We start from the raw sequence: 109,412 nt of genomic DNA on the forward strand, positions 1-109,412 counted from the left end.
TGAAACATTTAGTTAAAAAATTATTTTCCAGGCTACAGTATCAACAATGGAGCAAAGCCTACCAAAATATGAGTATATAATTTACAATCATTACATTCAATAATTTTTTTATTTAATGTAAAATCTCAAAGCTAATCTATTTAAATATAATAATTAGATAATACATGTAACAATCAGCCTCTACCTGCACAATTTTAACACATAAAGAGTGTTATACTTACATAATTATACATAGCAAAGCAAAATATTTTCCTCATGTTAAATTGTTATTAGGAACAGCTCATGTAAAGATGAGCCGCAATGTCTTGTCAGACCTCAAACACTTGATTATGCAGATTTTTAAAAAGACAGCACATGCTTTTTATACACATTGGAATTAACAAGAGATGCGTTGGGGTTTATTGGGAACATGCGCACAGTTTTACAAACTATGTCAGAATGAAATCCAGAAAAAAGCATGTTGATTTTACCATATGTTATTTAGATTTTTTTTCTCCTGTGTGGGCAGAACCACAGAAAAGACTAACTATGACATACAATTGCTAAATGCATTCCATTAAGGACACAACAAGCAGTTTTTAACTTCAAAAAATATCTTAACATCAGTAGCACATTCATGAAGCAAGAAGGACATGCTTCAACACTTTCGCAAATGTTTACTCAGACAGTAAATATATCATGTATGTACTGTGTCATCATTAATACATTTTTTTTTATATAAATGTTTAATAATGCACAGCCAACCTATACATGGAATGCATGTTTATCAGCATCTTTGATGAAAATATCTCATCAAATGCTTATCTGTTGTTTTTTAAATTAAGTGTCACACAAGTCCTTACAATCATGTTATTAAGTGTGATTGGCAAAATAATGTACACATGAACTATCAAAAAATGTCCATGATGTAATCTGGTTAATACTTTCAAATTGTCTCAGCACATTCACTAGGTAGGCATTGTCATATTTACAGGCAACGGCATTTCAGAAACAGTATGCACAAATCAAAGGTTAATATATGGAACATGATTAACCAACAAAACCTAAATCGAAACACAAAAAAGAAACAAAGGGGAAAAATGGCTTTAAAACAAAGTCAAGGAAAGTCAGTTAAAGAATACAGAAGAATGCAAGTGTTTGAAAGAGTTGATATGTGATGAGAATGACTCTAGGGGTCAACCTTGAGAGCCCCGATCACCTCCGATCTTGGAGAAAAGGCCAATGAGAATTATCGAGTGGAATTTGCATGCCACTACCCCGGACATACAGGTATAAAAGGGAGCTGGAATGCAGGATTCATTCAGATTTTTTCTTTGGAGCCAAGCGGTTGTACTATAAGCGAGCTTAATACTACTGCTGTTCCATTCACCTCTACAGAAGCATATGTTGTTGAATATACAGCGCAATCCAGCGCCTTTCTCTAATTCTGCACGGCAACTGCAGATTCGCCCCATGGCGCTTCGACAATGCTACTAAAGAGTATATTTTCTGTTAAAAGAATATATTTCTTAAAAGAGAAATACATTGACGTTGAACATCTTTTTAAAGGCACACTGACATTGACACAAAGACACATTGACGTTGAACGTCTTCTTAAAGACGAAAGATGTCTTTTTGTCCTTGTGTGATTCCTGGGTGCGATCGTTATCTCTCTGACTCTGGGCAGCGATCACACTGAGGCAGCGTTTGTGGATGGCTCATGTTCTCATTGCGAGAATATGACCATTGCAACGTTGTGGTTGCAGCTTTCCTTCTTCAAATGGGGGAAAGCCACTCCAGCCGCCCCCAACGCTGTGCCTTCTACCCACGGGTATGAGGCCGGCCCGGCTGGCGCTGGAGGCGATTTGGGGAGTTCAATGGGTGCAGTTTCACTGGGTAATTCCACTAATATCCTGGGCAGCCTCATGGCCACAGCGGGAAAGCTGTCAAGGCAGGCAATGCTCAGCGGAGAGTGGAGACTCCACCCCCAGGTGGTCCAGCTGATTTGGAGTTGATTCGGCAAAGCACAGGTAGACCTGTACACTTCTCAGGAATCCTCCACTGCCTGCTCTGGAATTCCTGACAGATGTCAGGGAATACCAGATCAGGACAGATGTGCTGGCATACTGCTTGTGCAAGGTCAGGGAGGACGAGGAACAAGTCACCCTCGTGGCCCCATACTGGGCCACACAGACTTGGTTCTCGGACCTCACACTCCTAGCTACAGCACCTCCCTGGCAGATTCCTCTGAGGAAGGACCTTCTTTCTCACAGATGGGGCACAATCTGGCACCTGCGCCCAGACCTCTCGAACATCCACATATGGCCCTTGGATGGGACGTGGAAGACCTAAGTGGCGTACAACCAGCAGTGGTAGACACAATCACTCAGGCCAGCGCTCCCTCTACGAGGCCAACACATTCTCACACCCCAACTCGTCACATATGGACGCTTGGCCAGGACCCCTTGGCGTCACTTATTGACGCACTGGGTATACCTTTGGTGTCATTTTTCAACGTGCAGGGTAGTCCGATAGACTTCTATATTGTTAAACTCACCGATGAATGCGGTTAAACTCACCGATGAATGCGGTTGCCTATGAACGCGCTAAACCTTTGCTGAGAGGGCACTTTGATATCAGATTGTGAGGGTTTTTAAACATAAAAAAACAGTTGGAGGGCCAGATAAAGATGATCTGGGGGCCACCATTATACTAGCCCTGGCATAGCTAATTTATTGTAGCCTATTCCTTTTTAGTTTTATTTATTGCAGTCTCGACTCTCGACCCATTCGCAGCCCAAGACGTCAAATTTCAAAGCTACAGGCTCCGGTTCTATCGGACTACCCTGCACGTTGAAAAATGACACCAAAAGGTATACCCAGTGCGTCAATAAGTGACGCCAAGGGGTCCTGGCCAAGCGTCCATATGTGATGAGTTGGGGTGTGAGAATGTGTTGACGAGGCAACTTTATGCCCTGAAGTAACACCTGTTCACGAACTGGTGCTCTTCCCGAGGTGAAGACCCCCAGAGATGCGCAGTTGGGTAAGTGCTTTCCTTCCTGCAGGAGAGGTTGGAGGGGCGGCTGTCCCCCTCCACCTTGAAGGTATACTTAGCCGCTATAGCCGCAAACCCTGACGCAGTGGACGGTAAGTCCCTAGGGAAACACAACCTGATTATCAGGTTCCTCAGATGCGCCCGGAGGCTGAATCCTTTCATCTTTTGGGGCATTGGGGGAGGTTACATGCAGTCTGATGCACCAGCTATTACGCACCCAGCAGCTTTCTTGCACCTGCATCGGCAGTTCACATAACGCGGTTCAGCTGTTGTGGCGTTTTTCCATAGGGAACCCTATTGTCATTACATCGACACAACGTTGAGTGAGTGACAGAAGGGGAACATCTCGGTTACTGACGTAACCTCCATTCCATGATGGAGGGAATGAGACGTTGTGTCCCTCTTGCCACAATGTTATACTAGCCGCTGAAATGGCTGGGACAATGTCTTGGCTCCTCATCACAAAACCTGAATGAATACTGCATTCCAGCTCCTTTTTATACCCATATGTCCAGGGGAGTGGCATGCAAATTCCACTCGCTAATTCTCATTGACCTTTTCTCAAAGATCTGCGGTGATCGGGGCTCTCAAGATCGACCCCGTGTGTCAATACATCGACACAATGTACGACATTAACCATGACATTAATAAAAATACAATTGTTTATTGTTAGTTCATAGTGGACTAACTAATATCAACATATAAAACTTTTGATTTAAAAAATGAATTACTACATGCTTAAATTAACATTAACCAAAATTAATAAATACTTACATTGCTAGTTCATTTGAACAAATACTGTTAATTAATGGAACCTCAATGTAAAGTGATAACGATTAATGAAACGATATTTGTACATATTTTATGTTCATAAAAGGAAAAGATCAATCACTTATTTATAAAATAGATAATTATTTAAAAAAAGAGTTATTTTTTTAATTAAAAATTATATTATCAGCTCTGTAAAGTAGTTGAACTGTAAAAAAAAAAAAAAAAAAATGAAAGAGTTGAAAATTAACTTTAGATTAAAAATGGACTTTCCAAATTTCTTAGTATTTAGAATGAGTTTATGTACCCTTCAAGTGTAAGTGGGAATATTGTAATTAAAGAGTTCCGAGCACATGATTGACCAAGCGAAGTCGTATTAACGAGTGGGAAAGTCAGAATTCTAGACGATTCACAAGTTTACGATTTGGGATGTTGGAAGAGGGATGTCTACATGAAAAATTATGAAAAGCAATAATTTTGCCACATTATTTCAACTTCTAGTTTTATTTCAGAAATATCAAATGTGTTTTATATTACAATAAAATCAATCTTTGTGGTATAAGAAAATGTATTAATAATGTTAGATACCATGCATTAATAAATTTTATACCATGGGTCTGTTGAATGCTTGATTGTGATTGTACATACTTTCTAAGGTGTGTGTGGCATTGCAGAGGGCGGGGCCGGGCCGGGCCGTGATTCTGCACACCCGGCCCCTACTCAGACTGATCAAGCTCAAGAGGGATAAAGGTGACCGGAGACGGCGGTTTGAGACAGAGTTACGGGAGCTGTCCGACACCTGTGTGTGTTTGTCTTTTTGTTTAAAATATTATTTACATTGTTAAGCCAGTTCTCGCCTCCTTCTTTCCATTGAACTGCGTTGCAGTGTGCAATTATTTTTCAGTAAACGCACAGCTATGAAGTAGTTCCTGTTCTTGACTGCATACTGGTTCCATATCACTTCGCCAAATTATTTCCATTGTTTAAAAAAGCCAGTACAACAGAAAAAGAGCTTTTGCCATCGTTCATTTGTTTAATTTGGGCTTCTTCCATATTTTGTTTCTCACATGAATGTGTGACATGTCGTAGTATCAAATGCCGAGGTATGAGCTTCCCAGGTCCAATTGAAGTAAACATTAGTATTCCTCTTCATTTGACATCATAATGCTTATTTTGAATCCTAAATGTTCAACGTGGCTTAAGACTTTTGAACCCCACTATTCAATTTTATTAGCGTTCTTTTACTTTAAAACAATGATACATAAATTCTTCTTTCTTTAAAAAAGAAAAAAAAAATGTCATTATGGACACATTTTCTTTTAGGAAAATCCTTGATCCTTACCCATACAGTTTTCTCAAGACAAGGATACAATGTGTCACAAATGTGCACATAAAGGATTTTAAATTATTTCAAAAATAAAATTACTTTTAAAAAGTATATTATCTATGCAAAATCACTAATATATATGCAGTTTATGCAATGTGCACATGAATATTGGAAAAATATGTTTTTATCTGTGGGGCCACAGCTGGCGTTCCTCACCTGGAAAAAAAAAAAAAAACATATTAATCTTGCAATACATGGTGAAGTGAGGGTGAGCATACCAAGGCCCAGAGACATGTTTTCCAGTGTACAACTTAGAGTTCAAGGCTGTGGCCAGCACTCCTCAGGCTTCACCAATCAATGCCTGAGGCTAGATGAGCTATAGATCTTGTCTTGTGTTTATTACCATTGGATTACTGCACAATTGCACCTAAATGAGTAATATGAAGGGAATGGAGCAAAACAATATATCCTCTACTGAAAGTCCAACCACCGAGACATCATTTGTGCAAATCTATGTAATAAACAGCAACACTAGGGGAATTTAAATGTGTGTGTGTGAGTGTGTGAGTGTGTGTATTCTGGCTTTTGCGCAGGGATGTAAACATGCTGCTACTGAGGCTGTCTATCATTGTGGACAATCAACCAGTTTAAATGTATGAGCCCTAAAGTAGATCTCTGTAACATTAAACCTAAACAAAGCTCTTCAAGGGCATAGACACATTGTGAAATGCAAGCACAAACACTGATGAGTGAAAAAGGAAAAAATAAGATAGAAATGTTAATGGGCCACTTGCATCACTCAGAGGTTGTTTAAGGAATGAGTCTGGCATTTCCATCCAGGTAAGGAAATGGCCTTTTTCTTTTTTAAAGAACTAGTTTACCCCAAAATGACAATTCTGTTATAATTTACTCACCCACATATCTTTTGAAGCCTGATTTTCAGTGAAAATTACTTACATTTTGGTCGTATCCTCACATAGAAATATCGTATGGCTTCAATGGTGCTTTTTTGTCCATATATATATATATATATATATATATATATATATATATATATATATATATATATATATATATTTATTTATTTATTCATTACATATAAAGATATATTGAAGACATGAAATGGTAGTAGCGAAGATGCTATTGACTTTCATTTAGACAATGATGCAATATATGCTGAAGAAATTAAACAGATCTGATGAAACATTATTTCTCTTTGCAGAACAACATCACAATGATAACACAGTCATATTTACACTTTGGCTATGTTTGAAATGGAATACTAATACACTTACTGTATTAAAGGGAAAGTTCACCCAAACGTTCCATGAACCATGAAAATGATCTCATGCCATTACAGATGTGTTTGACTTTCTTTCTTCTGCAGATCACACACAAAGATTTTTAGAAGAATATCTCAGCTCTGTTGGTCCATACAATGCAAGTGAATGGTTTCCAGAACTGTGAAGGCCCAAAAAGCAATCCATATGACTTCAGTGATTAAATCCATATCTCCAGAAGTGTAGGTGAGAAACAGAACAATATCTAAGTCCTTTTTTCCTATAAATTCTCCTCCCTGCCCAGAATGTGGAGTGTAAAGTGATTAATGGAAAGGAGGAAGAGAACCGGCTTGACAAAATAAATAACAGTTTAATATAAAACTGAAACAAAAAGACAAACTCACAAAGGTGTAGGACAGCCGTCTATAAATCTCTCTCCCTCTCTCACTGCAGTCTCTAGTTGGCCTTTATCCCTCTCTAAGGCTTGATTAGCCTCATTAGGGGACAGGTGTGCGGAATCACAACCGGGCCCCACCCTCCGCCCTGTCACATGATGATATGCACAAAGAATGCAAATCGCCAAAAACAAAAGTAGAAGAATGTGAAAGTGAAAGTGGACATTTATAGTAAAAAAAAAATCTTTTTGAACATATGGATTCAACCACTGGAGTCATATGGATAACTTTTATGCTGCATGTATATGCTTTTTTGGAGCTTTAATGTTCTCACCACAGTCTTAGTTAGTGTTCAGAAGAAAATAGAAAGTCATACACACCTGGGATGGCATGAGGGTGAGTAAATTATGAGAGAATTTGCATTTTTGGGAGAACTATCCCTATTATTATGTGAAAAGTTAAACATTACTGTTTTGTGCTACATTGTCATCACATGACCCCACTACATGTATTCTTAATTCAGTGTCTAGTTACCATCTGGGAAAATTATTTGATTATCTTGAATCAGTAATTCAATTTTGTGTTTAAATATCGGCAAATAATTGTATAAAATGTCACATTGAAAAGTGTCACATTACTTTTGTTGGTGTAACCTAATAAAGTCAGGTTGATCTATTTAATAAGTATATATAAATAATATTTTTTTGACCTGAATAAAACCAAGTTCATTTCTACAGTGTACTTTGATGGTGGAAAATTGTAGGTTAAATATTTGTGCCCAATATAGCCTACATACTGCTGAAATAGAACGAGGATTATAGTATCCCTGTCTTTTACAATTGGTGAAAGTACACTATTTGGGCAACATGTCCCAAATTTTTCTTAGTTATGTTCAGAAATGTTGCGTCTGTCTTTAAATCTTGCTTTTTTGCACAATTTATTTGCTTATATCTCACCAATTAAATGTGTGTTTTAGATTCAATGGACGAGAATTGAAAGCTTACAAATTTCACTTTACGATTTAACCAAATATCTGGTGTCCAGGAGATGCAACCTCCTCATTTACATGCACAGGAAATCAAACCTTTGGCATTAATGTAGCATGCTAACCTTGCAGTAACCATATGATGAAAGAGAACACTGTATCTGATTGGCATCATAGGGCAACCTCTATGTGCAATGCCTGGTCTGAACAAAGTGCTCAGCGGATGCAGGACCATATTGATCTTTGGGATGATGAGGGCTGATGGTGGCTCTCCACAATGACAAATTTGAACAAAAGGCAGCTGCTTTGGCCAAAACACACCAGACATCTTCCATAAAACCCATTTCTCCAAGGGGTAATATAATGTGGAATAGCATTTTCCATGATCTTTTCAGATAAAAGAGCTTGACGAACTAGGAAAACCCTCTGTAAGTTCCAGAACTCAAAACTCCCTCCTACGTCGCCCATTAATTGAAACTAAGCTGCAAAAAAGTTACTAAAAAAAGAGGAAAAAATAAATATATATATATACTGTATATATTCGACTAGTGATATGATGAATATGGTAAGTCTATTTTTTCTCATGCCTCTCAAATGTATAATGAGACTTCATTACACTGGTTGTGCTTGATAGTTAAGTATGAATCTTACATCAAAGTCCTTCTCAGCAGAATTCCTCCTTCGGGTCAATTTGTGTATATATCACTTCTTTGCTCTTGGCAGAGTTAGAGCATCCGTTGTGCTGGTGGTTGTGAAGGCTCTTCCTGGCAGGGTGGGTGGAAGGCTCTGAGGGGTCACACACAGCGACAACGGTGGTCTCCATTCGCGAAAGCATGTACATGCTGCTCTGACGTGCTACTTTAAGCCGCATGGCTCGGAGCTCGATCTCGTCATAGTCAGACACTTGCACAAACGGGCACCAGCGGAAAACCAGTTTAAAGCCGGCCCGGAACCTGAGCCCCGAAGAGAAAAAGATCAGACTGAAAAACTAGACAAATTTATGGACAAGCAAGACAATATTATAAAATATTGTATATTCATGCATATACTTGAAAGATTAGGGATGAGCTTTTTGTCTTCCCATGTTCCACTCAACATATTACAGAGTGATTCTCATTAAAACATGGTCAGGTCACATTTCACCCCAAAATCAAAAGAAACAAACCAAGATATTACATTTTGCATAATGAAAATTAAGCCCACTGTAGGACCATTGTGACATTATTTTCTTGATAATTAAGCACATTCTCCTCCCAAATTCTTATTACTGTAATGCTAACATATCATACTGTACCAAACTATCTGTATTAGTATTGGTAAATGTTGTTATGAATAATCGTATATCAGTATCGGCAAACAAATTTTGCATTGGTGCTTCCCTAGTTCGGATGTTTTATGTTTTGTAATTCTTATTATATTCAAAAGGTGATTCTCATTAGATTCTTATTACTGTTAGACTATACTTTTTTTTTTTTTTACAGTATTACATACTTTTTTTTACAGTATTACAGTCTTGTTCATAGTGCATTAACTCATTTTAAGGTATACATTTTTTAATAATAATTTTTTTTTATTAGTATATGTTGAAATTAACATTAACCAAGATTAATTAATGCTCTAAAGTGTTGTCCATTGTTAATTCATGTTAACTCATGTAGTTAACTAAAAAACAATTAAAACAAAAAATTATATTGACTCGTCCCTCCTTTTCTTTAAAAAGATCAGAAGTCAAAGATGCAGTGAGGCACTTACAAGTGAAGTGAATGGGGCCAATTTTGTGAGGTTTTAAAAGTTGATATGTGAAGTACATTTTATATTCAATATTATAATTTTATAAAAGCACTTACATTTATATGTAGGCCTATTATTTGAGCTGTAAAGTTGGTTTAATTGCCATTTTTACAGTCGTTTTAAGGTTTGTTAACATTACATTGTCATGGCATCTATTGTGGCTTTACTTTTGAAATAGTGAGTAATTTAAGGTTTACGGATTTGGACCCATTCACTTCAATTGTAGGAGCCACACTGGAACCCAGGTTTTTGCATTTTTTTTGTAAAGAAAAGGAGGATCAACCGATCAAGTAAAAAATAAAATGTTTTGATAAAAGACTATACAACTAATACTACCAAGGTGTATCAATATTTTACCAATAAATTTATCAATAAATTATCAATAATTTACATAATCAATTATGCATTAATATTAATATTATTTTTCATTATGTTTAATGAGAATTATGAGGAAAATGTTTGACATTTTCATTATATTAATGTCACAATGCAAAAAACCTTAATGGTTCAAAAAATATGCTTCATTTTCTTTAAGAAAAATATGATTTCTTATAATAGATAGATTTTGAAATAACATCCAAAAATGTTCTTGAAGATCATTCATTATAATGATTTACATGATCTGCAAACTAGCCTGCTATACTGCCTTTGTGTTACACTGTATAATAAGATGTTTTTCAGGGAAAATATGTTTGCAAATCCCCAAAAATAATTCAAAAAAATCTAAATGTCAATCCACGTCACAGGAGAAGAAAACAAAATTCGTACATCTAGCTAGGTACCAGCTAAACAGTGGCTGCTGCCAGCATAACAAGTCCTACTAGTATTTCTACTAATTGGATACTTTTTGGTTCAATGAACAGCAGTCTGTTTTTGTCACTTCATTCAGCATTTTGATAATGATTCTGCCATGTTTAGTTTTATGGTTACTGCATAACATATGGCTGCAAAGTGTCATGCTCTGGTGGTACTGCATCATAGCAAAATAAACCAAATTAGACCTGAAGAAATTTGATGAGGATCATCTATCTCCCAGTCTTGCATTTCAGCCTTCATTTGAATGTGTTTTTCGTCTGAGGTGCATTTCCATAAAGTCAATGCTATAGCTGTCCCAGTCTGATCAAGTTAATGGAGGATATAGCAACGGTTGCCATGCTGCAATTGGTTGGTTTAAAAAAAAAAAAATAGGCAGAGCTCGATAAAGGTCATAAGCTACATTTTAGGGGAGCTATATAATAGCTCTCACAGTATGTTACAAGCTATTAATTAAACAGAACCTGAGACATAAATTTGATGCCAAGGATTTTCTATACTTAAGAACAGGGCATTCAATTAAACTTCCATGAGGTACGGTTTCTACATTTCCTTCCTAGCAAAGGTTCAGACAATTAAACCTTGCGCCGTTTCAGAAGTCAACATGTTGTATAGCTATTAAATGAAATAAGTAATGAATAGCAAAGCAAAGCACTGTTTCCAGTCCTTTACTTGAACTGATAATAATTGTAAGGGTTCTTTCATTTCGATCATTGATTTATGATATTTCACAGAAGAGGACCATCTCAAGGGTGTTCATAACTGCATGTTAAGTCCTAAAAAACAGCGAAAAACACTCACATTGCTATGATAAAATGCATTTGTGTCATACATCTTTTGTTGTTTTATTAGCCTCTTGGTCGAGAGGGGAGATTGAGAGCTCTCCCTAACATAAAATACACTTCGGTATACATGTCGTACAAGAAAGTGCATTAGTTGCAAGAGTAAATGTGCCAAAGTGTGCTTGCATCTTACCTGCTATTCAGGCAGCAGTAGATAATGGGGTTGTACATGGTGGAGCTCATGGCAAGCCACATGACTGACAGGTAGATCTGCTGAATGAACTTCCATCTAACCAGTTGCTTGTTCAGACCAGTAACAAGGAAATATACGTGGTATGGCAACCAGCAGATGGCAAAGGTCACCACCACGATGATCATCATTTTTACCACCTGAAAATAGTAAATGAGGACAAGAGTGAACTTTTACATGATACATCATATTAGGTATGCATAGCTACCCAAGAAAAAAAAAAAAAAACTCAATATAATTTAAAAAAAATTACAGGACACCAACATCTTTTAACAATGATTTTTCATGACTTTTCCAATGATTCATGATTATTTGGTAAGGATTTTTAAAAATCAATTTCTAGTCAATAACATATAGCATTTAGCATATAGCACCTTTAAGATTGTATTCATATACATACAATTCACTGTAAAAGACCTTCCATGTAACTTAAATTAATAACTTAAAAGAATAGTTCACCAAACAATGACCCATTTACCCACCCTCATACCATCACAGATGTGTATGACATTCTTTCTTGCACAAAACACAAACAAAGATTTTTAGAAGCATATTCCAGCTCTGTAGGTTCATACAATGCTAGTGAATGATGACCAGACCTTTCAAGCTCCAAAAATCCCACAAAAGAAGCATAAAAGTAATCCATACAACTCCAGTGGTTCAATCTATGTAAATATTTAAGTCTTTTCTACAAATCTCCACGTTCACTCTCACTTACACATTCTTTCACATTCGGAAAGTGAAGATTTATAATAAAAAAATAACTGAAATATTGTAGAAATATCTGTTTCTCACCCAAAGTGATTGCATCACTTCAGAAGACATAGATTAAACCACTGGAGTCGTCAGGATTACTTTTATGCTGCCTTTATGGGATTTTTGGAGCTTCACCTTTTGGTCACTATTCACTTGCATTGTATGGTCTTACAGAGCTGAGATATTTTTTTGTTTTTAAATCTTTGTGTACTGCAGAAGAAAATTAGGAGTTTTCATTTTTCAAGTGAACTATCCGTTTAAGTTTAATTGCTTACTATTTAAGTTTTAAATAAAATCAATGGGGATTTACAACTAATTTCAACATATTATTTTACATCTAGACTTAAAAATAACTGATGTAAAATAATGAGTTGAAATTATTTGTAAAGCCTCATTGATTTTACTTATTTTTTACTTAAAAAAATCTAATTACATTTTTTTTTAAAATCTACTATTTCTTGGTCACTTATAAAATGCAAGCCAATTTGTGGCATTGACCATGTAAACACAATTACTTTGGTTCCACTGAAACACATAAGATGCTCCATAAAACAATCTCTGTATTTTAAATAAGAGGGGTGTATATGGTAGAATAGCTCCTTGGAATATAAAGAGAGCAGCTTCAAGCCATTGCAGCATTGCGACGTACCCTATTTCAGGCTTTCACAAGTGAAGAGAACAACGGAGGGCCAATCATATCACAAATGGTTATGAGGCTATATTTAGTCATTATGTTAATTGATTGAGACAATGCCTGTCATTCAAGTTCCATAGCATACAGCACACCCAAAAGGACCAAACAATGTCAGATACCAAAACGTTGGTCATGCCACCAACAAGCTCAGACACGCAGGGCAAAGCGATGCATCTGCAGCAAGAAACAAAACCTCAGGCAATACATTAGAAACAAAACAAGCACACCACATGAGGTCTTTGCTGACTTTCTCGTGTTCTCAGCAAATACGGCACATTTGTGCTCTGCAGTGTGACATGTAAGTGGAAAAAGAGAAAAAGGAAAATTGTGTCATCATTTACTCACCATCTTGTTGTTCTAAACCTGACTTTCTTCAGTGGAGCACCTAACGAGATGTTAGCTGGAATGTTAGCCTCAGTCACCATTTACTTTCATTTAATCTTTTTTCCATACAATGAAAGTAAATGGTAAATGGTGTGAATGTAGACTATATAAAATCAGAGCTGTTGTTTCTGATGCATGACTTTAACTCTAACTGCTCTGCTGTCAATTGTCAAACTCATTTTGTCTAAAGTCATTGTGGTTTTCATACTGTCAGTTTTATTCTGTCCTTAAATATCTGCTCTCTCTTCAAGCAAGTGTCCTTCTGAGCAGAGAGTGCGGTGTGCCTGCAGGAGCTTCTGCCATAACAAATACATTTCCCATTCTTGAAGAGGTGAATTGTTTCCGTAGACACATCCCTATGCCTGATTGGGTGAGCCCCCCGCATCACTCCACCATTACATTTAATCCTATTGTTCGTGCTGTCCCACAGATAGAGAGAGTGGAGGTTTGGTTGGGTCCTCTTCAGTCTGGAGTAAGATCTCTACAATGATAACTACCAGTGTTGGGTAACGTTACTTTTAAAAGTAACTAATTCGAATATTGTGTTACTCCTTAAAAAAAAGTTACTTAATTAAAAAGTAAAATTTTATGGAAAGTAAAGCATTTTTTTTTTGCAATACTTTTTTCTCACAGCCACTTTCTCTGCTGCTATGCGATGCATTACAAATAAGCCATGCATTGCAAACAAGAGACATTACAGGTCTTACTAGCTACAGTACAACACTCATGTCAAAACAACATAGTAAAGAAACAGATATTTAGAAAGTAGGTCTTCATGTCATATTTATGATAAAGCATGAATATGTATGATTTGTTTTTCCATCAACATGGCAGCCAATATGAATAATGAGGGATAACCAATGTCTTACCTAAAGCAATCAGAATCGGTATCAGACTCTGGCTCAAACATGTATGAATGATATTTTTTTAACCATCCTAAGTTTTCAAAACAACCCCATACGTGCATATTGGAGGGGGTGTTTACACTTATCCACATGCAAAGATGTCACCCAATCACAGCAGTGGGAGTTTACACTGAAGTCTTCAAGAACACACGCCCCAAAAAAAACAGAGTTTTTTGATCAGAGACATAAAAACTGGATAGAAAATGACCAATTATTCCAAAATTTTTACTACTTTTAATGAAAATAAATCACACTAACATTATAAGTGGACCTCGAGGAACATCATAAAATAAAATAAAATAAAATACAAATCCAATTCATAACACCATTAAATATTGATCTGTTTCTCACCCACACTTATTATATTGCTTCTGAAGATATGGATTTAACCACTGGAGTCATATGGATTACTTTTATACTGCCTGTAAGTGTTTTGGACCATCAAAGGTCTGGCCACCATTTACTTGCATTGTATGGACCTACAAAGCTGAAATATTCTTCTAAAAATCTTAATTTATGTTCTGCAGAAGAAAGAAAGTCATACCCTGGGATGGTAAGAGGGTGAGTAAATGATGAGAGGATTTTTATTTTTGTATGAACTTTTCCTTTAAAGAGAAAGTAAAGATTTAACTTACACTTCTGTAAAGGGAATATAGTAAACAACTATGCTCCCTGGCTTTTGTGGTGCATTCTGGGAATTTTTTGTGCACTGGAATGGGACAGTCCTAGAAATGGGCAACTCCCTGGTCAGAGCCCTGTCTACTGAATTATGGAGCTACTGTAATTGAGACGCTCCCTGTGGTTCTGATGAAAATGCATTCTGATATTACAATATGAAAGTGGAAATTAGAACTTGGCCGACATACAATTTCAGTATGAACTACATGAAAAATAGCAAATAAACTAAAACCTTACTTCTGCAATATGCCAGAGTTAATTTAATTCATTCATTTAGTGCCGTTGTCATAAAACATGTATGTGGTCATTGCAGTGATCATGCAAAAATGTTGACTAATTTCAAAGACTGAAACAGCAACATCTAGGTACACTTATAATAGAGTCAGTGGGTGTTTCTCAATGTGGATTCTTATGTGTTCTTGTGTTCTCGTGGACTCGTTCATTGTCATCATCCACTGCCGAAGTTCAATTCCAGTACTCAAGAACGCAAGTACAGAGAATGCATAAAAATACTTGGATGCGTTCTTGATCAGGTCAAATATCGAGGATGTACTGGATGGTGACTTGAGCACAAGCACCAATTTGAAGATCCAGAACACATAGCAGCACTATGGTGGCAGACGAAGTACATTTATTGTTGAGCTTTCCCTCAAGAACTTTCTGCTGTAAGCTTGCAAAAGGCGGACACCTTGTGAGAGTTTCCATACTCCATCAACATTTGTTGTTTTGTTGGACATCATTTTAATAAAGTAACATAATTGAAGAAATTAGTGTTAACAGACTTGTTTCTTTAAACACGTCACTAGTCCTGCAAAACCTCACTAATGTGATGCTAATAATGCTTTCATTGGTGTGTGATAATGCTAGTAGTTTTTTGTAGCCATTTGTAGCCAGTGAGAGAGTTACGCAACAAGAATATCAAAAGATCAAAGCTCGCAATAGATGCGTTTTATATCCTCCTGTATTGCGAATTTGCTCTTCCTACACTTGGCAAGACTTGTCTTCATAAGAACGCAAGTCCATTCGCTTCATTTCTATCACTGAGAAACACGTCTCTGGTGACCAAAGTCTACAGTGCCGCTGGACAGGCCGCCTCCGCCCTGCATGCCAAGGCCCTACTGCAAGTGCACCTGGCCAAGGCATTGAAAGAGCTTCACATAGGTAGTACTGACCCCGAAGTGATGCAGGAGCTGCGCTCAGCTACCGAATTCTCCTATGGCTGAATCTGGTCCTCAATGCTCCTATCGCCCAGATCGGCCTATTCGGTGACACTGTTGAGGACTTTGCCCAGCAGCTCTCAGCTGTAAAGAAGCAGACAGAGGCCATCCAGCATATCCTGCTTCCTTAGTGCCCCTCACCCGGAAGTTGGAGGCTTGGCTAGCGCTCTCCAACCCGTTGTGATGGCTGGCCAGGACCATCCGTCTCGGCTATGCGATTCAATTCACCAGCACCTGCCTGGGTTCAGCAGTGTCTGCTTCACCTCGGTGAAGGGCAAGAATGCTGCTGCCTTGCGTGTGGAGATCGCAAACCTTCCGCAGAAGGGTGCGATAGATCCAATCCCTCCAGCCGAGATAAAGAAGGGGTTATACAGCCCTTACTTCATCATGCCAAATAAAGGCGGTGGGTTGCGGCCAATCTTGGACCTGCGAGTTCTGAACCAGGCCTTGCACATACTCCCGTTCAAGATGCTGATGCAGAATGCATTTTGGAGCGCATCAGGCATCAAGATTGGTTCATAGCAGTAGACCAGAAGGACGCGTACTTCCATGTCTCGGTTTTACCTGGGCACAGGCCCTTTCTGTGGTTCGCCTTCGAGGGCTGGGTGTACCAGTACAAGGTCCTACTCTTCGGCATGTCGCCTCGTATCTTTACAAAAGTCACGGAGGCAGCCTTTGCCCCGTTAAGGAAAGTGGGCATTAACATCCTCAATTATCTCAACAATTGGCTGGTTGTGTGCGCACAGGGTCCTAGTGCTCGAGCACGTTTTTTCAGGTCAATTGGTTAAAGAGCAAGCACTCCCCATTTCAGAGCATCTCTTTTCTCAGGATGAAGTTAGACTCAGTCTCAATGATATCGTGCCTCACTAGCAAGTGCGCACAGTCGTGCTGAACTGCCTGAAGTTGTTCAGGCGGAGAACGGTGGTCCAACTGAAACAGTTTCAGAGGCTCCTGGGGCATATGGTTTCCTCAGCAGTAGTCATGCCACTTGGGTTGATGCATATGAGACCGCTCCAGCCCTGGCTTCAGACTTGAGTCCCGAGATGGGCATGGTGCCGTGGCCCACATCGTGTGGCCATCACGCCGATCTGCCGCCACTTCTTCAGCCCTATGACAGACCTTGCATTTTTGCGGGAGGGGGTCCCCTTACAGAAAGTGTCCAGGCACGTTATGGTTAAAACCTAAAAGCTAGGCTGGGGCGCCATGTGCAGCGGGCACACAGCCGTTGGATACTGGAAAAAAATAAAAGAAATAAAAAACAAAACAAACTTGTTGGTCCGGACGGACAAGTAGATGGTAGCGTATATAAACCACCAAGAAGGCTTACACTCACGTCACATGTCGCAACTCGCCCGCCGTCTCCTCCACTGGAGTCAGCAGCAACTGAGGTCTGATTTGGAGTCTATTCGGCGAAGCACAGGTAGATCTGTTTGCTTCTCGGGAATCCCCCCACTGCCCACTCTGGTATTCTCTGATGAGGCTTCCCTTGGCACAGACTCGCCGGTGCACAGCTGGCCCCAGGGGCTACGCAAGTATACATTCCCCCCAGTGAGCCTGCTAGCACAGATTTTGTGCAAGGTCAGGGAGGATGAGGAACAGGTCACCCTCATGGCACCGTACAGGCCCACGCAGACTTGGTTCTTAGATCTCACGCTCCTCACAACAGCCCCTCTCTGGCAAGTTCCCCTGTGGCAGGACCTCCTCTCTCAGGGACAGGGCACCATCTGGCACTTGCACCCAGACCTCTGGAATCTCCATGTCTAGCCCTGGACAGGACATGGAAGATCTAATTAACCTACCACCAACGGTGGTAGAAACGTGGTAGAAATGGGTTGGGGAACTGCAGGCGTTCTCTGTCAGTGACTCCTGCCAGGAGTTCGGTCTGGAGTACTCTCACGTGGTCTTGAGACCCCGACCGGGCTATGTACGCAAGGTTCCCACGACCCCTTTTATGGATCAGGTGGTGAGCCTGCAAGTGCTGCCCCGGGAGGAGGCCGACCCAGCCTTGTCGTTGCTGTGTCCGGTGCGTGCTTTGTGCATCTACTTGGATCGCAAGCAGAGATTTCGACGCTCTGAGCAGCTCTTTGTCTTCTTTGGCAGACAGCGGAAAGGGAACGCTGTCTCCAAACAGAGGCTTGCTCACTTGATCTTGGATGCCATCGCATTGGCATACCAGGCCGAGGGCGTGCCCGCCCCTTTTGGGACTATGAGCACACTCCACTAGGAATGTGGCATACTATTGGGCACTAGGCAATGGCGCCTCTCTAGCAGACATCCAATACCTACGTAAGATTTTATAATCTCTGGGTTGAGCCAGTTTCGTCCCGTGTGTTGTCAGGTAGGAACAGGTAAGTATGCGGGGCAGCTGGCCGGGCGCACCACTTGCATACAGCCCCTTTTCCCTCTGGGAGGGGAAGACGGGCACTTTTTCCTCCATGCAAGTTCATGAGATGGTGGACCCTTTATGTTCTTCCTCCCTTGCCCTGTGGCTGGCAAATTTGGCAGAGGAATTTGTAGCGTTGTTAAATTCGTAATTTTTGGCTTAACAAATCAATTTTAATAATCAGCATCTCAAATATGATGCCAGTCATATTTTAATAATTGACTAATGTATAATTGAAACAAAGATCAGAGGACTACACAAAGCACATACACACTCTCTCTCAATCTTGTGGCATTAAAATTTTCAAATGCATAATTTCCATGAAAAATGTTATTGGATTTGTATTTTATTTTATATATATATATCCTTGTAGTTCTAATTCATCAAAGAACCCATATGATTTTTTGATGGAAATATCATCAGTATTCCACTCCCAAATACTGTACCTGGATGTGTCTGTGACTTGTAAAGACAATGTAATAATATCCCCATCACATTTCAAAGCCTTAGTTCTCACAGATGGATGTAGTACCCGATCTAACACATGAGGTGAAAGTGAGAAGGTATCCTGAGGTAAAAGCAGACCTTATATGATTGCCACTCACGCTGACCTCTAAGCCAATGTTTTCCTCCTGATAAGTCTCCAGACGGAAGCTTGTGCATACTGAGAGCTGGCAGAAGCATCACAGTGTTTGACTCCACAACAGCTTCTATTCTTTGTTTACTCTTATCTCACTCTGCCCCTTCGATTCAGAGATGGAGAAAAAAAAAGTAGGCTCTCACTGAAATAGAAGTTATTTTTATGATTGTTGCTCGAACAAGGAGTGGACAACTGTGGCAACTTGAGATTGCAGATCTTTCTCAAGGTTCTAGATTAAAGAATGGATAATGGCCAGGCATAAAGTGTTGATCAATACACTGATATAGTTCATATCAAGAGAAGGCAGAGAGAGAACAATGAAATGGCACTCTAACCATCTTAAATGTTTTTGCTTCAAGAATGCACCACAAAAGCAAGTGCTGGAAACTTGTCTGAAGATTTAGCTTGTCAGGTTTGCTGGGGCTCTAATATACCAAGAGAGGTACCTGCATATTGGATTCATTAGCATTTTATTGACTGATGACATCACAAAAATGAGCACAGTCCCAAGACCTTTTTCACATCTAATTCACACTTTTAAGAGCCAACATATATACAGTGATATATTTGTGATTTATATGATTCTGGCAAATAAAATACAGTAAAATAAAATAAAAAATGGTCAGAGTACACAGCTACGTTTGAATATCCATCAATGGAGAAACAGACCTTTAGTTTAGTTATGGCAAATGCCCCATGCTAACAAGACAAACCCTGACCCTCTGGTTTGCACCACTAGACAAATGGAAATTATTATGCAAATATTTGAATAATTCATAAAGTTGTGGCAACCAGGACAGCATTTTATAGACAGAGGCATGGGTAAGCTTCTCGTGACGGGTGATACCTTTATTCTCTGTCAGCACGCTTTAGGGTAATAGAAAAGCAAATTAATATCAAAGACTGGTTTTAGAAGGACAGACAGGGGTAGATGCAAATTAGCTCAATCCCACAAGGTGATGATCTCTTTCTGTCCTAAACCATATTATTTTAATACATAAGACTCAGAAACCTGCTTAATTCTTTTAAAATGTGGCTTAACATTCCAATAAAGGAATACAGCCCCATAGAATACTGATGGCTTGCATGGTCAGCTTAGGGGCCCTAGAGGGATGAAATCATGTGACTATTTAGTCAATACACTTTCATTAGGGTAGGCTGCATTATTAATATGTGTACATGTGACTAATTGTTACTGATCCCAGGGATTTGGCATCAGGGTCAAAGCTAGGGGTGTAAATCGGATGTTTCATCACTATACGATCTTATATGGATTCTCTTGGCCTGCGATCTGAAATTTGCCTATACTTCAAATCTGTCGCAATACAATTTCCATTTGAGTCAATTCAGGTCCCTGCTATCGATATTCGGATATTATGTGTCTATTTTACACAATCAATTATAAAAATGTTGCCCTCAAATGCAATCAAAATATAATCTGAAAATTTTATTGAGCTCTCTGAAAAGTGCAAATTTAGTATCCACATTGGTACATCCACAACAAAATAAGATACTACAGATGTTGAAAAAATATATATAGATAATAATCTAAAAAAATAAAGTCACACACAAGTGATCATCAATTATTTGATTACAGCTTATTTTTTTTGTTTAATTCGATTCAAAGTACTTATATACCCATGACTTGTTTCCAACTATCAGTGCTATCTACAGTTTTCTTGGCTACAACATCCACAGTTGTACTGAACTTAAATTTAGTAAGGTTGTTGATGTGTAAAGTCTTATAACTGATGCTAATGCTGGGCAGCAGGTGATTTCTCATTTCCCTCAGATGTTTCACATGATGGTTTGACTGATCCATTGTGCTTTTAATTAGCAAATTCGCATGTGCAATGATATCGATGGATGCACGAATTAATGGAGCATGCTAGCCACTCTGAGTTTGCCAAAGCTCGCATTTTAAAGAGCGCCTGGTTGACACGTGCACATTGATTCTGTCACTGCTCTGGAGATTGCGTTTCCCGGGTAGCCCGGTTGACGCGTTCGCACTGATCCTGTCACTAGTCTGGAGCTCACGTTTTGCGAGAAGCCAGGTTGACCTGCTCGCACCGATCCCGTCACTTGTCTGGAGCTCATGTTTCATGGGAAACCCAGTTGGCGTGCTCACGCTGATCCTGTCACTACTCTGGAGCTCACGTTTCAATGGAAGCAATGGACTAGCAGCTGTACATCATCACATCATTAGCTGGGTAATCCCTAGCCAAACGCATGTAAGCCATTGCTTTATAAGTCTGCTCACAATATATCACATTGCTGTTTCAGTGTGCTAACACAGGCAACCTCCACCACCCCACCACCACAAGTTGAGCCCTGTCCCACACGGGGGTAGGCTCCTCGCCCCTGCCTCCTAGCCAAAGCCAAATTTTTCCAAAGTATAATGAAGGCCAAAGTCCAGTAATGGTCAAAACAAAATTAGTTGACAATAAGAAAACCTCAGCTATGTTTTATTTCCAAAGCTGACACAAGGGTAAATTTAGAAAGGGCTAAAATTATTCCCTGGGACTTGCATGATGACAATAAAAAACATCTGTAAATGGTAGTTAACATTTTCTCGCTTTTATTTTATTGATTTATTTAGCCTTCATGCACACAAAGGAGATGCTAAAATCCATAATTAGGAGTGCTAATCTGCTTGTGCAATCAAACAAATTGTGTGCAAATGTTGTGGGAGTATTGTGGGTGATTTACTAAGAATAGTAAATTCTTGCACAAATAGCCACTCATGGAAACAGGTTGGATACACCAACATTTAAAGGAGGATTTTGCATGTGGACATGTGGTAATCGATGGATTTGCCAGGCAGAAACAGCAAGTTGCAATTAACAACCAGCCTCTCCCAGCTGACAATGAGCATGATCACATGCACAGTAAGATGCCCATAACTATCAAAACCAGCTTATTCAAAAAACTGTGACTACATGAGACTTATTATTCTCAGCTTTTTATGTAGAAAAGTAAATGGCTATGAGCACAACACTTGCACACATTGGATAAGCCGGTAAGACTGCTAAGGTTTACATGCAAAGTGAGACCAGAGGAAGAGGGCAAAAAAAAAATATGAGTGCCGATCGTTTTTTGCTCAGACTGTAAAATAATATTATATTATGTACATATAACATACAGCCTGAGGTCAGGTTCTTTTCAAGGGGCCTCATTCAAGAAACATGAGCAGAATTCATTTTTGTGTAAATCGTTTGTAAAGCCAGTCTGACATAAACTTTTGGATTCTTTACAGTTTTCATATTTTCAAAACATTAGTCAGTACAAACAAAATGTACATCTGCTCATGACCATGTCTAAATTGTGCATAAGATATCCAAATGTGTTGTGTTCTTCAAGACAAACTGCCATGGCTACATTTTGATACAAGTCAAATTAAATAATTAATTTAAAAAAAATTATTACATGAGTGAAATTAATCTAAAAATAATAATTAATAATAAATAAAAAAATTATAATAAAAAAAAAGCTTTTATTTATAAATATTTCTTTGTTGATTGCCTTTATTTGTATTTTTTCCAGCAGAAGTTCTTGACATGGGTTTGATATGAGTTGGATTCTCTCTAAAAAAATAAAAAAAATAATGCCCTCGAACATGACTGGCTGGAATTTTTTTATTATTTAGTATAAACTCTATTGTTTAGATTTCATACTTTAGTGTAGGCATCGGTATATCGCATTCAAAGAAAAAGCTCACACACTGTCATATAGCTTTTAAATCTGTAATATCTTTAAACCTATAAGTCAAAGACCTTCTTCAGGCATTCTATCAATTTCTTTGAAGATTGTTCCTGTTGCATGAGAAGTAGGCTATATCAATGTACAGTCTTGGATTTACTTGAGAAGTTTCTCCATTGATTTCTCCAAATTTATTTATATATATTTTTATAATCTTATTGTATATTTGGGCTTCTGCATCGTATCATGAAATTTGTGTACAGGTGTTCCTAATAAAGTTCTCAGTGAGTGTATATATAAATGTTGTATAAAGCAGGCCGATACTTATACAATTATATACAACAGTTAGTTCTGGTCCTCGAATCTGATTGGACGATAGACGTTCCATGAGCATTGATGGTCTGACACATCAGCACTTCGATGCTTCACTATGTGTGTATCGCTCTGCTTGTGTTCAAGCCATTCTAAACTAAAGTGTAAGAGCAGTGCATATGTGTTAAGAGCTACTGTTTGTCTTTTTTTTTTTTACATTACATATGTTAGCCAGCAGGTAGTGGCAAAAGATCATTTCTGTGTGTAATATGAGCCAGTTAGGTGACATGAAATGAATCTGTGTCAGCTAGTGTTTACATAAAACAGCTCTTCTAGATCACTTATATTTCACTTATATTAATATTATTAAATTACTAAAGCTAGGAATATAGCTTTAAACTAACAACTTCAGCATTATGGCTCATCACAACTGAGAGACACAACAGACTGATTAATTACACAATGGGTGCTATTTAAAATTGTGCGATCAGCGAGCTGAATTCACTTACTGTTCCACTCACCACTGTAGACCATATGCTGTTGGTTCTATGGCGCATATCAGCGGCTTTCTCCTTCTCTGCGTGGCAGTGCAGCTTTGCCCCTGGGTGCTTCGACAGCGCTTCTAAAAGAGAGTTGTGGCAGGGCGGAGGGCGGGTCCGGGTCGTGATTATACACACCCGGTCCCTTATCAGGCTAATCAAGCCTCCGAGAGGGATAAAGGTCGACTGCGGAGGATTGTGCGGGAGAGAGAGACAGTTTACGGACATGTCCGTCGTGTGTGTTTGTCTTTTGTTTGAGTTTGAAATTAAAAAATTATTTATATTGAAAAGCCGGATCTCGCCTCCTCCTTTCCATTGAACAGCTTTACAAGAGTATTTTCTGTAAAAGAGATTATTTTCTCTAAAAGAGCAAATATACAGCTGGCGTTGAATGTCCTTTTCACGTCTTTAGATGCGTCCACCCCTGTGTAGTTCCTGGATGCGGTCGATTTCTCTCCACTCCTGACGGTCACAGATGCAGCCTTGTGTGTCTGGGCAGTGATCACACCAAGCGTTTGTGGATGGTTAATGTTCTCACTGCAAGAACATTACGCAACGTTGAGTTCGCGACAGTCCTTCTTAAGGAGAAAAGACACTCCAGCCACCCCCTGCATCGCTCACTCTTCTCATGGGATTGAGGATGACCCAGCTGGCGATGGAGGTGTTTTGGGGATGGTAGTGGGCTTGGTTTATCCAGATAGATTTCTGAGTCTTATGTATTAGAATAATATGGTTTAGGACAGAAAGAGATCATCACCTTGTGGGATTGAGCTAATTTGCATCTACCCCTGTCTGTCCTTCTAAAACCAGTCTTTCATATTATCCTGCCCCACGGCACGCTCGTTGACTCCCATCCAAGCTCGAGGTGAGAGCAGCTCGCCTCAGGGCCAGTCTGCTTACTTCCTCGAGCCCCGAGCTGGATGATGAGTTTGCCACTGCATTGGAGAGCGTTCCGGCATCTGACGTGGAAGACTCGACTGGACTGCCGCCTTCGGGTCAGCGCGCCCAGTCTGAGGCTGACGTCCAGATGGCCGACATGCTTGTCGTCAGTGTGGGGTTGGATTGGAACCCTCTGTCCTCCCCACAGCCTTCACGGCTGGTGCATGACCTCCCCCAAAGCCACAAAGGTCACAGCGTGGACACTCGGGCAGGCGATGGCCACCCTCATGGTCCAGGAGCGTCATCTGTGGCTGAACCTGGTTGAGATGCGGGATGTGGACAAAGCACGCTTCCTCAACGCTGCCGTCTCCCAATTCTGTCTATTCGGCGACACCGTGGAGGACTTCGACCAGCAGTTCTCAGTGGTGAAGAAACAGACGGAGGCCATTTCCAACATCATGCCCCGCCGTGAGCTGTGCTCTGTCTTCTCGATGAGGGAATCCTCCTGCGGCTTCCAAACGACAGGCAGCTCCGCACCAACCTGGGCCCAGCTCTCAGTCCCAGCGCTGAGATCCCGCAGGAAGCATACACCCCCGTCTCTCGAACATCCTCAAGGACCCGGAAGGCTCCCAAGAGACAGATGACCAGGGAATGAGACGTTTGCTCTGGAACTGGTAAGCAGACCACTCTGTCCCCTGGTGGAGAACCAGGAGGATAATCCTTATTTAAAGTTATTTCCGTTGCCATACCCACATTCTCCTTAATATAACAATTTCCTCTTTCCCTCAGTCACCTGGCCCTCAAATGCCGTTCTCACTGCAACCCGGTGCCATACACCAGTATTCCCAGTAGCCCGGATGTGGACTTCTCGCCTCCGGATCCACAAATGCTGGTCCCCGGCCGGCCGGTTCTGACGAGTCCAGAGGACGCCTACATGGGACTTCCTCAGTCACTAACCTGCCCCTTTGCCAGGTGTGCGGAGCAAGGTAAGTGCTTTGAGTCTTCTCTCAGCACCAAAGTCTCGGGACGTGCTTTTGCCTCCGATGCCACACTACCTGCTCCGCTCCGCTGCAAAGCCTCTCCAGGTACATAAAAAAAACAATTATCCCCTTAGTGCCCCATGCACAGAGCTTAGACGTGTGGCTCTCACTTCTCAAACCATTGCGCTGGTTGGCCAGGACCATCCGACTCGGCTACGCGTTTCAGTTCGCCAGGCCCCCGCCCCTTTTTGGCACCGTTCATTTTACCTCGGAGCACAGCAAAGACACCAACACCCTACATGCAGAGATCGCAACCCTTTTACTCAAAGCCGCGATAGAGCCTGTCCCTCCAGCCGAGATGAATAAGGGTTTCTACAGCCCTTACTGCAACGTACCCAAGAAAGGAACCTTACGACAAATCTTGGACTTGCGAGTTTTCAACCTGGCCTTGCACAAACTCCTGTTCAAAATGCTCAAGCAAAGACACATTCTAACTTGCGTCCGGCATCAAGATTGGTTTGCAGCAGTAGACCTGAAGGAAGCGTACTTCCACGTCTCCATCTTGCCTCGACACCGACCCTTCCAACGATTCACATTCGACGGCCAGGCATATCAGTATAAGGTCCTACCCTTCAGCATGTCCCTGTCCCATCGCATCTTCACGAAGGTCGCAGAGGCAGCCCATGCCCCACTAAGGGAAGTGGGCATCCGCATATTCAATTACCTCGATGACTGGCTCATCCTAGCCCACTCTCAAGAATTACTGTGCGCCCAGAGGGACCAGGTACTCAGGCACCTCAGCAGTCTAGGGCTTTAGGTCAACTGGGAAAAGAGCAAACTCACCCCGGTTCAGAGCATCTCTTTTCTCGGCATGGAGTTAGACTCAGTCTCAATGACAGCGCCTCACCAACGAGTGCGCTCAGTCAGTGCTAAAATGCCTCACCTTATTCAAGCCAGTAACAGCGGTTCCAACAATTCCAGAGGCTCCTGGGTCATATGGCATCCTGCGAGGCGGTCACACCACAGGGGTTGATGCATATGAGACTGCTTCAGCACTGGCTCCAGACTCAAGTCCCGAGATGGGCATGGCACCATGGCACGCACCGTGTGCTCATCACCACTGCCAGCCGGCAGACTTTCAACCCCTGGACAGACCTCTGTTTTCTGCGGACAGGAGTCCCCATACAACAGGTGTCCCAACGCGTTCTGGTCACCACAGATGCCTCCAAACAGGGTTGGGGTGCCATGTGCACTGGTCACGGAGCCACAGCTCCTTGGAGGGGCCCCGGCTGGGTTGGCACATCAACTGCCTAGAGTGGATGGCTGTAAAACTTGCCCCACTAATACGGGGCAAGCACATCTTGATTCGATCAGACAGCACTGCTACAATAGCGTACATAAATCGCCAAGGCGGCCTGTGCTCTCGTCATATGTCACAACTCACCCGCCATCTCCTCCTTTGGAGCCAACAACTTAAGTCGTTGCGTACCACTCACATCCCGGGCAACCTCAACACAGCAGTGGATGCGCTGTCATGACAAGGTATGCTCAATGGAGAGTGGAAACTCCACCCCCAGGCGGTCCAGCTGATTTGGGAGCAGTTCGGCAAAGCACAGATAGACCTGTTCGCTTCCCAAGAGACCTCCCATTGCCTGCTCTGGTACTCCCTAGCAGAGGCTCCCCTCAGGACAGACACCCTGGCACACAGCTGGTCCCAGGGTTTGCGTAAGTACGCATTTCCCCCAGTGAGCCAACTTGCATGGGTGCTGTGCAAGGTCAGAGGGGACGAGGAACAAGTCACTCTGGTGGCCCCGTACTGTCCCACATGGACTTGGTTCTAGGGTCTCACGCTCCTCGCAACAGCCCCTCCCTGGCGAATTCCCCTGAGGAAGGATGTTCTTTTTCAGGGATGGGGCACCCTCTGGCATCCGTGCCCAGACATCTGCACCTCCACGTCTGGCCCCTGGATGGGATTAGGAAGATCTAAGTGACCTACTGCTATCATAGCTATCGTAGACACGATCAACCAAGCCAGAGCTCCCTCTACCTGGCAAATTTAAACCCTAAAGTGGCGCTTGTTTGCGAATTGGTGTTCTTCCCGATCTGAAGACATGCAGAGATGTGCAGTCAGGTCAGTGCTCTCATTTCTGCAGGAGAGGCTGGAGGGGAGGCTGTCCCCCTCCACCTTGAAGGTTTATGTAGCCGCCATATCGCCTCATCACAACGCAGTGGACAGTAAGTCCCTAGGGAAGCACGGTAGTTGAACCCTCCCATGCCATGCCTGTTCCCCTCATGGGATCTCAACAGATAACTAGACATTTTCCCTCATTTATAAAATTTGACATGTTCATTGAACTGTTGTATATAAGCAATATCACACGAGCAAGAGTGCAATATGGCCCTACATAACCACTGCTGTGATTACCTACTGCACTCGGCCTGCAGCCGAATCACAGCAGTGCTGATGTAGGGCCATATCGTACTCTTGCTCGTGTGATATTGCTTAAATATGATATCATCATACTTGAAAGACCTAGTATTTAATGCCAACGAATCTTAATGAAACTAAATACCCATGATACTTTTAAAAATTATTGTGGTGGACAACTGTGTGTGTCCAGGATTTCACCTGAATTTACAAATCATAAAGAAGATAATGTGGTGTTATTACATGTTTAATTCATTAAAGTTATGGATTTATTCTGAAAATACATTTAATAGTACTGGAATAATAAATTTAAAAAAAAAACACGGCCAAAGACAAGAAAGTGTATTATTAGCTCATTTGACCCTGAGTGAGTAACAACATGTTTTCATTTGCCAAAATGTCAAGCTTCATAAAGACAACCAAATAAAGAAATGGGTATTGGTATTCTGTAATGCATACAGTAGAAAATACAATCACAATCATCATGTTTGCTGAGTAAATGAACTGCATACTTTAACAAGCTGACAAATAAGACAATGGGGTGTCAATTCATCCCAGTTTGTTGGTAAAGCAAATAAACTCTTGATGCCAACAGACACACTCACTCACTCTCATCCAAATCAATATTGATTCAGCAAAACAGAATAAACTGTTGCTTGTCTGAAGAATCATGGTATTTGCAAATAGAGAGTTGTGGACTGAAACCATGTCACCACTTAGAATGCCATTATCAGTAACATCTCATCGTAAAAGTTTTAAATCAACACTGTTAGGTCAATCAGGAGTTGTGAGAATAAGATCTATGTAATATATATTGATAAGATATAAATCAACACTGTAAAGGTGTATAATTCCTTTTTTTTTTTTTTGGAGTGAACTATACTTTTACATTATTCTCCTTCCACTGATTATCAACTGACTAGGACAGACAAACCTAATTCAGTTAAAAATAAAATAAATACATAAACTTAACATATAACCTACAACTTCAAAGCGTCTTGGTGGACTCAATCCACTTTCAGTATCTTCATACATAGACTTGCAAAACCGATCCGGGTGAATTGAGATGACAGAATGGCTTTCACATTGGCCATAATGGTACATAGATGTATTCATTTCAGCAAACAGAGCTGCAATCATTTTGAATGCTTATTTAAAGAAAATTAAGCTATGGCAAAAAAGGCTCCTGTGGAGAAAATGGATCACTGTCACTGTCTCTCACTGATGAGTGCAGGGAGTTGATTGTGCAGAATATTCTGGCTTTTAGTGGAGTGTCTCACTTTCACTATTCACCAGTAATGTGCTGTTTGCTTCAACTGTGGCCTATAGATTGTGAAATATCTTGTATAGTCATGGCTTAGATATAAAACCACAAAAGATGGCTGCACAGAGTGATAGTGTTGCTAAATATCAGCTATAAATGACAGTTATTGGCTTACTAGAGTAGTGATGTTAATGTCTTAATTTCCATGAGCATGCTTTTCTCTGACACTTTTGTCTATGTAAAAACCTCATTTATGGCATGAAGACGTGGTATGATGCAACAGATGGACAGCTGTAGTTAGAGTAAGGCCACGTCCACACTAATACATTTTTGTTTGCAAACGCATCTTTTTCTCTATGTTTTGGTCTTCCGTCCACCCAGATATGTCGTTTTTGTTTTCAAAAAAGCTCTCTCAAGTGGATACATTTTTAAAAATAAAAATATTATTTCAGTCCGTACATGGAACGACAATTTTTTTGCATGGGCAATAAGGGAATTTAAGCACTTTCACATGTTTCAGTGTGAATGAGTAACTTTTGGAAAATGCTTGAAAATGGCAGCGTGGACAGCGAGTGTTTCGAATACAAAAACACCATTTTCAAATGTATTAAGATTAATGTGGAAATGAATACAAAATGTATTTTAATCAATTTCACACTACAGATATTTAAATGGTTTAAATTTATTTCATTCTTTGTTTAGATTATCTTGCCCTGCCACATTACTCTATGACACATTAATACACAAAATGGCATTTGAAATGTAGCAACAATAAATTATGAAGAAAGTATGGTGAAAAAGTTTCCAACATGATTTTAAAGTAACATTCAACAAAAAGTTTAAACAGCTGAATAAAAATCAACCTATTGTAATAGTTAAAAATCAACCTATGGTAATAGTGCTCGTTGAGGAAGAACCCTTAAATGATTTGTCATTGCATTGTATTGCGTTTGGATTGCATCTTCTCTGCTATACTATTTATTTATTTTTTATTCTGTTATTTATTCAGTTTTCTGTATAGTTAGATGGAGTTTAACTGGACTACACAATGCTCGAATGTGTAAAATGATGCTCCCCGTTACTTGATGCACAACAACACATTTACAGATGTTGCATCAAGATTGTGGTGTAAATAAATTGAAAAGCACTCATCAGAAACTCTATGTGTCTTGCTTATCGATGCCTATGGGCCACTACATTAACAGCATTTAGAATTAGCACTAAGTACTGTAGAATTAACGTGGGAACTAATTGATGAATTAGTTATAACAATGTGCAAGATCTTGGTCAGTTTGAAAATAGTAGATATTTTTCTTGGCTATATCAAATGGAACAGTCACAAAGCAAACATGTATGGAAATGGATTGTGATAGCATTGAGGCTCTGTCACTTAACACTGCTTTGGATGAGTTAAGCAAATCTTCACATGTATGCTTTTGTGATTGCAGTTAACACAATGTGGCAACAGTCATTGTCCTCCAGCAGAGCTTGTTTGATGCTATGTGCTCTAAAATTTTGATAACTGGGGGCCTGGGTAGCTCAGCAAGTAAAGACACTGACTACCACACCTGGAGTCACAAGTTCGAAACCAGGGCGTGCTAAGTGACTCCAGTCAGGCTTCCTAAGCAACCAATTGGCACGGTTGCTAAGGAGGGTAGAGTCACATGGGTTAACCTCCTTGTGGTTGCTACATTGTGGTTTTTGCTCTCAGTGGGGTGCGTGGTTAGTTGTGCGTGGATGCAGCAGAGAATAGCGTGAAGCCTCCACACACACTAGGTCTTTGCGGTAACGTGCTCAACATACCATGTGATAAGATGCGTGGATTGACGGTCTCAGATGCGAAGGCAAATGAGATTCATCCTCTGCCACCCGAATTGCGGCGATTCACTATGCCACCATGAGGGCTTAAGAGTGCATTGGGAATTTTGCATTCCAAATTGGGGAGAAAAGGGGTGAAAATCCCAAAAAATAAAAGTTTGATAATAATTATCAGCAAGGTTTTTAACAGAACGCTTTCACACTTTTGCAAATTATCTTGTTGCCCAATGTCAGATACAGAAACAGACACAGACACAAATGTAGCACAAACACCCACACTGACAGTTGCATACATTGTTGTTCCCTATCAAAAAGCTACACTTTGATGCTGCGCTGATTTAGCGCTTTGGGAATGCCTTTAGGAGTGACCAGCTGTGAATATGTGTGCAACACGTCAATGAAATTGACTAGAATTTATAGCCTCCACCAGAGACATCATCAGGATGCAGGTGCTTCGTCAGGTCTTTTGTCTTCAGACCATTCTGTGTGTGTTGTGCTTCTCAACCCTGTAAAAACTTTCTACTTTCCTCTGTTGCAAGTTAGAATTTGTTAGGCAGTGCACAGAAAACCTTTCTCTTTCAAAAATTACTGATAAACAAAGCAAGCGGTGAGTGTTCCTGTGTTTAAGCTCTATGGATGAAACGGACACACACCAGTTATGTTTTGTGTGTTTGGGGGAAGAGCATGCTGCTCTCGCGTTGGGGCAGGGTGGGTGCGAGCATTGCGATCTGTTTTCAGTCAAAATGCTTCGCACTCGTCACGCTTACTTCAGAGTCAGCGCCCACTCTTCCATCGTGGGGCTCTCCTATGGATCTGGCTGAGGAGCGAGAGATGGGTCCGTCCCTATCACTCGCTCTCTCCCCAGATCCAGCCGGTCCTTCTCTTGATCCTGAAGCGCGCTCCCCCTCGAAGAGACTGGAGACCGGTTTGTAGCCCTCAGCAGCCCCCAAAGCAAGACCTCAGGACCGTCATCTCTAAGAAGGGAAAGCCCTGATGGTTTTGCACCCAGCCTTGTGGGGGGTAGCCCCCCCTCGGGACGGGACATGTGAAACATCCACCTGTACCTTCCCGATACCCCACGAAACCTCTCCATTCCCGCCGCTTCTGGTGTTTCGGGAGTTAGCGGTTTCCAGCGTAATGTTGGGTGTTATGTTGCTTCCTGCCGTAGTAAAGGACACGGAACAATCGACATCCCCTCAACAGGAAGTGTCAAAGTTGATACCCATCTCAGAGAACCTAGCAGCGTGGAAGCTACTGCCGGGTGTCTTTATGTGGTTCCTAAGAACAGTAGAAAAAGGCTACAGAATTAAATTTGTTTGCCGTCCTCCGCATTTCAACGGCGTGGTTCCCACTACCATGAAACCGGAACAAGCGTGTCTACTGTGGAACGAACAGCAAAATCTCTTGGTCAAAGGGGCCATAGAACATGTTCCCCTTCCAGAGAAAGTCAGGTTACTACAGCAGATATTTTCTGGTTCTGAAGAATGATGGGGGGTTGCGTCCGATTTTAGACCTTCGAGGCTTGAATCGCTCAGTCAGGGCACTCATGTTCAAGATGCTAACTGTCAAGACAGTCGTGTCTCAAATGATGGATGCATCACTGGTTCCTTTGCGACTCCGGGGCATATTCTGAATTATATAGATGACTGGCTGATACTAGCACAGTCACAAGAACTGGCATTACAGCACAGGGATATCGTCTTAGCTCATTTGGTTTCTCTGGGCCTGAGACTCAACGTCAAAAAGAGCGTTCTCTCTCCCACTCAGGAAACTACCTATCTGGGGGTCATATGGAATTCGATCATGATGCGGGCACAATTGTCTCCCGCTAGAATCGAGACCATTCAGAACACCCTGAGCAACGTCAGGCTAGGCCGAGGTTGCACTGTTCGTCAGTATCAATGAATACTAGTTCTCATGGCATCTGCGTCCTCTGTGATTCCTTTGGGCCTTTTGCACATGAGACCGTTTCAGTTGTGGCTCAAATCCAGATTTCATCCAAGGGCCAGTCCCCTAAGGCAGATAAGGGTTACATGCCGCGAGCTTCGTACCCTTTCTATGTGCTTCAGACCCCGGTTCCTCCCTTTGGGTCCCACTCTAGGTGCGTCTTGCCGTCGCAAGTTGCTAGTGATAGCCGCCTCCCTAACAGGTTGGAGAGTGGTCTTAAGTGGTCATCCAGCCTAAGGGGAATGGGAGGGTCATCAACTGTCTCGAGTTGATGGCTGTATTTCTGGCTTTGAAATATTTCCTCCAGCATTTGAGAGGCTGCCATGTCCTGGTGCAGGTGGACAACACAGCAGTAGTCTCTTACATAAGCATCAAGGAGGTCTACGTTCACACCAGCTGAACAGACTGGCATGGCAGATTCTCCTTTGGACCCAGGGCAAGCTCCTGTCAATCAGAGCAGTTTATATCCCTGGATGCCTGAATGTGGGAGCAGATTTACTGTCCAGACAGAATATACTGACGAGGGGAGTGGAAACTCCTCCCAGAGGTAGTCAAAAAAATGTGGTTGAGATTTTACATAGAAGTGGACCTCTTCGCCTCTCAACAGACAGCGCAATGTCCCCTCTACTTCTCTCTGAATCACCCAGCCCCCCTTGGTCTGGATGTGATGGCACATACATGGCCCAGAATGCGCCTGAATGCGTTTCCTCCAGTTTCTCTGCTGCCGGGAGTCTTGGCCAGAATACTGCCAACAAGGGTCTTGCCTCTTACTGATAGCGCCACGCTGGCCGAACAGGATATGGTTCTCGGAGATAACCTTAGGTGAAAGCCCAGTGTCCCTCAGTTGGTACCTTCAATGGCCAAACATGAAGGTTCCCCAACTCGGGCCGGGGGTGACCATTCTATGTGCTAGGGCTCCCTTTACTAGAAGAAGTTATGCCAACAAATGGGGTGTCTTTGAAAGATGGTACAGGGCACATAATGCAGATCCAGTTAATTGCCAGATTGCTTCAGTTCTGGACTTTCTGCAGGAAAAATTATCAGCAGGCACATGCCCCATCACTCTCAGGGTTTATGTGGCAGCTCTATCTGCTTGCCATGCCTTGATTGACGGGTTGCCATTGGGGAAACATCCTCTGCTCGCTCGCTTCATTCGTGGAGCCATGCGACTGAGATCTCCTGCTAGGACCAGGATCCCTTCATGGGACTTAGCGATATTCCTTGAGGGTCTGGTTGAGACCCCCTTTGAACCTCTAGAGTCAGCGTCTGATAAACTTCTGACTCTCAAGATGGTTTTTCTTATGGCAATTACTTCTCTAAAAAGAATTGGGGATCTGCAGGCTCTGTCCGTCTTGCCATCCTGCTTAGATTTTGCCCCAGGAATGGCTAAATTAATATTGCACCCTCATCCTGACTACCTGCCTAAGGTTCCTTTCTCAGCCGTACATCCGGTCACTCTTTAAGCCTTCTGTTCCCCGCCGTTTACAACGCCGGATCAGGAAAGTCTTCACTTCAGTCTGTGCTTTTCAGGCTTATGTCCACCACACTAGCCAGTGGAGTAAGTCAGGGCAACTATTCGTTTGTCATGGGGGCAGTAAAAAAGGGGCGGCCACCACCAAGCAAACAATGTCACATTGGGTGAGGAATGCTATTGCCCTGGCCTACAAAGCATGCAGTCAAGCTTTGCCAGTAGTTATCAGGGCTCACTCTACCAGAGGGGTCACCTCATCTAAAGCTTTGGCTAGAGGTGTCCCTCTGAAACGTGTTTGTGATGCGGCAAGCTGGTCCTCTCCACACACATTCATAAGATTTTATAGTTTGGATGTTCATGCCACTGCGGGCTCTTATGTCCTTGAGTCAATATCACAAGCTCATGTCTGAGACCTCTCGTGCTCTTGTGAGCACAACTACACAACCGTAAGGAGTCCAGACATCTGCAGTGCGGCGGCGTGGGTATTCTCGTTCCCAAAGCGCTAAATCAGCGCAGCATCAAAGTGTAGCTTTTTGATAGGGAACGTCTCGGGTTACTTATCTGTAACCCCTGTTCCCTGATAAAAGATTGGCGCTTCACTGACTACCTGAGGATGCCCCAGGACTGCTCTTCTTATAAAATACCTGACGATGCACATGTGGCGCATCAATTTATAGCCCCTGTATCGGCACATCCTGATGATGTCACCGGTGGAGGCTATAAATTCTAGTCAATTTCATTGACGTGTTGCACACATATTCACAGCTGGTCACTCCTAAAGACATACCCAAAGCACTAAATCAGCATAGCATCTCATTCCGCTTTTATCAGAGAACAGGGGTTACAGTTAAGTAACCTTGAACAAAATCCCCACTCACACACACAAGTGAAAATTGCACGCCCCCTCTTGCTGCTATCTGTGAGGCTTGGAAGGTTTTCATTCAAACTTACAACCCAAGGAGGGTAATGTTAAAACAAAACAAAACAAAAAATATGCCAGGAAATGTATTATAAAGACTTTTTAATCATTTTGTATTACCTTAATTTTCACCAAATTGATAATACTTAAATAATACTAAATTTTAATACTTTTTATGACCTGCGGATACCCTATAAGTGTGAGCTGTACTAAACTGATCAGGTTAGCCGAGCATGCATGTGAGTGCGTGAGCTTTCTTCTCTTCAAAAAAAAAACAACAACAACTTGGTAAACAATAGTGCAACATTATGCTCAAAGAAGTGTGTGATGCAGCCACTCAGTGTCTATTTGTGAGGCTGCGTGTGCTGTTTAGGGCCAAGTCTGCAAGCAAACCTTTTCAGTGGTGAACTTTATTAAAATCCCAATAGATATTTGCATCATTCGCACACGGAGGAGACACACAATCAAAACCAAGCGAGAGAGAAAAATGTTTGTTCTTTGTGTTATTTGTAAAATGCTGAAGTCCCTCACACCTATATGCGAATGTTACTCTGGAAATAATCATTTATCATTGTCATGCAGCCTGTTTTTTTCAGATGTGTGCTGAATGGGGTGCCAAACAAACCATTGACGAGACCCACATCATGACCCATGAGTGTGTAAACACGTTGAAAATGTTTTGAGAATAAAACAACTTTGTTCATTTTGCGGCCAACATTAAAATTAGCTTTTACAATCTACAATTTCCGAATATTTTATTTTACTATTAAAACAAGAATCCTTATGTAGAGTGTTCAATTTAATACTAAATTACCACTGCATTGAAGTATGGTAAAATAAATTATTAATAATTATACTCAGCCTTTATTCAGTTTTACTAACACATGACTGAAAGCCACTAGCCACGACACTTCAAGCAATCGCAGAATGGTTCCATCAGTCGGTATACACTTCAGAAATCTGTGCATTATTCATTGAGTGCATGAGTGCACTAATACTTCTGGGCTTAAAAGATACAAGTATGCAGAACTTTTTATCTTCTCTCTTCCAGGAACTACTTAACGGCTGATGTAGCCCCTGTACCAAAACAATCATACACACCTGCTCAATTGAATATGTAAGACTAATACTGTAAATTGGCAAACAGAATTCCTTGAATCCCAGCAAACACACACAAATCCCTGCATTTTGTGAATGCACAAAATGTTGCATCAAAACTTATATACGTGTATGATTTTGCAAATCAGTATGTTTTAATCTGCAGGCGCAGCATTTTGCTGTCATTTTCAGAGACAGATCATGTGAAAAAACAAAAACAAAAAAAACAAAGCAATAAATCTTTTGTACATTAAAAAAAATAAATTCTTTACATTATTTTAGTAGCATTTAACCATGATTTAATCTATTAAAAAATGTGTAATTACGATACAGCTCCATTTTATACAGAGCAACCCCACTATTTTCAGAAGCACCCTCAGTGATTTTGATCTGGAAAGAGGCCTGGCCATTTCATAGAGGTGGAGGTAGCTGGGCCCCCCTTACTAGAGCTGTGATAACAAAAAAATTAAATTATATGTTGCTTTCAGGCTGTGTTTGTCAACACAGCTGAAAACTGTCCAATACTAACATACATTAACTACACGTTATTTTAAAAAGTTCAAGGCAAACTTGTATGAGTTTTATGTAAATTCCACTGATACTATTTTAGAGAGTTGACTAAACAATAAATCATTCCTTACTGTAACCCGCACAAGAAGAGACAGTCACAATGTAAGTCAAACTGCGTTTTATTGCAGGCAGGCAAAAGTACAATCAAGGGGCAAATCCAGTGAAGAGTAGTCAAGGGGAGCGAGAGGTCGAAGCCGGGGAATCGGAGAGAGTAAAGGGGGCAAATCCGGGAGAGTAGTAGAGGGGAGCGAGGGTCAAAGCCGGGGTAAACAGGATCAGCGAGATGGGACTAGAGGGAGCAAAAGACAGGGGAACAAGGGGAGCTGGCAAGCTAAGGGGTAAACGAGAGGAGTTTCAGAACTAGACGAGACTAGCGGGGGCAAAGACACGGGAAACTAAATACAATAACCAACAACCGTGAGACGAAAGGGTAGTGATATATATAGGGGCGAGTGCAGGTGTAAACCATGACAGGTGATGAGACGAGTGCAGGTGAAACTAATGTGCAGGAGTGCAGATGACGCGAGTGCAGGTGGTCATAATGTTCTGGGGGATTGGAAGCGCGTGAGAAACTTCGAGGAAGGGAGATTGCCTACTGAGCATGTGAGCCGAGTAGGAGCAAAGTGGGCGTGAGGGCTCGAGCGAGCAAAAAGAGCGTGCGAGCTCGAGGGGGCAGAACGAGCGTGGGAGCTCGAGGGGGCGGAACGAGCGTGGAAGCTCGAGGGGGCGGAGCGAGGGAGCGGGGTTCGTGACACTTACCTGTCAAACAAAAAAAGCAACATCGGCATCACTACTCAGGTTTTTCTCTGTCATCAAATCTTTCCACATTGTGTATTCCACACCGATGTTTACTCTATGTTTCAGACCTTTTTCGCTTATTTGGCAGTACAGCTACTGAATCTCCCATTGTCTCCGCTTCTAAAGCACGATAATAAGTATGTTCCGTTGTGTTCGTTTCACTCGTTTCATCACACAACAAAATTGCTCAAAATATAGACAAGTCCATCTACATAGGCGGCAGCCAATAAGCGCAAGGATTTTATTCTTTGACAATTAGTGAAACACCACAGGTCATGTGATTTCCAAATGGCGAAACACATTGAAGGGGGTGACCTACACCATTTATAATAAAAACACTTTTTATAGAAAAACTATTATGAGTACAGTCTTCATCTCATGTGAGTGTACACCATTCAGATCACTTCACAAAGACACAATTAATCCGTTAATGTGTAAAATATTTTAAATTCGCCCCAAATTTTTGAATGCACCTTTAAATTGGGATAGGATAAAATATTTTAACATTTTAACTAGGGCTGTCAATCGATTAAAATTTGTAATCAAATTAGTTACATGGTGTCCTGATTAATTAATCGCAATTAATCGCATTTACAAATGCGGATTTGCTGATAGGGGATTTGCTGAGAAAGCCCCTCATATAACAATAATTCAATATATAATGATGAAATAATTATACACAGTTATCTTTAAATATTTACAAATTATATATATATATATATATATATATATATATATATATATATATATATATATATATATATATATATACAAAATATTCAGATAATCAAAATGCATTAGATTCTTGTGGCAGAAGAGTTAATCATTGATAAGACAATACAAAAAGCGGCTTTAGAAGACAATGTATTGTTTACTACCATATTATTGAGCATAAGCCAATCTTTGGCATACAATTTACAGCAATCCATTTTGCAACTGAATTTGTCAATCAGTTGCAGATTTATTATGAGGGCTTGTTTAAGGACCCATCAATTTACACCTGCATCAGACATGCTTGTGTAGCTTCTCGAGTCAAGTTAAATATGCTTTAATACTTAGAACACATCTTGAGATCCCTCAGTTCAGATTTGTGCTCCATCAAGTGTTTTGAATGCAAGAACGTAATGCATGTTTGTGTTGTGCTGTCTGCTGAAAGGTTGTTTTGTTCACTGTATAACCTGCGTGTTGCCATACAGCTTAAGTTTCACTTACTGCCCTCAGGAGTAAACAGGTGGTACTACAATCTTGCGTTTCTCAGGAATCTTCCTTATTACGGTCCAGGGGCATTGCGATTAATTGCTTAACATTTTTTTACGTGTTATTTTTAATAAAATTAATCGCACAGAATTAACGCATTAAATCGACAGCCCTAATTTTATCACAAAAATGACACATTTTACCTCTAAATCAAAAACATTTATAATTTGCATGAATATGTACTAGAATGAATACATATCTATGTAATATTCTAGAGAAATTAACACAAAGGACAAAGAATTATATAAAAAAAAAGCACTTATATTGTTGAAAAACAGATGAAACGGACCCGAACCGAAAGTTCACTTATATTATCAGCATTGTTTACCATTTTTGTCTGCTGACACGATTCACTTTTAAATACACACACACAACACCTTTCAAAGAACTGGGCCAAAGTGTGCCCTGAGAACAAATTGAGGGCAGCTGTTCTGACACAGAGCCTCCTAATCCCTAATCATCAGAGCAAAACTCCCAGGATCACTTTCCCCAGGCTCATATTAGTCTTATTATTAGATCCTTCCAATCCAAAGTGAGCACTGCCTTGGTAATCGCGGAGGCTGATGTACCGCTTCATTGAGGCGTTCAAGTTATGATGCCTGAATCCCACAAGCCAAGTCAAGTGCAGCTGCCTAGAGCGCTCTGCTAAAATGACAATATGTGGAGTTTTTTATGAATAAATGAGTCTTGCTCTTCACAAAGTAATGTGATTACAAACTTTAGGGTTAGGAACCATTTTGGGGGAAACATGTTAGAAGTAACGATCGTTACAGATTACTTTTTTCAAGTAATTTAATTTTAGGCAATAAATATCTGAATTACATTTTAAATAAGTAACATATTGCTTTTGTACACTTCCCTTTTCCCTGTATTGTGATAAATCAGTGTGCAAACTTCAGGAAGGAGAAGTAGTGCATGATGGCCATTATAGGTCTAGAGAGTGTGAGGATTTATGCTGCCTTCAAATGGACCTGGGAAGCTCGTACTACAGAGTGGGCTTTGGTTACAATGACATGTCACGCATTCAAGTGGGAAATAAAATTAGGAAAAAATAAATACACAATGAATGATGGCAAAAGCTCTTTTTCTGTTGTACCAGTGAATAAACATAAATAAATAGACTTGCATCAGTTATACACAACATATATGATTTATAAATGTATGGTATCTAACACATTATTAATAAATATGCTTAAAACAAACCGCAAAAGGTTAGTCAATAGTTGGCTGTAATATATAACAAATTAATATTCTAAAAATAACAGAAGTTTAAATATTTTTGCAAAAATCATTAGTTTCCATCATCTTTCCTGTCGACACGCCCCTTCCAACATCTCATCTCGGCAACTCGTGTATCATCTAGAATTCTGAGTTTCCCACTTGAAGGTACGGCTATGCTTGATCGTTCATGTGCTCGGAACTCGTAATTATGATATTTCCGACTCCACTTGAAGGGCACATGATTACCAGAGATACACAATAAAGTTGTAGTATGTGTGCACATGATGGGTATTTTAGTTCTAGAGAGTATCGGCCATGCTTATCAGCGATGGACCAAGCACAACAAGAACTCTTTTACCCCACCGTGAAATTTGTTTAAAAAACTGCAAAATATTGTACTCTTAATTTGCAGCGGTTGATTTGTTGTGCAACAGAGGTTACACGAGCAGCCGTCATAAACTTTGCCATTGTCGTGACAATCATAGCAAGAGTTAAGAAATGTGTCCTCATAAGGCAACATTTGGTAAAAAATTTAACATTTGGGTAACTGAAACTTTGATTTCCGAGACTGATGTATGTATGCTGCTTTTAAAATTGTGTAAACACAAATTTTCATGGTATAATATATCAAAGGAATATGCCGGGAGATGTTTTCCTCTGGCTAAAGCATGATTATACAGTTACATACAATGTGGAATGATCGTTGACTCTTTGTGCATCCAAATAGCTTTTTTTTAAAGCTGCCTGTAACCACTGCTCTAGGATCAGTTAGCATCCAAACTGCTCCGTATTAAAGTATTTAACATTTAAATGAAATGTGATTGATTCATGTGTAAATACACGCATTAAAAAATCAGTAAATGCAATTAGGCAGAAGGATTATAAGACTAGTCTTCTACAAGCCAAGACATTATATACAGAGTGAAATACTCACTAAGTTCACTGGCTTACTGTATGCAGCCAAACGACTCCGTGTTAGAGCTCTCCATAACTAGGAGAATGGGATGATAAAAGCTGATTCTGGATCAGCGGCTGTGAGCAACATTCTACATGGTTTGTATATGAAGACAAAATGTCTTAATTTTTTAAAACAGTCTATATTTTTGTTTTATAATAAACAAGTAATGTGATTTGTGAAACAGACCGTTTTATGACATTTTGGAAGCATTAACAAGTATTCCATTCAAGTTGTATCAACATACATGCTTGAAGTAGGCTGTACATAGAATGCAACGTGGATCAACTTAAAACAAGCTTGCACTGAGGTGACTGAAGTGAAAAATATTAATTTATTCATCAGACTTATACCTTGAACATGTTAGGATGGCATTCCCCACTGAATTTTATCCTGACTTCTGAAATACATCTCAAGTTGACTCTGGCATTGTCGATGGGCACCACATATGACCACATATGATGCATTTTCATATGTTGAAATTTGTTGCATTAGGTAAGACCGTGGTTATTCTTTATTATATGCAATATTCTAACAAGTTATTTTTTTAAAGTAACTTTACACAACACTGGTTAGGAATATTGGAAATTAATACTAGTGGCTGATCCATATAAGCTTTTTTCAATGGCTGATGACTGATGCTTGTGCGATATCTACTCGTGCAGAATTGTGCCAAAAACTCCACAGATTTCTGCAGAATTGGGACACCCATCATTCACAAATTTCCACACATCCCCGCCCCTTGCGTGTTTGTATATTAAATTTTTTTATTTCATTATTAAATATTTAACATATTTTGCCATGTTTCAATTCATTTAGCAGATTTTCCAAAAATTCAGTGCAAACAATGCTGTCACGTTCCTGTGTTTGTCTGCCCCATGTTTTCCGTGTCACCCTTCACCGATCCCATTCCATGTCACGTTTTCCCTGTTGAGTCTCACTGTCCGTGTGTAAAACTACACTTCCCACAATTCCCAAATCTTCTCACTGCCATTATTGTGTCATTGTTTGCACCTGTTTGTTATTTGTGACCCTCCTGTGTCTGTGTATATAAACCCTGTGTGTTTTCCACTCCTTGTCTATCGTTGTAAGTTGAATGTTGCTGTTTTGTTTTCAGGCTCTTGTACGCGCTGTCTTCGTTCGAGGTTTCCCCCAACCTGTTTAGCCCCTTTATGTTTTCCCTCATTTAGTTTATTTTTTCCCATCGTGGACTTTTCGTTAAAGCTGCATTTGGATCCGCATCTCTCGTCTGCCTCCTCCTTCCCACACAATCCGTTACAAATGCCATATTCTGCATATTCCGTCTAGGCCTGCAGGTATCTAGGGCAGGCGTTTTCAAACTGGGGTCCGGGGACCCCCAGAGGGCCGCAAAGAGATACTATGGGGTCAGTGGAAAATCTCAGAGAATACAACTTTAACATTTACATCATTAGACATTTTATTTGCCAATATTAGTGTTTCATTGTGCTTTCTAAAGACTATAAACACATTTCAATTAAATTGATTTGTGTATTTTTTTTAATAGTGGGGTGAATCCAAATATAAAAAAAATAGTTTTTTCACAGATTGTATTTTAATAATTTGCTTTGACTGTAGTACAATGAAAAATAATTAGATAATTATTTAATTTAGCAAACAACATATTGTCTTTTTATATCTCTCACAATTTTTGTCACACAATATAAAGGTGTCTTTATACATGAAAATACACTCACTGAGCACTTAATTAGGAACACAATGCTCCTAATAAAGTGCCAGATGTGGTCTTTTTTTGTAGGCCATCCACCTCAAGGTTCGACGTGTTGTGCATTCAGAGATGCTATTCTGCTCACTACAATTGAGTTTAGCCATTCTTAGTTGACCGTTGATTCTCCGTAGCCATGCATTTTTTCTTTTGCCCTACATGGTCTGCTTTTGTAGCCCATCCGCCTCAAGGTTTGATGTATTGTGCATTTAGAGATGCTGTTCTGCTCACTACAATTGAGTCTAGCAATTCTCTGTTGACCTCTCTCATCAACAAGGCATTTAACTCTGCAGAACTGCCACTCACTGGATGTTTTTTTTGTTTTTAGCACCATTCTGAGTAAACTCTAAAGACTGTTGTGCATGAAAATCCCAGGAGATCAGCAATTACAGAAATATTCAAACCAGCCTTTGTGGCATCAACAATCATGTCATGGTCAAATTCACTGAGATCACATCTTTTCCCCATTCTGATGGTTGATATGAACATTTACTGAAGTTCCTGACCCGTATTTTCTTGCTACATGATTGGCTGATTAGATAATCGGATGCATACGTTTGTGTAAAGGTTATCCTAATAAAGTGGTCGGTGAGTGTATAATACAATTTAATTATAGAAAATAAGACATGCATAAAATTGCAGAATTTAAATGAACTCTTATTTTACACAGTAGTTTCTCAATATTCACAATAAATATTTGAAAATAGACAAGGCACTAGATTTTGGAACGGACACAGGGTGAAAGGTCTCTCCTGTCCGTTACAATTATCAGTCAATAAATTTCAAAATGGCCAAATATTGTATTATTGATCAGTCTGGCCGATATATCAGTTTATCACAAACAACTAGAAAATTTTTACTTTTGAACCCTGTTTTGATAACTTTTTTACACTGTAAAGTACTTAAAACTATTAAGTTCGTCAAAGACAGAAAGAGTGCAACAGCTTTCATTACACATGCCCCAAGTTGGCCGCTACTATATCAAGGTTATCACCGAAAATCACTGTTAATGGACACTTTTGTTAATCACAATTATCGGCCGATGCTGATAATTTCGAAATGGCCAAATAACGATCAATTAATCAGTCTGGCCGATATATATCGGTTTATTACAAATTATTTTGATGGAATTACAAAGAATAGCTCACATTTCTCCAGGGTGAAAGAACACATCTACTACTAGTCCATCTTCATTCCAATGCTGCCCATTTTATAGCAGGGTGTCATTCATTCATGTTAAAAAAAAAAATCTGCCATTTCTATTAGACTGCTTTTACTGGTCTGGATTGCTTTTGCTACACAAAGCCTTCAAATAGACAAGTATTTGCCACCCACCAGCTTCTCTCAAACGGTTCCATTTGTACTGACAATGAAAATGTCTCCAACCTTAATTGAGGGTTTTCTAAAGGCAGAGAAAATGTTCATGCTTCTGGGTTCCCATATACACCTTTACACATCACATAAAGTGGGGGCATATGGAAATTTCAAGAGCAAACTGGCTCCTAATACACATATTTAGCTTGCTGGAGGTGGCGGTGGGGTGGTGGAGCAGCCATAGGGAGTGAGCAAGATCGAAACAGAGAGCCAGTGCAATCGCTGAAGCCATTAATGAAACGTATAACTGGCAGTCTAAAAGCTCTGAATGCTATTGATTGGAATGTAGAATATATATAATGCCTTTTGAACCAGAGAAAGGCTGTAATCCAGGACTGAGTGAGCCTCGTCAAAGCCCTTATAATGTTTTGCAAGACCAGATTCTGTCCAAATGTATTTTCGCTTTTAAGATTCGATATATTGTACACTTTGGAAAACTAAATGATAGTTGCACAAGCTGTGTTCTTTCTCTAAAAGCTGAATTGTCTGCTCTGTTAATAATGCATTTCATTGTTAAATCAGAAACTAGACGTTCAATTGGGTGATTTTCACATCATTCTCACTTAATGGACCATCTGACTTTAATTAAACTGAGAGCTTAATGCTAGCTACACTAACCCATAAAGAATGCAAGGTGCTTTGCTGATTCTGTCTGTATGTATGTCTGTCTTGGCTTAATCTCAATCACTGGAAGTTCACTCTGCAAATCTAGCTCTTCATACAGGATTTAGTTCATAGCAGATGTGTCAAGTGACCTAGGTTTTTGAGGCTAAAGACCCCAATAGTTTTTCTAACCCCAAAGCAAGTCGCTTTTTTCCTTATGGGGTGTTTTTAATAGTAGTTTTTGAGTCACACTCACCATGTTAAATTAGGGTAAAATTATCTGTATCTTTGGATATAACAGGATGTGGGCGGGGCTTAATCCAGATCTGCGTCAAAACTAAATCAAAAGCCTATTATAAATTTCACTACTCAAAACAGTTCGTTCTTGTTCTTTGCAGGTGACTACAGTTTGCTTTGTTTAAGAAAGAAATCACTTTACCCCTCCCTCTTCTTATAGTTTACACTTTTGACATATTGGCTTCAAAGACTGATCATTGTGTTTACATTTTAGAAATGTTTATTTAAAATATTGCTCTATCTCTGTGCTTTTTGTTGGATAATCATAATATCCACAAATAGAAGTTTAGAGACAAAAATGTATTTGGACAATTTCAGGTTGTTAAACATTTGTGGAAAATGGCAATAGTCAATGTAATGAACCACACCTTGTGTTACTCTGCTAAGACATCTGTGTGTACTTGAGGGGAAGTGAATTCATACATTCACAAAAAAATCACCTTGACACAAGTTGGTTAAAAGTCATTGCAAATATGTCCCAGAAAAGTGAAGTTAGATCTGAGAAAAGCTCTAGCATGATTTGTCTGCAGATGCCAATTGTTTTGATATTTTGATACTTGTGCCTGTCCTGAGCAGAATATATATATATATATATATTTTTTTTTTACAAATATTTTTTTCTATTACTCAGTAAAATAGTTTTTTTGTTTGAAGTAATTTTTTGTGCCTTTCTGAATAAGGTATTCTGCTTCGGGCACATTCCTGTATCAAATGCAAGTAAAAATGGGCTTTGATAAATAAATAAAACAGAATTTATTTTCGATTAGCCTGTTACTTTATAAGGAAATGAAGCAGTACATGACTGAATTGTAAGAACGATAGTCTGACCCTCACTTTTATGTAAATTATATGCAATTTAAATCAAACTGACACAAACTTGTCTACAAAAGAAAATATTTGTCGGCAATCACAGATCTTCAGCTTTTACCTCAGTGAAAAATTTGTCATCAAAAGTTATTCTAGGATGCCTATATATAGTTGCCTATATAGTCTGATGAGTCAAAACATTATAACTACCTGCCTAATATGCTGTTGGTCCTCCGCATGGTGCCAAAACAGCACTGACCCACTGAGGCATGGACTCTACAAGACCCCTGAAGGTGTCCTGTTGTATCAGGCACACAAGACATTAGCAGAAGATTCTTCTAGTCCTGTAAGTTGTGAGGTAGAGCCGCCGTGGGTTGGACTTTTTGGTCCAGCATATCCCACAGATGCATAATCGGATTGCAATCTGGTGAATTTGGAGGATAAGACAACACCTTGAAATCTTCATCATGTTCCACAAACCAATCCCTAACAAAATGTGTGCAGTGCAGGGTGCATTATCCTGCTGAAAGAGATCACTGCCATCAGGGAATCCCATTGCCATGAAGGGGTGTACCTAATCTGTAACAATGTTTGGGTAGGTGGCATGTGTCAAATTGATGTCCACATGAATGGCCGGACCCAGGGTTTCCCAGCAGAACATTGCCCAGATCATCACACTCCCTCCACCAGCTTGCCGTCTTCCCAAAGTGCATCCTGGTACTATCACTTCCCCAGGTTAAAGGTGCACATGTGCATGGCCGTCCATGTGATGTAAAAGAAGACCAGGTGACCTTCTTTTACTGCTCCAATGTCCAGTTCCAATGCTCGCTTGCCCATTGTAGGTGCTTACAACAGTGGACAGGGCTCATCATTGGCACTCTGACCGGTCTGTGGCTACACAACCCCATACGCAGTAGGGTGCGATACACTGTGTGTTGTGACACATTTCTCGCATAAGCATCATTAAAAAAATTCTGTGTCTTGTGCCACAGTAGACCTTCTGTCAGTTTGGGCCAGATGGGATGTCCTTCGTTGCCCTCACACATCAATGAGCCTTGGGCGCCCAACATCATGTCACTAGTTTTTGGTTTGTCCCTCCTCAGACCACTGTCGGTAGGTACTCACCACTGCTGACTGGGAGCACCCCACAAGCCATGCCATTTCAGAGATGTTCTGACCCAGTCGTCAGGCCACAACAATTTGGCCCTTGTCAAAGTCACTCAGGTCTTTACTTCTGCTCATTTCTCCTGCATTCAACACCCTGACTATGAGAAAAGATTGCTCGCTTACCATCTAATCTACTCAGACCTTGACATGTGGCCATTTTAGGAGACAATCAACGTTATTCGCTTCACCTGTGAGTGGTTAAAATGTTTGGACTCATCAATGTGTAGTTTGTTTTTGTTTAGTTTTTATCTCTAAACCTGTATGTGGAGACACATATGTAGAATATTCTTCACATTAAGCCAGCAAAATGAAAATATGAGGTACACAATTTGATGTATCTTCATGTCTTTATGGCAGGTGTAGCTTCACAAAGTTACATGTCAGACATGAAATATTTGTTGCCAGTTAATTTTCTCAATTCACTCACCATTGGCATGTGTAGCACAATGTTCAAAGCTTTACACTGTAAAGCAGTGGTGTAGCCACGGGTGTGCCAGGCTGTGCAAATACCACCCATAACATATGTACACCCAGACTTTTAAAAGATTTCCTCACTTGATGATAATGTATAGGGGAGTAAAAATGCATCAATATTATGTTGAAACGTCAAAGCATTGATAACATAATTTAATAATCAATTACAATGACTACAATAAGACCCAATGTGTTACAGAGGCCATCCCAGATTGCACTCTCGAAACAAGGAAAACAAGCATGCACTTTAAATGAATAAAATGTATACTACCGAGTTTGGATTTCTCCCTCATTATTCATAACTGCATGAGTCCACATAAGTAAAATAAGGTAATTGTTGTTATTTTCTTCCCCAGTTACAATATATTATGCATATTGTGGAATATTTGGAGAATACACTTGGAAAGGAAGCATTATGTTAGCATAAATCCTTTATTCATAATGGCTAAATCATGAATCTAACAAAAGTATTGTTTTTCTGTTTTATTATAAATGAAACCTCCATAAATATAAAGAATGTTCAGAAAAGATTTAGAATATTCTTACAGTTGTGGATTCTTCTGTTCAACATAATGCATTACACTTTTATTTCTTATCCACAATTAAAGGATTAGTTCAACCAAAACTGATAATTCTCCCATGATTTACTCAACTTTAAGCCATCCCAGATGTGTTCATTGTTCCTTCTTCAGCAGAACTGAAATTAAGACTTTTATAAGCACATTTCAGCTCTGTATGTCTGTTCAACAAACGTGAATGATACCATGATGCTGCTGGCTGTTTGACGGTACAAAAGTCATGTATAGGCAGCATAAAAGTAATCCACATGACTCCAGTCGATCAACGAATATCTTCTAAAGCAAATCGATGGGTTTATGGAAAAAATAAATAGATAATTCCAATTTTATTAACTTTTAAAAAATGCTTTCCTGCTACCAGTAGACCCATCACGGAGCTGTCGCATGACGTAAGCGCAATGGCATGTTAGCGCAATGGTGTGTTTACGCGAGAAGTCAGATGCACGCACTTTGTATATACAACAGAAGAACGAATGTCACGTGAGAGTTAGGTCATTTCAAACAGAAATACAGTGATGGGAGAAAGCAATGATTTAAAGTGAAAAACGTTTTAATTACCGATTTGTTTCTTATACAAACCTATCGATTTGCTTCAGAAGACATTCTTTGATCGTGTGGATTACCTTTATACTACCTAAACATATTTATTTTGGACCGTCAAACAGCCAGAAGCCTGACACACATTCAATCTCATTGTATGGACATATGGAGTGGAAATGTGTTTTACCCCGAAAAGTTCTGCTGAAGAAGGAAAGACATAAACATCTGGGATGGCTTAAAGGTGAGTAAATCATGAGAGAATTATAATTTTTGGGTCTTTCGTCTTTGAACCAGTGAATTAAACAAAAACTTGCTGTATTTTTGTCAATTTTCCTGTATAGTGTACATTTATTTTGCACCATTTATATTTGTCTTCAGGAGATTATGAAAATGTATTATGAATCATTCAAAACAATTATAATAATTCTTTAAATGTGTCACACCCATTTTTCCAAGAGTCATGTTTCTGGCTACACCACTGCTGTTAAGAGTAAAATCTTGATCAGTTTTACACTGTTATTAAGTTAGTCAAAGACAGAAAGAGGCCACTACTATATCAAGGTTATTAACGAAAATCCATTGCATTCAATAGAGAAAATTCTTCATCTCCTCATAGCAGGAACAAATCTTTATATTTAAATTGTTTGACAGTAAGTCCATTCTTTTTCACTGGGGCTAGCATTTTTTTCTCTTAATTTCCTAGCTGCACTGTTGCGGTGTACAAAAATAAAAACTAACACTAAAAAACAGTGCTGTCTGATCTGATAACTGTCTGTGTCTGTATACCCCTCGCTTTTATCCACTTCCTCCTGCCTGTGTTCTAAATGACCTGCTGGACTACTCATCCCTTTCATTTTCCTTTACAGAACTTCCTTCTCTTATGTTTTATTGATCCCACATGCAGTGATCCATTATATGTATGTGTGTGATGTGTTTGTTCATATGTTCTTCCAGCTGAACAGAAGTGTAGATAAGGTTTCTCAGACTGTAGGGTCAGGTATCAAACTAACTGACAGATATATATTGCAGTTGATTTGCACCAGAGCCAGAGATGATGTGTCACAAGAGTTAAACTGTGAGACAAATGACTTCCTGTAAGTGTGAATATACAAGACTGGCTATAGGGGTTCTATGGGGAACTGTTCAAATATTGAAAAAATCACAAGTTCACATATATCATTTCTGTACGCTAAACCCTGTATTTTAAAAAACTAAGGGGCCATTCAGACAAGACATGCTCTTGCACTAAAAAAAGCTAGGTGCAGCGTAGTGCATAAACTGAATGGAGGTGCCTTGAGACATGATTTTAAAAGTTGACATGAAATTTGAACCTGACACAGCATCTTACAAATATGTGATGCTCCTGAAAAACAAAAGAAAAATAGCACAGACTTGAGACAAAATTGCGATCAGTGCGATCGGCCCTTAGCTGTATTTAGACAACAATAAAGCTTTAGCATTGTGAACTACTTACCTTCCGTTTGGCTTGGAGTTGGCCCTGGTAGTTGTCCGATGAGTCACCAGGTATCTCTCCACCCCACAGTGTCGATCCAACAACAGTGTAGGTAATACCCATCACCACAAGGGGCAGAATGTATACCAGCACTGCCACAATGATATGATACCTGTACCAAGCGAGAAAACTTAAAGCATAGTTCCTATGCCAGGACTCATCAAGGAAGCATCACGTAAGATTTTATGATTGTTCTTAGTCAAATGATACAATTTGACCCAAAGAGATCTTGGATATAGCCAAATGTGACGCAACATATCTGACACAGCCAGAACAATGTCTTCTCAGAAGCCACTCAACACGAAAATAATTAAAGGTTCACTCTGTAACTTTTTTGTTAGTGTCATTTGGACTTATAGTGACACCTAGCAGAGTGGATGCAGCATCATTCAAAATCTGTAGTTTTCAGTTACAAATGCTAGTGTATAAATTCACTATTCACAGTCACTTAATCAATGAGTGAAAGTGTCCAATAACAGGATGATTAAGCGAGTTGTGTTAGGCTTATCATGTGATCATAACATAACCCCCATGAGGGGACCCTCTTCATGTAGATTTAAACAGCTTTTAAAAGGTTCCTGATATGACTAGAGTCTCTCATTTGAGTATTCATGATTTTATACATATGTTTCAAAACTAAAATTAATTTATTTTAGAGTAAAAGTTTTTTATTGAGGAAACAACTACTGAGTGCACCATTAAACTCTTATCCTCTGCGAAGGCGGAGCTCTGGAAAGCTCGGAAGGCGGAGCTCTGGAAAGCTCGGGAGGCAAGGAAGGCGGAGCTCTGGAAAGCCCGGGAGGCGGAGCTCTGGAAAGCCCGGAAGGCGGAGCTCTGCAAAGCTCGGGAGGCGGAGCTCTGGGAAGCTCAGAAGGCGGAGCTCTGGGAAGCTCAGGAGGCGGAGCTCTGGGAAGCTCAGAAGGCGGAGCTCTGGGAAGCTCGGGAGGCGGAGCTCTGGAAAGCTCGGGAGGCGGAGCTCTGGAAAGCTCGGGAGGCGGAGCTCTGGGAAGCTCGGGAGGCGGAGCTCTGGGAAGCTTGGGAGGTGGAGCTCTGGAAAGCTCGGGAGGCGGAGCTCTGGATAGCTTGGAAAGCGCTGGCTCTTGGACGGTCATGGCTACTGGCGCCGGGACGGACAAGACCACAGGCGCTGGCTCACTGACGTCGGAGGCTACAGGCGCTGGCTCGCTGACGTCGGAGGCTACAGGCGCTGGCTCGCTGACGTCGGAGGCTACAGGCGCTGGCTCGCTGACATCGGAGGCTACAGGCGCTGGCTCGCTGACAGCTGAGGCCACAGGCGCTGGCTCGCTGACGGCTGAGGCGACAGGCGCTGGCTCGCTGACATCGGGGGCTGCAGGCGCTGGCTCGCTGACGGCTGAGGCTACAGGCTCTGGCTCGCTGACCGTGGCAGGCGTGGGCTCTGGCTTGCTGACCGTGGCAGGCGTGGGCTCTGGCTCGCTGACCGTGGCAGGCGTGGGCTCTGGCTCGCAAACCGGGGCAGGCGTGGACCGGGAGGCGGAAGCCCGTCTTCTCCTCCTCCTCCGGGCGGACGAAGTTGAGCGCGCCGACACTGAAGCGAACGAAGTTGGCAGCGTGTAGGTCAGGACGGGTGTGGAGAGACAAATCGTGGCGGAGAGGGGGAGTATCTTCATGGGAGGAGCGGTAGCATCATCCTCCAGAACGTCCACCGTGAGTGGCGATCCGCTGACTCGCAGGGTCTCCTCCACGAAACTGAAGAGTGTCCAGCCACGCTTCGCCGGCGGCAACAGTTCCCTCAGGGACTCGTTCAAGTTACCCCAGAAGAATACCACCAGAGCGTAGTCGGGGAAGTCAGAGATGTTTGCCAGCTTCAGGAACTCTTGGACATGGTCCTCCAAAGGGCGGTCCCCCTGCTTGAGGGTAAGGAGCCGGTAATCCGCTGAGTAGGCTGCTAGATCCATATTTGGTGGTCAATCATTCTGTTACGAGTGAAGGCAGCAAGGCAGACGAGGAGACTGGATCTAAATGCAAACTTACTTTATTGACAATTAAGAAACACAAAGGAAAACCCTCAATGGGGAAATAAACAGAAAACCGGGAACACGAAGAGAACAACACAGAGAACTCGGGCAGGGAACACATACCAGGCTAACAACATTCAACGATTGACAGCGACGAAACAAACAGACAGGGTTTAAATACATGGACATAGGGAGACAAGAACCAATGAACAAACAGAACTCAAACAAGATAACGAGGTGATAAACTAAAACCAAAGACAAATAACGAGGGCAGGTGAAAACAATGAACAGAGCACGCGAAGGCTGACAGGAAAACTATGGAACTAAAAGGTGACAAAAGTGAAAACTAAGGAACTACAAAAGTGACAAAAATGACAAACGAAGGGCAACAGAAAGACAAGACAAGGTACACCTAACACTCTACCTCACTTTGAAAAGTTTATTCCACTAGATGGTAGCAAGCACTAGAAAATATATATATATATTTTTTTTATCACATTCTAGCACAATATACAGATGTGAAATTTAGGTGGCGCTCTATTGCATTTTCGCCCTCACAAATGTGCTTGTCCATAGACATTCAGTCTAATTTTCAGTTCAAGCACCACCCTCATTGTTTCATTGAAATTCTCAGCCTCTGAGTGGACAAGAAGCTCAATCTAGGTGAAATCAGAACACTGAGATCCTCCCTTTGAGATGCTTTATTATCAATAGCCAAAAACATATTTTTCTGAGGATTTGTTTTGCATTCTTTTCCTTCTGGATGCCATATTTTGTTCTGGATATCTAAGATATAACATTGGATTATTCAGCCAAGCAAGCTCACAGACAAGTAAAAAATGGCACATTTTCTAGAAACATCTCTAAGCTAAAAGCAGATATAAAGTTTTTGTCTACTCAGGGCTTATGGCAGCATTTATTGGGGCATAAAAGAGAATTTTGTATTTGATGACTTACAGAATTCATATTTCACTTTGTGATTCTTTTGAAAATCATTCAAACTATGGTATTAGGTTAACTTTACAGTCACATTCCTGTGACCTGTATGATTTGAGGCCTTATTTTGTTATTTGAAGTAACATAAATGCAGAAATGCTTATTGCCTATCTCTGAATAGTTCAAATTCGAAGCTTTCAATTGATACCTCATATGTCTGACTTATGTAAACGGAGTCTTTAATGTTTTAAGCGTAAACTTTTTCGTGATACAGCACCCCCCCTTTGGCGGGTCAATAGAGTTTAAGGGGTTTTAACTGGTTGGCAAAAAGCATGTCACACTATGTGATCCAAGGCTGATGATTTTGCCTCAAGTGTACTCAGTAATTGTTTTGCTAATTGCTAAAGTTTAAAACAGAAAGCAATTTATAGTATTTTTAAGAAATATATTTAAAATGATCTCTCACGTGATTAAGACTCTAGTCATATCAGTTTTAGAGAAAAATCTGCTTTAGTCTACATAGTTCTGGGTGTACATTCATGAACGCCACCATGTTGAGATCATAAGACCAGCCATATAGTACTCAATTTATCTCAATAATCTCCTCTACTTGGACGCTTTCAATTGTGGAATAAATTTGTCATGGATATTGCAAATAGCTAATTTTTACAATACTACGATACTTTACGATACTGATTATGAGAACTAGGTATCAGCACAACATAAAATCTACCGAGCGCACCTTTAAAATTAAACATCTTTCATGAACTGCTAATTTTGTCTCAGATGGCAAGACCATGGCAAAAATCCTACAGTGTGCAGATATAAGACACAAATATGCCACTGTTAAACCACTAAAATTATACACTGTTAAACCACTATTGCATTTACATTTATGCATTTGGCAGACGCTTTTATCTAAAGCAATTTACAGGCCACTTAATACAGGGACAATCCCCCCGGAGCAACCAGGAGATAAGTGCCTTGCTCAAGGACACAATGGTGGTGGCTGTGGGGATCGAATCAGCAACCTTCTGCTCATCAGAAACTATTGTTTAACTGTTTGACACAGATGATGTTTCCAAATAGCTACAGTAAATGCAAACTTGAAAAAATTATATTTAACATAGAAATAACATAAATTAAATTATTATAAATGTAATTATAAAATGTATATAGCACATTTCTAAACATTCAAAGCACTCTACGTACATACTGTATTATAGGGGGAATCTTGTCAACCACCACCAGTGTGCAGCATCCACCTGGATGATGCAACGGCAGCCAAAGTGCTCCAGAAAGCCAAAGGAATAGTTCGCCCAAAATTGTACATTTAAAAAAAGTCTTCACAGGGTTTGTGTGCCATACAATGCAAGTGAAAAATGATTCAGACAGACACAAAAATCACTTTAAAGGTAATTAATACCACTCATCCACTACATTCCAAGTCTTTTGAAGCCATGCGATCACTTTTTTGTGATGAACAGAATACAATTTTAAATAAAGTGATCGTGTAGCTTCAGAAGACTTAGAATATGAGTGCATATCGTTTACTTTTACAGTGGATTATGGTGTATTTTTTGGGGGGTGGGGGGGTGTTTAGTCCCTATTCAGTTGCATAGCATTGTATGGAAAATAAACCTTGTGAAGACTTTTTAAACAATTACCTTTTGCGAAAGAAAAGCATGTGGGTTTGGAGTGATATTAGGGTAAGTTCATGACAGTATTTTAATTTTTAGGTGAAATATTCCTTTCATGTATATAGCACCTTTCAAACAAGATTGTGGTTCAAAGTACTTTACAAACAAGTTGGAAGGAAAGGTACAAATAATTGTGCATGCATATTTAAAGAGCTCTCACATGAAAGGGTCCTCTGCAGGTCTGGGCCAGGCAACGTAGCAAAGGGTCCGTCTGGGTACTTTTTTGATGGTTGAAAAGAAACAGAGGGGAAAGGCCAAAACCACCGCCAGCACCCATATACACACAATGACCACCTTAGTGGCTGTGGCAGAGAAACGTGGTTTCAGGGGATGAATGATGGCCATATACCTGTACAATATACAAACAGAACACTTCTCAGTCTTATGTCTCAGACACAGTATGACTTACATCTATAACACATACACACAAGATATCACAAACAGACCACAAATGGGCAATTTTCAATTTCCATGTTGTGTGATGATCTAATAGCTGATTGATAATGGGTTACATCAAAGAGTGGAGCATTCATATCTGTTCTGCTGCAGGAGGGAGTGAAATCTTTCATGAAGAAACAATACAAGAATTCAACCTGAAAGGAATGTCTTGAAAGGAATAGTTTACCCTAAAGTGAAAAGTTGTCATTATTTGCATACTCTCATGTTGTTCCAAACTTGCATGATGTGATTATTATTTTTTTTCATAAAACATAAAAGGAGACATTCTAAAGAACGAAACGCTCTTCTGGTGTTTGACAACAATAACATCAAACCTGGTGCGACACTTCTAAAAGCACCATATCTGAATTTCAATGCGAGCCCCAATTAACTCTGGCTCTTTTCAGCGAATAACAACATACACTTTGTTCTGTTTCTCACAAAAAGTTACCATATGACTTCAGAAGACTTGGAAATAGCACACAAGTTGTAGAGTTGTATGCTACTTTAATGGTGATTCGGTAATTATCTGACCCCAATCATATGCCATTGATTACATATGAACTTTGTACTATAACATAAAAATATTGGGCTGCCCTTTGTGGTTAACATATTTAGAATCATTCAAGAGTGATAACAAGCCATTTGCTTTTTTAAGGTCTTCCTCTTGTAAGCTGAGAATGGCTTGTTAGACAGCCAAGTATTCTCTTGCGCAGTGAAGGATACTTCAAAATATGGACATTAAAGCACTTTTGAAGGCATATTAAGGCAGGTGCACACTGTACGATTTATAATAGTCCTTTACGATTGTTGCTTGTCAGACTGTATGATCTGAACGCATTGATATCGCCATGGCACACTGTGCAACATTATGTCAGACTGGATCAGTGAACGTGACTCACATCATGGTAGTGTTGCGGAATAGAAGTGAAACAATATTTACCCACCGTGGAAAGAAAGATGGATTTTGTCAAAAAGTCCTATAACAAGACAGCCTGATCACAAATACAGTGTCCTGCCTCCTGTGTTCGGATTGGCTACTAAGAGCTACTTACAAGTGATCTGCAATTGACCAGTTGAGAAGACATATAGTCTTAGTAACCATAGTAAACAGAGCGACATCATATCGTAACTTGCTGAAAAAACAAACCACTAAGTTCGAAATTCAATGCAAATTTTTACTGGTTAACATTACACAACAGTATCACATGCAATTAGCCAGTTAGCTTCTGATAGGAGGTGTACTGAATTGGAGGTGTACCTGTGGATTTATTTTAATGCCTATCTTCAAACCCAGTGCCTCTTTGCTTGACATCAAGGGGGAAATCAAAAGAAATCAGCCAACACCTAAAAAAAAAAAAACATTGTGGACCTCCACAAGTCTGGTTCATCCTTGGGAGCAATTTCCAAATGCCTGAAGGTACCACATTCAACTGTACAAACAATAGTATGCAAGTATAAACACCACAGGACCACACAGCCATCATACTGCTCAGGAAGGTGATGTATTCTGTCACCAAGACATTAATGTAGTTTGGTGCAAAAAGTGCAAATCAATCCCAGAACAACAGCAAAGGACCTTGTGAAGATGCTGGAGGAAAGAGGTAGACAAGTATCTATATCCACAGTAAAACGAGTCCTATATCGGCACAACCTGAAAGGCTGCTCAGCAAGGAGGATGCAACTGCTCCAAAACCACTATAAAAAAGCCAGACTACAGTTTGCAAGTGCACATGGGGACAAAGATCTTACTTTTTGGAGAAATGTCCTCTGGTCTAATAAAACATAAATTGAACTGTTATGCCATAATGGCCATTGTTATGTTTGGAGGAAAAAGGGTGAGACTTGCAAGCCAAAGCATCATGTTGTGGGGGTGCTTTGCTGCAGGCGTCTTGTGCACTTTACAAAATAGATGTTCCCCGTCTGTCACTCAGTCGACGTTGTGTCGCTGAGTTGACACTAGGGGTCGTTCCTGCGGAGCACAGCCATCTCTGATTTTAAGAAAAGGCCAATGAGAATTGGCGTGTGGAATTTGCATGCCACTCCCCCGGACATACGGGTATAAAAGGATTGACGATGCAAATACACATCAGATATCTTTTTCGGAGCCGAGAGAGCAGTCATAGAGCTGAATTCCTCTGCTGTTCCAGTCATATCTCACGTTGTGCTGAGCATACACCCCTGGGCGCTTCAGCAGCTGATAAAAGAGTTACGGAGTGAATAACTTCGTTTATATATACATTTATACTCTCGTATACATATATATATATAAAATTAAAAAAAAAACATTAAAAGAGTGGCACCAACGGTGAAGCGTCTTTTTCAAGATGTCTTTCCGTTTGTGTGTGTTTCCTGGTTGCGGTCGTTCTCTCTCCCCATCTGATGGCCACGATCGCTGCCTCTTGTGCCTGGGTGCTACCCACGCAGAGTCAGCATTCATGGATGGTTCATGCTCTCACTGCGAGAGCATGCCCATGGCTACGCTGCGGTCACGCCTCGCACTCGTAAGAGCGTGGGGCACCCCAGCCGCTCCCCGACTCGGTCCTTCTACCTACGGGTTTGAGGCGGTGTCAGCTAGCGCTGGGGGCAATATGGGGACCTCAGTGGGAGCCTCTCCGCCGGGTACAACCCCACGGACCTCCCACTCCCCGCCACGCTCGTATGCTCCAACCGAGGCTGAGCGCTGATTGCCGGCTCGCTTCATAGCGGACCCGCGATCACGTGACGACGATGAGATTTCGATCGCGGCATCGGAGAGCGGGTTTGTCATGTCTGACGCTGAAGACTCGGCTGAGCTCCCACCCTCGGGTGCGGCGGCTCAGTCGCAGGCTGATGCGGAGCTGACAGCCATGCTTGCCCAGGCAGCCGCGAGTGTCGGGCTGGAATGGAACCCTCCGCCCCCCCGAACCCTCGCGGCTCGACGATTGGTTCCTGGAGCCCCCGTTCCTTTCTTCCTGGAGGTGCATGAGGAGCTTACGCGCTCGTGGCACGCACCTTTCACTGCCCGCACACGAGCGGTAAGCTCCTCCGCTCTCACTACCCTCGACGGCGGGGCGGCAAGGGGCTACACGGCGATTCCCCAGGTAGACCAAGCGGTCGCGGTGCACTTATGCCCGCAAAACGCCTCCACCGCCCGACGCTTCTGTCCAGGGCCTGTAGGCTGACGTCGTCTCTGACGGCTAAAGCCTACAGTGCTGCTGGACCCGCCGCCTCCGCCTTACATGCCATGGCACTCCTGCAGGTGCACCAAGCCAAGGTACTTAGAGAACTACACGAGGGTGGTCCTGACCCGGGTCTAATGCAGGAGCTGCATTCGGCGACCGACTTCGCCCTCCGGGCAACGAAGGTCACGGCGCGGGCTCTCGGGCAGGCGATGTCCACCTTGGTGGTCCAGGAGCACAACCTATGGCTCATCCTGGTCGAGTTGCGAGAGGCTGACAAGATACGTTTCCTTGACGCCCCCATCTCCCAGGTGACTGTTTGGCGACACTGTTGGACACTTCGCCCGGCAGTTCACAATGGTAAGGAGGCAGAGGGAGGCTATACAGCACATCCTGCCCAGGCGGAGCTACAGGCCCAGCACCCCGTCTGCTCGTCGCCCAGCGCATCCCCCTGCGGTACCAACGCCAGCCCCACCACAGTCCGCCCCTCGGGGCCAGCCCTGGCGCGGAGCTACCCGCAGGACGGCGACTGCCGGCCACCGGCTCTCTTTGGCAGGTACAGCGCCCTAGAACCGGGTCTTCCTCTTCCACGCGCCCAGCTGTGGCACAACCCCGCCCCCGAGCCGACGAAATTCTTCCTCCCCCGTCCCAGGCCGTTCCGGGAGCGGTCACAAGGAGCCAGGTAAGTACTTCGATGTCCCTAGACTCAGCACCCCGGGCTCCGCCCAGTCGCGAGGCCCCGCCTGCCGGTACGTCCGATGCTATAGTACCCTTGGTCCCTCTCGCTCTGAGTTTGGGGGCGTGGCTCGCGCTACCCAACCCGTCGTGTTGGTTGATCAGGACCGTCCGACTCGGCTATGCGATTCAGTTCACCAGGCACCCGCCCAGGTTCAACGGCGTCCGCCCCACCATGGTGAGAGGCGAGAACGCCGCTGGCTTGCGTGCGGAAATCGCCTCCCTCCTACAGAAGGGCGCGGTAGAGCCTGTCCCTCCAGCCGAGATGAAGAAGGGGTTTTACAGCCCCTACTTCATCGTACCCAAAAAAGGCGGCGGGTTGTGGCCAATCCTCGACCTGCGAGTTCTGAACCGGGCTCTGCACAGACTCCCGTTCAAGATGCTCATGCAGAGACGCATTCTAGCGAGCGTCCGGCATCTGGATTGGTTCGCGGCGGTAGACCTGAAGGACGCGTACTTTCATGTCTCGATCCTTAATCGGCACAGACCCTTTCTCCGGTTTGCCTTCGAGGGTCAGGCATATCAATACAAAGTCCTCCCCTAGGCCTGTCCCTGTCCCCTCGCGCCTTCACGAAGGTCGCAGAGGCAGCCCTTGCCCCATTGAGGGAAGCGGGCATCCGCATCCTCAACTATCTCGATGACTGGCTAATCTTAGCTCACTCGCGAGACATGTTGTGCGCTCACAGGGACTTGGTGCTCAGGCACCTCAGCCACTTGGGGCTTCGGGTCAACTGGGAAAAGAGCAAGCTCGTCCCAGTTCAGAGCATCTCTTTTCTCGGTATGGAGTTGGACTCGGTCTCAATGTTGGCGCATCTCACCAGCGAGCACGCACAGTCAGTGCTGAGCTGTCTGCGTACGTTCAGATAGGCCCCCTCGGCACAGATGCCTTGACACACAGCTGGCCCCCGGGGCTTCGCAAGTATGCGTTTCCCCCAGTGAGCCTACTTGCACAGATGTTGTGCAAAGTCAGGGAGGACAGGGAGCAGGTCCTCTTAGTGGCCCCTTATTGGCCCTCCCGTATCTGGTTCTCGGACCTCACGCTCCTCGCGACAGCCCCCCCTGCTGAATTCCCCTGAGGAAGGACCTTCTTTCTTATCTGGACCATCTGGAACCCGCGACCAGACCTCTGGAATCTCCATGTCTGGCCCTTGGACGGGACACGGTAGACTTAGGTGGCCTACCACCCGTGGTGGTAGACACGATCACTCAGGCGAGAGCCCCCTCAACGAGGCGTCTTTACGGCCTGAAGTGCCGTCTGTTTGCTCAGTGGTGTTCTTCCCGTGGTGAAGACCCCCAGAGATGCGCAGTTGGATCAGTGCTTTCCTTTCTGCAGGAAAGGTTGGAGGGACACCTTGAAGGTGTATGTAGCCGCTATATCGCCACATCACGATGCAGTGGAAGGTAAGTATTTAGGGAAGCACGATTTGATCATCAGGTTCCTGAGGGGTGCAAGGAGGTTAAACCCCCCCAGGCCGCGCCTCGTTCCCTCATGGAACCTCTCCGTGGTCCTTCGGGGAGCTCCCTTTGAGCCCCTTGAGTCAGCAGAGCTAAAGGCGCTCTCTCTGAAGACCGCCCTCCTGACGGCGCTCACCTCCATCAAGAGGGTAGGGGACCTGCAGGCGTTCTCTGTTAGCGAACTGTGCCTAGAGTTCGGTCCAGCTTACTCTCACGTCATCCTGAGACCCCGACCGGGCTATGTGCCCAAGGTTACCACGACCCCCTTTAGGGATCAAGTGGTGAACCTGCAAGCGCTGCCCCTGGAGGAGGCAGACCCAACCTTTACGTTGCTGTGTCCGGTGCGTGCTCTTCGCATCTACTTGGACCGCACGCAGAGCTTTAGAAGCTCCGAGCAGCTCTTTGTTTGCTTTGGCGGATAGCGGAAGGGAAGCGCTGTCTCCAAACAGAGGATCGCCCACTGGGTCGTCGATGCCATCACGATGGCATACCACACCCAGCACGTGCCGCCCCCTGCTGGCCTACGAGCCCATTCTACCAGGGGCGTTGTGGCTTCATGGGCGTTGTCCCATGGCGCCTCTCTAGCAGACATATGTAGAGCCGCGTGTTGGGCAACACCTAACACCTTTGCGAGGTTCTATAACCTCAGAGTTGAGCCAGTTTCGTCCCGTGTGTTATCAGGTGACACAAACAGGTAAGTTCGGTTCAGCTGGCCGGGTGTATCGCTTGTGCATAGCGCCTTTCCCCTCCCTTGAGGTGAAGACGTGCGCTCTTTTCCCCAGTTGTGTTCCTTGCGTTCCTTTTACAGGGGACAAAAATAGAGAGAAGTCCTTATACTTCTGAGCAGTTAGCTGTTCCCCCTAGGTGCAGGGGACCGCTTCATGCCTGCCAGTGTGTTGGGGTAGTTATGCGACGGCTTGCTGCGCTGGCTACTAGGCACACAGAGGATTGCCCGTCTCGCAACGCTTGTCTGCGTAACTCGGTTCAGCTCTGTGGCGTTTTCCATGGGACCCCTAGTGTCAACTCAGCGACACAACATCGACTGAGTGACAGACGGGGAACGTCTCGGTTACTGACGTAACCTCCATTCCCTGATGGAGGGAACGAGACGTTGTGTTCCCGCTAGCCACAATACTGAACCATCCGCTGAAAGCGCCGGGTCTTTGGCTCAGCTCCTCAGTGCGATACCTGATGTGTATTTGCAGCGTCACTCCTTTTATACCAGTATGTCCGGGGGAGTGGCATGCAAATTCCACACGCCAATTCTCATTGGCCTTTTCTCAAAATCAGAGATGGGCGTGCTCTGCAGGAGCGACCCCTAGTGTCAACTCAGCGACACAACGTCTCGTTCCCTCCATCAGGGAACGGAGGTTACGTCAGTAACCGAGACGGTATCATGAGGATGGAAATGTATGTGGATATATTGAAGCAACATCTCAAGACATCAGGCAGGAAGTTAAAGCTCGGTCAAAAATGGGTCTTCCAAATGAACAATGACCCCAAGCATACCTCCAAAGTTGTGTCAAAATGGCTTAAGGACAACAATGGGCCAAAATTCCAGCAATTTATTGTGCAATTTACACATGCTACAAAGTCATTTGTGCACTGTTCACTGTTATCTGCTTCAAACAGAGCGCTCGATGCTCAAAACGATGTTGCCTGTATGAGCCAAGGAGGACTGAAAATTATCAATGCAGCTTGTGTCACACAACACTTTCTACACACATTCAAATTCACAGCACGCCACTCATGCAAACGATATATTTAATAATTAAATAGCAAATTCTGCAATAAAATTATCTCACAAGGATATAACGTGATTTAAATTTGAGCGCTGAATGTTTACGTAATGACATTCGTACTTCAGGCTTTTTGGTATAGAAAAATGTTTACGAGTACATGAGCGAGGTATCAGACATGATACCGGTATTGGATACACATCCCTACTTATAACCTAAAGTTAAAGTGTGCAAATTTTTCAGTGTTAAAATACTTCACAGTAAAAATAACTATCCCAACTTAATATGCAGAGATAAAAGTAAGCAAGCCATTTGTAGGTACATTTCTCGAAAACTATAAACACTGTCTTTCTGTGGTGCTATAAAAATTCAGACCCATATTATATTAGAAGTCTTTGACAACTAAGTACTTAAACATTTGATACAATGTACTAATTATGTACATACACGTTGTTGCACTGTATTTACATTCAAAGTACCTGCATTTAATTACATCTGTAGTTATACTGTTAACATTACCCCAATCCTATATCTAACCATATGCCAACACTAAACCCTAACCCTAATCTAAAACTTACCCCTACTCCTAAACCTACTTGTACCTTAACCTCAGTAACAGAAAATGTGAATCTTGTGGAAATTTTGCATTGTTGTTACAAAATAAATTAATTGTATTGTATGTATTTTAATGTACATAGTTGTTAAAGACACCCAATATAAAGTGAGACCAAAAATTCTTGTTTTGAGAGGCTATCCAACCCATCCCAACACAACAACGCTGACTGAACCAATGGAATGAGTTGGAGGCGGGACTATCTGTTTGTTCGGTCAACAGAAAACAGAGTGCATATTCAGCTTTTTGAAAACAATGTTTATTTTTGCAACTCCAATCGTGGTGCTAGTGGTACAGAAATGACACATTGCAGCTTTAAAAGAAGCTCATTTTTTGCAAGCTACTGGTGTAAATACGCAATCTACAGAAACAGTCACTGAACAAATAAGTTATCTAAATCAAAATGAACAACACTGCTCTCTGCACTGCTCTTATACTAGTAGTGTTTTGTTCATAAACTAATCAGTTTTTGTATATTTTATTTTTTTAATGAATCTATTAAATGAACGGTTTGATTTCATTGACTCTCATTGTTCTGGTCATTAATGTCTAGGTACTTTTAAACAAATCAGTTGAATTAATGACACAATGACTTAATCAAAACATTAAGGCATATGCTATTGCATCCTGGTGCAAATAAAGGTAGATGCTATTTACACCCTAATTTCCAATATAGGGGTATCACTGCAGCATGTTTATTGTGTTTATTTAGAGTCCCAAAGACACCCTACACAAACCCCAACACCTTAACCTAACCCTAACTGTCCCTCACAAAAAATAACCATGATTTTACTATAGTAACCACACTATCACCATGGTATTTTGTATTAAAATTATAGTAACCACAAAATGAATCATGTTTACAATATTAATACCATATTATTGTGGCTAATTGCATCAAAACTATGGTTTTCAATAAAAAACATGGTTACAACAATATTACTATAGTTAAACCATGGTTAATTTTCTAACGGGTTAGCCTCCCAAAACTTTCGCAAAAAGAAGCGATGTAAACATGTAATCTGTAGAAATGGTCACTGAAAATATCAGTGAACTAAATCAAAATGACCGATTAATCAAAGTCCCCACCATTATTGGGAAAGTTGTGAACACAGACAATATTGTATATTGTATAACATCGTATTATATTGTATGGCCTGGTCCCTACTAATTCCCACCCCTAGTATAAGATATGGACATGCATATTAGAGGTTGACTCACATTTAACGGTTTGCATTTTTTTAACTACCAGCTTTCTGAAAAAATCAACGGCAATAATTTCCGATGTTTTGTTTTGTTTTATTCCTCCATGGCCGGTGCAGGAGGGTTCTACATTTGGAATGTCTTAGTTCTACAGTATAAAATCACACTCTAGAGATTTAAAAAAAAAAACACATCTCTGACTCTAAATTGAGAATGTTGTGCCACGTGACTAGGCTACACAGATAGATGGACTTTAGAAGCAGATTTAAAACAATGGCATAGAAAAGCAAAGGTATGTACACAGTACACATTATTATTACATGTAGTCATAGTACAATAAATCAGTTATTTTAAAAGGTGGTTAGACAGTTTATTTGTATATAACTAAATGCTGCACTTGACAACTGCATTGCTGACAAGGTGGAGAGGAGATTTGTTTGAAAGCAAATGGTTAGAACAATATTCCAAAGTCAAGAATGGAAACTGCTTACCTTTCGTCTTAATTAGCTCACTTTTTCGAGGGGTTGAGGAGCAATCAATTTATTACAGTTAGGTTATAAAGATGAGCATTTCAAAGAAGTATTTTTTGCTAAGTAGATTAATAAGTTGATCAACATTAGTAAAATAATTTCATGTTAATGCTAACCATATATGAAAATACTGCTAGTTTTTGCTTTCGCTTGGCCAGTTGCTTGCTTTAAAAGACAAAGCACAGGCACGGTACATTGTGTAAACATTGGAACCTTTTATATATTTTTTGGACTATAAAATGTCAGAACTTTTCTCCGTTCAGACAAAATAAACTTCTGTTCAAGCTTCCTATGTTATTACGTAGTTATGTGCAAAAGAAATGCAAGAGCATGGTAAAATATATAAATCTGAGATTTTAATTTGATATTCATGAGAGGGCACATGATATATAATATATACAATGCCATTCTAAAAATGCATTTAAAAAGACAATACTTTTTTCTCTTTGTCTCTTTACCTTCCCTCATATATTTCATATGACAATAACATAAAATATTAAATATTTTCCATATTGATAAAGCAGTAGCTATTTGGCTTTGTAAGGCAGTGTTTATGTTATTGTTGAATGACTAAAACATTTGACTTGTAATATTTTAGTTAATATTTTTTTCTAATTACAGCGAAGGCTTTGAAGACAGTATAAGTGTGGGAGTCCTTTATTGAAGTATTGTCAGGTAATGCAAAATGTAAAATGTCTGTGAGAATGTAATCAGCATGGGGGCATGTTCATTTTTGTTCAGCATTATTTTACATATTTCAATCATATTATATATTTTAAAAACTATCAGCCAATTAATCGGCTATTGACGATCAGCAAAACCCGATCAGTACACCTATAAGGCATTGAAACTGTATACATTTTATCACAGTCGAGTGTAATACCCCTGATGACAAAGCATTCGAACTGAGATTGAACCTACTAGCCTCCTCTATTCTGTTCTATTACAGATCCATAAACACCACTGAATGCACCAGAATGGAATCTTTTTGTCTTCAATGCCATTTCTCAGTCACTGAAATTAAACATTTATTGTCCTGAAAACACTGTCTGGGCAAGTGGTGTCAGCACAAATCTCACACTTTCATCCAAATGCTACTGTGCAGGCACACTGACCCACTGCAAATTCCATCCAAACGTCACAAGTGCTGTACGGACAAGTGCAGTAACTGCCTGCCAGCAAAACAACAGTAACAGCTAACACAACAGAAAATCTGGACTTTATATGTAGCCTGGAGCCAAGAGCACAGTGTGACATTTTGAGCCCAGGAAAAAACTATGAAGAACACTATCGATGAATTTGGTTTTCTCTTGTCTGATATAATTTTCCTCATGCAGTAAGAATGTTTTGGTTGCTTACTGGTTGCAAAAAAAACAACAACACCTCTGTTGTTCCATATTATAAAAGAAGGGCTTGAAACTCTAAATGGCACAAGCTGATGGTCCTTTGACATGTAATCAGGGGCCCAATCAACTTGCATACTCTCTCTTTGCCTAACATTTAAATTTGCTTTGTTTGCAAGCCGGTTTCACTGCAGCATGCTGCAAAGGTTTTTCTGAGACCCTCCATCTCCCCAGCTCCACATGTCTAGATCTGCATGGGTATTGTATTTAATGTACTGTATGTCTAATTGTGCAGCAGCATGTTATAAATGCTGATGTTGCATGTCAAGCATTTTTCTAAATGTGCAGCAGCAACAGCCTGTCCATATGTTTAACTCAGTATGTCTATGATCTAGCAGTAGCAAGTCTCCGTACTTGCTCTGCAGCAGCAACATAGCAGATCTAATCTGCTAAGACAATATCCTATCAATATGTCGTACACACATGGACATACTAAATCTTTCCGAGAGATGTCATAGCTGAACCAAATAATTAATTTGTTTCAAAGGGGTCATCTTATTATTGGCTTTTTATTATTTTTCCTCCTGAGGTGCACTTATAATGTTTGTAAAGATAGTTTGCACTAAAAACAGTAGTATATTTGCATGACCATTTGAACCCTCTCTCTCTCTCTGACCATTAGAATTATACAGGCTGTTTTTTGCTGCTGTGCCTTAAAGTCTATGTAAACACCCTCTTTACATGTGAAAGCATTTGGCTGCAGGTTTGTTGTTCAACCCAATAGTTTTTAACTTCTCCATCCTTCAAATAAGAGCCTCTTTGAAAAACCTGCTTTATGCAGCGCAGTAGATGCTCCACCAAGCCAGGAACATGCGCATGTTTCAACACTTTCCCACATTTTACTCCTATCGTTTGTTCTTTTAAGAAGAAGAATATACTGTATAACCTGCTCTTTCCTTATTACATCAACGTGACTGGGTAGGCCACATTTCTGAATACCAAATAGGCATTCTTAACGTGTAAATGTGGGCAGTCATGTGTTCAAATGTATTTATTTGTCTGACATCAGAAAGTTGAGTAAGTACGGAACAAGCAGTTTTTCAGGCTTCTTACGTAGTCCTTGGTCAACTAGTCCCAACATGTGGGTCAATCAGCTTCGTTAACTACGTTTTGCCGGTGAACCATTTATTCAAGGTTTTCAGAAAATATCAGCTTCGAGACAGTGATGCAAATTAATTTAACTCTTAATTTCCTGACTCATATTTTAAGTATATTTAACCTAATGAAGACAAGACATAAAAGCAGTTTTGTTTACAATGTCAGACTTGCCTGCCACATTTACCGAATAGTTTATTATGGTTGATTTTAGAGTGATCTCCATTCATATGAATGAATACTGAATCTGATTAACCTGACATTTAACTTGGTGGAAGTCATAGCTCAGGTCAGTCTGAGCCAAAAGCACACTGAGTCTAAACACATACAAGATTTTAATAAGCAGCGCTTCAGGTATTAGCCTTAAAATGTAAAGTTATGCTTATTTTTTGATACTAGAGTGATATTTGCCAAATGTTCACTGTCTAGTTTGAATGTGCAAAACTACCGGTACATTTCTCAATTTTGAAAATATGTAGTGGTAGTTTTGCACATCAGTACTAGACAGTTGAACCTTTGGCAGAAATCTCTTTACGTCACTTTAAGTGCACCTTTAGAAATCACTAAAGGTGCACTTATGTTTTATTTTGTGCTGTCAGTCAACTTGAATTATACTAACACCTAGTGCAATGGATGTAGCATCAAGTAAAAGCACTAAATCAAAATGCCATTGAAGAAATGTGATATTCACAGGAGGCCTGTGGATAAGACATGTTATTGCCTTCACAAGAAGCTAGACAGAGTGCAATGGAATGGAACAGAACACATGGGTCTTAAGACACATTTTTAAAAGTGGAACAGTTTTAACTTGACATTTGATCATGTTAAAAATGGAACGCTCATGGCCCAAGACACTCAAAAAACAGCTATGCAACAGCCTAGAACAAGGGTGCCCAATACGTCGATCGCGATCTCCAGTCGATCGCAAAGGCAATGCTGGTAGATCGCACAAAATTTAAATGTACTCTCGTTAAATTTTAATAAAAATAAATATAATGTCTTTCCATCTTTTAGTTTCTGTCTGACTTGCACTTGACGAGTAAATATTGACCAGGCGATGTTTTATTTATTCAGTTGCCATGACAACTAGGTTTGCGCATACGCGACTTCCAAGAACTTCTGAGAACAGAGCGCGAAATTGCGATACTACTGCCTGGATTAGGCAAAACTGAATGGAATCAAATTTTTTTTATTAATTAGAAGATTAATTCCATTTAGGGATACATGCAGTAGCCCCAACAAGCATTTTTTTATTTTAAATGAAACTGTGATTTTTTTTTTAGTTGGTAGATCTTATTGAGTTGGTCATTTAAAAGTAGATCATCACACAAAAAAGTGTAGGCACCCCTGGCCTAGAATGTCCATGTGCATTTTCCTGGCAGTAGCGACGGCAAACTTTCTAAAAGCTTAAGCACAGTACACTGTCAGCATGTTAATTTAAGCACTGGCGCTAAAAATATTAACATTAAAAAAGGGAAACAATTCTAAGAAAAAATCAAACAACCACATCGTCGACTATTGTAACTCATCCCTACTATGAAGTTATATATGACTAAACTTGTGCTTATTCAACAGTCTTGCATAACTCCTGTCATTCGACATTTCGCTAACTAAAAAACTCCACCACTCATGATGAAGGGCTGAGAAAATGTTTTTACCTAAGTAACTACCTAAATATACAGACACTTGCACACTGCATGGAACTAATCGTGTATGTCTGGAAAGGTTATTGCTGAAGTACACAAATCCCATTTAATATGCATTCTTTTCACATTATTAAGTTGAGGAAAAATGAGAAAATGTCTTCAGGGTGCTGAGGGGAAATGGCAGATTAGATGGCTCAGCATGCCATCAATAAAGCAAGCTGAAAAAACTCTATTAGAGATGACATCTACCTTTGTAGAGCATGGATCCAGAGTATCTGAAAATAAAGACTTCAAACGTCTCACAAGTGCCAAAGCATTGCTTGTGGCAATGGCTCAACATCTAGTATAAAAATATAAAAATATTAATAATATATTTTGTGTCAGTAACTTGTGGCTTCTATGCTGTAGATCAGGGATTAGACCTTAATTTCCTCCCATTAATAAAGGAACATGTTATTTACAGTTGGTTTTGGTTGATCTTTTTTGTTCTGATTTGCATTAGATTAGAGACAAGGATGAACTAACATCAATGAGCACAAAGCACAGAACAGATAGCTTTCTGGTAGTGCTAAGTGCAGGCTAATTGTCTCTATCAATTCAGTCTTTCTGCATGCAGGGCAAGACCAATTCATTTGCCATTGTGTTGGTGTGCATTCATTCCCTGTCCAATATGTGCAAATGCATTTTAAGGTGCATTGTAAAAAGAAAAGATTTAAACCTTAAAGAATGAGAATAAAAGGGACAAGCGTGAATGTGTAAAAAATAATAAATGATCTTGTTGGGCCAAACTTGATATCTCTTGCAAGCATAATGCACTCAAAAACAACTCTTTGTTTAGTTCTATTAATCATACTATAGGAAGAATTCAGGTAAATCGGGCCATAACCATGCTTCCTACCTTTTAGAACAGCCTTTACATATTGAGAGTGTCAATGATACCTTATAGTGCTTTCTAGGGCTGCAGCCTAGGTTTTTACATTTTAATGTAAAGGTTTGTATGGTATAGATTGCATTTTTTTTTTTTTTTATAACTTAGCATACCACTAATCTATCATTAAAAGTTAAATCGAATTTAAACTTGATATGAGACTTTTCATTTCAGGCTTGCAACGAGTTTTCTAATTATGCTTATTTAATTATTCAACAAATTATGTTTATGAATGTGGTTCAAAATGCAGTGATTGCACCGTGTTAGTGCTTCCCATGAATAGAACACATGTAAAGCTTCTCCAAAGACGCCCCTGAAGGTGCTGTAAATAAGTTAGAAGAGCTCACCAACCCATAAATCTGAGTCAGCGCAGTCATTGTTCAGCCATTCACTGCAAAAAGTCAGGCATATGCTAAGAGACTGCCTGAGGCACTTTCCCCATCAGAGAAAAATAATGCTTTTAACATACATGTTATAACACACTACAATCAAACTGAACATAAATAGCTAGATTATTTGTCCAGTTGATATGAATCCAACTCGCTTTGTACAGGAATACTAAAGGTGCACTCAGTAACTTCTTTTGTTTGTGTCATTTGGACTAGCGGCGTGGCTGTAGCATCATTCAAAATCGTTAGTTTTCAGTTACAGATGGCATTGTAGATATTCACTATTCACAGTCAGCCATGATTTTTTTAATGTATGAGTGAAAATGTCCAATAACAGGGTGGTTACAGAGATTAATAGAGTTTACACTACACAATTTTAGGCCCGATTTTCACTCGCCCACATTTTGTGGAGATCGCCGACAAAAGCCCGAAATTATAGGCAAATCGGAGCTCGCACCCGTGAGCGACGATCACAATGCATGAATTTTCAAAGACGCAATTTCAGAGAAGCACCGATGCATCAACGATGCCAGCAAAATGTCTAGTAGTGATGGGTCATTCACGAACTTGTCGGCTCTAAGAGCCGGCTCTTGTAGGAGAACGTTGGGATCTGGCTCGCATACCAGAAGAGCCGAATCTATTTATACATATAATATAAAAAAATTAAGATGTGAATAATCTAAAGATTTAAATGAATTGAATTAACAAATTCAAAGAAAGAAAAAAGAAAGAAAATAATACAGGCCTAAATGCTCAAGCACACACACATTCCTTCTGACTGTCTGCTCAGATTAACCGCCTCACCTGTTGTTCCTGTCAAGCAGAAACGCCTTGTTAACCAATGAACCAAAGATGCGTAAGTGAGGGCGGAGCCAAGATGTTATGTTGTTCAGATTGTATTTGTTTTGAATTGTTACATTTATATGCACTTTGTTTATCTACATTCAAATAAAGTTATACTTGAAATGCACATGTGTAATAGCATCCTTTTTTACATTTATTTCAATTTGTGGAATGCTGCAGTTTTGCAAATTGTTATTTATTTTTCTTTGATATGGTGCAATATTATATTATGCTGTTCAGACTGTATGCGTTTTGAATGGTTAGATTTAAATACAATAAAAAGTTATACTGGCAGGAGCACCAGTGCCTTTTTGATGTTTCATCTGAACTGTACCACAACTGGGTGGAGAAAGACAAGAGTTGTCTTTTGGACAGTCAGGTAAGCAAAAAGGTAGATCTTTCAGTAGGAGGTACCTTTTCATATTATAACCAATAAAATATATAATGCCTTTACACATTAATATAAAGGCGGTTAAATACATACACATCATAATCTGAAACGCATAACATATGATCATGCATTTGTTTTCATATCTCGTATCACTTCTTGCGTGTACTCTGTTGTGAAATGTAATTTGGAGTCCAGGCAGAGTCGTCGGGGATTCATCAATAGTGAAATGTTTTGTAATGCGTTCACCCCTGTTGCCGATTCCTTGTGTAATTTGAAAGCCCTATGACTTCCATGACAAGACAGACAGTTGTGATCCGTATGAACATCCACAATACAACATCTTAGAAAGTCGTGTAGTGTGTAGGAGGCATAAATGAGCAGTACTCAATTTATCATGTGATCCTAACATGGCAGCCCCCATGAGGGGAGCCCCCATGTAAAAGAAAAAAGCTTTTATAAGGTTACCTCTTTTGTGAGTGGTCATGATTTTATACAAAAGTTTTAAATTACAATTCATTTCATTTGGAGTAAACCCTTTACAGATGGTGTCACATTGAATACAATTTGAAATCCCTAAATGAAAACCCAGCTGGCATATTGGTACTTAATGTTGTCTTGTGTACAAATCAAAATTAGTGATAAGATAGAATTATCACATTATCTGACTGACATATTAGAAATCTGAATATTTTCAATTTCAGCAGTCAATCCAGCTCGTGTTGTATACTCTGCAGAATCTAAACCATGAACCCTCAGGTTACAGTTGCAAGGCTCATATCCTGATGCTTCTGTTTTATAGAACGTTCAGTCAGTCGTGTTTTTGTAATTTTAGTTAGCAAGTATGCTATACAGCAACAAGTATGGTGCTGTGTGAATTTTAAACACGTAAACAAAATGTTAGCCTAGCCAACGATAGTTAAATGGGCTAATTCAATATTAAAGAATATTATTTCCATCAATAACTTATTTAGGACCCCATTTTTGTAGTTTAAGCACATTGTGGGCGTATTGGTATTTAAACATGTATTAAAACAAGAATTTCATGAAGTTCACACAGTAATTCAGTGTCAGCTTGGAATGTACTCTACCTGTCGACAGCTATTGCACTCATTGAGTAAATGCTCGCAAACACGGATGTGACAGGGAAAAAGTTGTGAAATTTGCAGTAATATTCTCCAAAGTACCAGTCACCGTGCGTGGCATAAACAAAATTAATCAAAGTATTGAAGGCTGCCATTGACGCGTCAGAAAACGCCAGGTTGAGCAGAAAGTAATTGGTGACAGTTCGCATCCTCTTGTGTGCCAGAATGATCCACATCACGATGAGATTCCCGAACACCGCGACCGCAAGGATGGAGCTGTAAGCCACAGACCAGAGCGCGACGCGCCACGGCGGCTGCACGAACTGGTTTGTAAAGTTACCCGTTAGGTTCGATCCGTTTTGTGGTAGTGCCATGGCGAAAATGTTAGGAAATCTTCTGAGTTGAAATATCTCGTTACGCACAGCAGAGTCCGCGGAGAATGCGCGAGATGTACACTGCTCCAAATGCGCACGCGGGCGCGAGTCCTTCGCTCAAGTAAAAAAATGGCAACATGTCAATAATAAATTGTAGATGTGGTTTGTTTCGATGCAGTACGGATCGATTGACAAATTGTGCTGTCTTCTCTATCAATATCTAAATCGTTCTGAAGTTATTAAAGCGCACAAGTGTCTCTTCCCTCCTGTTGAACGCAGCCAGGGGAGCGCAAAGACTCCAGTCAGATGCAGCGCAATGCACAATGTGGCAAGCTGACCTAACTTGTGGTACTGGGAGAGAAAGGGATCGATTGATTCACTGTGTCGAGTTAAAGTACTGACAAGGACAAATGGGACTGGATCATCCTGAAAATGATCAATATATAAAATATATTTAAGAGACAGATCGATGCCCTGTAGCCTATTTGTAAAATAATACTAGCTTGTATGGTCAGAGAGTGTTGTGCATAAAACGATAAAGTAATAACTGTTATACTAATAAATTAGTTAGGTAAAGGAAGGCTGCAGGCATCATGTGGGGTATAACCGAGAAAATAAGTTCTATATATTTTTAATAGGTTTCAATGCCTTCATAAAATGGAGAATAAATCTTTTTATTATTATTTTTCTTCTAATGTGGCACGATTCTCATTTTGCCTGTACTGCATTATTTAAAAAAAAAATAAAAAAATAAAAAAATCAGCCTCTTTGTTTCTTTGAGTCAGCCAAAACACATTATGGCTAAATTGCATTAGACACATTCAGCAATGTTTTTTAACCACATCATGCCACTGTCACATTCGTCCCTCATGGTGCTTTGGTATTACGGATTTAATATATCTCATTGTGAAAGAACAGAAAAAACAAATTAGATTATGCACACATCATATTAAACTAGACAGTTTAATCAAACTCATTGCTTAAGCTGTCAGTCTCCATCTTCATTGCAGTTATATTATACATTTGTTTTATTTCTTATACAATGAGCTGAATGAAATTCAGTGTGTAAATTCATGAGCACATAGTGTAACCTTGGATAAACGTGATGCAATTGATTACTAACTACTAGATGCAATCAAAACGATGTTCTTGTTATATACACCTAACCTTGGGAAAGTCTATCATCCCCATATCAAATACATTTTTTTTACTTGATATGGGGATGATAGACTTTGTTAAAGCTCCTTATTCCCATTTGTATTAAGGCAAATCAATATTGTTTGATAGAGAGACAGAATCATTCAAACAGTGAGATAGAGTAGGAGGGAATGTCTGTCACCTCTTCTCTATTCTGAATCGGTGAGTATTTGTGACAGACCTAGCAAGACACTGAACCCCAGGTTGCTCCCAATGGCAGGCTAGCGCCTTGCATGGCAGCTCTGCCGTCATTGGTGTGTGTGTGAATGGGCTGTCAACATATATATATATATATATATATATATATATATATATATATATATATATATATATATATATATATATTAGGGCTGTAGATTTAAATCATTAATTCAGTGTGATTAATTTTATTAAAAATAACACGTAAAAATATTTACGCAATTAATGGCAATGCCCCCGGACCGTAATAAGAAAGATTCCTGAGAAATATAAGATTGTAGTACCACCTGTTTACTCCAGAGGGCAGTAAGTGAAACTTCAGCTGTATGGGCAATGCACAGTTTATACAGTGAACAAAACAACCCTTCAGCAAACAGCACAACACAAACATGCATTACGTTCTTGCGTTCAAAACACTTGATGGAGTCCAGAACTTAGGAATCTCAAGATATGTTCTAAGTATTAAACTATATTTGACTTGACACAGTGAGCTAACAATTTTATGCTTATGACACAACACACCCAAGACTCTACACAAGCATCTGTCTAACGCAGGTGTACATTGACAGGTCCTTAAACAAGCCCTAATAAAAAATCTCAAACTGATTGACAAATTCACATGCAAAATGGATTGCTGTAAACTGTATGCCAAAGATGGGCTTATGTTCAATAATATGGTAGTAAACAATACATTGTATTCTAAAGCCGCTTACTCTTCTGCCACATATATATATAATTAATATTAATATTTAATAATTAATATTTCTTTAATATTTTAAGATAACGATGTATAATTACTTCATCATTATATATTGAATTATTGTTATATGAGGGGCTTTCTCAGAAAATATTTGTATATACGATTAATTGCGATTAATTAATCGGGAAACCATGTAATTAATTCGATTAAAAATGTTAATCGTTTGACAGCCCTAATATATATATATACATACACACACACACACTAAAATTGACACATAGACAGCATTGATTGCAGACTGTCCATCAAACAACAGCAGGTAACCACAGCAGGTCTAGTTCCACAGATCCAAAAATTAACACATAGAACGTGTTGATAGCAGAATGTCCATCAAACGACAGTATGTAACCTACAGCAGGTTTAGTTCCACAGATCCAAACTGATACACAAATTACTTATGAAAACTGAATGTCGAAAAAGGAGCAATCAATGCTTCCATGTGAAAAGTATATATATAAGAGAAGCCATACCTTCTTTTTACATGGAGAAAAAAAAAAAGGCAGAGGGATCAGTCTGTGCATCCAGAATGGTAATTAACCATATGAGAAAGTAATGGAGCAATTACACAAGAGCATTTATTTTCCTGGTCACTCCCACTCAATGAGGTAAATTATTAAATCGCCCAAGGGGGCTGGTGGAAAGTAAGTGGCAGCGAGGATTGAGTCACGGGGCTGTAGAATATGTGATTTCTTGAAGATATCTTGTGATAAGGTTTTAAAGTAGCCAAGATCTTGTGTATTTCACAAACAAGCTCATTACTGATAGTCTAAGCCTCAGACGGCACGACCAAAGACCGACTGTCTGATGCACATTGCACACAAACCAGAAAGTTTTTTTCGATCACAAGATCTAAATTTATTTTCTGACTTTTTTTTAATCAATTCTTCTGATATCAGTCCAAAGTTTACCAGGTCAATGGCATCAAGTATTTCAAATTCAAGCAAGTTAACTTGATAACCCCAAGCAGAACTGTATTTTCTACTTTGTTTTCTGAGTTATGTCTGTGATATAATTTGTATTTATTACTCTCGGACTGGAAGAAATTCCCCAAAAATGTCTGTGTTTTCTGTACAACTGCTCGTAGAGACTGCTACATGATCATTCAATTTTTTTTTTTCAGAGGCTGTTTTGTAATTGTGGTACAGTCTATTTCAGATAAAACTGCCCCTTAACACATAAAATAATGAACTGTGGTTGGTTGTCAGATGGATTCTTCCTAAGTAGGTGGTACATGGCCAGAAAAAGCTGAAATGGGGACCAGGTCTTTTCAGTGTTGGGTGTAACAGTAATTAATCACTGTAACCGACTAACTTTAGTACAAAAGGTAGTGTAATGTATTACATTTAAAATTGTTGTAATAGGGATTCAACAGGGCTAAGGAACTAAATAATAATTCTTCACTGAAATATTACCAAATTCAAAATACAATTTTTAAAGACATTATTTCAGGTCGGGGTAAAAATCTACAAGTCAGTATTTTTAAATCGACATTGTTTCTACATCCACAAGAGCATGCAAAGAATCAATCTAAACAAATCAGCACCGTGTTATAGCAACTGTTTATTGCAAGAACATAGACTGTTAACAAAAGTGTGTAAAATTATGAAATCAAAAGATTAAGCCAGTTCAAATGATCAAATCTTAAGTAAAAAATTTAAAACAAATAAGAAACACTTCAATAGACAATTCTATGCTATCTTAGTGTTGCACAGCCTATACTGGTGCCATAGTACTACCACAGATTGAAGCTTCATCACAGAGTTTTTCATTCAATATAGTTGTATGTGTCTGCTTATACAGCGAGATGCTCATAAAAGCATAGCGAAGACACAACCTCCAAAAATCTCTACCTCTGGAAGTCATTCACTCTGAACATCTCGCACAGGAGTGGTACATTCCATTTAAAAGGAAATTCAGCCTTTAAAACACGTCTTGTGACACACACTTTCTGTTTTCTTCGTTGCACTGCATCTGTTTTAGCCTAAGAATGTGATCGGTCCAATGCCCATTTTAGCATGTGATGACTTTTTTAAGAAGTAGTCAGTAAAGTCAGTAAAGAGTAGCTAAACTTATGCCGTTTAGTCAAATTTCTGGCTTTGTATGACTTCCTCTCTATAGTTTGATGCAGTAGAGTTTATTTTATTCAGTTTTACAAAAGCTGTGAAATCATCTTTGGCCAACAATTACATTTTTATATAATATGTCAAGAAATGTATCTGTAATGAATTAGTTACTGTGCATAACATCTTTTAAGTGCTCTGTGTGAGAGTATTGAAAACACATCTGTAACTACAGTTTTCCCTGATCAATATAGTTTAAATATAGCCTAATCAGTTGAGATTGGGATTGTATGTCAGCTTGTGTCCCTTGGCACCCAATTGTGGCTAACCCTTCGTAACAACACCATAATTTTGGCCATGAACATGTCAGTCATCTTAAAAAATCAATCTTAAACAATGAATGAAGTTTCCACAAGGACTGCATGTAGAGTGACCACAAGTTTGTGTGACATCATATGATGTCTTCACTGTTTTAATGATGGCTGAGATGTAGGCATGTGCTCATTTATTTTGAGTCACCACCAAGACTCCCCCAAAAGTCTTGCCTCCTTTCAGTTATCACATCAACATGTCACATATGTGACATGCCAAGTGGGAAAACACACAGAGGCTCATTGGCTTCACTTGCCACCTTCTCTGACATATATACACATACATCACCATGAGAAAAAAGCAAGTGATAAATATCTACATTAAAGTCCAAATGAAAACATACCAGATCCCCAAATTGACTTGTCAAATGTGATGAACTTACAGAAAGGAAAATATTTCATGGTATTATGTTGGTAGTTTTCAGACTGGAATGGTGTATGTGAATGTAATTGTTGTAAATTTTCTAAAAATCCATCTCTGATGCAAGACAAATAGGTTTGTCTTAAGGTGCGTTTTCGGATAATCTATAAAAAGACTGCAAGGCTGGGAAGTTTCATGACTGTGAGGACTGATTCTAAGCAATTCCAAACCTGACTAACAAAACCACAAAAGTGAAGTGGAAATGTATGTCTGTGCTAAAACGGAATTAGTGGAATTTCCTTAAAAACAAGGGTCATAGAAAGGCTAGAAGGATCTCTATGGAATCCCACACAGTTGACTCAGAGGCACATAGTATGTTGATTATGGACAACAGAGCTGCACAACAGACACAACCCTCTCCTTCAAAAAGCCTCGCTGAGTGCCACAGACAAATATTAACAAGCTGACAACATTCATTTCACATTGCAATCACATTTGGGCATTATTGATTCCCTTACAATGTTGCCCAGTGGCCCTTCAACATCACAGCTAATGAGGTGTTCAATATGGTCCCTAAAGGCATTTAAAGCCTGAGGTCCAGAAAACAAGTGTGATATGGATGGAGCTTTTATAAAGGTCTTAGACTACATATTCAGAAGATGACTATCATAGCCTTGAACACACATAAAAACAATTCATAGAGTATCAGATGAACAAATCAAGGTTTCTGAGCCTCAAAATAGAATATAACATCAGACAGGTGTAAATTCTCGTATTTAATTCAATAAATGAATATAACAATGTACTTGCGTTATGTTGCATTGTGTTGAAGAGAAGTCCTTGTGTTGGGTTCAGAGAGGTCTATGTTGAGTTAGATTTACTTGAGGTTTCGATGGAGCTGGAGTGTTAATTTCGACAGAAATCGATTATGTATGCTGGATCAATGAAAGAAAGATTGGCGGAGCCTCTGAGATGGTTCATTTGACAGGTTAATTTTGTACAATTTAAGTTACGAGCAGAGCATTAGGTTTGTGTCCCACTAAAAAGATAATACAAAGGGATCATTATACATAAAGTCTGCTTTCTTCAATCTCTTTTTTCTTGGATGAGTGTAAGCAGATTAAGGGAAAGGAGGAGGCGAGAACCGGCTTGACAATATAAATAATATTTTAATGAAAAAAAAGACACAAACATCAACACACGACGGTCAGCTGCCCGTAAACCAGGGGTGACCAACACAAGGTTGGTCATGCCTGCCGTAAATGATCTCTCTCTCTCTCTCTCTCTCTCTCTCTCTCTCTCTCTCTCTTTCGCACCAGCATCCGCAGTTGGTCTTTATCCCTCTCGGAGGCTTAATTAGCCTGATAAGGGACCGGGTGTGCAGAATCACCACCCGGCCCCACCCTCCACCCTGTCACATTCCTCCCTCATTCTCTCAGGCCGGGGAGCCCCCGGCATGACGTACATCACCCCCTCCCTCTTTCGCTGGGGAGAGCGTGCCCTACGCCCCTTCTGCCGGCAGGTCATCCCCACCTTCCTGAATCTGGGAGGGTATAGGTGGAGGGAAACAGAAATAATTAAAATAGTGGGAGGGAAACAGAAATAATTCAAACGGGGGTGGGGGGTACTTCCTGTAACAGTGTAGTACCCCCTAAAAAACACTGTAAAATTTAAAAGTGAGGGAAAAGGCCAACGTGGATCAGCAGTGAGAGAGAGAGAGAGGAAAGACACTTCTCCAGTTCTCCAATACGCCACTCCTCCACCCTCTAACAGACGACAGCCACTCTGTTAGAGGGTGGAGGGAGGAGGCGAGAACTGGCTTGACAATATAAATTATATTTTAATGAATAACTTAAACAAAAGACACAAATACACATGATGGTCAGCTGCCCGTAAACATGTTTGAGTGATCTCTTGTATTTCTGTTGGCTGATTATTTATTGATACAACTTACATTGTCATGTTGTGAGGATATATAACTTTTTAACATGTTATTTTATTAAAGTGTATTTTAATACTGGTTGTGAATAAAACAGAATTCATTTGTTAGATATGTCTCTGTGTTATTTAATATCTCTCTTTTTGAGATATGTCAACCATGGGGATTTCTTCAGAAGATAGGAATTTCCGGTATGGATTGCAGGGCCTTTGCTTTCTCTTCATCCTTTTTCTGCCTCCAATCACTATACCATGTAAACATAGCACCATTCTTACAGGACAGAACAAATGTCATAGGATTGAGCCCAACAAAAAGTCAACACAGAAGAAATTATTTAACATTTATGGGAAAATCGCATACACTATAAACTCTACCCACTTATACACACCAATGTAAAATATCAACTGTCCCTCAAGTTTGCATATATGCACTTATACAATGGGGAATCCCTGGAGTTATAAGTAAAAGGGAAACCCCACTATTACAGGGCAATTCCACTGCAGGTAACCATAGAAAGTTAAGGAAACAGACACGACAACAACTCTGGAAATAAAACTAAGCAACAGAGTTTTAGGAAGGAAGTAGTCAAATCAAATCACTTTTATTGTCACACAACCATATACACAAGTGCAACAGTAGGTGAAAGTCTTGTGTGCAGTTCCGAGCCACATAGCAGTCATGACATTTACATTTATATATTTGGTAGATGCTTTTATCCAAAGCGACTTACAGAGCCCTTATTACAGGGACAATCCCCCTGGAGCAACCTGGAGTTACAGTAAGTGCCTTGCTCAAGGACACAATGGTGGTGACTGTGGGGATCGAACCAGCAACCTTCTGATTACCAGATTACCAGTTATGTGCTTTAGACCACTACACCACCAAGATCAAGTGTTCAGAAGTCAGATTGCTTGGGGGAAGAAACTGTCATGTAATCGGCTGGTGCGGGTCCTGATGCTGCGATACTGCCTACCTGATGGTAGCAGTGAGAGCAGCCCATGACTCGGGTGGCTGGAGTCTCTGATGATCCTCCAAGCTTTTTTCACACACCGCCTGTTATATATGTCCTGTAGGGAGGGAAGCTCACCTCTGATGATGTTTCTGGCAGTTCGCACCACCCTTTGCAGGTCTTTGCAGTTTTGGGCGGTGTTATTGCCGTACCAGGTGGTGATGCAGCCAGTCATGATGCACTCTACAGTGCTTGTGTAGAACTGTGTGAAGTCCACTACAAGCTCCTTGGTCTTACTGACGTTGAGGGAGAGGTTGTGCTCCTGACACCAGCATGTCAGAGTGTGCACCTCCTCTCTGTAGGCTGTTTCATCATTGTCAGTGATCAGACCTACCACCGTCGTATCGTCAGCAAACTTAATGATGGCATTGGAGCTATGTGTTGCCACACAGTCATGTGTGTACAGGGAATACAGGAGTGGGCTGAAAACACAGCCCTGCGGGGCTCCAGTGTTGAGGGTCTCATCTGGATGAGAAGATGTTGCTGCCCATTCTAACCACCTGACGTCTGCCTGACAGGAAATCCAGAATCCAGCTGCACAGCGAGCTGTTTAAGCCCAGAGCCCGGAGTTCCGCATCAAGCTTGGATGGCACTATGGTGTTGAATGCTGAGCTGTAGTCTACAAACAGCATTCTCACATATGTGTTCTTTTTTTCCAGATGGGAGAGAGCAGTGTGTATTGTAGATGCAATGGCATCATCAGTGGAGTGGTTGTTGCGGTAGGCAAACTGCAATGGGTCCAGAGAGGTGGGCAGCACAGAGCAGATGTGATCTCTGATTAGCCTCTCAAAGCATTTGCTCATGATGGGGGTCAGAGCAACAGGACGCCAGTCATTTAAACAAGTGATTTTTCATTGCTTTTGTACAGGCACAATGGTGGACGTTTTGAAGCATGTGGGGACTACAGACAGGGAGAGGGACAGGTTGAAAATGTCAGTAAAAACACCAGCCAGTTGGTTCGCACACGCTCTGAAGACACAGCCCGGAATGCCATCTGGACCCACGGCTTTACTGATGTTCACCCATTGGAAGGATTGGGTTACATCCGCAACAGAGACAGAGAGTGAATCATCCTCTATAGTGTCGGCCACGAGTGCTCTCTCCACGAGGGCGGTGTTATTTTCCTCGAAACGAGCATAAAATGTATTAAGCTAATCCGGAAGAGACAGAGCAGCAGTGTTCACGGCGGAGTTTTTATTCCCTTTGTAGTCCGTGATGATGTTAATTCCCTGCCACATACTTCTAGAGTTGGTGGTGTTGAACTGTCCTTCAATTTTGTGCCTGTACTGGCATTTGGCTGCTCTGATAGTGTTACGGAGGGCATAACTGGCTTGTTTATGCTCCTCCGCGTTCCCGGAATTAAAAGCGGAGGTCTGCGCATTAAGTGCCGCGCGAACATCGGCAGTAACCCATGTCTGGTTGGGGTAGATCCATATTGTTTTGGTCTGAACGACATTCTCTACGTACTTCCTGATGAAACACGTTACGCTATCAGCGTAAACCTCGATGTCGTCATCAGAGGCGGACCGGAACATCTCCCAGTCCGGGTGATTAAAACTTTCTTCTTGCATAGATTCTGATTGGTCCGACCAGCACTGGATCGTTCTGAGGGTGGGTGCTTCCTGTTTCAGTTTCTGCCTGTAAGCGAGCAGAAGCAGAATGGAAGAGTGGTCTGATTTGCCAAATGGTGGGCGGGGGAGGGGTTTGTAGCCATCCCGGGAAGGAGAATAGCAATGATCCAAAAGCCGGTCCCCTCGTGTGTTGAAGCTGATGTGTTGGTGGTATTTTGGTGCTATTGTTTTCAAATTGGTTTTGTTAAAGTCCCCGGTAACAATGAATGCGGCCTCAGGGTGCGCGGTTTCCTGCTCACTTATACTCCCATACAGTTCCTTGAGTGCCCGGTCTGTGTCGGCTTGTGGGGGGATGTACATAGCAGTGATAATGACCACTGTGAATTCCCTCTGTAGCCAGAATGGTCGACACAGAAGCATGAGACATTCCAGATCAGGAGAGCAAAAATACTTGATAAAATGTACATTCCTCTGATCACACCATGATTTGTTGATCATAAAGCATACACCACCACCTCTGCTTTTTCCTGAGAGGTCTTTCGCTCTGTCCGCTTGGTGCACAGAGAAACCCATGGGTTTGATGGCCGAGTCTGAAATCTCCACAGACATCCAGGTTTCCGTAAAGCAGATAACGCAGCAATCTCTCGTCTCTCGTTGGAAAGAGAGCCACGCTCTCAGCTCGCAGAGCTTGTTGTCCAGAGACTGAAGATTTGACGGTAGTATACTGGGTAGTGGGCGGCGATTTCCACGACGTCTTACTCTGATGAGTACGCTGCCTCTTTTTCCCCTTTTCCTTCTGTGTTTCCGCGGCCGGGCAGCCCAGACAAAGGGCTCCGCTGGCGTGTTTGTAAACAGCGGGTCGGCATTGAGGAATTTAAAGTCCGGTTTTTGGTGTGTAATTGCAGAAACAATGTCCAAAAGAATTTGTCTGTCGTATGCAATAAGGCAGACACCATCCAAGAAAAAAAAAATCTAAAAAAATGTAAACAAAACAAACAATAAATTGCAGTGTTGTGTTGGATCTCGCAACGCAGCAGCCATACTCGGCGCCATCTTGAGTCCAATGTGAAGTCTTCACACTCCACAACCGATGTGGGGAAATTACACTGCTGTGGAGAAAGCTGCTTGCTGACCAAGCAGCATGTATGTGGGAGTGAAGAGTATGCCACTTATACAGTGTATGTAAACGGGAATGGCGCTTTCTTGCCATAAGCCTCTTTCTGGTGTCCATGTAAACATAGTTTTCCAAAGTATGGAGAGTGTTTTCAAAAGTCTGTGGTTTCGGTGGAGTAAAACATTGTTCATGTGTGGATGAGAGGTCTTAAAGAGATTACTCAAAAATTAAAGATCTGTCATCATTTACTCATTTTCATTTAATTCCAAACCCATTTAATTTTCTAATGTTGAGCTCAAAAGCAGGTGTTATGTAGAATGATAGGGACTACAACCACACTTTCATTGCATTTTTCCCCATACAATCTCTTTAAGACAAAGGTCAAAATTAACTGTTAACAAAAAAACAGTTTTCTTTTTTTTGTTATTTGTTTATTTTTTACAGAAAAAAAATGAATAAGTGTGTTGCAATTATGCTATAAATGATCTTATCTTAGGCTTTATGTGATTAGCCAAATTACCTCATCATGGTGTAATCCTCATTAATGGCTTTGTTTTCATAGTGTGAAAATCTATTTTGGGAGCTGCTGTTGTGTGAATAAACACCTGCCACACATGCCACTCTAAGCTGTCAAACCCCAACATGATGCACCTATCCACATGTGTCCCTGCTGCTAACAGTAAAGAAGCTGACAAGTCTTCACTCACATCATGAGGTTTTTTCAGTATATTGACATCTGGATAGGTTGCTAGGGCAACATGATACCATATGAAATCAAAATATTGCTACCAAATGTTCTGGTACCCTGAGATCAGCCCGTTCTGCTGAAGTACTGTGAAGAAGTTGACAAGTCTGCATTCACATCAAGAGTTTTTTCAGTAAATGATAATAGGCTGCTAGGGCAATGTAATACCATGGGACATTGACATATACCGAATGTTCTGGTACCCTGAAATCAACCTGTTCTGCTGAACTACTGACAAATGCCATCTCCCATTAGACATTTTTGCATCAATTCTAATGTGTTTACCTTTTCTTATGGCACTACTGATGATGCATTACACAAGGAGCCTCAAAGACACAGCTTCTTGTCCCATGGAAACCAGAAAGTAATTGCTTTGACATTGTCAATTCAGAGATTGCAAATAATTGATTCAAAGGATGATTCAGAGATTGCATATTCTCTATATGATTACTTTTACTCCACTGACTGTTGGGTTCATAGTTAAGGTTTGGGTTACAGTGTAAGGTAATAACAGAATTCCATTCCTGTTGACTGCGTTACATCTCTTACAACCAAAAATACTACTCTCTATAAATCTCACTTTTGGCACCCAAACTGAAACTGATGCTCACATGTGCCCATAGACTCAACAACACTTCCAACTTTGGCCACTGGGAGCAGTGATTAAAATTTCAGCAAGCAAAGACCGATTTCAGCTAAATAACTTAAATACTGTCACCAAATTCACAGCAAAAGGAATTTGAATCACTGACACTAAATACTGTCACAATATTCACAGCAAGATCAGGCCAGGATAGCCTCTCATTTAATTTTCGACTGATTTCCTGTTAGCATTTAAAAAGTTGAATCATGTAAACAACCATTAATAAGCGATTTGTAGGTTGATTCCTAGAAAGCATGTGAACTCAGTGGCACTAACACAGCATTACTCTGTTAGTTTGAGCATTCAGACCAGCTTGACGTAGCAACATTCAATCAACTAATAGTGTGAGTTTGGAGTGGGATGTTTGACCGAGGATGGGTGAGTGTTCAGGAAACCTGTTTAATAACACCTGTTCTATAGTCAATATTTTTGCCATTCCATTTGGTGATGCTTGTGCCACAGAAATTATACACTTAACCTTTACCTAGGAGTAAATAGTAGGTTCACCAAAGCACTCTTTTCCTCTGCTGCTGGTGACTCTCTTATAAATCGGCAGATATTGGGGCACAGATGGGTGTCAACTCAAAACAGGTTGTTACCCATCCCTCACCCCCACCATTTCTGCTGTGCGATCAAGCAGGTATTTTAAAGTTGGCACATTTCTTGATTTTCCAACTTTACTGATGAAAGAAAACAAAGAATCCATTTAAATGTAATTAGGAGAGGATGGTTCTCGTCTTCTTTAACCTTGTCTCTCGGTCAGGCAACAAGTTATTTCGTGTTATAAAAGGAGATGTTATCTGTTTATCTTATTTAAGCTGCAATTGATGCCCTTCATGAAAGGAAAGGATAAACACCATGCATGGCTCAAAGGTTTTATTTGAAACCAAATGGCACACAGACATTATTTTTTACATTATAAAAAAATTATAGCCTGTATTAACAAAAGAGGCAAGATGACTTTTATTTCTCGTTACCTTTTAAAAGCTTTTCAAGTCTCAGGCCATTTCAAATGTTTTCCTAACAGCTGTACAAATTGCAAAAGAAAGTGATGACTAAGATTCACACTGCCAGCGATAGACAACATACCATCCCTGAGTACTGTAAGTGGTACACTGAAAGTGAATGCATGTGTATATCTCTCTCTCTTCCTCCTCCTTAATTTCCATGACGACCTCAAGTAACAAGTGCCCCAACAGAACACATTGGCAGAACTTCATATTCTTCTTCTCCGAAGCGCTCAACTAAATGCAAGTGACATTGGCATCGGCAAGATTTCATGGTTGTCACTCAAAGTTTGAGAGGCAAGTTTCCTCTGTGCATTCATACAATGTATGTTTACAGATACAAGCCTCTAAATGAGCAGAATAAGGATGCAGTCATTTTGTGTTGTGATCAAAATGAATGGCATAGGTTCAGTTTTTCATCTAAAACTCACATCTCACCCCTGCACACAATAGTATGTGATCATTTCCATCTGACATTGCACATGAATTTTTCCCTGGTCATATTTACACAGGAAATCGACATGCTGCTTCCAAAAATTCCGTGAAATCAACTGCATTCAACCATGGTCATCTTTCCCTCTAGCACTACTGATAGGAATTGTGAGCACAGTTCAGGTAGTTTGTTTTTTGCTCTAAAATAATATGCTTTACTCCAGAGATGGTTATGTTTAGGATTTGGGTTAGGATTAGGGGTAAAATTAATAAAATATGCATTCCTTTTGACTGTATTACATCATATACAACTAGAAATACAACTCACTTTTGGCGCCACTCTGTGGACATTTCACCATGAAACTAAAGCTCCCATGTGCCTAAACATTCAACAACACTTCCAGCTTTGGTATCTTGGGATAGTGTGATTAAAATTTCAGTAAGCACCAACCAATTTCAGCAGCAAAACTTTCGACTTACTTTCGCCAAATTCACAGTGTAAACAGGCTGAAAATACTGAGCAGAGGACCTTAAAAACATACATAAATATGTCTCTAATCCACAAACAACATTTCATCAGGTATCACTTTCTATTATTAGAATATGGTTTTGTCCAGGGCAGTTACCACCTTTGAAATTGAGGTGGGCATTAATCCCTAATGATTTTTCAAAATAGTGGTCAATCAGTGGGTGTTTTCCGGCATATTCTTATACATGGTTACATCCTTGGTCTTTTCTGATATACTTCTTTATAACATTAAAAATGTATGAGTAAATGATCATTTTATTATAAATCCTGAAATCAAGCCACTTTAATATTGGCATTCAGCAGTCCTTTGCCAAATTAAATAAATTTCTTCCCCAGTTTCCCTTCTGATCAAATCTACAATCTTTTAGTGCATGGCTCGTTAGTCTGACAAGTTCTTGGCATTCTGACCAGTCAAGGTTACATCACAGACTCTTGGAAGACCCACAAGAAATGACTGTGATGCAAATGTCACTGAGTCCTGATAAGAAGGTTGAGGCTTATGCTTAATTTAGCATACCATGATAATAGAAATGCAAGGAGTACGACAACAAGAGTGAGTCTGCCACTGAATAGTCTAATTAAAATTACACCCTGGCTATTTTTATCACACTTCTGAAACTGTCACATCCTTGGGAAAGGCAAATAGAGAGAGATTCACAATTGCAGGCAATTATAAAAATTAAGATGAGATCACACAGCACAGTGTGTTATTTATTAAGGGAAATAAGTGTAAAATAGTGTAGGTGTCTCATAATAACTTAAGACAAAAAGCATTTCAGTTTTCAATTAGGTGGGCAATATCAGACTTTTACATTTGAAAGAAATTAAACAAGATCTAAAACAATGGAACAAAATGGCATAGGTTCAGTTTTTCATCTAAAACTCACATCTCACCCCTGCACACAATAGTACGTGATCATTTCCATCTGACATTGCACATGAATTGAAGATTTTCCTGTAGTCTGTAGATAATAATGGAAATCAGTGGCATCAGTAATACATCAGGCATCCACTTTCAATATTTACATACATTCAATGTAAGAGCCTTTTTCACAGACTTAAGTCATTCCTTGGGATCAAGTGGAGGAAGCACTTCTGAGTGGGAGTGGTGGTGGTGTAGTGGTCTAATGCACATAATTGATAAACTGGTAATCAGAAAGTTGGTCCCCACAGCCACCACCATTGTGTCCTTGAGCAAGGCACTTAACTCCAGGTTGCTCCGGGGGGATTGTCCCTGTAATAAGTGCACTGTAAGTCACTTTGGATAAAAGCGTCTGCCAAATGCATAAATGTTAAATGTTTAAATGAAATAAAGGGTGTCAATTTATGGTACTAGCACAAAAATCACATTCCAAACCACAACCTTAAAGGGATAGTTCACCCAAAAATTACAATTATGTCATCATTTACTCACCCTTATGTTGTTCCAAACCAGTATGACTTCCTTTCTTATGTGGAACACAAAATAATATGCTTTTTCAATACAATGGCAGAGAATAGTGCCTCACTTTAAAGCTTAAAAGAAGGACCTAAATGTACCATAAAGCATATGCAATTGAATTCTTGTGAAGACTTGACAGACTTTAGCTAGAAACAACACAAAATTATTATTTTTTTTTAATCTTAACATTCTTTGCACGTTCTTTGATGAGTGCTATTAGAGAAGCTCGTTCAGAACAGCTCGCATGTTCACTTGCATTGTTTATCTGTCCTTTTGTATCTTGAAAGCTCTAGTCCCCATTCATTGTAATTGCGCAAAAAAGAGCAACCAGTACATTATTTTGTGTTCCAGTAAAGAAAGTCATAGGGGTTTGGAACGACATGAGTGTGAGTAGATATGTTTTCTTTTTGGGTGAACTATTCCTTTAATCATTCTTACATTTACATTTATTAATGCAGCAGACGCTTTTATTCAAAGAAACTTACAAATGAAGAATACAGCAACAGCGATTCATCCAAAGGAGGCACTAATATGAGAAGTGCTGTACTAAGTTTCAAATTGCTCAGAGAAGTAGAAGAGAGGAAGGTGAGAGACAAGGATGAAAGACAGGGTCTTTTTTTAATGAAGAAAGAAGACAGTTAGTGCATCAGTAGGACTGGGTCAAGTCCTCACGGTAGAGATGCATCTCTTGATGTTTCTTGAAAGTAGCAAGTTAATCAGCCTCTCCGGTGGAGTTCGGAAGGTCATTCCACCAGCGAGGAATGGAAGAAGTGAAAGACAGGAAAGTGATGTTTTCCCTTTACGAGATGCATCAATGCCTTGAACTTGATGCGAGCAACAGATGTATCATGCATCATATTTGATTTCATGATTTTCTAAAACCTCTACATTATCAACATGATGAATACTTTGCTGAAAAAACTGTTGAATGCAATGTACTAGATATCCACTGCATCCCGGTGAAGGTCTCCATGCTCTTCAGGAAGTAGAAGATTTTGTAATATAATTTCCAATATGGCCACCTTCATACAGTGATGCACATGTTGTTGTATTTTTGCTGTGAAATCTTTGCTTATTTTGATGAAGGCTTAGAAATGTATACAAAACTGTATAGACACGAGTCAATGAGAGTCCACTCTTTAATAGAGGACACCAGCAGCCAACTCTCTCTGCTGACTCTCTTCCCTGTCTGATGCGTCTGTCTACCTTTTCAGGTCTCCCACCGCCATCACTATAACAAGACACAGGTGTTAGAGATAATGACACCTCAGGTGACGAGCCTTAACGCTCTCCCTCTCCTGCAGACAGATACACGACCACGCCCCCATCCCCAAACTGAAATATAATTTTTATAAGATATATTTAATTTTAGAACTGAAAATTATATGTATTTTATATGTGTAGCCAGCTCTTTCATTATAAAGATTACATTCTTTTACATTACAAGCTGTGCGGCCACAAGTGGTCAGCTACACAGACTAATAGAGAGAGTCATGCAAGTGCTGAGGCAAACAAACAAAAACAAATGAAATTCAGGAAATACCATTTATCAGATCAAAAAGCAGGTGTCTACATACTATGGTGTATCTTTCTACCATCAGAATCCTCAACACCCTTTTGTGAGCTGCCCAAGTTATATTTACTGCTCAGATCAGAGAGTTTAATGGCACCACTGGGCAAGAAAAAATGTTCCCCACTTGTTGCTTCATCATTTCTTTTGTATAGGAAATTTTACACAGCGAGTTAAATTGGCTGCTGCAATCAGCTTGTTAGAAGAGGCTCTATGTTCCCTCCCTGATGTAGTGTGTGCTTCAGAGTGTCTCTGTGATGAGAGACCAAATGGGATGATAAAATTGCTCTACTGGCCACTGGTTAATGTTTGGTGAGAGGTAAGTGGACTCTCAATAGTACATGTTAGCCTAAATGTACAAACAAGGCATCATTTTTGGTCTCTCTTCGACCCTGATCACCATGGCTCATGAATGGTACCATATGTGGATCTCGCTTTCAGAGCCTGAGTTTGGCAACAGCATGGATTTAATCTACCTAAAAAACTGACCATGGTGTGTTGTTTGTTTTCTCTCCTTCCCTTCCATAGTTTACACATGCATTTTTGTTCCAATCCAACACTTTAATAATATACAGTAAGGTGTATAAGGGCACACAGCAGCATCCACTATACTCACTGCACACTAATTGAATGAATATGGAGTGTTGGTGGTGTAGTGGTCTAAGCACCATAACTGGTAATCAGGTAATCAGAAGGATGCTGGTTCGAGCCCCACAGCCACCACCATTGTGTCCTTGAGCAAGGCACTTAACTCCAGGTTGCTCCAGGGGGATTGTCCCTGTAATAAGGACTCTGTAAGTTGCTTTGGATAAAAGCGTCTGCCAAATGCATAAATGTAAATGTAAATTTAATCAGCCAATAATATGGCCGCAATGCATAAAATCATGCAGATATGGGTCAGGGGCTTCAGTTAATTTTCACTTCAACCATCAGAATGGGGGGAAAATGTGATTTTCACTGTGGGCTAGTTTGAGCATTTCTGTATCTCCTGGGATTTTCACGCACAAAAGTGTACTCAGAATCGTGCCAAAAACAAAAGATTAAACGTTTTGCGGACTGAAATGCCTTGTTGATGAGAGAGGTAAACAGAATGGACCTTTGAGCTGACAGAAAGGCTATGGTAACTCAGATAACCACTCTTTACAATTGTAGTGAGCAGAATAGCGCCTCAAAATGCCCAACACATCGAACCTTGAGGCGGATGGGCTTCAACTGCAAAAGACCACGTCGGGATCTTTATTAGGACCATAGCATTCCTATTAAAATGCTCAGTGAGTGTATATTACTTCTGCTAGTGTAGATTACACTACTCATCACATTACTAATTACTTTACTCATGAGTTACTTTCTGAAACACTTTACAGACAATATGTTGTTTTTCCAGTCAACATATTAAAGATTTAGTTTATATTTTCTCCTTGTTCATTGTCAAAGTCAAGTCATACACTCTGTAGAACACGGTTCTCCTTAATGACTCATTAGAGGGGGCGCACACTTCGGCTGTCACAGAAATGCAAACAGATGTACATATGAACATAATCCATGTTTTAAATATATTAAAGAATATTGTTTTAGAAATAGGTTTAACCCAAGTAATCTACTTTTAAGCAGGGCCGGTGATAAGGGGGACAACTTTCCACAATTTCACAAAGAAGGCCCCTTTATCATATTTCAGCCCACTTTGGCTTATAGTGGCCCGTTTTACGGCCGACCCACCAGGACAGTCCCGGTTCTCCTGATGGCCAGTCTGCCTCTGGGTGGTGAGAATTGTAAGATTAAAAATAAAAACAGTATTTAAAATAGTGTGAAATTGAATCCATGAGTCTTGGAAAATGTCTAAAGGAGTCTAATATGCCCCTGGTGCATTAAACTACAGCTATTAATTACAATTTAGGCCAAAATGCATAGCTTTGGTGATGTGTATGTGGAAGGTGGTACCCTGAGAGGCTCGAGGGTTGGAGCTGTGGAAGGTCTTAGGGTCAACCACCAAAAGATGGTACTAGCGCAGCGACCATGACGAGGAACTCTGGCTTGGCGGCCATGACGTGAACTCTGGCTCGGCGGCCATGACATGGAACTCTGTCTCGGTGGCCATGATGTGGAACTCAAGCTCGGCGGCCATGACTTGGATCTCTGGCTCTGCGGCCATGACGTGGAACTCTAGCTCGGTGGCCATGACTTGGATCTATAGCTCGGCAGCCATGACGTGGAATTCTGGCTCGGCTGCCATTTCGTGGGCCTCTGACTCAGTGGCCATGTCATGACTCAGTGGCCATGTCATGGGACTCTGGCTCGGTGGCCATGACGTGGGACTCCGGCTCGGTATCCGCTTCCCACACAGTGATCTTCAGGGCAAGGTCGATATACTGAACTAGGGTGAGGGTACTCTTACCGCCTGGCATCAGAGAAGAGATGGGCTCATAAAGTCCAAATCGGAAACAGTCCTTGAGGGCCGCCACATTAAAGTCCACCTGGTAGGCCAGAGCGCAGAAGTCCTCCACATAGTCCTCCAGGGGATGATTCCCCTGACGTAGGTGCAGGGCTGAATTCCTCGGTTCATTGTTGGTCAAATATTCTGTAATGTTGATGCTGGCACTGGCAATGACAAAGACGATGACGATGCGATGGAGAAGAACCCAAGTGCAATTTTATTAACAAAATTAAGATCCAATAACCATAATTTCTAAAAATCCACTAAACAAGACATAAACATGAACTTGACTTAGCTTGACTTGACTTGGCTAAACTTGAATTGACCTTACATGAAAACACAACCAAACTTACATTCAACAATACTTGAGAAAGGACAATGGAAAACATTTAAATACATGGACATGGGAGAACACACGAGAAAGATAAACAATAAACCAATGAACATGGAGGGAAAACAGGACATCACATGACTAGGAAACACATGACATAAAACAGGAACTTAAATACAAAATAAAAGACACGAAATACATACACGAACACACACATAAAACAATACACATATTGACAAGACAGCAATATCTAGGCTGATAACAAAAAATGCTTTCTCTTAAATGTTTATATTGCATGCTTATTTATATGTATCTAAAGTGACATACAGTATACACACTAAAGATAGTCACCTTATTGCAACTTTGAAATCAGTGGTTTAAAGTCACCAATGTAGATGCAGACACGTTCCAACCTCCTGTTACTAAGGCTATGATTTATTTTACTGGGCTCACAACCTTTCAGTTAATTATAAAGTGTCTGTGGCCGGTCGGAGGGCAGGGCCGGGTTGTGATTATACACACCCGGTCCCTTATCTGGCTAATTAAGCCTCCGAGAGGGATAAAGGCCGATTGCAAACGGTGGTGCGACGAGAGAGAGATAGTTTACGGACATGTCCGTCAAGTGTGTGTTTGTCTTTTGCTTCGGTTTTATATTAAACTATTATTTATATTATCAAGCCAGATCTCGCCTCCTCCTTTCCATTGAACTATGTCATGTGTGTGTTTGTGTCATTTTAAGATTATCAATAAAACTATTATTTATATTGCCAAGCCGGTTCTCGCCTCCTCCTTTCCATTGAACTATGTTACCCTGGTGCCGAGGCGGAGGAGTGTCCCCACGAGTCGCCGAGAACGTGGAGGGGTGTTTTCACTGCCAGGGTTTGTTAGTCTGACTCCGGTCTGCCCGGGGAGAAGCGGCTGTCGTCCGCCTGAGAGAGTGGAGAAGTGATCGAGGAACATGCGACGGTGTATCGGAGAACCGGCGAGTAGGTTTTTTTTCATCTCTCTCTCCTCTCACTCTCTCACTGCCGCTCTGCGTTGGCCATTTACCCTCTCGTTTAAATTTTACAGTGTTTTTTTTTTGGGGGGGGGTACTACACTGTTACAGGAAGAACCCCCCCATTTTAATTATTTCTGTTTCCCTCCCCTTGTCCCCTCCCTCGTCCAGGTAGATGGGGATGGCCTGCCGGCAGACCCTAATTAAAGCACGCCCTCCCCCAGGGAAAGGGGGGGCGGGGGTGTACGTCAGGCCGGGGCTACCCAGCCTGAGAGAACGAAGGAGGAATGTGGCAGGGCGGAGGGCTGAGCCAGGTTGTGCCTTATCAGGCTAATTAAGCCTCCGAGAGGGATTAAAGGCCGATGGCAGACGGTGGTACGACGAGAGAGAGAAAGTTTACGGACATGTCCGTCATGTGTGTGTTTGTCTTTTGCTTCAGTTTTATAATAAACTATTATTTCTATTATCAAGCCGGTTCTCACCTCCTCCTTTCCATTGAACTACGTTACAGTGTCTTACAACTGCAATGAAAAAAGTCAGATTATATATTATATAATATTATATAATATTATATAATATTATATTATATTATATTATATTATATTATATTATATTATTATGTATGAATAAATAACAGTACTTACATTTCTATAGTAACATCACAGAAATGCAACAATTAGCTAGTCAAATTCCTATTTTTAAAGTGCCTAGCAAAGATACACAGTACTTACATACATGAATTAAATCAACATTACAACATTAAATCAACCCTGTTATTATATGAAGAATTAGCAACAAATAAAGTAATAATGACTCAATGGCAGAGGTGAGTATATTATGGTTCTTCAAAATAAAAGGGAGCCAATCACAACTAACTTCCTGGAAAAGGGAATTACCAAATGATATTTGAGGTTACACAAAAAACAGCAAGAGTCCACACCACGACTGACCAAATTAAAAGGTGTTTGCATGCGCAGGAGTATGGCACAACTGTTTAAAACGAGCGCTTGGGTTATTCCTTTTTCCTTGCATGGCTTTAATCTATCGGGCGCACAGATTATTGGCATTGATTTGCCAACATAATTTCATGATATATTCTGTAAAAACAAGTCTTAATGTCTTATGCAGTTTTTCTTCTCGTGCAGATTTATCTTATTTTAATAATGTTTTGATATTTTTTTACTGGAAAACAATATAAAAACACTGATTTTGTTTAGAGAAATTGATGTTCTGCGGCACAACACTTGTGTAAGCAATTCAGCGATTAACTACTTAAAATGTTTCAGTCCTTGAAGGAAAGTAATATGGTCCTTTTTGATTTGCCTGTAGAAGAGACAGACTTGGTCTAATTAATTAAACAACTGGTTCCCGCTGCTCAAGAGCTGGAACCGTTAAGGATTCTTTTTATGGCTGACATCACAGGCATTAGCTTTTTTTTTGTATCTTGCTTTCCAATGGGAGACATAGTCCCTTTTTCATTTCCTTTCTTTCCTGCTTACTTGCCTTTTCTCATCAACTCCCTGAGTAAATAGAATAAGTATCCATATGTGACAGCAAATAGCAGCAGAGGGAACAGTTGGGACTGCACAAAATGAAAGTAGAGATAATATCATGACATACAATGTGGCCACTTCACATATGCGATAGGGCTTTGAAACACAAGATGCTTAATTGAAAGCTTCTTGGAAATTAAACTGAAGTACAAATGATCTTTATGAATCTTTTGAAATATCTCCACCTGAATTTTACACACAGCTGTATAGAAATACATTATAAATAATGCAGCAAAAGGTAAATTGAAGCGTGCTGCAGTATACCTCATGGGTAGGAACTGTTTCATACAAACTAGCATGTAAAAATGCACAAGTAGAGGAGGAACCCCCCCATTCTTTTTTTTTTCTTTTGGTTTTAGCTATTACAAGAGGTTGACCAAACAGGTGATCAACTATGCTAGAGGCGACTTTTCTCAAATGTCAAAAAGTCTGCCTCCTCACATCTTGAAAGACTTAACTGCGTGCTTGCCCTTTATCTAAAAAGTCTCTTATCATGTTATGTGAATCCATTTAAGTCTGTTTGTTTTAAGTTGAAGGGATACTGAACATAAACTGAACATGAATGAATGATAAAACTGAAAATGGTGCTATTACTTACTCACCCTGTTGGTTTTTTCACATGACTTTCTTTTCTTCCGTTGAATGCAAAAGGAGATGTTAGGGCAAAATGACAACATCAGTCACCTTTCACTTGTATTTTATGTAAAAAGATGCAATGAAAGTAAATGGTTACTGAGGTGAACATTTCACCTAACATCTTTTGTTTTCCACACAAGAAAGAAATACATCGGTGTTTGGAACAACATGTGGGTGAGTCAATAAATATCAATACCTTTAAGTTGGCTTTAAACAATATATATATATATATATATATATATATATATATATATATATATATATATATATATATATATATGTATGTGTGTGTGTGTGTATATATATATTGTAATGATTTATACAATTCATGGTACTGATGACCACAGTTTAGCTATATGGGTCCCATTAGGCAAGGGATTTAGTTTGTCAATTAGTGAGTCCATAAATCATTCTTCTTGTGAACACATTTAGGGAATATTTATGTCACTACACAAAACAAGAAAAAAATTGTGGAACATAATTCTTTTGTTTTTTTATTCACACTATCCAACAACACTAAGCTGTTTAGTTTACTTGCAACAAAGGAAATATAAGAAAATAAATTACCTATATAAACATCAAAAGGCAGCCTAAAGACTATCTAAGAGTAATTCCAATAATATATATATATATATAAAATAAAAAAAAGTCTTCCTAATAAAAGACATGACTTCTGATTTTGTATTTGTGCTGTAAATTTTCAGGATTTTAAGCGAAAATTGTCATAAATCTTTGGTCCTCTGCTGCACTCTGGTGACCGTCAGACACACTTGGGACGATAACACAAGAAAAATATAAATCCTGACTTCAGGAAAAATCTTGAATGCTTGTTAAATGTTTAGTTCACCTCAAAATGTAAATTCTTTCATCATTGACTCCCAGATAGGCATACATTTTTCTTTTGCTGAACACAAATATTTTCAGATGAATTTTTCAGCTCTGTAGGTCCTCACAGTGCAAGTGAATGGTGGCCAGAACTTTGAAGGTCCAAAAAGTAGATAAAGGCAGCATAAAAGTAACCCATAAGACTCCAGTATATCCATATCTTCAGAAGCGATTCGATAGGTGTGGAGGAGAAATAGTATTTTTTCCTATAAATTCTCCTTCCTGCCCAGTATATGGCATTATACATGAAGAATGTGAATCGCCAAAAACAAAAGAAGAATTTGGAAGCGAAAGTGGAGATTTAAAGTAAAATAAGGACTTAAATTTAATCTGTTTCTCACCCACAGCAATCACTTCTAAAAATATGGATTTAACCACTGAAGTCATATAGATTACTTTTATGATGCCTTGATATGCTTTTTACACCTTCAGCTGGGATATTCTTCAAAAATTATGTGTTTGTGTTCAGAAGAAATAAAGTCATTCACGTCTGGTAGTAAATGATTAGAGAATTTTCTTTATCCCTTCATGACCAAAAATCTGTACACTTAAATTGATAGGTTAGCAAAACAACAACAACAACAACATTCTGTCATGATATACTTGCCCTCATATTGTTCCAAATCCATATGATTTTCTTCTGTTGAACACAAACAATGTTAGATAGAATGTTTAACTCAGTCACCGTTCACTTTCATTGCTTTTTTTTCCCCATACAATAAAAGTGAATGGTGACTGAGGCTAACATCTCCTTTTGTGTTCCATGGAAGAAAGTCATATGGGTTTGAAACAACATGAAGGTGAGTAAATGATGACATCATTTTCATTTTTTGGTGAAGATATGACATACACTTTGTGGCTGCTATAAAATTTAAATAGTGTTTTGTTCTTTATTCAAATGTATCAGCCTCATTCATGATTTTATCCAGAGTTTTAAGCTGTTTTCCTTAGATCCTATGGATCCCCATCTTTCTTTTCCTCTTTGGTCACTTCCTGCAATATTTCCTCTATTGTTACCTACTTTTCCTTGTCTTCATCTGACTTTTCTTTTTCTGTCTCTCCCTCTTTCTTCTCCATCTCCTCTTCTTTAGACTTCTCTATGTCTTCCATCTTCTCCTCCTCTTCTTCTTCATCCTCCACCTCCTCCCCAGCATATTGCTCAATCAGAATGATTCGCTGTTTGATATTTTTACGCGTTTCCTCGTGTTCTGCCATCAACTTGGTCACCTTGGTCTGCATTATCTCCAGCGTGTTGTAAATATGGTTTACACGGTCTTCTAAATCCCGCTCATCTGGCTTCAGTTTTGAAGGATCCAGCTCCAGCAGACCATCCTTCAACAGAATCTGTCTCCCTTTATCCTCCAGCATAGTCTTTGCATCAGGATATTCTGTCAGAGCCTCCATTAGATCATCTTTGGACAGGCAGAAGAGGTCTGAGTAACCAATGCTACGAATATTGGCAGTTCTCCGATTCCCAGCCTTGCTACCCTTTATGTTCAAAATGCTGATCTCACCAAAGTAGCTCCCATCACCAAGGACGACAAATTGAGTGACACCATCATCGGCTACCACAGCAAGCTTCCCTTCCTTTATGATGTACATCTCCCGTCCAATGTCACCCTTGCGACAGATGTAGTCACCTGGGCTGAAGACTTGAGGACGTAGCTTCAGCACCAACTCTATCAGCAGCCCAGCTTCACAGTCTGCAAAGATCTGCACCTTCATGAGCGTATCTAAGTGTACGTTCATGGCTATCTCCGACCGTAACTTGTCTGGTAAGTACCTCAGCACCTCTCTTTCATCTTGAGCTTTCTTATTAGTCCAAAGGTAGTCAAACCACTTGATGACACGGTTTTCTAATTCACTGCTGACATGACGTGCATGCATATATTGTTTAATGTTGTCAATCTGTGACTGGAACTGAGCCTGGGCTGCGTTCATGTTCGAGATCATGGTAGCAATATTACCCACAATGGTGGCAAAGATCAGGACACCCACCAGGAAGTCAACTACATGGAAGAGGAATTCTGAATCCAGCTCAGGAGAGGGCGTCTCTCCAATGGTGGTAAGTGTAAGCGTGGACCAGTAGAGGCTGAATGCATATTTTCGCATCAGCTCTCCAAACTCGGGTTCAGTAAGAGCGGGGTACACCCATGGGTCTGATCCAAACCCAATGGACTTGGAGAAGGAGAAGTAGAGGCATGCATTCCAATGGATGATGATGATGATGTACATGACTAAGGTGCAGATTCTGAAAATGTTGGGGTAGTTGGTCATAGTTTCTGAGATATTGAAGAACTCAAACATGCGGTTCAGGCGGAGCAACTTGTTTATGCGGATCTCTGGGTAGTCTAAGCCCAAAACCAAGTAAAAAATGTCTGTGGGCAGCATTGAGATGACATCAATACGGAACTGGAGACTGTCTGTGTACTGCTTGAGAAGGAGCTTTTTATCTTTGATGAGCAAGCCCTGTTCAAGGTAACCTGTTTAAAGAAAGGTACCATGAAATCAGTTGTATGTTTTCACAGTCTTTGACTTTTCTAACCCAGAAAAATTCTAACCCAGACTTCACCTGTTCGTGCTCTAAAGGCCATGTCAGCCAAGTAAAGGAGGTCAGAGGTGTAATCCAAGATAAACCACATCAGCAGATATCTATGCTGGAGTTCTTCAAAGCAGGCTCTATTCACAGAAACAAAACAGCAAACACATTATTATATAAAGGGATAGTTCACCTAAAAATTTAAATAATGTTTTTACTGCCCCTCTTTTTATTCCAAACCCATAAGACTTCCTTTCTTCTGTGTGGAACACAAAAGGAGATGTAAGGTGGAATGTTAGCCTCCATCACCTTTTCTATTTCTTTGCATACATTTGTCATGCAATGAAAGTTAATTGTGCATCTGTGTTTCATGGAAGAAAAACGTCTAGGTTACGGATGTAACCTCCGTTCCCTGATGGAGGGAACGAGACGTTGTGTCGGAGAAGCGACACTAGGGGTCTCTCTTGAGCACCGAATATGCCTCTGATCCATTGAAAAAAGGCCAATGAGAAGTTGGCAGTCAGTATTTGCATACCCCGCCCCTGGACATACAGGTATAAAGGCGAGGCAAATACTAGAGTTCATTCAGGATTTTTCTGAGGAGCCGGAAATGGTTCTGGCCACTACAGCGGTTCGGCTCAGCGACATGGCCGGGAAGACACAACGTCTCATTCCCTCCATCAGGGAATGGAGGTTACATCCGTAACCTAGACGTTCCCCGTCTGTCGCTCTCTCCACGTTGTGTCGGAGAAGCGACACTAGGGGTCCAATTTAAATCCGCCATGCGCTGAGCCGTGTACGTGTTCTGCTGACACAGGAGCAGGCAGGTATTTGTTACGTGCCAAATGACCAGCTGTGCCAGGGCACGTACCCTTCCCCAATGCCCCAGAAAGTCGTCGGGATCCTTTTGGTTACCCTAGGCAGGGGAACAAGGCGACGCTTGCCAACCTGGGAATGGGCCAAGCCTGGCTGGGCCTCTTTTCTCTCTATGTTTCTTGCATAGAGCAATAGACAGGCGGGGCCCTTACACGCACTGAGGGAAGGGGGTCTTACCCAGTTCCCCTATTTTCAGGGGAAGACCCGCGGAGACCACCCCTGCCCAACTGGGGAGGTATGGTGGTGAATACGTCACATGTGTTCTTAGACGACACGTGGAAGTGGCGCGGTGGCAGATCCAGCCTCAGTGAGGGTGGAGTTGCTACACACGGCGACCGGGGGGCAGCCGAAACTTACCCAAGGAAAACGCGGGTCTGCTCTGCGCGGGTCTGCTCCTCCGCCGAACTGCGGACCCATGAGGGCTAGGGAGGAATCAACCAGGGATTCACGTTGAGTGGAGTCTCCTGGGAAAAAAGACGCACTGTTTTACCTCAAGCGAGGGAAAGGGCGTGTAAGCAAGCGATTCACCCGGCCAGCCCATCAGCGTGTTACCGAGTTCTACTGGCTTGAACCTGAGAAAACACGGGATGAAACTGGCTCAACCCTGAGATTGAAGTATCTCGCAAAGGTGTTGGGTGTCGCCCAACCCACTGCTCTACAAATGTCTGCCAGAGAGGTACCCTTAGCCAGTGCCCACGAGGACGCAACACTCCTTGTCGAGTGAGCTCGGACCTGCAAGGGTGGGGGCACGGCCTGGGTGTGATAAGCCAATGAAATGGCATCTACAACCCAGTGGGAGAGCCTCTGTTTGGAGACAGTGTTTCCATTCCGCTGTCCCCCAAAGCATACAAAGAGCTGCTCAGAGCGTCTGAAGCTCTGCATGCGGTCCAGGTAGGTACGCAAAGCACGTACCGGACACAGCAACGAAGGGGCTGGGTCTGCCTCCTCCCGGGGCAACGCTTGCAGGTTCACTACCTGGTCTCTGAAGGGCGTGGTAGGAACCTTGGGCACATAGCCCGGTCGCGGTCTTAGGATCACATGAGTGTCTGCCGGACCGAACTCCAGGCAAGTGTCGCTGACAGAGAACGCTTGCAGGTCCCCGACCCTCTTGATGGAAGCGAGCGCGATCAGCAGGGCCGTCTTAAGGGAGAGGGCCCTGAGTCCAACTGATTCTAGCGGCTCGAAGGGAGGTCTCTGGAGGCCCACGAGGACTACCGAGAGGTCCCAGGAGGGGAACAGGCTTGGCCGGGAGGGATTTAACCTCCGGGGGCCTCTTAGGAACCTGATGATTAAGTCGTGCTTACCAAGAGACTTACCGTCTACTGCGTTGTGGTGAGCCGCGATAGCAGCGACATACACCGTTAGGGTGGAAGGGGACAGCCTCCCCTCCAGCCTTTCCTGCAGGAATAAGAGCACTGACCTAACTGCGCACCTCTGTGGGTCTTCGGCCCTGGAAGAACACCAATCTGCAAACAGGCGCCACTTCTGGGCGTAAAGCTGCCTGGTAGAAGGGGCTCTGGCTTGGTTGATCGTGTCTACGACGGTAGGTGGTAGACTGGCTAGATCTTCTGCGTCCCCTCCAGGGACCAGACGTGGAGTTTCGAGAGGTCTGGATGCGGATGCCAGAGCATGCCCTGCCCCTGAGAAAGAAGGTCCTTTCTCAGGGGAATTCGCCAGGGAGGAGCTGTCGCAAGGAGCACGAGGTCCAAGAACAAGGCCCGGTTGGGCCAGTAGGGAGCCACTAGTGTGACTTGTTCCTCGTCCTCCCTGACTTTGCACAGCACCTGTGCAAGAAGGCTCACTTGGGGAAAAGCATACTTGCGTAGCCCCGTGCGCCAGCTGTGCGCCAGCGCGTCTGTCCCAAGGGGAGCCTCTGTTCGGCCGTACCAGAGCGGGCAGTGGGAGGTCTCTCGGGAGGCAAGCAGGTCTACCTGGGCTCTGCCGAACTGTTCCCAAATCAGCTGGACCGACTGGGGGTGGAGCCTCCACTCTCCACTGGGTAAGCTCTGTCATGACAGTGCGTCCGCTACCACATTGAGCTTGCCGGGGATGTGAGTGGCACGCAGCGACCGGAGTCGCTGCTGGCTCCATAGGAGGAGACGACGGGCGAGTCGTGACATGTGGCGGGAGCGTACGCCGCCTTGGCGATTTATGTACACTACCGTGGTGGTGCTGTCTGACCTGATTAGGACGTGTTTGTCTCAAATTAATGGGAGAAACCGCCGCAGGGCAAAGAAGACATTCAACAACTCTAGGCGATTGATATGCCAGCGCAGCGGGGCCCCTCTCCAATGGCCCGCAGCTGCGTGCCCTTTGCACACGGCGCCCCAACCCAATCTGGAGGCGTCGGTAGTGACCAGGACGCGTTGGGACACCTGCTGCAGGGGCACTCCTGCCCGTAGAAAGCAGAGGTCTGTCCAGGGTTGTAGTGTTTTTCGGCAGGCGTGGGTGATCGTCACACGGTGCGTGCCGTGGCGCCATGCTCGTCTCGGGACTCGAGTCTGAAGCCAGTGCTGAATCGGTCTCATATGCATCAACCCCAGCGGCGTGGTCACGGTGGAGGATGCTATATGCCCCAGGAGCCTCTGGAAGAGTTTTAAAGGGGCCGTTGTGCCTGGCCTGAATTTGGCGAGGCATTTCAGCACTGACTGCGCACGCTCGTTGGTGAGACGTGCGGACATTGAGACTGAGTCTAACTCCATGCCGAGAAAGGAGATGCTCTGGACCAGGGTGAGCTTGCTCTTTTCTCGGTTGACCTGAAGCCCCAAGCGGCGGAGGTGCCTGAGCACCTGGTCTCTGTGAGCGCATAGTAACTCTCGGGAGTGGGCCAATATGAGCCAGTCGTCGAGGTAGTTGAGTATGCGGATGCCGGCTTCTTGGAGCGGGGCAAGAGCTGCCTCTGCGACTTTCGTGAAGACGCGAGGGGACAGAGACATGCCGAAGGGGAGGACTTTGTACTGGAATGCCTGGCCGTCGAACGCGAACCGTAGAAAAGGTCGGTGTCGCGGCAAGATTGAGACGTGGAAGTACGCGTCCTTCAGGTCTACCACTGCGAACCAATCTAGGTGTTGGATGCTTGTCAAGATGCATTTGTGCGTGAGCATTTTGAACGGGAGTTTGAGCAGCGCTCGATTGAAAACTCGCAGGTCCAAGATTGGTCGTAAGCCACCGCCTTTCTTGGGTACAATGAAGTAAGGGCTGTAGAAACCCTTCTTCATTTCGGTTGGAGGGACAGGCTCTATCGCGTCTTTGAGTAGAAGAGTAGCGATCTCCGCGCGCAGGAATTTGGCATGTTGGCCGTGCACTGCAGTAAAGCGGACGCCCGTGAAGGGGGGCGGGGGCCTGGCAAACTGAATTGCGTAACCGAGTCGGATGGTCCTGGCCAGCCAGCGAGACGGGTTGGGAAGTGAAAGCCACGCATCCAATCTCCGTGCTTGGGGCACCAAGGGGACGGTTATTTTGGCGTACCGGGCGGGCCTTTGCAGCGGGTGGAGCAGGTAATACGCCGTCGGGAGGCGCGGCCGCGTCCCGAGGCTCTGGTGCTGAGATAAAACTCAAAGCACTTACCTTGCTCCGCACATCCGGCAGGGGGCGGGTTGGTGACTGAGGAGGAGGTCCTGTAGTGGCGTCCTCTGGACTCATCAGAACCGGCCGGCCGGGGGACAGTCGTGGGGCTGGAGGCAGGCTTGAGGCCGCGTCCAGCGTGCCGGGACTGTTGAGATCTGGGGGCAGAGTGCTGTGAGAATGGCATTTGCGGGCCAGATGACCCAGAGACAAAGGAAATAGCTCTTTGATTGAGAATTTGGGTACCGCTGCAACGGTTAAGGGGAGCGGCAAAAGAAACGTTTTTAAAGGAAAATTCTCCTCCCGGCCCTCCACCAGGGGACGGAGTGGTCTTACCACCTCCGGAGCTAACATCTTGGGCTCTGGGTCGTCCGTCTCAGGAGCGCCTGGGAGCCTTCCGGGTCCTCGAGGGGGTCCGTGAGACGGGGGGCGTCTGCTTCCTGCGGGGTGCTCGACGTGTGGGCTGAGAGCTGGGCCCGGGTTGAGGCAGAGCAGCTTGTCGTTTCCTCACAGGGGGACGCCCTCGGCGAGCAGACGGGGCAGGGCCCGGGGCGGCAGGTTTGCGGCGGGGCAGGATATGTGATATCGCCTCCGTCTGTTTCTTCACCGTGGAGAACTGCTGGGTGAAGTCCTCAAAGGTGTCGCCGAAGAGACCGAACTGGGAGACTGGGGCGTCGAGAAAGCGAAGCTTGTCGGTCTCACGCATCTCAACCAGGTTCCAGGTTCCGCATCAGACGCCGTGCTCTCCGATGCAGCGGCGAGCTCATCCACTTCTAGCTCTAGTGGATAGGCAAGCTGGCTGTGAGGCGAGCTGCTGTTGCCTCGAGCACGGACGGGAGTCAACGAGCGTGCTGGGGGACGGGTGGTCCAAGGGGGGTACCCGACGGCGAGACAGCGTGCTGTGGTCACACGGCACGCGGACCACACTAGACAGCGCCTGTGGCCGTCTGAAGCGGAGAGCACTCTACCGCATCCAGGAACTACACAGGGGCGGAAATTCATCTTTAAAAAGACGCGTCCTGAAAAGGACGTTCAACGCCGCTGTGTATTTTGCTCTTTTAGAGAAAATCACTTTTTTAAATCTCGTCTGAGTTTTTTATACTGCGCTGCCGAAGCGCCCAGGGGCAATATGCACTGCCGTGCAAGGAGAAGAATCGCAGCTGTAATGCGCCCTCAATCCAACAGCATGCAATAGCGTCAGAGGAATACAGGAACGGGTGTGTTTCACTGCGAACAGCATGTACAACCATCGGCTCCGAAGAAAATTTCTGAATGAACTCTAGTATTTGCCTCGCCTTTATACCCGTATGTCCGGGGGCGGGGTATGCAAATACTGACTGCCAACTTCTCATTGGCCTTTTTTCAGTGGATCAGAGGCATATTCGATGCTCAAGAGAGACCCCTAGTGTCGCTTCTCCGACACAACGTGGAGAGAGCGACAGACGGGGAAAGAAATGTTCCAGAACAACATGAGTAACGGCAGAATTTTCATTTTGGGTGAACCATCCCTTTAAATTAATTGTTTTTACTATTTTAACAGTTGACCAAGAGTCTAGTAAACATTACTTTTAAATGCAAAGATTTTCATTTATTTTGTTTTATTTTGAGACTGAAGAGATGTTGATTTTATTTTTATACTTATACGAGCATGAATGACTAGTGACTGTTAGGGAGCACACCGCAGAGATGAAAACCCGTAAATATCTTCAATTTGTATGCTTCGCTCATCTTGTCCTTTGTAACCTAGTCTTAATAAAACATGAAATACTAATTCTTACCTTGCAATGATAACTGTCCAATTGTACATGACAGGAATGGTAATTATGAGAAGCCATTGATAGTACAGGAGTCCCGCTGGGTTAATCACAAATACCTCTTTAGGCCTTGAGAAAATGAAGTTAATTGAAGAATAATCAATAGTAAAAACTTTGAACTTGAAAATCACTAATTAGAAATGACTGAAAAATGAATACTAACCCCTCCTTTTTTTCTTTTTCCTTTTCCTTTTCTTTTTCCTTTTCTTTGTCTTTTTCTTTCTCATTTTCTTTCTCCTTCTCATCTTTTTCTTTTACCTTCTCCTTTTTTTCTTTCTTCTCTTTCTTTTCTTTTTTCCTGCAGAAATGGCAAAACAATTTTATAACAGTAAACTGCATTTCATGGACATGACTGAAATTAGACAACTGCACATGAAAAAAGTTGACTACTAATAGACCTACTCTTTTTTCTCCTTTTTATGTTTTTTCTCTTTTTTCTTTTTCTTCTTTTCTTCCCTATGGAGAGAAAAACACATAATTGCCATGAATACATAAACATGATACAAATCTGTTTGTTTAAATATTTTTGGCATGAATACAGATTATATATACACTCACCAACTACTTAACTGGTACACCTACTTATTCATGTGATTACCTAACCAGCCAGTTATGTAGTGCAATGTACAAAATCATGTAGATACAGGTCAGGAATGTCAGTTAATTTTCACATCAACCATCAGAATGGGGGAAAAATGATCTCAGTGATTTTGACTGTAGCATGACTTTTGGTGCCAGATGAGCTTGTATGAGTATTTGTGTAACTGCTGATCTCCTGGGATTTTCACGCACAACAGTCTCTAGAGTTTACTCAGAATGGTGCAAAAAGCAAAAAACACCTACTGAGCATCAGTTTTGTAGACAGAAATGCCTTGCTAATGAAAGAAGTCAATGCAGAACAGCCAGACTGGTTCGAGCTGACAGAAAGCCTACAGTAGCTCAGATAACCACTCTGTACAATTGTAGTGAGCAGAGTAGCATCTCAGAATGCACAACACGTCGAACCTTTAGGCAAATGGGCTACTAGAACTAGAACTCGATGTGGTCTTCTACAGGTGTAGCCTATTCATCTCATGTTGTGCATTCTGAGATCCTATTCTGCTCACTACAATTGTACAGAGTGGTTATCTGAGTTACCACAGTCTTTCTGTCAGCTCGAACCAGTCTGGCCATTCTCCGTTGACCTCTCTCATCATTAAGACTTTTCTTTCCACAGAACTGTAAACTCTAGAGACTGTTGTGAGAGAGTGTGTAAAAATCCCAGGAGATCAGCAGTTACTGAAATATGCATACCAGCCTGTCTGGCACCAACAATCATGCCACAGTTGAAATCACTGAGATCACATTTTCTCCATTCTGATGGTTGATGTGAACATTAACTGTAGCTTTTGACCCATATCTACATGATTTTATACATTGTACTACACGATTGGCTGATTAGGTCATCACATAAATAATTACGTAGGTGTATGGGTGTACCTAATGAAGTAGTCTGTGAGTGTATATGTATTAAGTTAAATGAATTATATACTAAGTGATCTCTAATTACTCAGTATATAATTCATATACACTCACAGACTACTTCATTAGGTACACCTAATGAAGTAGTCTGTGAGTGTATATGTATTAATTTAAATGAATTATATACTAAGTGATCTCTAATTACTCATCATTGTTGTTGCTGTTGTTGGTGTTAAATAGGCGTCCTGGACTAGGAACAGGAATTGGTTCTTCACTGTACTCGTCCACCTCCATTATCGGAGACACTCGGGGTGGAACTGCAATACCCCCTGATGTAGGTACAACAGTCATAATTTCCCCCTGGAACAAGAGGCTGAAGTCATGATGTATTATATATTTTACTTGTGTTATCTTGTTTCAGAAATAATGCAAATAGTCCAAAATGGACAAGTAGAGACACTAAGAGGTAGAAAATTATCACAAATTCACAGCAAACTAACCTGCTTTTTTTTCCCCTTAAACGCAATCCCTTCTCATTCTCACTCAGTCAAAAGAGTCTCCAGGTCCCACAGAATTATAGACCTTCAGCACCGAATCAAATGAAAGATTACATCATATTAAAGCTAGTGTTTTCAAAGGAGGAGTATGCTGGTGATTCATTTGTTCTGTTTGTGCTCTGTAATGATGTCTGAGTCTCGTATGACCCTGAGAAGGATTTGGAGATTAATGAGAGACTAGAGTGACAATAACAGTCTCCTCCCTGCTTTTTTCAATAGCACATAATTTATACTCTCTCCAACAAAAGTTGAAAGTCTGTGGGTGAAGTTCATCATTATGCAATTACAGTGAAATTAAGAATTTTGAAAGTCAGTTGTCCTTTCACACTCGATGTTCAAAACTGATTTGATGCTCATGCTTGAATGGTTTACCTATTACCAGAGTAACTCAAGCATAAGGTATATCTGACAGACTACATTTGTTGGTAGTGTTTATTTAAATAACTGTAATTCCATTGTAGATTTACAGTCTACACATTATACTGCTGTCATTTGTAAGTGGGCTTGCTAGGGTAAGAGAGATTGATCCTATGTAGCAACATATCTGCCAAGTCAGCACTTTTCCATAGATCCCTCTTTATCCTATTAAAACAAACCTGCCAGCCTTATTACCTTTCACAGCCACCCACAGTTTTATTAAAAGCCTACAAGAACAATAGTTGCAAGGCCTTTTTGTTTTCTTTTTTGTTTTTGTTTTTTTGCTTATACAATTTTGTTTGTACAGTACAGTGAACTTCAGAATCCTTATTCCACTTGTGAAAATTATTATATTTTGTATTTTTAATTTAATACAATGTTTATACAAATTCTATTATCAGCAGAACAATTTGAGTGAAAATTGGAATTGAAAAATGTATGTAATTTTCTGAATTATTATTTTTTTTTTTTTAGCATTTGGTATGCCCCCCATTTGCTGTATTGACATGATGCACTCAAGCTTACGTGGACTCTAAATCTAAAGCAAAATATGATGATCCAGCATGTTTCCAAGAGCATCTTGTGTTCATCAATGCAAGCAAGGAAACCTGACCTTTTGTGCAACGAAGATAGCACTGTTGAATGTCTCAAATTTGCTTATTTGATTATTGAGTGTCCTAGAAATAGTGCAGAACTTTTATTTCTTATTCAAAATGTACATTATAACTTTTCAATTGTTTTAAATTTGTCAAAATCCTGTAAACACTAAGAGTTATCTCAAACTTTTGTTTGTTTTAAATTTGTCAATATCCTGTAAATACTAATAGTTATCTCAAATTATTTTCACTATTTTTACTAGTTTTAATTAAGTTTCCATTTCTTTCCAAACACTAAAATTATCAGTAATAAAACATTTAAGTTGTCCTAATTAAAAACTTGCAATGTCACATTTTGGAATCATAACTGAAATATACACACTCGTGACCACTTTATTAAGAGCACCTGTTCACCTACTTATTCATGCTATTATCTAAACAGCCAATCATTTGGCAGCTTTGCAATGCATAAAATCATGCAGATATAGGTTATGACCTTCAGTTAATCTTCACATCAACCATCAGAATAGGGAAAAAAATGATCAGAATATGATCTCAGAATGCACAACTCATCTAAGCTTGAGGAGGATGGGCTACAACAGCAGAAGACAATGTCAGGTTCCACTTCTGTCAGCCAAGATCAGAAAGCTGAGGCTTACCATCTGTGTACGTCTGCAGAATTGAGATTCATCAGACAATGCTATGTTTTTTCCAGTCTTTAAAGGGATAGTTCACCCAAAAATTTAAATGTCAGAATTTACTCAACCTCATGCCATCCCTGATGTGTATGACTTTCTATCTTCTGCAGAACACAAAT

At 41.2% G+C, this 109,412-nt stretch overlaps 2 protein-coding genes across 2 annotated transcripts; both read right to left on the bottom strand.

Annotated features, from left to right (window-relative positions):
- Nucleotides 1-8,452: 8,452 nt before the first annotated feature.
- On the bottom strand, nucleotides 8,453-72,991 carry LOC127644120 (neuromedin-K receptor-like). The gene is made up of 5 exons (XM_052127145.1): nucleotides 72,624-72,991; nucleotides 55,127-55,315; nucleotides 50,295-50,445; nucleotides 11,368-11,564; nucleotides 8,453-8,741 (listed from the first exon to the last, which is right to left on the bottom strand). Exons 1-5 carry the CDS (start codon nucleotides 72,989-72,991, stop codon nucleotides 8,453-8,455), a joined length of 1,194 nt encoding a protein of 397 aa, XP_051983105.1.
- A 23,384-nt stretch (nucleotides 72,992-96,375) lies between these two features.
- On the bottom strand, nucleotides 96,376-107,681 carry cnga1a (cyclic nucleotide gated channel subunit alpha 1a). The gene is made up of 7 exons (XM_052126734.1): nucleotides 107,526-107,681; nucleotides 107,231-107,385; nucleotides 105,967-106,020; nucleotides 105,728-105,862; nucleotides 105,529-105,633; nucleotides 99,344-99,450; nucleotides 96,376-99,254 (listed from the first exon to the last, which is right to left on the bottom strand). The coding sequence occupies exons 2-7, from the start codon at nucleotides 107,374-107,376 to the stop codon at nucleotides 97,789-97,791; spliced, it is 2,013 nt and encodes a 670-aa protein (XP_051982694.1). The 5' UTR covers nucleotides 107,377-107,385; nucleotides 107,526-107,681; the 3' UTR covers nucleotides 96,376-97,788.
- Nucleotides 107,682-109,412: the final 1,731 nt, after the last annotated feature.

The sequence above is a fragment of the Xyrauchen texanus genome, chromosome 5, assembly GCF_025860055.1.
Source record: "Xyrauchen texanus isolate HMW12.3.18 chromosome 5, RBS_HiC_50CHRs, whole genome shotgun sequence".
NCBI classification, from domain to species: Eukaryota; Metazoa; Chordata; class Actinopteri; order Cypriniformes; family Catostomidae; genus Xyrauchen; species Xyrauchen texanus.

Bases quoted from the DNA above. Each gene is read 5' to 3' on its own strand.
- cnga1a (XM_052126734.1), bottom strand. From the start codon at position 107,376: ATGACTGTTGTACCTACATCAGGGGGTATTGCAGTTCCACCCCGAGTG. The intron at 106,021-107,230 runs GTAATTAGAGAT...TTCTCTCCATAG, and splicing joins AACAGCAACAACAATGATGA to GGAAGAAAAGAAGAAAAAGA. The intron at 105,863-105,966 runs GTAGGTCTATTA...CCATTTCTGCAG, and splicing joins CATAAAAAGGAGAAAAAAGA to GAAAAAAGAAAAGAAAGAGA.
- LOC127644120 (XM_052127145.1), bottom strand. From the start codon at position 72,991: ATGGCACTACCACAAAACGGATCGAACCTAACGGGTAACTTTACAAAC. The intron at 50,446-55,126 runs GTGAGAGCTCTT...CGCTTGGTACAG, and splicing joins CCTGCAGAGGACCCTTTCAT to GTATCATATCATTGTGGCAG. The intron at 11,565-50,294 runs GTAAGTAGTTCA...TACTATTTTCAG, and splicing joins AACTCCAAGCCAAACGGAAG to GTGGTAAAAATGATGATCAT.